The sequence below is a fragment of the Diplotaxodon limnothrissa genome, linkage group LG1 (assembly GCF_057381915.1).
Source record: "Diplotaxodon limnothrissa isolate DT_005_m linkage group LG1, D_limnothrissa_male_GT1.1, whole genome shotgun sequence".
Lineage (NCBI taxonomy): Eukaryota > Metazoa > Chordata > Actinopteri > Cichliformes > Cichlidae > Diplotaxodon > Diplotaxodon limnothrissa.
In genome coordinates this window covers 27,996,654-28,135,473 of record NC_140596.1, presented here as the reverse complement: position 1 = coordinate 28,135,473, position 138,820 = coordinate 27,996,654, and the positions used below count along the sequence as shown (strand labels likewise).

The window sequence follows — 138,820 nt, the reverse complement described above, 5'->3', positions numbered from 1 at the left end:
AATATTGGAATTACTGGAATACTTTTTAGCTTTACTCAAGTTAAGCCAGCATTCGTTAAAATATGTTCAACACTATTCGTTAATGTTCGTTGGTCTTAGAAGATGGTTACATTGTAGTTGAAAAGGGAAAGACATGGTCAGCAACAATACTCAGGTAGGCTGTGGTGTTTAAACAATGCTCAGCTGGTACTAACGGGCCAAAAGTGCACCAAGAAGATATCTCCCACACCATTAAACCACCAGCCTGAAAGTTGATACAGAGCAGGATAAATCTGTATTTCATGTCGTTTATGCCATTGTGGACTTGCTTTCCTGATCTTAGCTGACATAAGTATCACCTGGTGTGGTCTTCTGCTGCTAAAGCCCATTTGCTTCAAGGTTCAATGCGCCACGCATTCTAAGATGCTCTTCTGCATTAGTTTAAAGGAGTCGCTATTTTTGAGTTACTGTTGCCTTCCTTTTAGCTTTAAGCAGTCTGGCCATTTTCCCCTGATCTCTGGCATCAACAAGCCATTTTCACCCAGAGAAATGCCACTTGGTGGATATTTTCTCTTTTTCAGACCATTCTCTCTAAACCCTAGAGATAGTTGCACAACAGTCCCAACAAATCACCAGTTTCTGAAATACTCAGAGCAGTCCATCTGGCGCAAAAATCTATTTCAAAGTCACTTGAACCACCTTTTTCCCCTATTCTAATGCTCAGTTTGAATTTCACCAGGTTGTCGTGACCATGTCTGCATGTCTAAATGCATTGAGTTACTGCATTAATTGAAGGGGGCAGTGATTGTTAAAGGTCCACAGTGCAGAGTTGGTCAAATCTGTCCTGAAGGTTTATGACAAATATATACAAAATCCAAAGGGTAGAAACAACAGCTTGTGAACTATTTGTTGCTAAGCTTATCAGTTAATTGCTCTGTAGCCTTAGGTTAAGTAGACAAAGCTGGTGTTAATTTCATTATTAATTTCCTCATCTAATTATTTTCTGGTGAACTACTCAAACTAAAAGGTATAAAATGTGAAATTAAGTGTTTTGTGTGGAGTTTCCTCCTCCAAATCTGGAAGGCAAATTTGTTTTAAGGTGTGCCAATCGGTAACATATGTACAGCCTTCTAGTTTGTAATGCGGGGTTCTCCATCCTGGCTTCACCAAACTGTGTACAGCCAGTTTGGAGAAAGAGAGCCAAACGGCCACAGCTGGATGGAAAAACTGGAGAGATGAAATACATAGGGGTGTGTGTGAAATGATAGAGAAAGATGGAAACGAAAATGGAAAGTGTTTGGAAAGAGAAAGCTGGAGGGTAATATGTCTGGCTTATAGACTGGAAGAGTGAAGGAGGAGATGAGCAGCAACCATGACTGACTGACTGACTGTCACACCCACTTATGGCTGTTCTTCCACTGTTTGCCTTCAGCTCTCTGCCTGGAATAGAAATGCAATGAAAATCTGAACATGAAGAAGGCGCCGCTCTTCTAGAGGAATATAAGAAACATAGAAAACAAAGTTGTTATGCAGAAGTTCATGCTGCAGACAGTCAGTGGATGAAGACAGTTGAGCAACATAATCTAAGGTTGTCAGCATTCTCAATGATCCTCGTCATTGCTCACGTCTGAATCAGTCAGAATTTTCTGCACAGGATGCGAAGAGCTGCTGCACTGCTGGGAACAAATGTTAGAGGTCGGTGAGGAGGGATGGTGGTTGTGAATGCAAACTGTGACGAAGCACTTACCAAAGATTCCACAACACACTGCTACAAAGCAAAGTTACTGTGGAAACCAGATTGGGTTGGGTCATTTAAAGAGTGACAGTGAGGGTTGGATTTGACATGTGAGGGGTACTAATAACTTCGCTTCATTGCCTGAATTATATGTTGAGTCACACAAGAAAGTCACACGCCCGTGAAATGAGCTAACTTCATGGTCAGGAGTCCAGAGGAGCAAAGAGACCAGGCAAAATGTTGGACACATCACAAAAAGCAACTGAGTTTATAAGCAAATGACAACTTAAATGCAATTTTGTCAGCCTTCTGGATGCTACAATGGCTTTTTTTTCTAATGCTTTCTCATTCTTACTTTTTCAACTTCAAGGCTGAAAAATGCCAACATGCCAGAATCTGTCCGAAAAAGTTGACTTTTGGGGGATTTCTTTACCTGGCTGTTAGGGCTTGCATCAAGACATGCCACAATCTAGTTTCTCAAGTGGTTACTGGAGACTCACTCCTAAAGTGAGTCACCCCCATAGACTCTTATGTGAAGATTTTCAGCTTTACACCAAAAAAAATTCAATTATAAAAACATGTATAGGTAGCTATAACTGATAGCTGTTTACTGTGTTTCACCTAAGCTGGTGGAAAACAAGGAACTTGGCCACTTAGCTTTGTTGGTAGTTAGTTAGCAAGTATGCTAACATTAATGCTAAAGTATTTGCTAACTTAGCAAGGTGCATTTATCATTTGTCATTCATTCATTTTTGTCACTAAGTTAGCAAGCACGCTAGCATAAATGACAAATATCAACCAATAACAACCTATAATGCTAATAACACTCTGCTTAAAGGGGGCAAAAAAGAATCAGACTATTGTGCTCAAAGGCGCTAAAAGTGAGGGAAGCTCTTGACAGCTTTGACAAAGAAGGTCTAAGAAGTGGACCCAATCTGTCAACCCAATTTGGGCTTTGACAGTCAGGAAAAATTCGATGGATTAATGAATTTTAAAATACTGGAACCTGCATAACAGATGCCATTTAAATGTAAGCAGTTTGTATTTGGTGATGAATGTTTAGGGTCTGTTTCAATCTAAGAGCAGCGTTCTGCTACTCTCACTAAAATATTAACTATCACCTCCCCTTCTCCAGACAGCTGTGTTTCCTCAGGCCAGACACCGTTTATACAACAATTCCAACTTAATCCTATCTGTACCGCCATTTGCAGGGCAGCAGTCTTTCCTGATAGCTCTCTTTCGAGCGTGGAAACCTTTTCTGTGTTTTTTACACTATGACATCAGATGTAAATAAGGACACCGTTAACAGGGCAGCAAATGTCTGTTTCCATTTCGGCAGTGAGTTGGTGTCTTTGTGTGAGAGAGTAAGAGACAAACTGGGCCTGATCAAGAGGACCTGTGGTCTTCTTTAACCTGTGTCCTCATGCACGCCATCCACAGCCAGGCCAATGTGAATCACTCCACGTAGAAAGGAGAAGCTGACTTCCTTTGGGGTTAATTTGCCCAGACTGTGCCCGTTATTTTAATAAGGCTGATGGGAAAAGTCTGCATCTTGTTTACCCACTGGAGTGAAAAAATAGCCACTTTGTTAGGGCTGCAAGAATGAGCTTCACAGACAGGCACAGAATTTGTGACCCATGCGAAAGTGTCTGTCCCTTTTCCTGTTGTCACACCAGCTAATAGTGATTAATTTGTTCATCACATTAATGAACTCGTGATTCTGCCGCCACTGAAAAGGTGATGATCTTCACATGGACAGGGCACATTTCCAAAAGACTTGCAGGAAGCCCTAAAGGCAGCGAGGTAGAGAGTCACTCAAGCCTGACCAGTTACTCACACTGTTTGGTGTGTGTCTGCAATGTGCGTTTGTGTGCGCACCGCTTGCCGCAGCTTGCTTGCTTCGTCATCTCTCATGGAGAAGGAGGTCCTCAGAAGATGCTGGAGGAAGCAGACAAAGAAGTGCTTTGAGTGGTCAGGACTTTTACTGACCTCCTGGAAAAGTGTCTGAACAGACCAAGAAAGATTCAGATGTGCTGCTGAGACAGAAAAAAAAACACACACAAACACACACAGGCAAACACAAGGATGGCATTGTTGCTAATGAGTAAATATAGTTATTCCATTCTGCAATAAAAGCTCATTTTGCTCAAATGCTGATTGTTTTACTTTTAAAACCTTTAGATTTCCACTATTTTCTGTTTCACAATGTGTTTTACTAGTCATAGGGTTTTATTTTCTAAATCGTAGTAGGCCAGTGGTGCATACATAACATTCAGCACCTTAGAGTGATCCAGGTTTCCTGTCTGCATCCTGAAGCTTTCCACATCCACCACATAAAGCCTTTTCCCAGTGTGAGCCCCACAGGGCAGCCAAAGGAAGGTTTGCAGTACCTTCATAAGTTAAAAACAAAGTATTTCAATCTTATCAGATCTCTTTCCTCTGTGTGTTTTCTCATTGTCTGCTCTCTGCCTATGTTCATTTTAATGCATAAAGATGACTATTCCCTCAACTTTGTGTGCAATAAATACCCAACATCAAGGATTTTTTTTCAGCTGTACCATGATGATGCAAACACACTTTCCAATCCTGTTAGGGGAAATGTCATTAACTGTGTTCCTTTTCTTAAGCATCACCATTAGTCACTCTCCTGTCTAGACAGCGGGGACATGCCAGCTCACCTGGGGCCATATGGCGAAGCAGGACTACCTGCTTTATCCCAGGTGAAGTCAGCCTACGTAGGAAAATGTACGACATCAGTGCTGCATGATATAACATGCAGCACTGTGGCTCATAACATTATCAGCTCACAGAAACAAGTACAACCAGTGGAAGGTATGTCTGTTTGGCGTTTGCATGCTCTCACCTTGTCTGTTCTGGTATCCATCAAAACCATGACAGGTAAATTGGCCTGTTAAGTGCCCCTGACCAAGGCATACGCTCAGTGCTGGAGCTGTTCTCCATGACTGCCCACTGCTCCAAAAACTTGGCTTACAAGTCTGGTTAAAAGTTTACATACACTCGCCATGGGCATGAATGTCATGGTAATTTTGGGCTTTTGATAAATTCTTTGAACTGTTCTTTTTTCCAAGTGGAGTGATTGTACATTTACTTTCATGACCTTAAAAATAAGAATCGAGTGAACAAGTTAATTTAGGGGGGATCCACACAGGATCAAAACTATACATACAGGCTCAAATATAATAATATTTGGTTAAATGCCCTTTAGGAAGTTGCAACTCAATCAAACACTTTGGTAGCCATCAACAAGCTTCTGGCAAAATTTATAAATTCAGAAATGGTAGAGTTCATTCAAGTTAGTTGGTTGGCTTTGCAAGCATAGTCTACAAATTTTCAATAGGTCTGAGGTCAAGAACATAATTCCAAAGGCCTAATGTTAGCCTGCCTTTTCCATTTCAAAAAGCACGAGTTTTTATGTGTGCTTGGGATCATTGTCCTGTTAGAAAACCCAACTGTGTCCAAGTTTTAACCGTCTCATGCTGATTTGGCATGAAGTTGAAGATTTTTCTTTTGTTTCTTTTTTTTTTTTGCCTGTCCCATTTGGTTCTTTAGCCGTCAGAATTGTTGTCTGAAGACCAACAAGGATACCCAATGGATTTATTTTGCCATTGGCAAAATAAATCCATTGGGTATTGGTCCATAAATCCATGGACCAATACGGCAGTGGCATTGCCGTATTGGTCCATGGATTTACAAGCAAAAAAAACCCAAAGCAACATATTAAACACAACACCATCGCATTAATCTAGCTAAGTGTAAACAGCAGTAAATACTAAATATTCAATGTTGTTGTGCAGCACGCAGGAAAGTTGAAAAATTTTTCAAGGTATGCCTTCTTCATTATACCATCCAGTTTGTGCAAGGACCAGTACTACTGGCAGCAAGACAGTCCCAGAGCATGAGGCTTCCACCGCCATCTTTGACCATGTATGGTGATTTTAAGATTGAAAAGCCTCGCCTTTACTCTTCCAGACAAACCCCTTGTTATTGTGGGCAACTGCAAATTTCAGTCAATTTCAAATGTGTCAATCAAAGTTTGTGTCTTTTTCCAGACCTTGGCCAAGTGGTGACACATCAGAATACCTTGTACTTTTGGCAAATAAAAACTACCAGGTATCCTTGGCCTTGTCAAGTTAAAAGATACTGTAGAACCTTCAGCAGCACTTGTTAAAAGACTGAAACTAGTGCATATATATTTGAGCCTCTATGTCTACTCCTTACCCTAGATTAGAGAAAATTCTAAATAAATTCACATTTCTGCACCCAAGGATCAAAAACTGGACTAGTTTGAAGTAATCTTACTTTTCTGACTCTTTACTACTCTCCCAGAGGATGTTATACAACCTCCCTGATCCACCCAAGCACTTTCTTCTATGCTTCAAGTGCTTTCTATGTAGTATTCACACTCCAATGAATGCATCAGAGAGTTAGTATCCCAAGGATATTTGGCACACAGTCTGGGGCAGCCAGGGATCGAACCACCAACCCTTCTGATCAGCAGCTGACCTGCTCTACCTCCTGAGCTACAGCCATGTCTCACATTGTGCAGACACACAGTGTTTGCATTCTGTTTTGACACCACTACTTGAAATAATTCACTGGCTTCCATATCTGCAGTGCCAGCGTGGGCTGCTTGATTCAGAGATGTTAAAGAGAGGTGAGAGCAGAAAGGGTGTGGATGAGCAGTCTGCTGTAGTTGGTGAGTGAAGCTTGGATCACAGTTCACACCCACACAGTGATTTTACCAGTGGCTAACAGTGGGGATATAATGGCATCTCTTCAGCTTTGGTAGGGTCATGAGGATGTTAGGACTGTAAACTGTGACCTCTCATGCAAAGAGAATCACAATCCTATTTCTAAACCAGAAAGTCAATATTAAAGGAGTAAGCAAACTCGGATTTGGTCAGTTCTACATTTCTATTGCATTTATTTCCACCACTTTTGAACGTCTTTCTTCTACAGTATTTGGATATGGCATCTAGGGTAGTGTTAAACTAGAAGAATTATGGCTGTGAGCTATGGTTTAGGTGAGCTTGGTTAATGTTAGTGCATTATGCACAGAGAAAGTTTGTGATTAAGGGAAATTAGAAGGTGCCTTCGAAGATAGAGGCTTATCCACCATCCCAGCCTCCACCCTTCTGCTTTTTAATTGGATTCTTAAAGGAATTATGTATTTAATATTTAATTGTTTATCAACACAAGGAACAGTGTTAAACACCAACTACAAATTGCCCCTGTTACCTTTTTTTAGTCTGAATTGCTTTCAGTAATTAGAGTAGAAACTGGAATCATTTGAGGGGAAAACTTTCCACAAAGAACTACTAAAGCAGACGGCAAGATTGTTCACATTTCCCTGAAGTGGTTCAAGTCCCATTTATAGAGCAGAAAGTAATTTGTCCCATGTTTTGTCTAACTTACACATTCAAAAGGAATATGACGTAAAGCAATCTCCCAGGCTTTTATTCTTGTAATTTCGTTACGTCAAATAGTTCAAAGAACACTCTGAAATCTCATGTTCTTAATGTGTGATTTATCATGAATGCAACAATAAGGTTCTAAGAGGACTATACCTTATCACTATCAAGATAATGATAAGGTATCAGGTGATGAACACATAATTTCTTTCCATAATAGCTTAATGGGATGTTGGAGGTGGAAGGAAATGTGTTATTTATTTATTGATTGATTTGTTATGATATTGTTGATTTGTTAGGATTAAATGTCCTGCCAGCGATTCACCTGATGTTATAAGCTTTCATCACAAAAAAGCAACATTATGAAAGCTGGTAGATACTTAAGATTTCACCAAGTGCATCTTGGTCTGCTGTACGTTTCACGTTTGCTTTGTGGGGCAGTCATGCTGCATGTAAGTTTATTATAAACTTGTTTTTGAGTCAGGGATTTCTTTGCAGTTTCAAATTATTTGTATTGTGATTTCAACTTACTGTTACTTATAATTATGCATGTAATTTTTGGAAATGTGCTTTTGTGAATACTTTTAAGAAATTATCGGTCCATATTTTAAGAAGAGGGTAAGTTTGTTTGAAGATGTTGGTACTAACAACAGTATTAACAATATTTGCTGAGCGGGCTTAAGACCACCATTTCATCCATTTCGTACATTTGTGTGGCAACTACATTCCCGGGGAAACAGTAATGATAACTGTAGTGATTTAGTGATCCGAAAGTTGATTCTGAGTTTATATTTGGAAGTATTAAATCAAAGAAAACTGGATTTACTGGATTCGCTTTGGAAGAACTGGGCATGATTTATTGACATAAAAAATTCATCAGTTTAAAAAATTAAACTGATGATCCATCACATCAGAACAGAATCCCAGCGGTGACAGGAATTAGGACAACACCCTCAAAGTATAGGCGCTAGTGGTGGTGAAGATGAAGAAAGAGACCTGGATGGCGCTCTGAGTGACCAGGGTGAAGCGGAGAGGAGGTGGGTTCAACAAATGAGAGCCTGAAAGGGAAAATGACAGAAGAGCAGAGAGATTTAAAGTATACAGAGTGGAGGCTGATTGGCTGAAACAAGGGGGGAAAGAAAATTATAGTCAAAGTGATGTAAACAATCTCACAAGCTTCTTTTTTTCAGCCACATAAGTTGCCCCTTTCTGACATTTAAATCCATCTATCCATTTTCTTCATCTTATCCTATTATGGGTTGTGGGGGAGCTGAAGCCTATCCCTGCTGTCGTAAGGTGCAACCTGGACAGGCTGCCAGTCTGCCACAGAGCTAACACAGAGAGACAGAAAATCATTCATGCTCACATTCAAAATTTGGAGTCACCAGTTAACCTAACATGCATGTCTTTGGACTGTGTGAGGAAGGAAGGAGGAACCCACGCAGACACATGCCAGGAAAAGTGTTCGACCTAAATGGTCCTTCAGACCATCAATGGTTCAAATAGCGCTAAAGCAAACAGAAAGTGATGACGCAGTAGCAGCAGCATCATCAGGGAATAATTTAATGTGGGCGAGATATCATTCCACCTTTTCGTGTTTTATCCCTCCTTGTTTTGTTTTTGTTGTTGTTGTTGTTGTTTTGCCAATTTCACCATCCCCCACTCTCCTCTTCCCTTCTTCACTTACCTTTTTTGGTCTCAGTCTGAGTATTCCTCTCCATTTGGCTTCACTGACTGCACCGCTCCTCTGACCATTTGCCGTAGTGCTGTTGTCTGAAGGAAATGCCAGAATGTTTTACTGTCTGTGGCACAGAGACCCAAACTCTTTAACCACAACACACTGAGCTCACAGAATGTTTTGTACTTGAATGTGACTATTAGTTGGTTTACCGGAGCACATTTTCTGATGTCCTAAATAGACAAATAAACCAAATTTACTGTAATAATAAACTTTCATTTGGGTAACGATAAGCTGCAGCAGGTTTGCTATGACTCACGTGTATGGCAATGCAGCATGGCAAAATCATAGCCAAGCTGCGGGAGAATGACTCACAGTCTGTGGTCGGGCACATTGACGGTCCTGATTACATTATTTCCCAGCAGAATAATTTTTTGCATGGAGAAAACATTAAGAATGAAATGAAAAGAGTTTCCTAAAGCTTTCCCTGTTTGACACAGCACTACACTTCACCACAGCAGAGTGGAGTTACAAGCCCTTTAAAAAGCCTCACTCTCTTGGAAAGGAAATTCTTTCATAATGAAACTATAACAAGCAACAACACAATGAATCAAACGAACAAACGAATAGAGGCCTTCCTAACAACATCTGAATCCTGCCTCACATCCACCCTCCCTTACTTTGCAATTATTTTTCAGACACAATACAAACTCACAGTCTGTCCCACTGCACAGCTTTGAAGGCTATTAAACAGATGAAGATAGGAGCTCGGAAAAAGCGTGACATCATCTCACCGTGTATGCGCATGCATTCGTTTGTTTGCACCGGTTTGATGTCTCTCTCCCTTTCTTACTTCCTATAATTACAGCTCTTGTACCTCCTGAAGACAAGCAGCAGATGTTAACATCATCTGACCATGAGTCATGTTATTTATTTCAAGGTGAAAAGTTGGAACATCTTGACTTTCTCACACATTAGACTGGTGTGAAGCATGGATCCAGGTAATAAGTCATATATAAGTGATCAGCACATGCTCCAACATGTAAAAGAAACTTTTGTCCTTGTGTTTATATCGACACAGTTATTCAGGCTGAACTACATTTGACCTAAACACTGCTGAAGTTGCAAATGGAAAACTACATCTTTGCTGCATGCATATATATATATATGCATGCAGCATATATATATATATATATATATATATATATATATATATATATATATATATATATATATATATATATATATATATATATATATATATATATATAGTCAAATGCAATTAATTCACAGGTCAGGTGTTGCAATGATCTTAAAAGCACCATGAATAATTCAAGATCCCACCAAATTCATCCCAAGGTTAATGTTGAAATTCATGATCATACAGTTAGAGAAAACAGACAATTATAGCTTGCTAAGGTTGCCTGGAGAAAAAGGAACATTATAGCACCATGTTCCTTTTAGGTTTGCAAAGCTGAATCTGAAAAAACGAAAGGACATCTGAAAAAATGGCATATGAGACCAAAGGGGAGATGTTCATCTATAATCCACAGCAGCAAAAAAACACCACCAACAACAAATGTCATGTCAGCTCACACCTAGCACCGTTTGTTTCGCAGCCATGGGACCTGGACACCTGTCAGTCATTCTGTTGATCATGAATTCCTCTGTATACCAAAATATACTTGACTCAAATGTGAGGACGTCTGTCTGACAGCTAAACTTGGCTGAAACTGAGTCATGCAACATGGCAACGATCCCAAACATTAAGATGTTGATGTTTGATGGATGAATAAAAGTAAGTTCCAAAAAAAGAAAAGAAGAACCAGGTACTACTCAACTTTAGGGTGTACTTAGTTTTTCACACACTGCTTCTGTGTTTTGGTTTAGTTTTTGTGAAATAAATAATACGGTGTACATGGTCATATATGTCATGTGTTGTGGCTTTATTGTGTCCTCACACATACAACCTCAAAACTGGCAGAGATCATTGTTTCTTTTTGCCATGACTGTAAAAGATGGACATAACCTTTGGGTCTGAAAAATGAAGCCAGAGCAGCAGTAAACATGTGCCTGGTCATCTCAGAAAGGAGTTTATAGTTTTAATAGCTAGTTTCAGGCTAGAAGTCCATTTTTCAAAGCTATTTTAGTGGACAAACAGAAAACTAGAAGATAAAGCAGGGTGTGGTTTAGTGAGTAGCATTCACGGTCTCATCATTAGCTTTCCCATTCTCTTCTGTTCATAAACTAAAGCAGTGGTGGGAGAACTGGTTTTCTCGACAGGAGCATGATTAAATCTGACCCTGAATGCAACTGGGAGAGAGTGATGTAGGTTATGTGGAGTTTAAATTTTGAATCTCAGCTGTACTTCTGGGAAAACTCAAGAGGTTGTTTCTGAAAGAGACAAGAGGTGTTGATATTTTCTAACTACTGTTTTTTTAATCCTCTTCATCCAAACGACTCTATCAAAATATTCAGAAAGCATACAAATGTATTACCCAGCATATCACATGCCACAGCATCATTATCTGGCAGAAATATTAGGCTTAATAAATCCATGCACTGACATTTTAGATCCACTTGATCTGTGTAACAGAAAACTTCCCACCAGTGTCTCCAGACTTCCCCGAAACGACCATAAGCTGTTAGGAATTCCAGCTATATAATAAAAACTACAATATTTCATGCATCTAACTCAGAAGGACTTTTCTTTATTTGGCTGTACTTCCACTGATATCTTAAAAGAGAAACTTGTGTGCGTGTGTGTGTGCAGGAATATGCAGGAATATGTCACAAGTTCATTGTTGACTTAAATAACACCAGCCCAGACGGTGAGTCCCTGAAGGCTAGACCAATGAAAAACAGCACCTCTGTTTTGTGGTTCTGTTCGGCAGACCCTCTTCTCTGTGCAAACGCAGCTGGTCCGACTGCACATACAAAACCCACGCACACCCACTCACTTCCCCTCTGCAGGCTCTGTGCTGTGGTGGAAACTCTGTGGACGCTGACATCATCACTCCGAGACCACTGAGGAACATTACAGACAGAGAGTGGAAATATAGTCCCAGGCAACGACATCACACTACGGTTACTGTCATTGCTGTACCACAGAGATGGAAGCAGAGACTGCAGGATGCACCAATCACGTGCCCACCCCACCCCCACCCACCGTCCTCCTAAGGACCAGCGTACACAAACAAAGTGCAGAAATGCAGCCTCTAAGGTCCTCACTGCTTCTTGCTTCATGATAAAACCATCTAGAAACGAATCATCGTTGCTGCTTTAATTGCATGTTCTTATGACAGCTCCGGATGGCTTTTGTGTACTTGTTCACTATCGAATCCCTCCCTAACAATCATTTGTCCATCCAGTATCTCGAGAGGCACCTTTAAACAAACACTCCGGTGGGGGTGAGCTATTCCCTGATGTGTTTATCTGCCTTGAAAGATAACAGTTTCTGGTAAATTCCTGCACTTATTCGCTCTCTCCTGTGGATTGGAAGCATATGGCTTCAAGGGGGAGAAATGACTTCACGTTATTAGAAGAAGGAGTAGGTATGTAGGCTCCCTTTGTGAATTTTAAGTTTGGCCATTAATCTTATGAGTATAACCTGATCTATTTTGCACATGTCTGAACACAAATGAAGTCTTAGTCAGTGTTTCCGTTTCCAGGTAATTGGCAGTTTAAAAAAAGCCCAGAGGACAAAGCATTCCCCATCAAAGTAGAACGAAAACAAATCGGGACAGTAACAAAAAGTTTAAGCCAAAAATTAGTCTCTAAATGTGACGTCGTTCTAACACAGATGGTTAAACATAATAATTACCATGTTTGCCTTTTGGTCTGGTCTGCTGTTACACCACTTCACTAAATACAGACCAGAAGCTTCATTTACTGGATAAGTATATTTAAAAAGAGAACAAATTCAAACAATTCAGTGTTTACACTGAGTCTGGCATAACACTTGAAGCATTTTTTATGTTATATTTTTAAACCTTGAAACATTCACATCATTTGCTACTATGGCCTTACTTTCCTTCTTATTTTAACCAATGTTCTGCATAGTACCAGGAGCACAAGCAAATCTATCTGATTTCATTCAGCACTCACAGTCCTTAATGAAAAGATCTAATCAGCCAATCAAACGGCAGCATCTCAATGCATTGTTCACTTCAAAATTCTACACAAAATACTAATAAATAATGACAAAGTGAAAAATGTTAGATTGAAATAATGCAAATTTATTAAAACCAAGAGACAAACATATAACATTTACCTAAGAATTCATGGCCTTTGCCACAACACTCAAAATTGAGCTCAGGTGCATCCTGTTTCCACTGATATCTGTCAGATGTTTCTTCAACTTGCCTGGAGTCCACCCATAGTAAATTGAGTTAATTGGACATGATTTGAAAAGTCTACATAAAGTGCATGTGAGAGCACAAACCAAGCCATGAAGTTCAAAGGATTTTCTGTAGACCTCTGAGACAGGATTGTATCAAGGTGCAGATCTGCGGAAGTGTATAGAGAAGAGTCTCCCAGAGTCTCGGTGCATAGTGGCCTCCATCAGTCTGTAAATAGAAGAAATTTGGAACCACCAGGACTCTTCCAGTATGAGTGATTAAAGTTAAAGTGTGTCAGACATGGAGGTGACCGAGGAACCAATGGTCACACTGACAGAGCTCCAGTCACCAATATTTCTGCAGCACTCCACCAATCAGGGCTGCCTGGTAGAGTGGCCAGACAGAAGCAGTAAAAGGCACATCACATCCCAGCTGGAGGTTACCAAAAGGCACCTGAAGGACTCTCAGACCATGAGAAACAAAACTCTCTGGTTTGATGAACTAAAGATTGAAGTCTTTCGAATGTGAAGCATCATTTCTAGAGTAAACCAGGCACTGCTCATCACCTGGCTAATTCCTCCCCTACAGTGAAGCACGGTGGTGGCAGCGTTATGCTGTTGGGATGTTTTTCAGCAGCAAGAACTGGGAGACTAGTAAGGTTTGAGGGAAAGATGAATGCAGCAATATACAGAGACATCCTTGATGATAACCTGCTCCAGAGCACTGTGGACTTTGGACTGGGGTGAAGGGTCATCTTCCAACAGGACAATGACCCTAAAAGCACACAGAGATGAATGGCCAGAGTGCCTCAAGCTGATACAAAGCCAACAGTAACTCAAATAACCACTTGTTGCAACCAAGCAAAGCAAAACAGTATCTCTGAACTTATAGCACACTGAACCTTGAAGCAGATGCGTTGTAGCAGCAGAAGACCAGACTGGCTGCTAATGTCAGCTAAGAACAGGAAACTGAGGCTACAATTTACACAGACTCAGCAAAATTTTTCAACTGAGCATTAGAAAAACTTTGGCTGATCTGAAGAGTCTGGGTTACCCCTGCAACATTTGGATAGTTAGGTCAGAATTTGGAAGAAATAAGGGACGAATAAAGTCATAAAACATGAATCCCTAGAGGTAGAATAACTACTTGCTTCCATCTTTGCAATTCATTTGATCTCTCTTATGCGTTTTGGTGAAAGAGGCTAGAAGGCAGGTGGTAACTGATGGTTTAAACTATGATCATTTTCTCTCTGACTTTGATTAATTAAAAGCTTAAGAGGAAGATAAACAGGGCTGAAATTTCACTAGCAGAAGTCACTGATGTCTGCTTTGTCAGAATGTTGGATGAAGCCAGGTTCAAACTTCTGCTTCTTTTCACTGACGCATTAGAGTCAAAGATCTAATTTATTTATTTGCCTATTGTGTCACATTATTGCTTAAAGTCCATAAAGTATAGCCCAGAGATGTAATGCCTTGTTCTAACAGTGGCAGGTACCATCTATCACATCCTGTATATGTTTGAGAGAGAACACTGCAGGTACAAAGCAGCCTGAGCTGAACTAAACAGGATGATTTAAGAGTGAGGCTCTGTTTATTTCTTGGCTGAACAGATTTGCTGAGAAGGGAAGGACCTTTGCAGGTTAAGGGCATTCTGCCTGGAGGGGCAGGGTGCACAAGAACAGACACCAAGCTGACGTACCACAGCTGTCTGACAGATTGCATTGCATTTAAAACGTCCAAATGTTTCACATTTACTCTGAATCGTTTAAAAGATGAAAATGGAAATACAGTTGGGATTGCTCTAGGAAGACTCTGGAAAATCAGATCTGGGTTCACGGGCGGGTCCTTATCGCCTCAAAGAGACGCTCCTCCAGATGTGCAGACCACTGGCCAAACTTCACAGCTTCGTGCAATAACGAACAAGTAGAAATATTTATTCACACCTTCAGCATATTGTGGAGATCTCCACATGTGGAAGACAGAGAGAGGGCCCTGATATCACCCAAAGCTTCAATCGCTGGCTGTTCTGGAGTTTTTCTTGTTTGTCATGAAAAGGAAAATGATGCTTTTCTGTCCGAGCACTTAAAGTAACTCAGTTTAGAGCTTAGTGCTAGCAGCTCTGTGAGGTTTTACAAAGGCTGCGCAACACTTTGTGCTGAATGTCAGCCTAATACCAAAAGAAGCAACATGATGCTAAAAGAATTTCACTGTGTAACAGTGGAGGTGGTAGAAGTATAACTTCCAGGCATAAAAAGACCTAAAACTTCACATTGGTGCAAACTCAGCAGTGTTTGAAAATAACTGGACATTTCAAAATAGATGACACAGTCACAACCTCCGTGCTAACTGATTGTGCAATTTAACATACCAGCATGTGATATAGGAGGAATTAACTCAATAAACCTGTACACATGTACACAGTATATATGGATCAATAATATGATATTTTTGTGTCTGAACGCATAATTATATAGGTTCTAAAACGTGTAAAATATTTTCAGTGCAAATAATGTATATTGTTTTATATTTTGCTATCTAAAAACCATAAATATAAGATCACAAATTAACTTTGCTTCTCAGATTTTTTTATTGTTAAAATAGTCCCATATTATAACTAATATTAATTCTAAAGATATTGAGATAATTTAATGTTGACCATCACTGTATGTCCTCAAATGTCATGGTGGCACAACCATAAACATGAGACTTTTATTATGAAGCAAAACAAACAAAAAAAATCATAGAGAGAACTCTGTGAATATGGATTAAAAAAAAATACCCTGCTGCTTCTCAGGTTGTAGAAGCAGTGTAAATCTGGGAAACCATCAACTTACCGTAAATATCTGTGTGTTCTTTCTGCCAGTCACGAGCCTTAATACATGTGTCCAAGTAAAATCATGTTTAAATTGAAAACAGCTGCCAAACTCAGGCGGCACAAGTGCAAGAAATGCTGCTTACATAAATCAATAATGTTATATAAACTCTGAGACGATCTATTTGGTTTCTAAAACATATAAAATATGATCATTTATCGAAAAGAAACACCTACAGATCATGAACTGAATAATTTCATTTAAACAGAACAGCTGCACTCAGACATTATCGCACCAGTGAAAAACTAAAAGTATTAAGCAAAGTCAAATCTTCCCCAATGCTGGCATGAGATCAAAAGCCCAAGAAGTTTATTGCAATTTATTGTTGAATGTGTGCACTAAATTTAATAGCAGCCAAGCTGGTGAGATATTTTACTAGAAATTCTTAGTCGTGCTGGAGAAAAAGGTATTTCAGATTTATTATCTGGAAACCAAATATGTCCATATCACAGTTTTTGCCCATTCATCAAGATTTTTCCCAATTTTCCAGAATCAGTAAAACATTCGACCTGATATTGGCTGGATGAAAAGTCCCTGGAGTCATCGTCTGCAGATGGTTTTGGCAAAGTTTTATGGCAATCAAATATTTGTCAAAATATTTCTGATTGGATCAAAGCGGTGAGTAACTGAACAAAAATCCTAAGAGCCATTCACGAGTATGGCTAAAAAAAAACGAGGTGAAGATCATATGAGATGATGAAAACCTCCACAAACCTAATAAAAGTTAAAAGTTATGAGATGTGATTTATTGATTTATTTGTCAACAGCATTTTAAGAATTTTTAAACTGTTCACAAAAACTTTTTTTTTGTTGCTATAATTTAAATTGTCCATTCGGCAGAACCGGGCAATTAAAAAGCTTTAACTCTGTCATCCTTTGGCTCCGGTCCACTAAGGTGGAGCAGAGTGCTGTGTGCTTGGCCGTGGCCCCATGGGAGTAATCTGTTTTCTTGAACCGCACCAAACAGCTCCAGCATTTATTAAAGAGCCTGCCTTGTTTTACGCCTCCCTCTTTAGCTCATCTCTTTGGAAGTCCTTTGGAAGCAGGGAGAAAAACACTTTTTTATGAGAGATACCAAAAGATGGTGTCTTTTCAGTTTCCTTGTAGGAGAAGATGTTGTTAGATTTGAGGAGGCAGAGAAGATGATGTCTGACCACGAAGGATCAGCTGCATGAATACTCAAACATGGAGAGGCAGCAAACTTCCCAAGTCTTCTAAGAAAAAGAAAGCAGACTTTTCTCATTCCCAGAAAAAGTGTCCAACAACAAATACGTTCAGCTCAGACTTGAAGTTTGGAAGTTTCTGGAGGGTGAAGATAACATTGTGTTGTTGTTATGGCTGCTGCTCCGTGCGCACGACTGGTTTTGTGCTGTAATCTCAGGGAGACATCTCCTGACATTTGCAGAAGAATATGTCTGAAAATGCTTCCAGTGCAAGCTAGCATGATTCAGCACTAGAAATATGAAGGTACACTTTGTACCTAAATACACAGACTTGCTGCATGTGAATTGGCCCTTCATGCTGACTATGTTTTTAGGTAAGTGAAGCATGAGTTATTTTTGAGATATGGTGATATCCATCTGTTTATACAAGAGAATCCATTATAATAAACTCCACTGAAATGCAAACATGTTATTACAATGTGATAATAATGCAATATTCATACATTTGAACTAATATTACAAAAGAAGCTATGCTTCTATGACTTATATAAATAGTAATTAGGCATTTTATTGCTACTTCTGTAGGCTTGTATTTTTGTTTCTGAATTTACGTTGTGGTGTAAATACACTGTGGTTTACAACATTGTTATCTGGAACTATAACTATGTCTTTATTGGGTGTGGAAACATAATATTTTTACAAGATGGTCTCTGTTGGTCTAATAGCTGATGAAAGATAAAAGCTCACCAACATGAACCTCACAGTGTAGCTTACATCGGAGGTCTCTTACGGAGATCTTTCACAAAAAGTAAACATTTTGGCCTGTTGGTGACATCAAAGATCTGAGAGAATCTGCGTCAGTAATCACTGATGTAATGTTACGGTTCATCCTCCAAGCACTAAGGAAGTTACCAACTGAAATCTTTCACCCTAAAGCTGTCAAGATGTTTGGTTGAGTTCCAAAAAATGGTGCACTACATGAAAGCGTGAGAGTCAAACACATTCAGTAAAAAAAAACTAGATATTACAGTCCCTGATAATGCATTGCTTTAGATGGAGAGACTCTTGAGGGATGGCTGTTATGAGGAAAGGCAGCCCAGAAACTTTGCCAGCAGCGCACGTTGTTGTGTGCCTCAACTTTCAGTCTTTTACCCAGGCTAATCTGCCATTTTCCTTCCTTAGTTAGGATTAGGGATTAGAGATCTGATCTAGCTTATCATTTTAAAATTTGGGACACATCGTCAGTAGTGGACATTGTATTCATCGGGTGTTTCGACCATTATCACTAGACACCCTCATCCAAGGAGGCCCTGCCAGGGTTGATCAGGCCCTGGACTGTGTCACTGGTATATGTTAACTTGTTATTTCTCTTCTTCTTTCTTCTGTTTAGTTTCCTACAGTTTATTTTCTATCTATTCACTGTAACTGAGAAATAATACTTACCTCTTTAGCATTTATGGAGCCTAATTTCTGCAAAGGGATAGATAGGCATAGATTCAGTAAGGTGATGGTAACATATCCATGTCCATATTGACATGACAACATCACACAGTCACTGTGTGTCAACTGCACCCATGGGATGCTCTATGCTATGGGAAGCAGCCATCAATATGTATAATCTGCATTCATAATGAGATGGTCATGGCATCTGCTTCTGCTTCTGTCTATTTCAGTTATTATTGCCTTTCTATCACCTCTAAGCAGTCTGGGTATTCTCTTCTGACCTCTGACCCTCATCAACTGCTTCTCACTGGATATTTTCTCTTTTTAAAATCGTTCTCAGTAAACCTTAGAGATGATGGAAAATCTGAGTAAATCAGCAGTTTCTGAAATACTCAGAACATCCGGTCTGGTACCAACAACCACGTCACGTTCAAAGTCACTTAAATCAACTGCACTGAGTTACTGCCATGTGATCGGCTGACTTGATATTTACATTAACAAGCGGTTCAATAGAGTGCTGAGTGTGTGATTGCATCAAAATAACCCCATGAAGAATTTCAGGAAGGGAATGACAAGGTAACGTTTATAACCAGGGATTATCATCCTTCCACATTGTTACATAAACTGACACTTTGAAATGTTTATAATTTTATACATTTACAGAATGTTACTGATAATTTTGATGTTCGCAAAGCTACAGCTTGAGTCGTTATCAATTATTAAGAACGCCAGGCTTTTACTGATTTCCTGTTGGCTTTTCATTAATTTTTCATTAATTTAGGTCAAAGATCTTGAAAGGGTACTCCAGCTTCCTCCCACTATCCAAAGATATTCAGTTAGGTCAACTAGTGTGTGTGTGTGTGCGTGCGTGCGTGCGTCCTATGATGACCTGGTGACCAGTCCAATGTGTGCCATGCTTCTCACTGTATGACAGCTGGACGAGGCTTCAGTTCCCAGCAACCATGAACTGGACGAGCAGTTGAGAAAACAGAAGCTTTCCAGTCATCTGCACAGCTGTAAAATATATCTTGGAATATTATGTTTTTGATATCAAACTCTTTTGAATTATGTGTGGGCTTGCTCTGTCATTTCCAAATGTCTTTGAGTGTGCTGTTTAATTGAACAGCCCTTTTATAAAAAAAATCATTTTTCACAGCTTTGGGTTGCAGAGATTTTGGTGAGGAGCAAAAATGACGTAGCCTGAAATACCTTAAGGTTGACAGAAGGGAGGAGACCGTGTCTGTCATAACTATCTGTCCAGTTAGTATATATTAGATGGAGAGGAGCGAGACCATATGCTCCACGTTCTTCGCCATCACTTGAGTTGATGTGATATATGTTGTTTGGCTGGCTGAGATCCTGTGAACCCATTGTGTCTTTTTTCCCTTTTTAATGAACTAAGACGAGCATCGGCTGTTAGGCTCAGCTTTTGCTGTTAGAAAATGAGTTCTCCCACACATAAACACGCCTTTGCATAAGCTGAGAATGAGGTCTTTGTCAAGATGCTATATGTTCAGCCATGTAATTTGTAAACTTTACAGTTCGAGCAGCCTCTCAGTTCATACCAAGGTCTAGTAATACATCCATCCATTCGCTTCCGCTTCTCCTTTTCAGGGTCACGGGGGGCGCTGGAGCCTATCCCAGCTGTCATAGGGCGAGAGGCGGGGTACACCCTGGACAGGTCGCCAGTCTGTCGCAGGGCCAACACACAGGGACAGACAACCATTCGCACTCACATTCATTCACACATTCACACCTAGTGGCAATTTGGATTATCCAATTAACCTATCCCCACAAGCTGCATGTCTTTGGACGGTGGGAGGAAGCCGGAGTACCCGGAGGGAACCCACGCAAACACGGGGAGAACATGCAAACTCCACACAGAAAGACCCCGGCCTGATGTTGGAATTGAACTCAGGACCTTCTTGCTGTGCGGCAACAGTGCTAACCACCGTGCCACCGTAAATGTGGGCTCATTGTGCTAACTGTAGCTACTTGTACATAATCCTTTGAAAAGAAGCACAGAGTCACTTGAGACATGAACTAAAGCATTTGCAATTTGATAAAACCAATGAGAAATGACATTCTGTTGTGAACAATTGCAAGGTGGTTTGGAGATCTGTCCATGTTATTTTGAGAATGTCATCTCGGTTTCAAGAAATGAGCCAAACCAATCGAGAAAAACTGTAATACTGAAGGTGGGGCTATTGGCCCTGTGGCATGAAACCCTGTCCCCATCTAATGGTCAAGAGAGGCGTTACATGAACATAGAGAGTCCCTGCTGAGTCAGCTCAGTGATATTAGAAGCTTTGGCACAAAAGAACAAAGTTGTTTGCCCTCTGCGATGTCTGTAAAATATATTCTGATAAAAGCGGTAACTTCATGGTAGCTTTTTTTTCCACTTTTTGTTTTAAGCTACTGAAACCTCCAACAACGGAAAACATCTGGCTGCTAATACTTGAATGTTCTGTAAAAGCTACAGTTGACCATCAGGAGTAAGGTGGTCATGTATATTGTGCTGGCACTTATTTATCAAATGTTCAGAGTTGTTTTTACAATCTGTTTTAGAATAACTGATTAATAGACTGCACTGCTTGGTGCAAACAGTCAACCGGACTCCAGTTTCTGACAGATTACATCAGCTATAAAACCTAATCTGACGTTTCTGGTTCTTTCCAATAAATAGTCGGGTATGTTTTTGCTTATTTACAAGTGGGCACTTTTTGCGTCGCGTCATCTGACAGGTTACTGTTCTTATATTTGTAACATTGTATTGGATTAAGCTTTTCCAAGTGCCCTGCGTTAATTAAACTAGATTTCTCCCTGTGGTGTATTTGCTGTGGTTCAACTTCCTCCAGTAACTGTTAACAAGTTCAGTTCACTACAAGTCAGTCCAGACACAAGCACAGGAATTACTGTCATACATACATTTATTTTATATAAAAGAAAACAAGGGTTGTAATATTAACAGTTATACACACACAGCCCAATCACTGGAAAACTACTGTATCCAACATGGCAGCTAGGCACTGAACAATGTTGGATGTCATTAAAACATCTACGTGCTCCTCCAAGTGCCTCTTGGGATCCTGTAGATTAAATAACAAAAAAGTTTTAAAAAGATGAAAAATGTAAACCACAGGGTCAAGATTTTCAGATCCTTTTTGAGAATTCCCTGGTTTCAATAAAGTTTATAATGAATACAAACAAAAATCTACCTGTTTTCCAACATTCTTGATTGCCAGCTGCTCAGGGGTCATTTTGTCCTCTTCTTCAACGGCCTGAGGTGGAAATATGACAGTATGTCAGTATTGTGGAACAGTATGGTAAAAAAAAAAAATTTTAAAAATTTAAAAAAAATTATCTGCTGCTGAATTATTTCAAGTCGCACCTTATTGTAGTTCTTAGCCAGCTCCAACATTTCTTTGACGATGGTCTCATTGTGCTTGCAGTGCTCGCTGTAGTCCTGCAGGGTCAGACCCTCCATCCAGCTCTTCTTATGCAAGTTCAACAGCATCTGAATAAGAAAAGTCATGTGTCATATGTTCTACCACAAATTAACAAAAGTATTAACTCTTTAATAGGTTGTGAGACTCAAACCTTCTGCTCCAGCTCATTTTTCCTGTAATTGATGGTGATGGAGTAGTAGTGTCTGTTGAGTCCGTGAATCAGGGCCTGAAAACACAAGAAACATCAAGTTTAGCATTTCTTTTTCCTTTTTGGATAATGTCAGCAAACATTGCACAAAAAAAATCTCTAACACTGGATTTGTTTTGAATTTTTACAAAAAATCCTCTTTAGATCTTTTACACTGATTTAGTTTCAATACAATGGCTGGAAATAAAGTGTGATGAATGGCAGGGCACACAGCTGTTCCTGTTCTTCACGTCTCTCTGAATGCAACCTTACTAGTGCCAACTGCCTCAGGTATATGCTGTTATGCAACGATTTAACTGCATGTAAATAAAGTTAACTGAATTGTGTTTGTTCATGTTATAACAAGCTGATTGTTGAGGCTAACTGAACACTAACAACAAAACAAACAGCTGGTGTTGTCTGCAAATATTCAAAGAAAACGCTGAACATAATTTTATGGAGAAGCATGAGTGACTATTACTTTGCATATGATGTTCAGAAACTGGAGATAACAATACACGTTGCTACCATCTGTTAGGAGATTTTAAGAAAAAACCCATGTTCTAAGAACACAAACAGCAGGTTACCTGGATTGAAGGCTTGTTCAGATGACCCAGGTTGGATGTGGTTTGTCTTGGTTCATGACCCAACACCATCATGTTGGCATTGATCAATCTGAAGGCATCAATAACAACCTGAAGATGACAGTGGAGGAAAAACCGTTTCACAATTAAACGATCATCATCACTAATTCATTATGAATTCTCACTTAATAACTGATCTTGTGCGCTGCACTTGAAATAATAAGAGGCTGATTAGAGGGTTTCTCCTTGGTACCCACTCATCCCTACCTTCCCTTTGACGCTCTGAATTGGATCAACGACCACTGCGACAGCTCGCTCTGACAGAGCCTCAAAGCTCTGCTGTGTGTTGATATCCACACCAGATAACCAACAACCAAACCCAGGGTGACTGTGGTACCATCCCACCACCATCTCTGGTCTGTTAAACAGCACAGGAAGAGGACAGCAGACATATGTGAATATGATTTTAGAGACATTTAACGTAAATTTTTTCATAAAAACTTTTCATTTTCTCTTCTAAGCCTTCACTTTATGCATCAATTACTAGCTAAGCAGGTATTTGATCAAACTATCCTTTTGAAAATGAGTTTTTATTCATTTTATATAGTCTCAAGTGTTACCTGCCAGTCTGCTTTAGCATGTCCAACATCTTGGCCTGAAACACAGGATCCACTGCTTCGACACTCACACCCTGTGAGGCACAAAATTGTGATTTTGTGAAAAAGTATAAAGTCAACATTAATCATCACAAATTTATTTCAAAATTGGTCATATCATGATACAAACAAGGTGTTTATTATCCAACTGTGCACTCCTTGGTAATCTACAGGAGGAGATTGGGACAAATGAACTTACCGTTCCTGACTGCGGCATGGCAAACACATCAATCACTCGCACTGTGTAGTCATCAACAAATTCTCCCAGCATCAATCCCATGACTTCCATGGGTACACCAGCACGCCCGTGTTTCAACATCTGAGGAATAGCATGAAAAGTCATCGAGATGTTTTTTTTTTTATGGACATCACATATTTACTGCTGATGATGTGGTGCAGAGGTGTTACCTTGAGCAGGGCAAGAGAGGAGATGTACACCTGCTCTGCTGTGTCCACAGCAGGTGCATCTGTTGGGGGGCCCTGAGGAGCAGTGTTTTTTTTATTAGTTCAGGCTTTTGTAAGACAGCAGCAGCTTTTACTAATCACCACATTCCAGGTATCAGTTAGAATTTTAGAGCATACAATGTGCATATGCATTATATTTCTTTCTGTTAATATTTATTTAATGGCAGTAACCATCTGATAAAACCTGCAGCACACAAGCACTCCCCTTTAGCAAGTGTATTTTTTATGTAATGTAGTTATCTTTAGGTTACCTGGCCAAGACCTGGCATTCCACCTCCGAGCCTAAGCAGCCGGTCCATACTGAGATGTGTTAACTGTGAAACAGAAACAAACAAACAAAAAAAAGTTTTGTTAAACTCGTGATCAGGACATGGTTTGTGAAGATACAGAGTTATATGTAATAGTTCCTTCAGTCCACATTTATTCAAAGAAAACTTATAGAGATCAGATTTTACTCTGTTTGGACAATCTCCAAATTAATAAGATCACCCTATACATTATTTAAAATTATATTTAACTGCTAACATTAAAATAAATGTACCTTATGCATATTTTATTTTAATATTTTGGTTATATTTTGTTTTTATGAGATTAGACGTTATGTGTAGTCACAGTGTACGTAGGCCTAACGAGTAAACTCGAGTAGAAAATTCGGACTATTTCTAAGCTCTGTGTGCAGAAAATGAGCTAAACTGCACTTCCAGTAACACAAACAATTACATTAATTAATCAAATAGCCATATTCCACAGAAAGGCTAATGACAGTTAGCTTCAATGTGCTAATTCACCCATAATCGTCAAACGCAATACGGCAACATCATAAGCCTGATAAAACATTATCGGCTCGTATGTTTTAGTTAATGTATCATTACATGCCTGTGGCTGATGACTATAGTTTTAGCTTGTTTACTGTTTTGAGCTGCTTTTAGCTCAGTTCACGGACACAATTAGCGTGATGCTAGCGCTAGCCTGTTTGTGCTAACTTAGCCTGCACCGTTTAGTACAAGAAAATGATTAACAAATTGTTTACAGTAATCCCCTTTCATCAGATTTAATGACTTCTGTGAGCTGTGTTGAACGTCTGCCTCCACTTACCTGCTGTCAGACCTGTGTGGTATTCAGAAGAGTTTGTTTTTCTGGTCGTAGCCGAAACAAACCACCCGGCTACAATGAATCAGCCAGAATCGTCTTTTTTCCACAGAGTAACTGTCGCACTAATGACGTATATTGGTGGAGCCCGACTGGCATTTGCAACATTGAGACACTAGAGGGAGCCACAGTTATGCATGTTAAGTCATTTAGGACAACAAATCGATTATGTAAAGAATTCGACAAGAAGGAGAAGAAGGAGAAGAAGAAGAAGAAGAAGAACCAGATTTATATCAAAAGTCTTTATAATTTATTATTTGTATTAACTTTTCTGTTAATCTAACCAGTTGAATTATGGGTACTTATATATCAGCTCTTTCTGTCAATATATACATATTTTGAAGTCATTTACATACCCTCATCATGGACATGACTGTCATGTTAATTTTGGACAACTCGGCCCTTGTGTATGCTGTATAGTTTTCCAGGGAGGAATGATTGTACAGGTTACACATTTAGTGACTCAAGAAACAATAATTGGGTGTACAGGCTTGAATTTATTTTGCATTTTCTCTAAGTCACACAGGGTCAGATATAAACATACACATCAACTTATATTAAAATGTCTATCAACAAGCAGCACCTTGACCAGATGCTTTTGCTAGCCATCAAGTCAACCCAAACTAACAGTAACCAAGTTTGAACTGTCTCACTGTTTTTGATGCTATTTGATTTGAGGTGAAGTGGAAGAATTTGGAGGTAGCCCTTCATTATTATTCTTCCATCCACTTCGTGCAATTTACCACTGACAGCAAAACAGCCCCAGAGTATGACGCTACAACCACCATGCTTGACAGTCAGTCTAATTTTTTTAGTTTGAAAGCCTCACCTTCACTCCTCAGTACCTACATACCTCTTGCCACTGTGACCAAATAGCTTAGTCTTTAGCTCATCTGACTAAAAGGCGTTTTGCTTGCTTTAGATTTTTTGGAGCAGGGGCTTCTCTCTCTCTCTCAGCCCATGGCCATGTAAAACTAGCTTCGCTGTGGACAGTGATGCTGGTTTTCCAGCAGTTTTCAGTTAATAGAAGGCGTGAGCCTTGGTTTCTGAACATCCTAACCTATTTACTCTCATCTGAGGGCGAAAGTTTCTTTTTCCAGAACTTGCCAAAGTGGCGACACATCCAAATTACTGATGATCCTGGAATCTGCAGCTGTTTACAAATGGCCCAAGAGACCTCCCCAACTTGTGTAACTCTAGAATTCTCTTTCTTAGATCTTCACTGAGATCCTTGGATGTTCCCATTGTTCTAAGTGTTGATCAATCCAGTGAGTGCGGTCAAACAAATCCTTTTTATGTATTTTCTAAATGTAATGAATCTAACCAGTTGCCACCTCTAGCCCTCACATCAGTATCATTTCTATGGAAAACAGAAGTGTATAAAGTAAATAGTATTTTTATATAAAGGCTGAAGACTGCTGTGATGTTTTCATGGTTTCTCCTTTTTCAGCAATCAAGCATTTCATTGCTCCCAAAGGAGCCACAAACGCTGAGCCAAACCACACCATTACTGGAGTTGTGAAAAAGCTTTTCTGTTTGTTTCCTGTATTCTAGCCAGACAGGAGCCAGTTCTACAGAACAACTCGTATGATCTCACCCAGCACCGTTACTAGATACACTGCGATGCTAGATGCGTCAGCTGCCACGCTGATGGCGCCAAGGGGGTATTTCAAATTCCCTTATTCTTTGGTGGATGTGGACAGAGCAGATAATCATCTACATTCCTCAGCCCCTCCCTCTTCAAACCCTCAGACCCCCCCGCTACATCAACACAGTTCAATACACTCAGCAGTCTTAACCAGGATGTGCTTCCTTATGATGGGTTTCTCTGACCTTTGGGATCCAGGGCTAAATTAGTAGGGCGTACATTATTAACTTTGCCTCAAAAGTACATTGTTTCAGGGCTTTCTGCTGGCTTATTTTTTGTTATAGTTTTAATACATACAGTCATTATTCTACCAAAAATGATGAGAGAAGCAATTCTTAAAACATCTGGAGGAATTATTCAGAAAACTAAAACTAAATTCTATGGAACAATCGACCTACTGGATATTTTAATTATTTATAAAGAAGAGCTTTTAAAAGAAATAATTTTAAAAAAAAAAAAGTAGAATGAAAAAATACAGAGATTTGACTCATCTACATTTGAATCTTTTGTGAAACCTCATCTGTCACCAGCACATTGGATGTATTGGATTTATTAATCAAACATGGCCTAACTTCATAAAAACAAGTGTACAAACACATTTATGAAAACAAATGGTGCAGCTGACTGTTCAGATAGGAATCATTGGACTTTTCAAGTCACATCAGAAGTGGCTTGTAACTCAAAACCAGCATGAAACCTTAATCCTACCAGCAGAGGAAATAAGGAAGAGAAATTTGATGCTTTAAGAGCTTCCCTGCACCCTGATGGGATTTGGATTTAGAGCTGCTTTATAAATCTCCAGCAGGACTTGCAGCAGGATGACTACTAGAGGAAGGCACTGCTTTGAGCCTTTAAACATTTGTATGTGAATGCAAAATGAGTGTAATTAGATCAAAGTAAAAAAGGTAAAATGGGTGCTCTAAAAGTTAGAACCAACAAATCCACAACACACATCTACACGTGTGTGGTCTCTGATACCATTTCCTCCTTTTTACATGTGTGAAAACCTCTTGGTAATGGTTCAGCTTGGGCCCAGGTTTGTATGCCATCATTTTCCTATTATCCCTTCATAATAATAATAATAATAATAATAATATTAATAATAATAATAATAACGATGCTGAAAATATAGCAGTTTCCTTCTTTAGAACCCCCCCCCCCCCCAAAAAAGAGCATCATACCGTTTTTTTATGTGTTTATTAATTATTATTATTATTATTATTATTATTTATTCCTTTTCTGTAGCAGCTTGTTTCTTTTCTACACTGAAATCTCCTGCATCGTTTGCACAGGTGAAAAACTCAAACTTAGTCCTGAAAAGATTCTGATGACCTGCACACTGCTGTGGACTCGTTTTCTTTCACAATTAAGGCAATGCACTGTGGTAAATGTAGTCATTTTGCGGTACTGTACTTACTATTTATGTCAAACTAGGCTACCATGACTGTAAATTGACCAATGTTTTGCTGTGTGGATCTGAAGTTTATTTGTCCAATAAATAAAAGATTTCTTTACTCAAAATTTCAGATTTTTGTACAGATAGTTTGGTTTTGTTTGGTTGTTTTTTAGAATAAAATTATCGCCCTTAAAGGTAGGAGACGGGGGACGGGACTTTTAAAGCGCTTGGTCTTTAAATAAAGTCTTCAATACACAGTGAAGCCGCACTTTTACGAAGGGTCCATGAACTCATCAATCTTGTAAAGCCGTTAAATAAAAAAAAAGTATTTCTTCTTCTGACTCATAATTATGTGATATGAAGTACACGAAGCCTTCCAGAAAACATCAATAGCATGTTTTTGTGTGTTTTGAATTCAATATTTGCTCTGTGTTCTTGCCTCCGTCCCACATTGTGCGGTTTACAGGGAAACTGTGACCTCGTCTCGGGGCCGGTGGCGACTGCTTATATATCACTGCATCCTGACTTCTGTGACATGTACTAGCCTATGTTGGACGGGGTGTGTGTGTCGGGGGGAGGCGGGGGGGAGGGTACAAAGAGGAAGAGGGTGTGTGTGTGTGTACAACTCTGTGTGTGTGGTTTCAGGAGGTGGGGGTGAAGAATGCTTGGTATGTGCGGACGACGACAACATGAAAGGCGGCGAGGGTTGAGCCCAAACTGATTGTGCTTCCCAAAATCAAACCCAAACCCGCTTTGTGTCTGAATTTCGACCGAGCCTCAGACACCACACGTCCGTTTATCGCAATAAGCAAGCGTCCGCTGCGAGTTTTTAGGTGGCGGCAACGCAGTTTATTTGATGTCAAACACCCTGCAGAGGCGGAGATGGTTTAGTCTGTAGTAGGTGGGACTGCCGAGCGGTCTGCAGCAGGACGTCGTAGATCAATGAACCGGACCGGAGGGCTGGTCCATCGCCTGGTGTGCATCTGACTGTATAGATGTAACAGTGTACCTATGCGGGACCGAGGGTTCTTTTTTAAAGTGTCCAGCAGCCGTTCATGATGCGGATGTTATAAAGCGACTGGGTATTTGATAGGCTCCCGAACCCCGCTCGGATTTCGTCTCTATAGTGGCTCTCATCGGTGCGATTTTTTTTCCCTTTTTTCTGGGGGGGAGGAAGTAAAATCCATCTATAACCTCCAGGATGATCTTTGCAAACACGGGCAACCCGCCGAAGACAGCCAATCGTAAGCAGGTAGGCCAAAGACACACACATACACACATTGGGTTTTCCCCCTTTCTTCCTACTTTTTTTTTTTTAAATCACACTTTGAGGGGAGAAAATGGGGTGAATAATAGCACATGACATTGGAAAGCCATTTCAGGATTTACATGCGTTCACGCCACATTCTGGTAATAATTAAACCCCGTTTGGAAAACAGATCATCTGCTCTCAGCACTTGTCAAAAGGGGAAACCTAATAAGATGAAGATATTAAATAAAATAAAGATAAAATCCGAGCCGATCTGTAGCTGTACAACCGATACTTTAATTATTACGTCCGTATAACCTTGCTGGCCAACTCTGGTCAATGTGCATGACGGTTGTAGTCCATTTTATAGGTTAATGCATTCTGGTTGGATCCAGAGAGGGAGAGAGAGAGAGCTGGGATGAATGTCAGTGTGCTGGCTGAACTATGCAGCCTGCCTGCCTGCATTCTTCTTTTTGACCTCTCAGGTGAAGAGAAAAGGCTGGTCTGAATGAAGGCCGTGCCCCTGTGCTTTTCCATCTGAAGATGGAAGATGGAAGGAGAGAGGCGGCGGGTGTTTAACCTCTGCCGCTGACGGAAATGTGAACCCTGCTTCAGATAAGGTGGAGCGAGGGTTCAATTTTCTTGTAATATATATTCATCGGAAGGTACTGCACGTTACTTTGAGGACGGGGATGTGAATCCGATCTCCTATGAATCCCTTCAGGGGAAGAATGAGTCTTCAGTGTAGGTGTTTAATCAGCTATAAGAGGGCCCTGCGAGTAAAATATACCATAGCTGCCCTCTAATGGAGAAGCTTTGATGGGCTTTTTTTTTTTAGCTTTAAGTTAAGCTTTGTAATTGCACACCAACAAAAGTGTAAGGCCTCTACTTGAACACATAAGAGACCTAACAGATGTTCCTGTGGCAGGAATCAGGTCTTCACGTGTGAAAGAATAATACCTGCTATGAACATTTAGCCATAGTTGGCCTTGTTTGGCCCATGTGCACAGTTTTGGCTCCTAAAATGTGGATTGTATTTCGGTTATGGACAGATGGTGTTATTTTGCCACGCTTTGTCTTTGATCTGAACTGGAGAGGGTTGCGGTGGCTGGTGGGGGGATTTTAATGAATGAGTAAAGGGAAGGAAATGCTTTGCAGGGCAGTGGTGTGGTTTGGTGTGCAAGTAAGAAAAAAAATGGAAGTGTCTGTCTGATGTCAGACCCAAAGGCCCACCTATAAGAATGCAAAAGAATGCACAGGAAATTTGTCTTTTTACAGCTAAGGGGTTAAAGGGCAAACCTTTTGCTCAGTTTAAGAAAAGGTAGAGAATTCAAGGAGTTCCTCTGTGACCCTAAGTCAGATAAGCGAGTTAAGAACACGCATGGATCGATGGAAATATGGAAATGTACAAAATTATTATAAGAACATATTCAAGATGTAGGAAAGCTGCTTTTAGGCTCCTGTCCCTTTAAATAATTTAATTTGTTTGACTGCTTAATTTTAGGTACCTCTATGCACAACTGGGTAGTTAATTAGTAACATTTGTTAATATTTGTTGAGTTTTCTGTGATCGGCATCACTGCAAACTCACCAAATGTTTAGCATGCCTTATTCTTTAAAATGAATGTGAGTGGCATACAAGCAAATAACCTAAAAGCAGCTCAAAGTTGGCCAATTCTTGAGTCCTTCTTCTGCTACCACCGGACCTGTTGTGGTCTCAGGTGTGTCTCGCTGTAGAAAACCAACTGAAATGCAGCTCTTTAGCGAGCAGTGCTTATTGATGTTAGACGAGTACTGCATGGACTAGTGCAGACAGCGTTTTCCCTGTGTGTTTGTCACACTGATGAAATGTTCTTGTGATCACGCTTGACCTGAGTTTAAATTAGATTATCCAGCTCCCGTACATTTCCTAACAGTGTGTTTCCTGTGTGCAGTCCTACCCCATGACTCCGTCCAGTCCCAGCAGCAACAGCAGCAGCAGCACAGGCCTGGAGCAGCTCAGCAAAACTAACCTTTACATCCGTGGCCTGCCTCCTGCCACGACAGACCTGGACCTGATCAAACTCTGTCACCAGTGAGTTCGTGCTCATATGGCTGTGCAAACGAATGTTTTGTCACTTATTGTACTTTGCAAATGAAAGGGGTTGAATAGTAGCTCTAAAAAAGGACAGCAATTTTTTAAAAATACATTTTAATTGAAAGAATATATGACAAATTCAGGCTCAGATAATGGCCCAGAAAAGGCAAAATATAAGTAGTTTGCGCTAAAATAACTCACAAAATTGAAAATTATTTCTTAATTTTTTTATGTAAGGGATTTGTTATGGTACACGAGCAGCACTTCAGTGGTTCACCAGGTTGATAAGCCCCACACACTGGGAATCACTGATCCACAGGTTACTGAAGTCCTGCTATTGACCCATGAGTGTTTTCGCCATGATCGTCCTGCTGTTTAAATTTGCAGCATTAATTTGATCTTTTGTTCAGTGTAATCAGAAACTAGCAATTGTGACCATAAATGTATCAGGAACATGTAAACCGAGGTCCCAGTCCAGGGGTTTCTATCCAGCCCAAATTTATTTTGGAACCACAAGAGTCGTCCCCTGCTGGCTGTTAAAGACAATCCAAAGTAATTCCACCTTAGATTCACTTTTCACCACTAGAAGCTAGCTCCATTGTTCAAGAGCTGTCCTCTTTATTGGACATCAAAAGGGAAAAAAATTATATTCCCCAACCATTTCGTAAGTAGTTGCTTTCTTGTACTACAAGAAAAACCCTTTAGCAATTGCTTTGGTCACTAGCAGTAGCTTGTCTGCAAACACTCTTATTACCTACTAGCCAAGTAGTAAACCCTGAAAAAGTGCTGCACAAACTGGAAAAGAATAATGTTCGTCTAGCTAAGACATTTTAAAAGGCGCATTTTTCACAGTTCTACTGCCATTTTTAGAATAGTTGGCCAGTGTTGGTAGACAAGCTAGCTGGGTTCATGCAGACTACAGGCGACTGCAGCATTCTGCTAGCAACCAAAAACCATCACAACAAAGGTTTTGCCTATCGGTCAGGGAATCCATTTTTCCCAAGAAATGGATGGTTGTCAGATGGTCGCAGACTGGTCTTTAGGCCTGTGTATCTGGGGTTTTATTCACTTAACTTTAAATTGTCAGCATGATTGTCACGCGTCCAAAAATGGCAGATAAGTTGGTATCTCATGGCTGCAAAATCTCAATACTTTCTATGGTCAGGGTCAGCTTGTCTTAGGACAGAGGACAGAAAATAGAAAGCTACCATCTGTACCAGCACAGCATGAAATTGTTACATTTAAGGTTTTTAAATCTAATTAGTAAGAATTTAAGAGTGGACATGAGACATATTTTGTTCTTTTGGGCAGAATATATATTTACGGTATTTTCAATTCATCACATTGTAGTAAGCTAAGCAGATTAACAGATAGCGTTAGCCATCAAACACCACCTGTGTTGTGTGGACTCCTGCTTTGATATTACGGCTTTTACAATCTTCAGTTTTTGAAGCCAGAGGTGACCATATTTGGACAGGATGATTGGATTCTTGCTACTCAGTGCTTGGTGACAGGAATATTTCATTCACCATATATTCAGCACACTTCTTAAAACGTTGGATAGTAATTAGTTTAAGTAAAGCCTAGCAGTCTGCCTGTTATTGCATAATTTTAAGTGTGAATGCAATATAAAGAGGTGAGTTATGATTTCTTGTTATTATTTTGTGTATAACTGGTTTCCTACACAATAAGAAGAGACCTTTCCTGAATATGCTAAATAAATAGCATAAGTGGTTTAATAGTTACTGGAATTAAAGTAAAATATTACACTCTTAAAAATAAAAGCCTGTTTGCTGTTTGATGCCAAAAAATCAATGCAGACATGCAAAAACCATGCTGGTTTAACCGTAGTGTCCACATAAAAGGTGCCAACCACCATAAAGAAACATATAGAAAAGTCACAGCTCATCTTTGGTATGCAAAGCAGATTGCAAAACTCTCATTCAACTGGTGAGAATGCCTTGTACGTGCTGATAGTACAGATGCCAGTCTAAGTGGTTAATGTGGTGGGTTGCCATAATTAGTGCTGTTTTGTCCAATCTTTTTCCTTCTGATTCACAAGCAAATGGAAAAGGACGTCCACTCATGTAACCCGCAGCAGCAACAGCAGCTGTTTGTGTCATGTTTGCTTGTGTTTTGTTCGTGTTCCCAGTGGTGTTTGGCAGCACAAAGCAGAAATGAAAGTGCTTTTCATAGCAACAAGGTCTGAATGGTGATGTAAGCTAGGCATTCAGTGTGTATGGTGTGCGGGTAGAGAAGCTCACAGTTTGTGTCAGAGTTCAACTTGAGTGGAAAGTCAGAGATAAAGCAAAGCCTGAAACATGTAAACTGAAACCAGTTACACATTGTGTGGTTTAATCGTCCTGTGAACTGTTCTTTTCTTTAACCTCACTGTCAAGTTGAATGAAGGCTCTCCATGTAGAGATTTCTCTGGAAACAAATCCAGAGAAATCTGGATCTGGAAATCTTAAATAATACACAATGAGAACAGTCTCAGCTGTTGATTCATCGTTGTCTTTAACGGTAGTCTACATCTTTTGTGCACACAGGTATGGAAAGATTCAGTCTGCAAAGGCAATCCTGGACAAGACAACCAACAAGTGTAAAGGTCAGTGAGATCAATAAGTTCTAGCTGCCAAAATATACTAGCAGTTCAACTTTAAATTAAGTACAGAGAGCCACCTAACACGTGACCTGAAAGCCAACTGTGAATACGCCCGGTTTATAATTTTGTCACACAACGTGTGCTGTTGGTTTGCTTCACAGGTGAAAGTGTAGATTGATTGGTAAAATCTTCATTGCATTTTAACACTATGAAGACAGAAGTGTGATAAGTATCACAGAGGTTTCACCGAGTCTCCGCAAATAGATTTAACAGATTTTTACACTTTATGGAAATAAATGGAAAACAGTGCATAATGGCTGGCTGTATAATAAGAAAGCAGATGGTAAGATTCGATGCACTGTTTAAAAAAATATGGAAAAACTTTCTTCATTTTAAAATGCAGAACATACTGTACTGCATTTTTACAGATCTTTTTCACACTGTTGGAATGTTCTAGAAAATGGTGAAAAGGCATGCATAGAATGTGGGTGAGACATAGATACCGGTTTAAAGGAATAGTACAGCATTTTGATTTCAATACTACAGAAAGGTGGCTGAAAACCAAAGGTTTTGCCCAGATAAACAGGATACAATGCATTAATTATATCCTGCTCATTCTGAAGAGGTCCTGGTAGACGGTTATCTTTTTATCTTTCAACAAAGCCAAGTATAGTTTTTAGTGTTTATTCTTAGCCGAGCTTACCCGCTCAAGGATCTTAGTGTTATCGAGCTTCTGGTCTAACTCTGGGGAAGGAAATGAATAAGCAGACTTCCCAAAGCAATTCCTTTAAAAGATTTCCCACACATCTCAATTACAAGATTTCTTTTATGAGTCTTTCACGTATAAAATATGTTGTTATATTTACGAGAATAAGCAATTTTTATATATATATATATCTCAGTAAGTGATGTTATCACTTACTGACTGCTGATGTAAATACTATTCTGCAAACTCCAGGTTACGGCTTTGTGGACTTTGACAGCCCAGCGGCTGCTTTAAAAGCAGTCCATGCTCTGAAAACCAGCGGCATACAGGCCCAGATGGCCAAGGTGAGTTTGGTACATGCACATGTGCATGTCTGTGCATATTTGTTATGCTTGCGAACATCTCTTTGGGGTTGTGCTTTTTTTCTTCCTTTGTTTTTTAATGCGTGCACGCTTGTGTCCACTGTGTGTTGGGGAATGACATTAGACCGGTCACATGACCTCAGCTGACAAGCTGTTCTTCCCGTGACCCCATTTACTTTCACTGTAGAAACCAGATGTCACATCTCTCTCTGCCAAATAACCTGTCAGTGCAACACATTACCCACTCTCCTTTATACACTATACAGAATTTTACCAGGAACTTTACTGCTATTGGGTATTTGCAGTTGCTATTTATACATAGTGATATCTGCAGCAGTGCTCTGTTATAGCAGCACTTTAAGCGTTGAGGCATTCTCGAGCCTCTGTGGCCAATTGAAAGTAAAGCACACAAGGATATTTTTGCATAATATCTGTGATTTCTCTCATAGTGGGCTAATGTCTTCCAGTCCTTTCCCTTTCACATGCATGCTGCGTGTGATTGAATTCACGGGTTAGAATTCACTGGTGTGCGGTGGCTCACTGGAGACCTGCATGTAGCTGCTTTGTTTGGAGCAAACATGGCTGAACGCAGTTTGTGTGTTGCGGTAGCTAGGCTACGCCGCTCTCCTGCTGTTTCTAGGGAAGACTGTGGAGGCGCTGAGCTGCTGCACAGTGCGGATGAAGTGTGTAACACTGTGTGTGTGTGTGTGTGTGTCTGTGTGTGCAGGAGAGCTTGTTTAACCAAATGTTCCTCTAGCCATTAACCACACTTTAGCTGATCTGCGCCCAGGCAAGTTTCATGCAGAGAATTTATTTTTTTTGTGTCATGCATTCATTTGTCAGTAGAGAAATGGCACAACACAGCCTTTGTGAGTGTTGATTTCATTTTATCGTGACATGATGCTAAAGCATTCAGTGCATTTCTTCTTTTCTGTCTCCTTCAACACGAGCAGCAGCAGGAACAGGACCCCACAAATCTGTACATTTCCAACTTGCCTCTGTCTGTGGATGAGAAAGAGCTGGAGAACATGCTGCAGCCCTTTGGTCAGGTCGTCTCCACGCGGATCCTACGAGACTACAGCGGCAACAGCCGAGGTGTGGGCTTTGCCAGGTCTGTCACAAGAGACTCACAGAAAGAACATTCTTTTCTTTTTTTTTTCCTGTTTGATCGGTATTAAAGGAGGTGCAACATAAACCTTCAGCAAACCTATGATGATAAATTGTGTTATGAAGTAGCAGTGGCACTGTGCAGCTCCTGTCCTAGCACAGCAATCTGTAACCTGCCTTCCTTTATTAGACATAGAATTAACAGTGCATTAGTTACTGTTACCGTTTGCTTTTGAAATTGTGTAATACAATAGCTCACTTGAGGTACCATTGTATTGCAATGTAGAGCAAACAAGCCTGTGTTCTGCCCTCAGACTTATTAAATAGAGTCAGTTTTGGCTCATTGTCTGTGTAAGACATGCTTTTGCATAACACTGCTGTCAGTAACAGCAAACACGAAGCATACAGGCTGTGTTTGTGTTGTCTGTGTTCCTCCAGAATCTGGCGTTACAGTGCAAAACCCAAAGCAGTCATCGATAACTGGACATATAACCCTATACTGCCTCCTGTTTCACTTCACATATCTATGCCGGTTGTTGGCTATAAACCCTACAGAATGTAAATGGTCACAAAAATGAGAATCCGAGTTATTCCAGTCATGCCAGCATCACTGCGTTAAAGAAGATTGCACTTTAGATGATCTCTGTGTCACTTGATGATGAGTCTTTGTTGTTGTTTCATCCTCTCCTCCATCAGGATGGACACAACAGAGCAGTGCAATGCAGTCATCTCCCACTTCAATGGGAAGTTTATCAAGATGGCTTCTGGAGCTCTGGGTAGGGAAGAGTTTCCCCTTTCTGGATACTTTCCCACAGATGAAAACCGCAGAGGCGGTGATTAATAATTGTTGAGTGATTGTTAACATGTCAGGGTTTTTGTTTTTGTTTTTTTTCCACATCCCTCCTCCCCAGCACCCTCTCAGCCCTTGCTGTGTAAGTTTGCTGACAGTCAAAGGAAGAAACATGCTCATGGCGGATTTGTTCCCAACGGACAGACAGCGGATCTCAGATTAGTACGTAATGTCATCTATCTTGCATGTATGCCACCTCGTTTTTATTACTGAGAATCAATCTTCTTCTAACAAGTCTATCAAGAATATTGTATGGGTCTGTTGAGCCATACCGTTGAAATGAAAAGGTAATTTCACCAATTATGGTTTCATGGTGTTTTACTGTTACGCTAAAGTAGTAAGAACTAATAATTCAGTTATGTAATTCTACCTTTTTGATGGTTTTGTCATTTAGGGGGCAATGACTCTCACTTATGACCCCTCCTCAGCAGCTATACAGAACGGGTAAGTTGCACTCTGGTTATAACAGTTCATGCCCTCATTTTACACTTTACTAGCCTCATAATTCCCAAGCTTTGTTGTAAAATACTGTCTTGTTTCCTAGGTACTATGCTTCTCCTTATCCAGTCACCAACAGGATAATGACTGTGCAGCCCACAATGGCTCCCTACATGTCTCCAGTCTCTGCTTACCAGGTACTGCACAATATCCCTTTAATGGGCCAAGAAAACCCTTTCTAAGAGCTGAACCGCTTTCTCGATACTTGTCCGCTCCTCTGTATTCCACATTTGAGGTTACAGTGTGTGGGCTGGTGGATCCTTTTGCTTGTATATGCAACTTACACTGGCAGCCTAGTCACTGTGTACCCCACCTCTTGCTCAATGCTTGCCGGGATAGGCTCCACCCCTCCAACCCCCACATCCTAAATCAGTTAAGATAGATGGATGAATGTAATTTTCCTGGGCTGCCTCAGACGTTGGAAGCTCCATGTGGTTTTGCATTTTTTTTAATGTGTGAACAGAGCTCGTGTTATCTGACAGTAAGCTTAGGAGTTCGCTGGAACAAACTCATCATTTGAGCAGGCACAGTCATCATCTCTGAGTCAAGGTTTCTCTGAATTCTCACGTCTTCCTTCCTGTTGCCAAAGAGTTTTAATGAATGACATTCTGTGTGGAAAATACCTCAAACCACTGAAAAGGTCTGTCACTTGCACAGGAGGGATAAATTTAAGTTTTGATTTGAGTTTATTTTTTTTCACCAGCCGTCTGCCAGATGGTCGCAGATAAATTCACTTCAGAGTTTTAAGAGCTGTGTAGTAGATACTCGGATCACGTGAGGAGTTAATCACGAACTCCAATAGATTCTTAACCTGTTTCCAAGAAAGCAATGCCTTTACATTTGCAACACTATGATCTTCTACTGCCAGAGCTTTCCTGTATATTGCCCATACCAAATTTAAATGATAACTGTTTAACATCTAACAGGCTTACATTTACAGTTAAACGAGGAAGGCAGCTGATTACAACAACAAATCAGCTTAAGCTTATAAAAAACTGTAAAAAAGGGTTTTCGGGAAAAGACCAGTTGAGCAGAAGTAGGGTGGACCTCACCCAGGCTGTTAGTAAGGCATATGAACTCCTTAATGGAGATGATTAGGCTCAGTACTGAAGGCAGAACTGGAGTTATGAAGCCACTGGTGTGCTTAGTGCCACGCAAGAGAAGCAACCAGGCTTTTACTTAAAAAGATGATGGCTTTGGATATTACTGGGGCTCTTATGTCTGAGCAGGAGTGTGCTGTCTTTATGATGATAGATGGCGTTTATGCTGATTCGCCTGTGGCTTGTGATTCAGACTGTTAGAATCATTCAATTTCTATCCTAGTATGCATCCTAGTTTCTTTGTCATATATATTAATTCTTAAATGGCCAAAGGTTCAAATGATCCATTACTTTTGAACTGTAAATTGTGCAGAGCTACTCTTATACAGTCCACAAATAAAACTACTGAGGTGGAGATGAGATAAATTGTTTTGCATTTGTAAATGGGCGACACGTTTTGCTGCTTTCATCCTCTTTCTTTGCATCTGTCTCTCATTCTGCCTCTCTCGTCATTAGGTGCAGAGTCATTCTTGGGTGGCACATCAACCATACATCATGCAACACCCGGTAAGGCAGCTGCAGCCACGGCTTTATAAACTGCGTCGTGTTCTGTGCACAGGAAATGGGTGTGTGGTGCCACTGCAGCTAAACTTCTGAGCTCATAGCCGCTCACAGTGTCACTTTATTCCCCCTGTTCTGCTGATGCAGACAAGTCCAGCTACAAAACTTCCCCAAACACATGAGAAGGCCAGAGGCTGAGACAAGTTCTGGGAAATAGCCGCTGCATGCTTTAAGTGTGTGTTGGACTGCGTATGAAAGAGAAATGGAACAACTAAAGAGGCTTCCAGCCACTGCCCTCCCCCCCCCCTTCTCCCGCTTTCTGGATCCAGCAGGAAATGCCTGAAGCAGAGACAGTCTTGTGACTCTTTGACTCTTCCAACAGATGGTTTCCAGTGGAACAAGTGTCTCTGCTGATCTGCCCCCTCCCCCATTTTTTTTTTTTTTTTGTTAGGAAATGGTCCGTTCCCTGAGGGCATCATGTTTAAAGCAATACTCCATCTGAAAACTGGCTAGAGCTGGCAACACCACACCTTCTGCATAATTTACTAGCATAGAAGACAATGTTCTGAATGTGCAGCGTTTTCTTTCGACCTGAAACTACTACACCGTCACAGTTAGTGTTACGGATGTGTTTCGAAAGCCTGTCCTTTTCCCCAGCTCGCTGGCCTGTGCTGACCCGTATATATGTCAGAGAGTAACACTTGTTATTTTTGTACCAATCACTGCCTTTCCTGTGTGGTGTTGCTGTTTTTATCTAAATGACTTGACTCATGTGACGTGTGCCACAAAACTGAGCCACTTTGTGTTTTCAGGCCTCTGTGATGTCGCCCTCTGTGGATCCCTCCATGTCACTGCACCCAACAGCCATGATGACTCAGCAGATGGGCCAGCTGTCATTGGGAAACACTGGAGCGGTGAGTGGAATTCTGGGATATCTTCCATCTCTCATGCACACACACACACAGCACTAATCAAATGAAATCTGTGATACCATTAAACAGCACACTAGAGGCAATTATGATTATGATTGCAACACTGTGCACAGATATCTGTGAATTGGCAAGATGAAATCTTTATTTTTGGTTATTACCAGCTGTAGTATAGCTGGCAATTGCACCTTGTGAGTGTGTGTGGTGTGTGTGTGTCATTATTGCAAATAAGGTCATGTTAATTTTTTTAAAAAGGGCCTTTGGCACACTTTTATTATTGAGCCTGAGCCAGAAGACACTTTTTTTTTTTTTTTTTTTTTTTGCACTTTAAGGAAGTTAAATTCATTCATACGTGACAGATGTTTTTGGTTCTTATAACTGCATCTGCATGTCCCCAGATGCAGTTATAAGAACATAACACGAGCTTCTAACTGCTACAGTTACAGGAGGTTTTTTGTCAACCAAACTTTGACATTCTCCTGTGGATCAACGTTGTCATCCTGAAAATGCTGTGCACATAAAGTTGAGTTGCCTAACTGTCTTTCATGCATCTCCATAGGTAATATACTATTAAATTATTTCCATTTTTTTCTTATCTTTCAGTATATTCCAGCAAACCCAGGTGTCCAGGGAGCTTACATGCCTCAGTATCCCGCCATGCAGGCAGCACCGGTAGGTTTATTCTATCTTTATCATATTCAACTTTTCATTTAAAATGTTCAGCTTCTGCCTTAACGGTGTCGTACGTCTTAAAACAATAAACCGCTTAAACAAAATTGCAACAGCCAGTCCAGTGGTCTGTCCTTCAAAAGGGCCTGGATTGTTTTTGAGGTGCTTGTCCTCTAAAGCTATCAATTATCTCAATGCACACACAGCGAGGATGGCTATTATCAGATTCTAAATGAGAGATGCTGATGTTTTGCTTTTCAGGAAAATGGCACGCCGCAGCAAGTGGATTCCTCCAACAACTCGTCCCCTTACAGTCAACTCAGCAAGTAGATGCAGGTATGCTTTGGTTTCCCAACGTAAATCTCAACAACATGAGTGTTTACTTCAGCAGCTTCACTGACACGTAACAGTCAAGTGGACATCCTAATAAAGCCCCGGGACGAATTTCTGTAATGATACAAAACTTTTGAGGAGAAACCTTTGTGCGAATGCAAAGTACTGTAAATGTTTATATATGCTGCTCTGTTACAGTTGTCTCTTTTATTAAGTTAAGAGTTGGGCCTCACTCGGCTGCCTGAGTGCACACATAAAACCTGAGCAAAGGCATGTTGAGTCAAGCCCTACTGACTTATTTGCCACAAGATCAAAAACATACTGAAAATGTAGATTACAGACTCGTGGGAATGTATATGTCTGAGTTCAAATCGTTAATTTAGTCGGTTGTGATTGTTATGTCTGCTATGCTCCATTTAACCTTTGACTGTTGTGTTTGTGCGACCCTATGGTTTAGCTAGCAATGGGCCACCCTGAACGACGAGACTTCTGTAGTGATTAATTGCACCCGGATGTTCAGGATTGTTGTTCAAATCTCAAGTGTGTTTATAGATATACACCGGCCACTTCATTAGTTATACCTTGCCTGTACCAGGTTGGACCCCCTTGTGTCTTCAGAGCTGCCTTGAGTCTTTGTGGCACAGATTCAACAGGTTGCTGGAAACATCCCTCTGAGTTTTTGGTTCCATATTAACATGATAGCATCACAGCCAGTTTCTTCACTTTTGTCATATTCACATGGAAATAAGTTGACTGCGGATTGCATTTGAGTACAGTCAATTTATTTATGTTATTGGCCAATTACCGTATTTTTCGGACCATAAGGCGCACTGTTGATGAACGGGTCTGTTTTCATTAATAAGGCACACTGGATTATAAAGCGCATTAAGCGAAACAAAATCAGATAAGTCAAACTTTACTCAAATCATTCTTCTTGCTTCCTCCACTTCCGTACCACTGATTCATTAATGTTGAATTCACTCACAGCTGCTCTATTCTCATGTTGTTGCAGTATATTAATGACTAACCTCTTATTGTGGATGGATTATCTCAGTTGTTCTCCTGACTGAAGTTTGGTCCATTTACAGCAACCTGCAATGCGATTGCATTTGTCCCTAACCATCGGGAACCCTCACGTTAACTTTTATAGAGTGGAAAAAGTTAGCATTCATCCTCCAGCTTCACTGTGCTAATGTTATGCTAACACAGCTGTGTTGCTATCGATCACGTAGCACATCATTGTATACCAGCTAGCCCAACTTCAGTAACCCTGCAAAAGTCACTGCTGTGTAGTTTTCTGTCTTCATTTATGTTGGAAGTGATAGCAGAGCTGTACGTTTTAATTCTTTCAGCAATCTCTCAGTCAGAACATGCTATATCATGTTTAGGTAGAAACTAGCGAGCTAACTTCCTGCTAATTTCTAACTCCATTAAATTTAATAAATTCTGGTTTTATGGATGCCTGGATGTTAAACTTAATTGTTACACCTGGTAAAGCAGAAACGCTGATCATGTTATTAAAGATGATAGAATTTAGAGGGTTTTTAACTCGAAGCGAACGGAGTTTTGGACCCAGATTACTCCGCAAGGCTCCTGACTACGGGAGCCGTAATGCTCTGACAATCCGGTGCAGCTTCGTAGCTTACCAAGGTCGTACTAAAACATTTTTTGACAGATTTTTGAGCACCGTGTACCACATAAAATTGGTTCGAGGTCAGTAAGCACAACCAGAATTCATACATAAGGCGCACCGGATTATAAGGTGCACTGTCGATTTTTGCGAAAATTAAAGGATTTTAAGTGTGCCTTATAGTGCGGAAAATACGGTAGATATTTGCGTTAAGGAGCAGCTGACCTGTAGCAGTTGAGTGTATTTTTGTGGCCCCTGTTTAGTAAAAAAATCAAGTTTTATATCCCTGTTTCTGCTTTCTTTGTCTTTCAGGCCACATTCCTGTTTTGTGAGCCAGTTGGCAGGTGGGAAGTTGCTGATGACATCACAGGAATAACAGTCTCTGTCTGCTGATTGGACCAGAAACATGAACTTTTATTTTTTTTTTTGCACAGCCCCAACATTTGTAGTTGAAAATGAGGACAGTGTAAACAGACTCAAGCAGCCAGCGAGTCAAAGTGGGGGAAAAGGAGAAAAAAAAAAAAAAAAGAAAAACCAAGATTTATTTTGATAAAAAAAAAAAATACAAAATGCTGTTCTTGTTTTCCTCTTTTTCAAGGATTCTCAAACACTTGCCAGATGACCCCCGTACCTCCCTCCATCCCCACCTGTGCCCATTCACCCTCACCTTCCCCATTCAAGTACGATGTGGTAATAAATGCATGAGATGGAGATATCACTCCCTCCCTCCTTATCCCATCAAGGTTTCTATGATTTGATAGTTCCTTTATTTGTGGTATATGGACAAAACCCTTGCAGACCTCGTTTGCACAGAATTTTGAAGTTTTAAAATAACTTCACTTTGGTTTTCGACTTTGCCACAGCTCAGAAAACTGCACTCGACAGTTGATACGAGTGACCATTTCATTAGGAATTTACTATTGGAAAAGGTGCCTTCCTTACGTGATATCGAACATTCTCCAACCTTGTTTCATCAAAACTTGATCAGGTGTCACATTTCTTATCGGACTGAGCAAAACGGTGTGTGTGGAATCACGAGGCTTTCCATTGAGCGTTGCGCTATCTAGTCGTCTGGTAGCAATAAAGAAAACGAGAGTCCCGCGGCAATACTGAGAAATGAGAACGGTGACAAACTCAGAGCAAGGGAAATCCTTATATTCTTCTTTCCTTTTTTACAAAAATAAATAAATAAATAAACAAAACGACAACAAATTCATGACATGATTTGAAACGAGAGCTGTACTTTTATGAAATTGCATGTATCTCACCCAGGCGGCATCGTTTTTGGGAGGGTTTTTGTTTCTCTTGTGGTCACTTTGACCCGTAATCTACCTCATGGTTCTGCTAGCGTCCGCTGGGGTGGTGGGGTTTGCAGGTAAAGCCCCTTTTCACCAGGGTGGACAAAAGGGGAACAGAAGCCACGCTCAGGAGCTGGCTAAACAGGACTTCTAACATTTTTCTCCCACATGCAGCATTACACTTTCTGATCTTCAAAAAGGCAACATTGTGCTTTATTTTTTATTTTCCATCCGTATTTGTCATTGCTTCTGTTCCGGGTTTTCTTTTTCTAGACATTACGAGTGCTTTTCAGGTGCGATGCTCCCCCTTTTCGAAAGCAAGACAAATGCCGGCTTCTCTGTAAAGTAGATGGCTTAGTGTGTGCTTGAAACATATGAAATGCAGGCAACAGGAATTTGCTGCATTCTTCTGCCTCTGACTTCTATTTTCCCTCTTCAAAATTAATATTACGATTTTGGTTACTCTCCATTTAACAATGTAGATCTCAAACTATTTGGGTGAGTGGGGAAAAACCCCAAATCTTGCCTTGCCTTGTGCAAAACAAAATATATGCAACAATCATGGATGGAATACTTAAAAAATAAAATAAAAACTGCGGTATTTCATTAATATTAGATGGATGGTGAAATCACACGGCTGATGTGTTTCTTAAGAATGCGATGTGTAAATTATATACGTTCAGGGCCAAAAGTGAACAGTTTTATTGTGTTCTTAGCTTTTCTTCTTGACATTTACGATGTATTACCTCTACACCACTCTGAGACAAGAGAAATGGTAAAAGATGTATGGTCACCGTCCATCTGCCCACAATCAATAGTAAGCATTAAATGCTCAACGTAGAAAAATACAGCCAGGCCTTACCTGAGTGTACTTTCCCTTACTGAACATTTGTTGCTGGAAAAAAAAATGGAAAAATGGAAAAAAAAGAGAGAAAAAAAATCATTGCTTTCACCTACCACCTTCTGCTGATACTCAAGTTTCCCCTTGCTCTTTCCTTGGAACAAAACCAGTGCTGAATAAAATGCTCTTTTCTTTTTCAGACGTGACTCCGATCTCTTTAATTTAATTGACTGACAGACTATATGCATTAGTTCATGTCTCTGTACTGTACTGTACTTTGGGGCTAGCTAACTGGACTTTTTAGGTATGTTACACTCACAAGGATTCCTTAATTGCCACATTTGAGTTACTGACGAGCACTGTGCTTGATAAGTAAATAGATTATCATAATAAATATAAATTGGTACAATATAATGCCTTGGGACCAGAATCAGCCTGGGAAAAACTTGGATGGCTTTGGGGAAAAAAAAGTTGGCGGGCATAAATTCTGGAGTTTTATCTGTATTTTTATAGGTTTTATAGCTTTTCTTGCTGATAAATAGCTTCCCCGCAGCCATCATACCACACAGCTAAATGTAGTTAAGTAATAGATAAAGAATTAAATGACAGAAAAGTACTTGTTCTTCATTTTATACTATAGAAATTTAGCTTAAAGAAAAAAAGGAAATACTTTATCAATCAGCAAAAACTTTTCCGTTTTATAAAAGTGAGCTACCAGAACCATTTCCTCTAGTTTTACACATTTATCATGTAGAAAAACTGAGACGTGCTGTTGAGATTGCACTTCTTACTACATAAAGATATCTCAGATTAAATGTGTAGTTAAATGTCTTTAACTACGTTGTATGTGGCTCTTGATGTAAAATGAGTTTGACATCCCTGGTGTAAACTGGACTCAAACCCTTGAGTGGAGGCCGTACCAATTATCTGCCAGCAGAGGGTGCTGAGAGCCAAAGCTGCCCAGCATATTTGAATCCAGAGATCATTTCTGAAGGACTGTAAGTCTGCTCTTATCTATGCAACTTATACTGGATCAAATTAGCAACAAGTGCGACATGTGTGCTCGCACCCCAGCCCTTTCCTGCACTATTTCGGGCACACAGGCTTTGTAGTCTCACTCATGTGCCGGATCTCCCTTCTTAAGCTCTGACATAGCACAGCTGATCCCAGGGACATAAAGGCACCATGCGCGCATCTCTTACTAGTTGAAGGGATCAAAAGCACTCGGGGTGCAAGATTAGCCATCATCCCCACACCTCTCCGACCCCCACACCAGGAATATATATACATATATACATACATACATGTAGTTCATGCACACTCTCATGTCAATCAAATGCTTATTGTAAGGGAATCAGACCTTTGAACGTCACATACAAGACAAATCCCTCTCTCTCGTTCTCCACAGCTGAGAGGACACATGGCACTGATCCCTTGGGAAAGACCAAGGTCAGAGTTGGGGCATAGACACAGAGAGGACTCCTACAGTACTTGTTTTCATGCATTTAGTGAAATACGCATGTATCCAAAAAGTGAGATGCAATCAGGCTGAATAAGCCTGGTAAAGACTCCAATCCAGACCACTAGAGAGTGTTGGAAAATGTGTAGGAGATCATATATTTGTTATATCTTTTTGAGTTTTATATTTTCTCTTGCTGATAAAGACCTTCCCCATTGCCATTCAAAAAAAAGTAATTAGTAATAGATAAATAGTAACAATAAAAACACAGGTGGCATTTTCTGTCAATTAGTCTGGCTAGTGAGCCACCAGAACTTTATATATACCGGTAATTAATTCTATATAATTGTATACATTTATTTATTTGTGGTGACAAATTCCTTTATTTAATACATTTACTTAACTGTTAAAACTGCACTACTTTTTCTCAAATGGGATGAAATGTGTAGTTAAACATCTTTACACTGAGAAAAATGAGTTTCACTGGTACAGCCCAGATAAGATCAACAGATCTTATCAGTTTTAAAGTCGCATCAAAAACAAAAAGAAATCCATTCCAGGACCAAGAAGCTAGCAGAAGCTAGCTAACGGCGACTATTTGAGGGTAGAACAAAAATTATTATTATTATCTTTTAGTTATTAACAATAAAATTCTGATATATATACATAATTGTTAAGTTTATACGAGGTGCGGGCTCTGGATTATCATGTTGACTTCATCGTTAGTTTCAGTTACTGATAAAAGCATTAAGAAAAACTTGCTCGACCATGACCAAGTAAAACAGTAAAATGATGCTTCAGGCATCAGTAAAACAATATATAGAACAGACACAAGCAACATTTTTCTTCATCATAAGTTATTTTAATAGGGAAACTATATTAATATGTTGTTGTTGTTGTTCAGTCTGAATACTTTCAAAAAAATTTTTATGATGGATTGTTCTGCTGCTTTGCCTAAACATCAGCTGAGCTCAATTCTTAAAATAGTTTATATTTAAAATATACTTCCACATCTGAGCCAAACTTTATTTTGTTTATGAATAGTTAAAATATTAATATTATAAAGAACTAATAATAGTCAGAGGAGTAATCATTGTCTTAAATAAATAACGCCTTTATTGTTTCACAGCTGAAACCAAACCTAAAGTAGAAAATTTGGACTTATGATGAATTGCGGTTTTCCAAATGTAGTCAACAACATTTTTCAGAAGTGTCACAAACGTCAAATGCTATTATAAACAAAGCATTGAAGGGAACATTTGTTATCATTTCTCATTCCTAGTTCCTGTTATGCAAGTCATGTTTATACATTTCCCCATGCTGAGTCACAATACTTAGCCATTAAAAGTATAGCCAGAAGCACCTTCTGACAGGTTTGCATATATACATATATGTATACATATACATATGTATGTTTTTACTACTTTCTACATTGTAGATACTTACTGAAGACATCACATACTGTATATGAAGCAAGATTATGGAATTATATAGCAAACAAAAAACTTTCATATTTTATATTCCCTTTGTTTTGTTGACAATGATGCAAACCTTTGGCCTTCATAATGGGGTTGGGACCATCAGTTGTGTTGTGCAGAAGTCAGGTTGGTACACAGCTGACAGCCCTATTTGACAACTGTTAGAATTCATATTATGGCAAGAACCAATCAGCAAAGTAAAGACAAACGACAGTCCATCAATACTTTGTAGAACTGAAAGTCAATTAGTCTGGAAAATTGCTACAACTTTAAATGTGTCCCCAAATGCAGTTGCAAAAACCATCAAGCCCAATGACGAAACTGGTTCACATGAGGACCGCCCCAGGAAAGTAAGACCAAAAGTCCCCTCTGCTGCCAAAGATAAAATCATCTGAGTCCCCAACCTCCAAAATCTCAAGTTAACAGCACCTCAGATTAGAGCCCAGATAAATGCCACACAGAGTTCCAGTAGCAGAGACATTTCTAGATCAACTGTTCAGAGGAGACTGTGCGAATCAGGCAGTTATGGTCAAATAGCTGCTAAGAAACCATTACTAAGGGAAAGCAGCAAGCAGAAGAGATTTGTTTGGGCCAAGAAACACAAGGAATGGACATTAAACCAGTGGAAAACTGTACTTTGGTCTAAAGATCTTTCGTTCTATCTGCCGTGTCTTTGTGTGACGCAGAAAAGGTGAACGGATGGTCTCTATGTGCATGGTTCACAGTCCACAGTCACCTGACTTAAACCCAGTCAAGATGGTTTTGGATGAGATGGACCGCAGAATGAAATGCAAAACAGCCAACAAGTGCTCAGCATCTCTGGAAACTCCTTCAAGACTGTTGGAAAATCATTTCAGGTGACTACCTCATGGAGCTCATCGAGAGAATGCCAAGAGTGTGCAAAGCACTAATCAAAGCAAAGGTTTTCTATTTTGAAACTCTAACATATAAAACATGTTTTGAGTTATTTCACACTTTGTTTGCTACATAATTCCATATGTGCTGATTCATAGTTTGGATGCCTTGAGTGAGAATCTACAATGTAAATAGTCATGAAAGCAAAGAAAAACCATTAAATGAGAAGGTGTGTCCAAACTTTTGACTGGTAGTTTATATATATGTATGTATTCTCTTCTTTTTCATTCAAATCAAACAATGGTCCAGCAAAAAAATAACATGTACAATTCTGTGAAACACTATGTGCTCCTTCCTGATTTCTTGTTCTGTTGCATATTTGTCACCCTACATACATTTTGTATATCATCAAACAAAAATAATAATATCAGACAAAAATAACCAGAGTAAAATCTAAATACAGTTTTTAAATAGTGATTTCATTTATTACGGGGGAAAAGCTGGAACTCCAAAGCTTTCCTTCTGTGAGTTGTGGATTGAATGGGTATTCAACCTAAGGACATTCACACTGATGTACCATCCAGTTAAATATCAAAAGAATAATCTCCACTTTATGTTTCAGTTTTTTCCACAGTGAATCAGACTACTGTCAAGAGAAAGAAACACTGTTGATGTACATGTCAGCACAGCTCCTCGGCTTGACCACCTCACATCAGTTTTGTTTGGCAGACAATGGGTATTGTTTTGTCAGTAAGCAGACTTCAAGACCAACAGCGATTCAGACTTCTGGAATGGATCATAATTAGGAACAACCACTCCTGTGACCTGATCCCTTCTTAATCTCGACGCAAACCGCAGCTTATCCTATGCTCAGACGTTTTTATATTTTTTGTATTTATATTTGCTGAACCCCCTGATGAGGTTGACTTTTTAGCCTCTTTTTAGCCTCACATTACATGGCATTCTGTGAAATTTAGTAATATGGTGATGATTAGCATTCAGCTCAAGTGCATTTGTTTGTAGACTCTTTAGATCAGAAATGAGGCTCAAAGAAAAGAATCCTTTGTTGTTGTCTTAACAGTAATAACTTACAGTTATTATTTTTCTCACTAACATATCCATGTACACCTGCATTCCTACCATACCACTGCAAGAAGGAGGCTGTATTACGCTCTGACACTCCTTCTCTTAGACACTCGCGTCCTCCTCCTCCTCACTGCAGGAAGTAATTGTAGCAAAACACACACACACAAGCACACACGCAGAATCCTGACTAATCACAAGGTCTTTGAGTCAGAAGTGTTGTGATCCAGTTCATAAAGGGTTTAGCCTCTAGAGTGCAACACTAGCACATCAGTCAGATCGACTCTTAATAAAGAAGCTGGATCTGGAGGTCTCACAGCCAGCAGTTGTTACCGTCACTCATTGTCGTTGCGGCCTCCCCCTACACATACACACAGATACACTCACACACACATGCAAGCTAGAGCTTGTACAAACACCCACACACGACCCCAGAATGCATACATGCACACATACTTACAAACTTCCAGACACACACACTCACACGAGCGCGCACACACACATGAGCCAAGGAGCACGGGCAGCAGGGTCATCCTAGCGCCATGCTTCATAAAGGGCGCCGTTACAATAGGTTTACTGTTACTCTGCCAATTGCTGGGATACAATAGGACTGAATGTGCTGGGCTGATGCTTCTCCACTTCTCTCCATTTTTCACTTGATGTCAAGGAAGAAAGACTGAGACGGGACAGCATGTTATCAGAGGACAGCCTTGAAGGTGAGTCGGCTCACTGTAGCATTACACTTGCGTATAATGCTGAGAGAAGAGAGATAGGGGAACGAGATCTCTGAATTTGTAAATATTGATTGGCCTGATACTCATTGAGAATGCTACTTTGTGGTTTAAAGAGTCCCACTGGGTTTAAAAAGCCTGAATATCTCTGAAATGCTAGTGAAGGGCTACAGGTTTTAAAGTCATTTTGAGACATGAGACAGCGAGGTGAGGTGCAGAGGCAGTGATGCTGCAGTACACCTCTCACACAGGACAAACAGCAGGACATGACAGGCTACAAAAGTGGTGTTGGACTGCATCATGTTGAGGAATTCAGAGGAGAGGAGTGAAGTGTGAGACAAGGGAAGAATTAAGCTGAAGGAGGCATGAATTAAATGGCAGAGGCTACTGGAAAATATGGATCACAACACAAAGAACTTGGGAGAAGAGAGCCAATGAAAGACAAAAGGAGAAGAGGCATTAAGGGGTGAGAGGGTTTGCTGTAAGAGGAGTGGAGGTGGGGTTTAACTCGGGGTGGCAGATGGGTCTCACAGATTCAGAAGGGGTGTGGTGCTGAATTGTGAGATTCCTCTAACTTAGGACACGCGGGGATATCTGCACTGCAGCTGTCAATAGTTCAACACCTACTCAGCCACACCCCTCCTCCCCTTCTATTACACACACACACACACACTGATCATATTTCATATCTTGCGATAGGCCTGGTTTTCATCGTGAGTTAATCGTCAAGCTGGAAAATTCTTGTGAGACAGTGACACTGACTCATGTTCTCTGAGTCGCTGTGTTAAATATTAACATAACTTCTGTTATAGAGCCCACAGAATAGAGTTTTGAAGGATTTATTTGCTCATGGCGTGCCCTGTCTGCACTTTATTATTCCTCTCCACACACAATTTCAGCGATCCCATTTGACTGTAGCTTAATTCTAGCCTATTACACTGTAGCAGCAGTGTAATGAGGGTATAAACAATCTCATATTTCAAATCCAGAGTGACAAGGTGCGCCGCCAGGGCCTCACAGAGAACAACAACATTTTTAAAAGCACAGAGACTTCAAGGGGATGGCCTAACAGAGAGAAAGAGAGTACATTCAAAAGCAACACTAGTTTGCTATCATTAGCTCATAACAAAATGGCATAGCTTAATATGAAGGATTAAGCCACATTTAATGCTTCATTAGAACAGAATGTTGTACTTTTACTTCAGTTTCAAATTTACAAGCAATCTAGCCTTAACAAGAAAGTCACTCACACTTACATAACACAAACACGACTATTTTTTAAAGGCCATTCATACTACAGAAACACTGTAGCTGATGCAAGGTGGAGCTAATTTTACCTACTTTATATACATATATATATATTTTTTTTAAAGTAGAAAAGACATTCAATTACACATTTGTCACGCCTGAATCTGTGATATACTGTAAGATTTTACCTCCTGATATTAAAGGGGAAGTACGCATTTAGCTTGAAATAATAAGCTAATTATTTCTAGGAGAAAAATAGGCCTTTTTAATATTTTTATTTACCTATTAATTTATTTGCAATGCCGTTTATTTTTGGCTTCACGTTACTTTTAACTAAGAATTCCTATTTCCTATCTTATTCCTTACTAATACACAGACACAGACGGTGGGAACAAACCTGATTCATTAACGAACAGCTAAATAAGAAGGGGAGACATCAGCTAGCGGTTTGCTTGCGGTTTGTTTTCTCCTCGCGCCCGCCTCGCGTTCTCACCTGGACGGAAGTTGACTTAAAAAGGCAGGGCAGGTAGAGGCAGCCCCTCACCTCCTCCTCCTCCTCTATCCAGGTGGTGGAAAGCAAACTCCTCTCTTATTGTAGCCTACGTTTGGCTGAAGAGAGGAGCCATGACGCTGGATAGGCTTCACTCCTGTTAACGCGCTATGAAATAACCTGAAACATTCACCTTGTGTTTCTTATCAACCAGTAACCTCACGGACTGATGGGGCTTCTACTGCTGAGCCTGATTCTCCGGTACTGGATCAACGCCGTGGAGGGTAAGCTGAAGTCCTGGCTTTCTTTTTAAAAGCTCATTTGCAAAGTAGTAGTCACTCAAGAGCAAGTCAACAATGCTGTCTTGGCACTGAAGAGTGGTTGGGATGTTTTATTGTGAGAAGGTATTAAAATTTGAAACCAAGAATTATGTTACATTTACTACACTGGACTACACATTTACTACTACTAAGGATTAGAATAAACACACAGATTAAAATAATCATATCAATAAGTAAATAAAAATGACACCATAAATGCAGACTTTTTCTAGTGTTGGACTCTGGTCTGTGCTGACAACCCTTACCTTTTTATGTGCTGTGCAGCAGGTTTGTGTTCAGCCGGCAGTACTGTGACTTGTGACGACTGTCTGCAACTCAGCCCCCAGTGCGCCTGGTGCACACAGGAGGTGAGCAGCTATACGAGAAGACAGTCACATTTAAAGTGAAGTGATTTTTTGCAAAATATCTTCTCGTGTTTGATTTACATGATGACGCTGATGACAAAGTAATAATCTTTATGGCCTGCTGTAAAACAGCCTGCAAACTGAGGTTGCTACTTGTCACATGTTCCCCTTTGTTTGTCAGAATTTCACAGACTGGTTTTCAGTCACACAAAGATGTGACACACTGGATGTCTTACTGGAAAAGGGATGTGCCAGGGACCTGCTGCAGTTCCCTGTTTCCAAACACCAGATCCTCCAGGATCAGCCACTTGGGAAGAAGATGGGCAGCACTAATAGCACACAGATATTCCCTCAAAAAATGTCCCTCAAGCTCCGACCTGGTATGCAGTCGGACATCTTCTGAAGTGACGATTTGTCTTCTGAAGCAGTTTTTTGAGTTCAGAGAGATAAAACGTGGCCTGATTTTGTTTCTCGCACAGGCAGTGAGGTGACCTTCCAGGTGAAGGTTCAACACAAAGAGGACTATCCTGTGGACATGTACTACCTGATGGACCTGTCAGCATCCATGATCGATGATCTGAAGATGATCAAAGACTTGGGCTCTACTTTGTCAAAAGAAATGGCGAAGCTCACGAGTAAATTTCGAATGGGCTTTGGCTCTTTTGTGGAGAAACCCTTGTTGCCCTTCATCAAGATCACAGAAGAAGAACTGGCCAACCCGTGCAGGTTTACATTAAAATAAAAATCTAAACATGAGTAGAAGTTTGTTTCTTTTTGTTTTTTTAAAATGCTCTGATCTTGTAAATCTGACACTCTTACTCTTCTAACGCTCGCTTTTAATGTCTTGTTACATTACAGCCGTATAGACAACACCTGCTTACCGACGTTTGGCTACAAGCACGTCTTGTCTCTGACGAGCAACACCAGCAAGTTCAACGAGATAATCGCCGTGCAGCATATATCTGCAAACATTGACGACACGGAGTGTGGTTTCGACGCCATCATGCAAGCAGCCGTTTGTGGGGTAACATTTCCCATTTCAAGGTTCCAAAGATGCCGGCCGTTCATTTGTGACGCCACCTCGCCAACTGTTTTTTTCAGAGCAGCTGTGTGTCTCCTGCTAGGACAAGATCGGCTGGAGGAACAACTCCATGCGTTTGCTGGTGTTTGTCAGCGATGGCAACTCACACTTCGGGATGGACAGCAGGCTGGCCGGTATTGTGATTCCCAATGACGGGCAGTGTCACCTGGATGCCAACAATGAATACTCAAAGTCCACAGTGCATGTAAAACCTGATTTTATCATTTGATTCATCTAGGATTATTATTTTTCATTATTATTTGGCTTTCTCCTCTAACACTGTGGTAACTCATGGTAAATAATCACCTGAAACCTCTTAGAAATGTAACCTTTTTTTTTCAGGAATATCCAACTCTTGGTCAGCTGATTGATAAGCTGGTGGACAACAACATCTTGCTGATATTTGCAGTGACAGAAGACCAGAAAGACAACTACATGGTAACAGCTCCCTAGTTTTTTTCCCTGTTAGAAGAGATCAAACTAGAGAGCTGAATAACACAAGTGTTTGTGAGGTTAGCATATTTATCTTCTGAGTTGCATTCAACTTGTTACAACTGGCCCCGTTTCTCTTCCACACTCCTTTTCGTACTGTTCTTTTAGGGAAGATGTGTGGTGATGAGCTTCCCGTATTTGTAACAGTGACATTACTGTTTATCTGTTTTTTTTGTTTTGTTTTCTGTGTCTCTTAGAACTATGCAGAGCTCATACCTGGTGCCACTGTTGGAGTCGTGGCGAAAGACTCGCGGAACATCCTGGAACTGATTGTAACAGCATACAAAGTAAATAAAAGGGCCTGATAATCAGGATGTGCTGGCAGAGTGGATGTGTGGCTTTGTGTGTGTGTGTGTGTGTGTGTGTGTGTGTGTGTGTGTGTAAAAGTCATAAGACAATTTTTTTTTTAAATCAAGTAATATTTAATGGTGCAGGCACGAAAATGTATCTATAGCAAACTGGTATGTTACTATTTTTATTTTCTCCACCCCTTTGTTATTATTTCTTTTCCTTCTTTTATTCTTTCTTCTATCACATTTTCCCCTCTACCTCCCAACACTCTGCATCAGCATGTTGGCCAGCATGTTTCTGCTTGTCCCAACCGTTTCATCTCCTCGCCCCCTCCAAATCTGATTTGCTCTAAACTTCCCCTCCCTCTCCCGCACACTGCCTCTTTTTTCCTCACTCTTGGTCGTTTTCGTTCTGCCCATCTCATCCACCGTGCGTCGTTTTGTAAATCCCCCTTGGCGGCGATGACTGGTAGTTGTGCAGTCCTCTAATTACTTCATCGGTTGCGTCATTTAAACCCACATTTAGTCTCTGCCGCACTAGCAGAGTCCCTGTCATCACAGTGATTGTAGATGTGGTGCTTAACTGGAACGCAGTGCAAACAGGGGACTATTTAGTGATACTGCACAGGTGATGAGTACTTGCACTCACCTGTAATTCTGATGAGTAACAGCGAAGTCTCTTTAGATGCGTTTTATCTACTTAATCCATCCTCAGCTGGGTGTATCCCATAAGTGCTCCGGTTTTCTTCTTCCTTACCAACACTAAAGCCAGGAAGCACACAATATGCCCTCTGTTAGCAGTCAGACGGGCCGTTACAGAGTTCATTAGTCAGTCAAGCACACTATTTTCTCAAGCTGAGGTTAGCTGTCACACTTTCTTCAGGTGCTTTATACAGTGCAGCGCACCTGGGATGCTGACTCACCCCCCCAAAAAAGAATTAGACATGAGGTGTCAGGTCAGGTCAATGCAGGGTGAAAAGTATAATTCATCTGACAGCGCTGGAAATCCCACTTCATCTTGACTGAACAAAAGGAAAATCTGATTTGATTTTAGTTAACTTAGTTTTGCTTTTTTTTTTTTTTTTTGCTTTTTTTGAAGGAGAAACCTGATCAGTACCGAGGTGTGCTGCCCATTGTGTTCTCATATGGCTCACAATACACATAATCTGTTTTCCAGGAACTTCGCTCAGAGATTGAACTAGAGGTCCTTGGAGCCACGAAGGAGCTGCACATGTCTTTCACAACCGTTTGCCCTAATGGAACTATCCTCCCTGATCTAAAACGCTGCTCCAACATCAAACCAGGAGAGACGGTGAGTTGCTGTTGTTACAAATTGCTTCATTTTTTAAAATTTTTTGAAGTGCCTTTCATTAAACTATCTCATCAGACAAGAACAGTTATTAACAATTCTAGTGAAACACCAAACATAACATAAAAAATGTAGATATTTAAGATTAAATGTGAACAAAAGTTGAAAGCTTAAAGGAAACTAAACAAAGGCATTAATTCTCACAAGGCATCAGGAGGGCATCATCCCTGGGTCCTGAAGGTAGGAGGGCCCTCTCCTCTAAAGTATACTGGAAGCTCATAATCATGGTGTTATGATGAAATGGACATACTATAGGAGTTCCACTATGCCCATGGTTCTGTCTTGTGAATCAAAGCCTAGCTTTTATGCAGTGTACATTTTTCCTCACGAACTGAAACAAGGCTAAATCTGTTTTGAGTTTGTGGGAGCTTAGCTGAAGAAAATAGTGTTAGCGTTCATTCCCATGACATCTGACCCCGGATGTTGTCCATGGTGCTGATCAAAACGCTGGAATTATACTATTAAGAGTATCGATTATTATTGTATGCTATTTTTTTGCACTTGGAGCGTGTGTCAGAGAGAGAATGGGATGCTGTGTTTGTTCTGTTGTTGTTACGCCTGTGAAACTAAATAATGGAAGGGACAAAAGACTATTCTAACACACAGACAGTCCTAACAGCTCAAGAGTGTTAGGTCTTTCTGTGTTCGGTCTTTCACTACAACAGTAAAAGCTTAATTTTAGTGTATGCAGAGAACTTTGCAAGACCTGCAGTGCTTTATAAACTTGTAAAAGTATGTAAAAAAAAAATCTATACACAGACTGACAGGTGAAAAATAACACAACGTGCACTCTGCCTCGTCAACATTCATGCCTTAGTTGTACCTGAAGAATTGTTTGGATTGGGTCAGATAGGAATGTGTTGTGTAAATCTGGAAATTTTTAAGTTGTTTTTTGTCAGAGACTAATGTTGATTAGAGGGAGACCTGGTGAATTTGAGGCTTTAGCACTTGTAACTGATAGATCAGACAATATTTCTGAGAGAGAAAAAAAATCAACCAGTTTGTCTGTCAAAACACAAATGCATAAAACACGCTAGGACAGGATAAGAACTTAGATTAGATAAGACTTCATCAATCCCTCGGGTGGCTTCCTCCGGGGGCATGTGCAGAGGAGGGATGGTGGATATATTGGACAAAGTTAAAGATGGAGGAACATAGGAAGATGACAGAAGATTCATGGATGTAGTGAAGGAGGACATGCAGAAGGTTGGTGTAACAGAGGGCGATGCTACAGATACGTGAAATGGAGATAGGTGATCTGCTGTGGCGACCCCTAAAGGAAGCAGCTGAAAGAAGAAGAAGAACGGAGGAACTAGTTTACTTACTTTCACCAACATCAGGGCTTAATGATCTTGTTTAGCTGGTTCAAATCCGAAGTTTTTCCTCTCTCTCTTAGCTGTGCTGTCTAAAACAGATGAAAAAGCCCCCAATTATCAATGGCGTTGCTGTGGGGATTAATAGCGCTGACTTTTCGCAGGCAGAATATTTGCAGTCTGTTCTTAGTTTGATCTTAATTTGATGCCCTCCTTGTTTTTGCTCCTCAGGTAGTGTTCAATGTGTCTGTGGAGCTTCTGGGATGCCTGTCAGGAGTTCGGCACTTTTCCCTCAGACCTGTAGGCCTTCAGGACAGTTTGGAGATAGAAGTGCAGTCCCTTTGTTCCTGTGACTGTGAGCCTCCAAAGTCAGACAGCAGCCAGTGCACTGAAGGCCAGGGGGTTTTCCAGTGCGGCGTGTGCATATGTCAGCCGGGCTTCCTGGGAGCGCAGTGCGAATGCAATGAGGAGAGCACTTTGTTGAGCAACTGCCTCGCAAACAATCAGTCTGAAATATGCAGTGGTCAGGGGCAGTGCTACTGTGGACAGTGTGTGTGTCATGCATCCAGTTTTGGGCGCATCTACGGTCCCTACTGCGAGTGTGACAATTACTCCTGTGTTCTCTTCCGTGGGGAGCTCTGCGGAGGTGAGTAACTTCATGCGAATGCTTCTGACTTATTCATGTGTTTTTGTGGAAAGCCTTTTATTATAAATGAAGATTTCTTGTTTGTAGGCCATGGAGTGTGCGACTGCGGAGAGTGTGTTTGTGAACACGGATGGAAAGGGCAGTACTGTAACTGCAGCACCAGCATGGAGGCGTGCACATCTAAGGATGGCTCACTTTGCAGCGGCAGGGGGAAATGTGTATGTGGCCACTGTGTCTGCACTGTACCCGGAGCATCTGGGGACAAGTGTGAGAAGTGTCCAACCTGTGGAAGCTCCTGTACATCTGCAAGGTGAGAGCGCACTCATTCCATCGCTTCTTTCAGCCGAACGAGGGTGTAATGTCGAGTATTTTGTCAGCGTCACCTCGGTGATTGGTATTTCTTTACCTCAGAGATACAAGATATCGTCTCCTTGCGCCGCGTGATCTGTCTGCTCTTTGGAGTTCAGGCATATCAGGTTCTGGTCCTGTTGTTCACATGTGTCTACACCTTCCATGTAACTTCAAAAGATACTAATGTCCCCAACACAGCATTGAGAGATTTCCTTTCTTCATTGTAAAGCAGCTGTCAGGGCCAGGACCATTTGATACTACTCTTACTGTGGAGGGGGGGAACCCGTGATAGAGAGTGAGAGAAGCCTTGGGAAAAAAGCTGATAAGTGACCACAACTGTGATTTCTCCTTTCGCCCCGTGTCAGTGATTGAAGCCTCAAGAAATGCTTGCTGCATCATCTTAACCTTTCGTTTTCCTGCTCATTTCAACACTAGGACCTGTGTAGAGTGCCATCTTCAAGATCAGGATGATGCTGAGTCATGTGATCAAAGGTGCAGCGCTACTACAATTTCCATCAATACAACAGGAGGTAAAGGATTCCCTAACTTACCTGTTGTTACTTTACTTTCATTCAGCTTCTTAGTCTAACTCACTGAACTCTAACCGTAACCTAAACTAAACTTACTTACCTAATGGGGTAAATCACTAAATCACCACATACAAACCTTCCCATTTGTCTCTAGTAATGTCGCTCTACAAGGTGCAATCGATACATTTTCTAACTCTGGCTATAAAAGTCATAAAACCATATCTGCTTTAAGTTCGGCCCTTCCTTATTCAATGTTATCTTGTTGGAAAGCCCCGCAAAGGTTTTCAAGACTACTGTTATTTTTAGATCACTCCTCCACTGAGTCAAAAATGATGACCAAACAGTTTGACTTGCATTTCAGACAAAAGGACAAAGTCACAGTGAGACTAATCTGGCAAGTTGAGCAGGTGGTGTGGCTAAAAAACCCAGTCCTGCCTTTTCAGGGTGTTACATCAGAAAGAGCTAGCTGGTATTTAGGCCTTCCAGGTATTCCTGGTTCAGTAACACAAAACAATTATTCTCTCCCCCAAAGAGAAGGAGGATGTAAGCAGCCTAGTGTCCACAGTTTTCAAGATATCATTTTCAAATATTTTTTTGTGATTGTAGATGCCAGTAACAGCTTGAACTGATTTCATTTTGTTGAAAATCGGGTCAAGGTCACTCAAAATGTGAAAATCAGTAAAAACTATCACCCACAATTTTTTATGGATCATCTTCAAACTTCACAACAATATACTAGGCCTTGGGGGATATGAGTACCTAGGTTGACTAAGCATTTGACCTTGACCTTCATTTGTTTGAGTCCTGTGACACCTTTAAATCCACAGGTCTCTCTGGCCTGATAGTACAATACACTGCAAGCGACGGTATGAAAACTGTGTGAATCCACAGCTAGAAGGACAGCCTGTTGACTGTTGAGAGAAATTGCTTTTTCACTTCTGTTTGGTTACTTTTTGCAATTCATGTTCACAAACTCGCTGTGGGGTAAACGGCAATTTGACACCTAAATCTGTATATCAGACTCTCTTGTATGATGTTCACAAGGAAGAATTTGCAAAACAGGACCTGCTTGCAACTGTCAACGAATGTTTCAAGTCTATGCATGTTAACAATCCTTAGTTACTGGTATTGATTTAAATCAATCAAATAAAGCTGGTTTTTAACTGCCACCAAGAGATACTGGATCTCATGCAGGTTTTAAGTCTATGCAGGTTAACGCCCCTTAGTGGGTAAATAGTAATTAATGAAAGAAAACCTTCAAAACATATATGACATATTTTGAAGAATGGCCAGGAGCAAAATATTTAAAATAGCTTTTTTTTAAATGTGCTAAAATGTAGCAACTCCTTAAAACCAAGCAAAATATATTAAAATCAAATAACATCAAGTTTTTGCCTCCCTGTCCTGCAAGGGTTCTTATTCATGGTGGTGCTATCAACACAGAGGCCTGCTAAGTTTCAGCCAGGGTCGCTGCTTTGGAGGAATGCTGACCTCCATTGACTCGGGTGTCTCTGTGAAGTCTGCACCCCCCCTCTCTAACACAACGCCATCCATGTCCTTTTGGGCAGTGTGGAACAATGGGGAACATATTATTTACCTTGTTGTACAGGCAAAGCTATTATGGTGCCTGTGAATAGCCAAAGAACCTGGTCTTCCTTTGTAGAGTTGATTTTAAAGCCGCTGTACTTGTGCAAGCTGAGAGGCATATCTGATTATCACAGAAGATTTTCAAGCTTCAGATGTGAAACACAATGGTTCGGTCCACACACACCAGATTCTAGTCTTAGATAATGAAGTCACACTGACAGCACAACAGAGCAGAGTATATCATCTGACATTCTCAGCACAATGTCAAAGGGAAGATGATAGCCTTACCTTATGGATATGTATGTTCACATTTCCTCACAGATTATGACAAGAGTCCTTCTATGTCGTGCACGTTTATGATGAAGAATGAGTGCTGGGCGTCATTTAAAGTGGTGGAAGGTGAGACGGACACCACTGCCTATGATCTGCAGATGTACGGTAAGCTTGACACCAACGTAGACGACTAAAGTGAAAGATACTCCCGGTGCAAGTCTCATCTCGCTCTCATGTCCTGTCTCAGGATGTCCAGAGCCACCCAACATCCCCATGATTCTTCTCGGGGTCTCCCTTTCTGTCGTCTGTATCGGCCTGATCCTGCTGGGTGTGTGGAAGGTGTTGGTGTCAGTCCATGACCAAAAGGAGGTGGCCAAGTTTGAGGCTGAGAGGGCAAAGGCAAACTGGCAGTCGGTAAGACCGTGGATGACTTCGCTTTTATTCTTTCTAATATCTTTTTGTTGGGCTCAGATGAATAATTAAAAAGCAAAATAATGTATTAGACATTCATTAGATATTCAAAAGGGTGGACAAAGTCTGATGGCGAGGTGTCTCTCATAACTAAACTGTTCCCACTAATATTCACTGACATACATCCCGTGACTCGGTAGCTTGTAGAAACACCTTTGGCAGCAACAAATAGAGAAAAAAATTCTGTGTGACTTTATCAGTCTCTAAGATTGTTGCGGTGGAATTTTTGCCCACTGTTTTTTACAACTGTGCTTCAGGTCATTGGGGCTTGTAGGTATTCATTAATGCACAGTCACCTTTTCCACTCTCTATGTGTTTATACACGTCTCTGGGTTTAATCATTAGTTATTATTAATCTCCGGCTCTCTTCCACAGCATGTCTTTTGTCTTATCTTCCTCCCTTCACCCCAACCGGTCGCGGCAGGTTGGGGCCGCCCCTCCCTGAGCCTGGTTCTGCTGGAGGTTTCTTCCTGTTAAAAGGGAGTTTATCCTTTCCATTGTCGCCTTGCTCATAGGGTATCGTGTGATTGTTGGGGTTTTCTGTGTTGTATTGTAGGGTCTACTTTACAATATAAAGCACCTTGAGGTGACTGGTGTTGTGATTTCGCACTATATAAATAAAATAGAATAGAATAGAATTGAAAAGTTACTGTAACAGCATTTCAGGCAGGTCGAGGTCTGGACTTTGGTTTCAGCCATTCTGTTGTAGATTTACTGATCTACTTGGGCCATCTCTCTGAAACTTTAGCTGTCAGAGAGATGGCATCACATCTGACTCTAGAACACTTTGGTATACAGAAGAGTTCATGGTGGACCCAATGACTGCAAGGTGCCCCGGTCCTGCGACTGCAAACCGAGACCAAATCATCACCCCTCCACCACATTGTTTGACAGTTGGTATGAGGTGTTTGTGCTGATATTCTGTGTTGTTGTTTTTTCCAAATGTGGTGCCGTGCATTACAGCCAAACATCTGCACTTTGGTCTCATCTGTCCACAGGACATTGTTCCAGAAATCGTGTGGTTTGTTCACATGCAACTTTGCAAACCTAAACTGTGCTGCCGTGTTCTTTTTAGAGAGAAAAAGAGGCTTCTACTGCAACCCTTCCATACTTCAGTCTTTTTTTAAACTGTGCTATCATTAACTTTAACATTAAACAAGCTCACTGAGATTTCTGATTTGGGCCAAATGAGCTTCAGGCAGTTTGGAAGGTTTACAGGACTAGTGTGTTGTTGGTTTTGGTCTTTCTGTGGCATCTGTAAAAATCTAAACGTCATTGTGTTCTTTCTTTGTTTTCTTTCAGGGGACCAACCCTCTGTTCAGGAGCTCAACATCTACATACAGAAATGTAACTTATAAAAATGCACAGAAAGAAAAGACTATCACAATGAATCACTACTGATGACGAACTGGATGCGTCTGAGTGCACTTAAGTGTGTGACTTTGTGTGTGTATGAGACAGAGAATAGTTTTTGTACGAATCCCTGTGTTAATTCAGAGATGTCCTAGCACAGTAGACAACACTGTGAACAGACAAACACTGCGAGATGAATTTGCTGCTGTAGAAGTGCACTGTACTGTCAAACACTGGACATTTCTATTGCATGGCCCTACATGTACTGCAACTTGCAACTTGGTAAAGGAGAAGTCTACACTACAAGTGATCTACTACTGAATGAAAATGTATAAATATACAGGTGTAAGAGATGTTTTTTTGGTAATAATGTGTCGATTGTTTTACTGTAAAACAAGGCTGAGCCTTTAATTTTAATAACTGTTGTTCTGAGTTTTTTTTTTTAATGGTATGTGGCACATAATTAAAGTTGGATTTGGCATTTTTGAAATGACTCCTCTGCAATTTGGGTTTTAAATGCAGGTTACAACACAGTTCTCACAAAGAGTGAGCAGACTGATTTGATTTACCTGCAAGAAACAAAATTTAAAATTTATTTTGCTTACAGTGGGATCACACAGTGCTCAGGGTTTCCATTTTTTAACAAGGCAACTTGCCCTGGATACTAAGGCCCTTTATTCAATGTGTGTCAGTTTGATTACTTGTTTGCAAATCTGACTGAAATTGCAATAAGCTAGGGTGCTTTATTTATCCCCACAGATGGGAAATTCCTTTCACACACAACCTTTAACTTAGTATAAAGGAGCAGGTTTCATAGGGATGAGGGAATGGGGAACGGGGCTGGAACAGAGGAGGATTCAGCGCAAATAAGATATACGTGAATCCCAACATAAATGACTCAATATCCTAAAATTGCCAGAGGAATCCTATCATAAAAATAACACTAATCCAATACATCCAGAGAGTGGCACAAAAAAAATAATACCATAAACTTCACATAGAGAGTTGTTAAAACTTTTGAGCGATCCTTGCCATACAAGGTGCAGTATAAGACATATTTTAGCGCAAGTGCTGTTGTTTTTAGCTATTCCAAAGTTGTGTACCTTTACAGGTCACACCAAAACCTGTACGCTTAATTTTGTTTTTTGTTTTTTTACGTGTTATATGTGTTGGAGGCATTACACATTGTGACAAGCATACAAAGTCTTTTGTTAACTCTAAATATACATAACAGAGGCAATATGAAAGATAGATTTTCTTAGCATAGCCTAACTCCAGAGTACTTGTTGATATCTGAGTGCCTGTCCCAGACATGACACAGCTGTAGGCTACAGTTTGCTGTGTGTAGTTTACCTGAGAGCAGTCTGTTCACAGTCATGTACTTTACACAGCTTACAGACAAACTGTCTGTCTGCCCTCTGTCTGTTTTTTTCTTCGGTCAAGTCTAAATACAGACTTGTGGCTCTGCCCCAGCGAAAACAGTCCTGAGCGGCAGGAATGCAGCTTTCAGGCCGGACAGCAGCGGCTCCTCCGTCAGACGTGACGTCGCTGTTTCCCCGCTGAAAAACCAGACTCGACGGAGGAAGTTTTTGTACGAGGGGAGGAAAGAAAGAAAGAAGAAGGGAAAAAAAGAAACCCCCCAAACACCCCCTGCGCCTCTGATCTTCGGAATGTGCGGACATTGGCTCTCCAACGCTGCATCCCGCTGTCGAAATGTTCATCCAGTTGTACCGCTGCGTGGACTCCGCGCCTGTTCTGGCGATTATTTGCGTGACTGTGTTGTTGGCGAAAGGCTGTGTGTGTGTCACTGAAGACGAGGACGATGAAGTCCTGGAGAAAAAACAGCTCGTGGAGTTTTACAGTAAGTTACCAGCTGGTCCCTTAGTAGAAGTTTAATTGCCTACATGATGGGACGCATAACGCATGTAGTAGTTCCCTTTTTTCATATTTCATGAAGATGTTGTTTAACATCAGGGAATTGTGCATGGAGGGGGTGATCTAAAGACTCACCTAAACTCTCCTCAGGTCTGAATAGAGGTCTGTGGACCACAGTTTGAACCCCACAGCTGCACCAGGCTCACATTTCTTGCTGGGTTTTTTTTCTCAATTCTCCCCCGTGTGTGTGTGTGTGTGTGTGTGTGTGCGCATGTGAGCATGCAGTCTGTTTATTATGAGCACAATAGGCCAGTGAGTCATTCGAGTGATAAGCAGTTGGGTTATTCTGGGAAAATGTCAAACATTCACCTTTGCATGTGTGAGACTGCTGATTTTCTCCATCTTTCGCCATCTTACATCCCCGCGTTTTAGAGAGCTTTGCATCATATTGGCATATCCAGCTTCTTAAAGGTGAAGATCTGGGCATGTTTAAACGACGAGTTAGTCATAAATATCTGCAACTTACTGAACTGTAAGGAAAGTTATGAGCAGCAACCACAGTTTGTTTACTTTTGTTCAGATCAGCCCATGTTCTCGTCCAGAATGCAATCAAATACAGTGTGCACATTAAAAACGCAGAGGAAGAATATCTGGACACTGAAAATGCCCTTTTGGTGATGGATGTGCACACCAGCATCTTTTTTTTAAACCAATTGAGCCATGTAAATTCTCACCGAACAATTTTAGTTATTTGTTTTAGATCCGGTAACATATAATGCTGATTTTCTTTGTCTGTACAAACTAGCAAGATGCAGGAAGAGATGATTCATTCACACTCTTTTCATCTCCGCTGCTTGGAATCATCCTCTCTCTTTGTTTGAGTATCCAGTTACAAAAGACCATGATTTGTTTCTAAACACAAGGCCTTCCTCGAGCTTGAATATTGCTCCGTCAGATATGGAAATGCGGAAAAGCATGTCTTTGTACTTTACTTTTTGATCTCTGAAGCTGAATGCATTCCCTGTTGTTTACGGCACACGTTCACATGAATTGCCCCACATTGCCCCGTTTTCAATCACTTCCTACCAGAGAAAGGTCTGTTTATCCTGGAGAGTGAGCCGCTGAAGCAGTGCATCTCAGCAAATCGCTCGAAACTAGTGCTGGAGGACTGCGAGCGTCCGACGCGCCGCATGCTGTGGAAGTGGGTCTCCCAGCATCGTCTCTTCAATCTGGGCACCAGCGCGTGCCTGGGCCTCAACATTTCCGACTCGACGCAGCCCCTCGGGATGTTCGAGTGCGATGTGTCCCTCCCCGTGCTGTGGTGGCGCTGCAGCGGAAACATGCTGTATGGAGCGTCCCAGTGGAGGGTGACTGTGGTTCGAGGTTTAGTCGCGGTAAAGAAAAACATTTACCATCAGTGGAAGAGGTACAACACTCCCAGAGAGGGTCCCTGCTCATATCCATATGAAGGTAAACAACCCAAAACTTCCTGTGTGCCTTGTCTGCACAAGATATTTCTGACATCAAGTGAAACTTGGCATGTTTTGTTTACAGATATCCACACTTTGTTGGGGAATGCACATGGAATGCCTTGTGCCTTTCCTTTTAAATACAACAACCAATGGTACTCTGAGTGTACTACTGAGGGGCGTGAGGACCACCTTCTGTGGTGCTCAGCCACCTCTCGCTACGATAAAGGCGAAAGATGGGGTTTCTGTCCAGTGCAAGGTAAACCAGACACACAGACGCACCAGTGCAAGAAAGGAAGACAAGTCATCACAGGCCGTTGTTGCTGCGTGCTCATGTTATCTTCGTCACTTTACCTTTGTGCTTATCAGTTTTCATTTGTCTGTTTTTTCATAGTTTCCGGTTGTGAGCACTTCTGGGAGTCAAACCAGGAGTTGCGCGCATGTTACCAGTTCAACCTGTACACTATCCAAACCTGGAGTCAGGCGCTGTCTACCTGCCAGGCCCAAGGTGGAAATTTGCTCAGCATCACCAGCCTGGCAGAGCACAAGTATATCAGAGGTACCGCACATGTTAAAAAAGACACTAAAACTGTTTTTATCTAGGATGAGTGCCACCCAGCGTGGTCTTCTGCTGCTGTAGTGTTGTGCATTCAGAGATGCTCTTCTGCATACCTTTGTTGCAGTTACCTGCGTTACTCTTGCCTTCCTATGAGCTCAAAGCAGTCTTATCATTCTCTGCTGACCTGTGGAATCACAAAGGCATTTTCATCCATACATTCTCGTTAAACTACCTTTCTTCCCCATTCTAATTATCCTCGTGAGCATGTGCACGTCTACATGCATTGAGTCGCTGCCATGTGATTGGCTGATTAGATATTTGCATTAACAAGCAGCTAAACCGGTGTACCTAAAAAAGTGTCCCATGAGTGTATATTCAGTTATGTCCGAAGTGTATTTTAAGAACTACTACAACACTTTTCTGTGTTTGCATCTTGTGGTAGATCGAATGGCGAGCGTTGGGGCGATGGTGTGGACCGGGCTGAACCACATTAAGGATGGGCATGGATGGGGGTGGTCTGACGGAGCCCCTCTGTCACTGGTGAATTTCACCACAGGTACTGACTACTGGTTTATCCAGGACCAAGTGAGAGGGAAATTTAAAAAGTACCCCACATTTTCACTAATGAGAATATTAGAAATGCCTCTCCAACAAAGGCAAAAAAGAAGTCATTTTATCATGAAAATAAAGCATAAAAGACTTATTTTATAAAACCTATGTTATAGAAGTTTCATCTAAAATAGCCTTTTCATCTGATGTACATCGACAGCTCTGTCAGGACTTAAACATCCTTCCATCTTAACACTTTAATGTTTAAATATGTCTAGCTGCAAAACTTTAACTTGTGTAACTGATGAGGAAATAAAGCCAACAAAGCTTTTTTACCATTTGTGCCCGTCAGATCTCCCAGCCAGCCCACTACAGGACAATAAACAGTGTGGGGTGTACTCAGGATTCGAGGGTCACTGGCAGAGTCTATCCTGTGAATCTGCTCTGCCTTACATCTGCAAGAAGACACCTAACGACACGCGTGGAGCTGAGCCACTAGGTGAGAACATGTTAACGCGCAGGAGACACAAACATATTGGAGACCTCTCTGCATCCTTGGAGGTATCTGTGCTGTGCTGTGCCCTCACATATCTGAACCCCCAAAATCCAGTTTGTTTGAGTTGTGAGGGTAAGACCAGCTGCAGTTCAGCTGGACTCTGGCACATGACTCTATCCATGCCCCGACATGGATCTCAGATGTTTCCACAGCCATAGCTGCATCTGTAAATACTGCTTTTTTAAGTAAGAAATTTAAAAAAAGTATAGGGCAGTGAGAGTGCAAGCCAGGGGAGGAATGTGGACAGGAAACAGTCGTGCTCGAGCTCAGTACAAGGCAGCTGCGTCCAGTGTGAATATGCCCTTAGAATGTGACTGGGCAGCTGCACTGCACCTGGGGGCCGAACCTTTGGCCTTCCTCTGTGTTGCGCTGTTGGCAGCTAGACCAAAAATAATGTCTGCAGCTTTGAATATTCTGGTCTGGCTTATGTCTCCTCTCCCTTTGCAGAGAACTGGCAGTATATCGATACCGAGTGTGCGGATGGCTGGTGGCCTCACAATGGTTTTTGCTACCGAGTGCTGCCAGAAGCAGAAGCGGGAAGCTGGGAGGAGTCTTCTCAGGAATGTCATTCTTACGGGGCAAATCTCACCAGCATCCACTCCTTGTCTGAGGTGGAAATGCTGGTCAACCTCCTGGCTAACTGTAAGGAGTGTTATGCAATCCAGATATTTCGTGCTGTGTTTGTTATCCACCCTAAATGCTAAATTCTGCGGCGTGTGTGTGTGTGTCCTCATATTTGACAGATTCTGGGGGGAGTACAGAGGTGTGGATTGGACTTTGGAAACAGGCGTTATTGCCAGCTGTAGAGTGGTCTGATGGCTCACCAGTAACTCTCACTCTCTGGCACCAGTATCACCCTCTTCATAACCTGACGGATGGAACACTGTGTACCAAAGTGGACAGGAAGGTGGGAAACCCTGTGTTGGTGTAAGAACGCTGCAGTATTTACATTTCTGATTAAGCTGCCCGTTTAAAAAACAAACAAACATCTAATTAAATGAAATGTTAAATATGCCCACTTCTAGCCTTTTATTATTACCAACAGTTGAACAAAGGATATTTCACCCTAATCTATTACCAGGAAAAGTGCCAATCTCATTTTTCAGTAGCTGAATGCATTTCCATCAGACTCCATTAAAGCAGGTTTTAATGGACTCGTGATTAATAAGCTACAGAAATAGCCGCCAATTTATTCTCTGTCAATTAGCTAATAAATTAACCATCTAATTATGTCAGGGTTAATCACTTTATAATGTTTGAATGCATTCATCACGGAACGCATCATCTTTGAACACATCTTTCACAGAGTGGCAACTGGCTGCTAGCGTCATGTGACGAGCGACTGGCTGCTGTGTGCAGAAGAGAGAGCCAGAATGGCGTTCAGCACCACGGAACCTGGGATGAGGGCTGTCCTGAGGTAGGGAAACAAGAATACCCCCAAACACACACAAGTTCAAATGTGCGATTTCTTTGAGCAAGATATAAGAAGTCATCTTTTGGCAATATGTGAGCTTTAAACTTTGTCACATTATATGACGGCATGACACTAAAACGACCTCCGATAAACATTTACTCGCAGCAGGGCAAAGCTGAGAAATCAAAAGAAACATCTACAAGACTTGGGGTTAGAACTGAATCATTATGGTACTTGTCTTTACTTTCAAACATGAAAGTATTGCTTTTTTACAGAAAAAAATAGCTATATAGTGAACATTGTAAAAATTAATATTAATATGTAATATTTAAGTATTTAGATTTTTTTTCATTCTGATGAGAAACTTGACACTAAAAAAAACAACTTATTTCTAGTTTTTCAGGCATATTGTGTGCTGTGTAGCATTAAAATAGCTCCACAGAGATCAGGACTTGCGTTAGAAAGTGCCACATGTCTGCTGTGGTTCAATTTCTGGGCATTCTGCTCCTTCAAATGCACAATTAGCTGACTCATTCAACCTCTGACGTGTTGTCTGGCATGCATGTTGCTCCTTGACTGTGTTCAAAGGAATATCAGACTCCTGAGTCATCAGGGTGCTTCATGCCCTGAAACAGGAGGCCAGAAATTACCCCGATGACACAGTATCAGTGGACATGCTCGAGTAGTCTGTGAATTTTTCTGACAATATTTAAAGAATCAAAACAAACTAGACAGGAAACAGGAGCGACGGGGGGGGGATGTGGGGGTTTTCTCACCTCTTGTCCAAGCACGCTCACCACATTACACACACACGCACAGGCGTGTATTCTTGCTGATATGCATATTATTACAGTATTATCATGTTAGAACAGATGTAACAGGTGAGTTTTAGCAGTTATGTCAAAAGGATATTTTATTTAACATAACTGGCTTAAGTGCGATTTTTATAAGGCAGAAATATGATTGTTGAGTGCTTTAATAAATAGAATAGAATAGAATTCAACTTTATTGTCATTGCACATGCACAGGTACAGGGCAACGAAATGCAGTCTGCATCCATCCAGAAGTGCTTTAGCCATGATATAGATATATTACAATATATTAGCAATAATATAGATATGTAAGTATATTACAGAAATGGGTCTATTATGGTATGTAGAATTAAGTTCTACAGTTGTAGAATTAAAAATTATCGTATTATACAGAATGATAAAGACATATCGTTTGACTTATTTATCAGCCAGTATTAGTTACACTATATTGCTAAAAGAAGCAGTCTGCATGTTGGACCAAAGAATTGATTGTGGACTTCAGGCGGACCAGGAAACCCTTGACCCCTGTTTCAATCCAGGGGTCGATGTGGACATTGTAGAGGACTATAAATACCTCAGATTACACATAGATAATAAACTGGACTGGGTTAAAAACACCACTGCGCTCTACTGGAAGGGCCAGAGTCGTCTCTATTTTCGGAGGCGGCTGAGGTCTTTTAACATCTGTCTGACAATGCTCAGGATTTTTTACAAGTCAGTTGTGGTCAGTGCTGTCCTCTATGCTGGTGCATGCTGGGCCAGCAGGTTGAGGGTTGCAAATGCCAACAGACTCGATAAACTTATCTACAAGGCCAGTAATCTTGTGGGGACGGAGCTAGACTCCCTTAAGGTGGTGTTGGAGATCCGGATGTTGTCCAAGATAAGGACAATGCTGGATAATGCCTCCCACCTTCTCCATGACGTGCTGGCCAGTCACAGGAGAACATTCAGTGAAAGACTGAAATGACCCAAACGACCAAAGAACAACACAGGAAATCAATCCTGCCCATCTAATCCACACTACAGAGTGCAATAGTTACATCCTTTTGCACACGCTCTACAGTAAAATAGCAAATCACAAGTTTTACAGGTTAGAGTAAAATGTCAATCATATATATTTCATCTGTGTGACTGTAACCACATAATTTCATTAGGGATTAATAAAATATTGTGATTCTGATGATTGATGAGAGCAGAGTCAGGCAAAGCATAAACAACTAATCTACAACTTGTAACAATTAAACTAGATTATTTTTAAACTGCTCTGTCGTCTTATCTTAGCAAGGACTCATAAATAGCAACACATAACAAATGGTAGGAAAATCTATTTATGTTTCATGTGTCTGAAAGAAAAAGATATCGGCTGACATATTGTCTTCTTATGTCACCAAATATCTATATCGGTTTTGAAATTAGTCAGTCACCCTATCTATCTCTGAGTGATCAGTGCCACCTTTCAGTTCCTCGAAGGCTACAGACACATTTCAGTTGTTCACTTTTAAATGATTTAGTTTGTAAAACGCCTTCATTTGTGTGCACAAGCTTAATTTTTGGAGATTATAGAGAAAATAGTAACTGTAGCACTATTTGGCTGAAATGATGTTTTCACAGAAGAAGCATCTCAAATTCTGCCTGTGCTGACTGATCTGTTAATAAAATCTTCATTTTTTTTCTAAACCCTGAATGTATTGTCCGTGTGTAATAACCGTATATGTAACTACAGCAACCGATCGAGCATGATAATTAGAGATTACAGCCTCTGCGGTAAAACCAAAGATCAGTTCCAAGCACCAAAACAATAACTGCAACGTTTTTTCCAGTCTTGTGTTTTGGAAAACCTAATTTTTCTTTTTTTGGTTAACAGTAGCGGCTTCGAGTGTGGTCTTCTGCTGCTGTAGCCCATCTGTTTCAACTTTCTATGATGTGTAGCAAGTACAGAGATGGTCTTCTGCATACTTTGGTTGTAACGAGCGTTTGTTTGAGTTACTTTTGCTTTCTTACCAGCTCAAAGCAGCCTGGGAATTCTCATCTGACCTCTAACATCAACAAAGCATTTTCTCCCAGAAAACTGCTGCTCGCTGGATATTTTCTCTTTTTTTCTGGACCGTTCTATGTAAACCATGGAAATGGTTGTGTGGGAAAAAACCCAGCAGATCAGCAGTTTCTGAAATACTCAAACCAGCCCATCTGGCACAAACAACCATGCCACGTTTAAAGTCACTTAAATCACCTTTTCTCTCTACTGTGTTGCTCAGTTTGAATTCTGCAGGTCATTGTGACCATGTCCACAGGACTAAATACACTGAGTTGCATTTAGAGTTTTGCATTAATGAGCAGTTGAGGAGGTTTGTCTAATAAAGTGGAACGGGACTATATGTGTGAAACTGTCATACTTTTACTTACATTACCATAACAGAAAAGTATAGAAAGCCATATTCTGTTGCAGTCTGTACTGAGGTCCTGACCACTCGTGTCTACACGTCAGGGATCATTATTCACTATAAGTAAATAATAGCTGCTGTGCCATGTGCTTAAATATACCTTTCAGCTTTCTGTCTCAGAAAATCCCGTTGCTTTATAAGAGCTGCCTCGATTTAATAAAGACGGGGGAAAAGACTCCTACAAACAGCTGTAGGCAACAACCAAAATGTCAGCTCCTGTTAAGCTTCTGGCTAAACCTGGATTCGAATCAGTGGCATGAGGGGATGATTGTTCAGCCTCATTAATCTAACCTGTTACGGCACCAGGGACATTTCAGCGAGTAATAGATGGAAAGCTGTAGAGCAAAGCACATGAGGCAAAACCCGACAATCTGTAAATAGAAGCACCATGCATATTTACCTCTATCGCTGCTCTTTAAGATAAGATAAGATAAGATAAGATAACCTTTATTAGTCCCACACGTGGGAAATTTGTTTTGTCACAGCAGGAAGTGGACAGTGCAAAAGTTATGACGCAAAAATTAGAATACAATAAGAATAAATACAGTACACAGCTGTACAGAATAGAATAAAATAATATACTATATACAGTAGAATAAAATAGAATAAAAATATACAATAAGATAAAAATAGAATACGAATGCTATATACATCTGAGTAAAAATACAACGATGCCAGAAAAGATTATTGCACTTAGTGTTATTGCACATGTGTGGATGTGTGTGTTTGTTCAGTTAAAGTCTTTGTTGTGGAGTCTGACAGCAGTGGGGAGGAAAGACCTGCGAAATCTCTCCGTCCCACACCGTGGGTGCCGCAGTCTCCCACTGAAGGAGCTGCTCAGTGCTGTCACAGTCTGCTGCATGGGGTGGGAGACGTTGTCCAACAGGGATGACAGCTTAGCCGCCATTCTCCTGTCACTCACCACCTCCACTGGGTCCAGAGGGCATCCTAGAACAGAGCTTTAGATAGTTTATTGAACAGGAGTGCTGAAATGTGAACAATGATGACGAAAGGCAAAACCTGTCTAACCTATAAATCCGATTTTTCTTATTTTGGAGTTAAGCAGTGAGAGAGAGCCTGATAACGGGTGTTTTTGTGGGGGTGGTTTTAGGGCTGGAAGAAGCACGGCCATTCCTGTTACATGGTGACAGGTCAAGAACAGAGCTACGAAGATGCCCTGATGGGGTATTACTGCAAGGGTTCTCTTCTCACTGTGGAAAACAGGTGATTTATCAATTCATTTTTGAATTTGTCATTTTAAGTTTTTACTCACATTTTGCCATTCTTCTTACTTTTCTCCTCTCTTGCTCCACCTGCTGGCAGGTTTGAGCAGGCATTTGTCAACAGTCTGCTGAGTGAAAGTGGGGCCAAAAGTAGCATGTATTACTGGATTGGTCTCAGGGACCAAGACCAGGGGAGGAAGGGAGAGTACAGATGGCTTCATCATAACGGCTCCTCTCTGCCTCTCACCTTCACAAACTGGAATAAGCACCAGCCAGGTAGCCCAGTGTTTGGAAATGTTTGTTTTTTAATTTGACATTAGTAATACAATCGGATTCGTAAACTTTTTCACTCTTTTTTTTAATACTCCTACATCTTCTGCTTTCACTAGTCAGCACCGGTGGCTGTGTCGCTATGTCAGGAGGACCTGCTCTGGGCCGCTGGGAGGTGAAAGACTGCAAGGTTCACAAGGCCTTGGCTGTGTGTAAGCAGAACATCAGGAGCTACCATGATGTTCAGCTGCCAGAGCATCACATTGATGCCTACGCCCCGTGCCCCCCGGGGTGGGAATCAAACTCTGGGCTGCTCCACTGCTTTAAGGTTAGATTATCCTCCTATTTTTTTATAACACTAAACAAATCACCATGCACTCTATCTGATGTGGATATGTGCTTTTTTGTTTTGTTTATCACGCTAAGGATCACTGGGGACGGTGTCCTATCCCATCATGCACTATGCAACAGGCAGGGCTACCTGGGGTCTCACACATTCACACTGACAGGCAATTTATTTTCCTGATTTCCAATTTCAACCAGCTCTACATTTAATAGTTATTTTCATTATCAGTTAAAACGTCTCCTATAGTATCTGTTTACTCCAGTTTACAGCTGCAAGATATTTACTTCAATACAATAGACAGATCCTAAAAGACATTTTAGGGTCTAGAGCTTATTAACTGTCTGTCGCTTGACTAATGAGTCGATCAGCTTACTATCCCAGCTCTGAAAATGCGTCTCAGTGTGTGTTTGTTTGATCAGTACTGCACTCCCACACTGGTTTTATTGAAAACCCATCCCCCGGATGGCTATAATTTTGCTGTTGCCTGCCTTCTATGAACATCTTCTTTGAGCTGTTCCCTTATAAACGAGGGATCGCGGCATATTTGATTTAACACATGTTTACACCACGCTGCCCTTCTGAAGCAACTCACAGCAGGATCAGTGTCCCCCCCACCCCGGTCTCAAACTGGAACCTTTAGGAAGTTAGGCAGATGTGTAAACCACTTGTCTATCCCCGCCATACATCATGATTGCTAATAGGATTGATGTTTTGATATGTTTCCTCTCTTTCTTGTTTATAGAAAAAGGTGTGGAATAGCTGAAAAAATAGTTAAAATGCAGCACATCTTACTATAAAACTGACGCAGCGCTACAAATCAAAAGCGGGATGGAATAAACCATTATTTTTAGACATAACACCCCACTGCCAAATTGTACCCCAGCTATCAGCATGTTTCCGAGCAACGAGCACATAATGGGATACATTTCTGTTCTTTGGACCCTGTAACCCTCAGCTGACTCCAAGTGTTGCTCTTCCAGGTGTTCCACAGTGAGAAAGTCCTGATGAAGCGCTCCTGGGTGGAAGCAGACTTCTTCTGTCAGGCCCTCGGGGCTCAGCTGGCCAGTTTCCAACACTATGAGGAGCAGGTGTTTGTTAAACAGCTCCTCAGTACCATGTTTGAAGGGTTGGTACTCATCAGTACAGGAATGTTATGGGACGATTGAGATGATTTTGTTTTATGTGCTTGGAGGAGTGAATATAGAGTTTAATTATTTGGTTTTGGAGAGCAGATGTCCACCTTTTTTATGGTGTTAGTTTTTTAGTTGTGTGTAGGAGACTTAGATTTGAAAAGTTATTTAACGCAGCAATCTCGATATCAAGAACAAGGACAAGGTGACCGCAGATTCTGAAGTTACATCAGGGCGTCTTCATTTCCAGATAAGACTGATTTAACTCTCTGACGCATATTTCTCAGATTCACGTAAGAAAGACGTCACTCAAATTAGAGATAATTAATCTCAGGATGTCTTTGGGGTCACTTTGACACTTTTTTTGGTTCATGTTTTCTTAAAAATATGTTTTACATTAAGCTTAAAAAATGTGCAGACACAAGTTGTAAAATGAGTTTCTCATGTAGATCAGAGCAGGCCAGGACTTTGAAGCCCTGAAGTCATACATTTGTCTATTTTTACATGTAAACGGAAAAACAGTCATCAGGTTCTCATGTTTGTTTTGTGGCAGCAGCTCGGAAATATAAACATGAAACAAATGGTCAGCCAATGCAGTGTTGCTAAGGGGGTGGGCTATGACTTCATTTCTAGGTCTTGGGAAAAAAACGAATCAAGGTTTATTTTGTATGACTGCAGAGGATGAAACCAAAAAGAAATTAACACATTCAAGTCCATTTTAAAATAGCACACAGCTGTCAATCTGATCATTACAAAAAACATACTTATCTATTTTATATAAATGTTTTTATTGATGTATATAAATGTTCCCCTCACATATTTGTTAGTTTTTCTTACATGAACAGATACAATAATACACACACACACACACACACACACACACACACACACACACACACACGCTTATATAAAATTGAGAAAAACAAACAAAACAAAACAAAAACTAAGATATTAATCAGCTGGTAGAACGTTTAATTACTTGCAATAGTTTACGAAGGGGCCCCAGATACGATAAAATTCTCTGTATTTGCCCTTCGCCACAAGGCCTATCTTTTGCAATTTAAAAAATGACATCACATCTCTAAACCAAAAGGAAACTGAAGGTTTCCTTTGAAGATTTCCAAAGGAGTAAGATGCAACGTCTAGCCAAAAGTGATGTAAAGGCTAATATTTTGAAGTGTGTAGGGTCGGTTAGACCAGTGTTGACTGGAAGCCCAAAAACAGCTAGAAAAGGGTCCGTGCAGATTTGGGTCCCAAGAGCCTTGGAAAGAATAACTGACTCCAGAAGCCATGGAGTCTTGGGGACAGAAAGAACATGTGACCTAGGTCACATGGGCTGGCATGACATCTCTCACACTGATCCATCACTTGTGGGTAAATCTCAGAAAGACGAGACTTTGAATAGTAAACCCTGTAGCACTTATCTATTTTGATGTATATATACAGTTTTGTTTTGCACAGCAAAGACTTTGATGGGTTTTGAGGATTTTAATTGAAGATCATTTGTAGACGGAGGATCTTTCACTTCTAGGAGAACTGCCTGGCTCTGTGGCAACAAACTGCACAATCCAAATAAGATGGAAATGATGAGATTAAATCTACAGCTAAATCCAAAATATAAAACAAGGGAAACTGTTTCTCCTCACAAAGGCTAGACAGTCTTCCAAGGGGTGATGGGAGGAAAATCATTGCCGAATATCCGAGTCCTAAAAGGTTAGAAGACCCGTTTATCTGTGGCTGTGTTTGTACTGTGCTTCTCTTTTTTCAGAACAGAGGTTCGTCGGTTCTGGGTGGGTTTAAACAAGAGAGACCCTGAATATGCCGGAGCTTGGGAGTGGTCTGATGGTTCTCCTGTGAGTACACAGAGACATTCACGGAGTGTCCTGGTGACCCATCAACGCTCCGTGGAGTGTTACAGATTTGTCTTTGTGCAGGTGGTGATGTCGTTCATTGATGATAAGAGCGAGGAGGATGACAGGAGGGACTGTGCTGCGTACAGTGACCTGACCAACACGTTCATGCCGCAGCTGTGCGACTCCAAACATGAGTGGATCTGTAAGCTTTCCAGAGGTAAACACGCACAAACACATTCACCTGCACTATCTACACACACATGCTGCTTATACACACATCAGGACTGCATCATTTACCAAACTCTGTTTTACATTGCAGGTGATAAACTGAACAAACCCTACTGGTACACTGAGCGTAAGTAAAGATTGTCTTTAGTTTCAACATTTGGGAACTTCATAGAGGGTTTCCTTTGTGTGTCTACAGTCTGCTGCTGGGTACGACTACATCATTATCATGTGACCTGCTAGATTAAAAAAAAAGTTTTGAGAGAAAGTGCTAACCGACCATTTAATGAGCATAAAATCCAGCTCTGGTAGCAGGCTAAGCCAGAGCCACTTTTTCTATATTTGTGTCATAGCCAGGAGTTTGTCTATATGTAGTCCTATCTTATTACGTGAATTTGTGTCCTGTTTCTGTGCTTGTCCTCGGCCACAGAGAGCGAGCCCTGGGTGTTTTACCGTGGAGCTGAGTACCTGCTGGCCAAGCAGCCCTTTGACTGGCAAGCTGTCTCTCTGGCATGTCAGATGATGGGAGCCTATCTGCTGTCCATTCACTCCAAAGAGGAGCTCAACTTTGTCAAGGAACGCTTGCGGCGGGTCTGTTACTGCCGCTGCTCATAGACATGGATTCTACTTTAAATCTTTAAATTCACAACCTGTTAAATTCAATTCAATTCAGTTTTGTTTATCTAGCAAAAATCACAAAAACATATTGCAAGATAAAGACCCGACAATAATAAAGATCATCAAATGACCCCCTATGAGCAAGCACTGGGTGACAGTGGGAAGGAAAAACTCACTCAGACAGAACCAGGCTCAGGGAGGGGCGGGGCCATCGCAGGCTCGGGGAGAAAGACGGGACAAAATAATGAGATTCCACAGAAATCAGTTTTTATAATCACTTTGAGGTGGTAACAGAATTTATTTCCAGATTACTTGTTAGCATTTTATTTATTAGCATTTGTTTCTAACATTAATTGTATTATAATAGTATTTGATGCAATTAGTTAAAATATTACACAATTTCTTCTTTATTATATTCTAATTCCTACCACTTTAATAATTTAATTTAAATGTAATCAAATGGAAAATTATTCAATAATTTATTGAATACATACATAAATACAGTAAATATATATAAAAAAATGTATTTTGATCATTTTAATACTCCTGATGAAGCTCGAATGGGCTAAAAAGTTGATTGTATTAAATTGTTTTTTGTCCCTGCATCACACCTGACCCTCAGTATACATTTTGCATCAGATAATTTTAATTTGACAATTTTTTTTAACAAAGTGGCATCAGCTGTTGTTGTTATTTTTTAATTATTGTTATTAAATTTTATTTATTGAAGTTGCAGGTCTAACATATCCCCACTACAGAACATGAAAGACAGACAGACTGTGTCGCTATTGTTGACTTCCAAACTTTGTTGGGCTTTTATAGCCACAGTAACCAGATAAAATTGAAAGTATTCAGTTAAATAAATCCACAATACATTAATATTGTAAAGCTACAATAAATACACATTAGCTGCAGAGAAACAAAAAAGCAAAACTGTTAGGAAATACAAAAAAAGGAAATACATTTTTATTTTATTTTGATGATTATGATGCTTTAGTATAATTAATTAAAATGGCTGCAGCTCTAAATGTGCTTTTAGCACTAACCTTTGACCTGAACTGTGAAAGATGTAATATTTGTGACTGGTGTTACTTTATTTCACAGATGGCAGGCCTTAATGGAGAATGCTGATTGTCCATATTTAGATCAGCGATGCGGTATTTCACAGCTACCGTTCACCATGCTCCTAGCATCTCTAGCACTCTCTTGACTTTGGATGAATCTACAAGGAGGCTCCAGGGCTAGATTTTTTTAAACAGTTGAAATGTAATTTAAGAAAACAGAAATGAATGAAACTCAGAGCAAAGTGGTTTATATTTCTTTAAGATGTGTTTTCAATGATTTCTAATGTTAAACACTATTAATTCTCTTAGGATTAATGGTCCAGCTGAGTAATCCTACTTCCTAATTGCAGTGATTTCAGTGAAATCAGGACCTTTTGAGGCATTTTCTTGTTTTCAGAGATCCAGACAAACAAGCCAAATGAATGCGCTTAATCACAGAGGTTTGTCTCCATTGAATGGGCCACTACATCCATTCTTCAAACAGTTTACGCACACACTGATTGTACAAGCATGAACACAATGGATTTCCTGACTCGAGTGTTTACAGACGCATAGAGACAAGCTAAAATGCGCCTCATATGTGGACCCTTTAATGCTCGAGCGCTCCCAAAAAGCCTTTTGGATCGGACTAAAGAAGTCTCTTGTGGCGTCGAGGCTTGTGAGAGGATAATGAGAACAAAACAAGGCAGTGAAAGAGGCCAAGAACAGACTAAGCAGGGTGCCTGAAAGGCCCCTCATGTCAGGAGCTCTGAAAAGCCAATCTTCCGGCCTGGTGAAGGATGGCTCGCAAGTTTTCTTTGTCATTTATTTTCTGTTTACTGTGTCTCTTCAGCTCTCGCTGGGCCCGACTGAGTGGTGGATTGGCCTGTCCATTGGTCCGCCTGGACAGGAGGTCAGGTGTGTGGGGATTTTTTTTTTGGAGCTTGTATCCCGTTTCTGTTACTGTGAGTGAAAAAATGCTGATGTTATTTTATGAATGTCAGACGTGATTTATAAAATGCAGGTCTTTCGAAGGCCTGTGCGTAAAGGTGTGGTGTTCTGTTTCAGTTTGTGAAACTTGTAAAAGCGAGCAAGAGGAAATGAACTCACGCTGCAAACTATTGCAGATTTGGTGAAATGGGCCTTACATGACTAAGGAAAAGCAGCATAAACAACTGGCCTTTAAAGTGGGGGGAGGGACATAAAGTGGGTGAAAGACAGTGGAAAAAACAGAAAAAAGCTCATTTTTTTAAAATAAAAAAACTTAAACAGAAGTTGGAAAAAGTCACAAAATTGCAAAATATTTCAAACGTTAATAAATTAGAATTGTGAATAAAATTTAACCCTTGGTAGTACCTAAAAAACGTACCCCTTATGAGGTCCTAGAGCCAAAAATCGACCACGCCATAAAAAGTGCTATAAAAAGATTATACATTAATATTTTATTCCACTTTAAATTAGCCAATCTTTCAGACCTACTTCTCCTTGAAATATTCATGTCAAGTTTTAATTACATTTCGCGGATTTTAACCCTTTATATCCCGGTTTTGTCACATGAGCGCACTGCCGTTTTTGGCGAAAAAAATGAAAAAATGAAATATTTTCCATAAAATACATTTGAAAGTTATATTTTATTGTACTTTTAATTAGGCCTTTGGGTGGACCAAAGATTGATACCAACAGTCATTTCGATCGCCTTTTATTTTTTTTGCAGGAGCGCATTTCATAAAATGCACACACTATCGGTCCCAATCGACCACGCCCAAAAAAGTGCTATAAAAAATTTATATATTAATATTTTATTCCACTTTAAATTAGCCAATCTTTTAGACCTACTTCTCCTTGAAATATTCATGTCAAGTTTTAATTACATTTCGCGGATTTTAACCCTTTATATCCCGGTTTCGTCACATGAGCGCACTGCTTTTTTGCCCCAAAAAACATAAAACTTGAATATTTTCCAAAAAAAACATTTGAGGTAATATTCAATTGTTATTATAATTAGGCCTTTAGATGGACTAAAGATCAGCACCAAAATTAATTTCGATCAACTTACAATTTTCTTTTCCGAAGCGAATTATGTCCTCCAGGCGGTCCCTCGTCGTTGTCTAACCCGGGATCCATGCCTCCTCCCGGGTAACGTGCAGACGATTGCTCCGGTCATGTTTCGTCGGACGCCTTTCACCAGCACACACGTCGATACCACGTGACAACAAATACGTCATTTCCGGTTGAGTCAAAAAAAAAATTCCCGCTTGAGTGACCCTGGGACTGAGACATCGCTCCAGACGATCGGCGGGGGAATCCTGTTTTCCAAGCCGCGATCGAATCCTGATTTCCGGGTAGTGTTTTACGGCGGCTCGCTGATTTCGAGCCCCGGGTCAAATGTGAAGCAAGGGAGCCACCCGGTGGCCAAATAAAAAAATTACAATTCTAAGGCCTTGAGTCCAGAATGAAAACGAAACCTAAGCCATCACACAGATATTAACGGTAATAATTGTGCAGTGAAAAATAGCGAAAAATAGCGTTTATAAAGGGTTTCAATGGGGCGATTTATGGCTCTAGGACCTCATGTGGATGGCGGTTTTTAGCTTAGCCACCTTAAGCTAATCGAATAAACGGAGACGGCAATTCTAAAGAAAAATGAAAAAAAAAAAGGGTTGGAAGGTTTGGCTATATTCTATTCAACACAGTGAAAATGGCCTAATATTAAAAAACGCTGTGGATGATAAATGGCCGTAGGTACTACCAAGGGTTAAAGCTAATCTTCACTGTCCATCACTTAAGTCTCTACTTAAACTACTTCTAGTCACTTACATAAAGTGACTAGAATAGCTGCAGTGAAATCATCTGTGTGGTCTCATGAGGAGACAGTAACATAAAGAACACGTTTCCATCAGTAACAACATCATCTCTTTAAGTTGATGTTTTGACGTGGAGAAAATCACTGCGTTCGTACCTCAATACTGCATTTTCTTTTTCTAATTTTGGGTTACAATTTGTCCAACATTTACATGGAAACATGACCGATATCGAGGCTCACAGCTGCAGCTTCAGGCGTTTGAGGTACGGTGGCTCACAGCACAGTTTGTAATGGGCAAATCTACTCCAGTTCACTTGTATGAGCATGACTGCATTTACATATTGGCCAGCAGTTGTTAATGTTAGCTTTAAAGCCAATTATATTAAGTATGAAAACAGCAGCAGTGAAACCCTGTCAGTCACAGGTAATGAGGTGGAGGTTAGTGCCAATGAAAAATGGGGTTATTAAGGTGAGAGCACTCAGGCGTGTAACAATCCTCATTAACAATTTTTTTTTCATGTATTCATTTGCAGGTGGAGTGACAAGACTACAGTAGACTTTCAGAAATTTGATGAAGTGGCTGTTGGCGATGATCTTCGGAGAAGAAGGGCGTGTGTCACCATGTCTTCTTCGTCAGGTAAGCGCGTGCACATGGAAACGCTCGCCCTCGTTTGCGTGTATTACCCTATGCCAGCGCTGAGATCTGCTCTGCACGTTGCAGGGAAGTGGGCACTGAGCAGATGCAGTGATCTCCATGGATACGTGTGCAAGAGAGAAACTGTATCTGTGGTGGAGACCCCCCGGGAACCGCACTACATTGGACGATGCCCGGAGAAATGGCTATACTTTGGACACAAGGTTCAGATAAACGCTTGTTGTCTGTGAAGGTTCTCAGTCATCCAGGTCATCGTAGTCTAAGGAGCTTGGAAAGAAAAGCGTCTGGACTTCTTTAAGTTGCTTGAAGACGTTTCCCTTCTCATCTGAGAAGCTTCTTCAGGTCTAAGAGTCAAATGGTGGAGAGTCCCAGATTTAAACCCAGTGGGAGTGACCCCCCAAAGAGGGACAAAGGATCCCCTGATGATCCTCTACCTAATCACATGAGCCAAGGTGTGAAAACGGGTGTGGGTCACAATCAGCCATGGTGTCGGGTGAGCTCATTGTGAAACCTGGCCCCACACTATCATGTGATTTCCTGAGGTCAGATTGCCCAGGGCGTGAGTGGGCGTTAGCAACACGCTCAGACAAAAACTGGTTCACCCAAAAGACAAAACTCCAAAACATAAACTTAACAATGTGGTGTATGCTGTACAGTGCAGCGAGGAATGCCCAGACCTCTACATTGGAGAGACCAAACAGCCACTTCACAAGCGCATGGCACAACATAGAAGAGCCACCTCCACAGGACAAGACTCAGCAGTTCATCTGCATCTAAAGGACAAAGGTCACTCTTTCGAGGATGCCAGTGTTCACATTTTGGACAGAGAGGACAGATGGTTTGAAAGAGGAGTGAAAGAAGCCATCTATGTCCACTGTGAGCGACCATCTTTGAACAGAGGCGGTGGTTTACGACACCAACTCTCTGCCATCTATAATCCAGTTTTGAGTTCCCTTCCCAGACGCCTTAACACCCACTCACACCCTGGGCCATCTGACCTCAGGAAATCACATGATAGGGGGCGGCCAGGTTTCACAATGAGCTCACCCGAAACCCTGGCTGAAATCTGGGACTCTCCACCCTTTGACTCTTAGAAATGAAGAAGCTTCTCAGATGAGAGGTGAAACGTCTTCAAGCAACTTAAAGAAGTCCAGACGCTTTTCTTTCCAAGCTCCTTATAAACACTTGTTCACACACATGCACGCATATATTCAAATACAGATAATGAGACATTTGCATTAGTCTGTGGTAACTCTCCTAATCTGGTGATTCGTGCAAGGACACTGCAGCTCTCTAAGCTTGTTAAGTTGGCATATCTTTAATAGCAGCAGCTCATAATGTGTGCATATGTGCGCTTTTATTAATGCTGTTGTCAGCAACTAAAATTTTAGATATATATCTATAATACTTTTGTGCAGTGTCATACCTAAAATACATTATATCTTCACGTGCAACATTGTAATTTTTAGTTTATCCCACCAGATGAATTTATGCCACAGTCAATTGCTGCTCCTCATGCTGGTCAGGACTGAATCAAACTTGCACACAGCGATTGCCTAATGCGAGGATATCAGAGCCATTTATATGAGGGACCACACACAGCGGGCTATGATCTTAAGTGGGCCGGACCAGTAAAAATCCCCTTTCTGTCAGTATAAATAACTTTAGCTACATATTTAATCCCTGCAATAGGTCAGTATAAGAAAAAGAAGTGCAATTTCAACAGTTTAACCACATGTTTAAAAAAGCAACCAAAGCAATCTGTCAGCATGACTGTCAGGGCTTCAATTCTTAAAATAAATATTTAAAATTACAGAAAAAACTTCTGGTAGCTCATTGCCCAGACTCTTCTGTTATTATAAAGCTGGAAGTTTTTGTTAATTCACAAAACTTTTCTATTTTATTTATTTATTGTACTGTGGACACATTGTAAAAAAAAAACCCAGAAATATCTATTGTGGATAGATTATATTCAAATATAGATTTATGAAAATACAGTTAAATGTCCAAAGTCTTTTCCCTCCTTCACATTTCCCAAAGATGTCCAGTGGGTTGGGTTGGAGTATTGGCTGATTCTGACCCCCGGGCCTAATGTTTGACACCCATGGCCTTTCACAGCTTTCCCCTTTTCACAAAGGTGAGAAGGTGAATACTTGCAAGATAACTTCCCAAAAACCTGCAGCTGCACTTTAGCCACTTCTCTACAAATGCATTTCGTTTACTAGAAGAGCTCACAGATGCTGGCAGGGATACCAAAACCAAATGTGTGCAAGTATTTCCCACAAGTAGCCTAAACACCCTCGAACACCGAGTAAAAACCGCTACAGCGAACATGAAAGGCAGGAAATAATAGTCGCTCTTTTCAGTAAATCATCTGCTTTGGCAGTTACTGCCTCTCAAAGCAAACCTGCTGTCACCGCCCTAATCACAGAGGAACCGGGCAATCTGCCAGTTCAGTCACCTCAGCAATCTGTAACTGTTCACTGTTAAGTAATATGTACAGTATATCTTATTAATAAACTGTGTTAGGTGTGTAGGAAATAAAATGTTTGCATCTGTTGACAATCTGTGTATTGCACACTACTCGACACTGCTACCACATTATTATTACGAAGAGCAAACTGCGCAAAAGTGGCTCATTTTACCGTCTGTGCTTCCTCTAAATTCCCAGCTGCATTTGGGTTTAAAGTAGGATGTTTGTGTTTCCATTCACTGTTTCTGGACTGTTGTGTTTTTAAAGAGCAGCTTCCCCCCACCCCCCACCCTGACAGCACTCGAGCTGCATCAACCTCACAAGAACCAGCACATGCTCACATGAAGCCATATCAATCGATGATGAATGATTGTTTAAATTGTGGATTTTTTGGCATCATCGAAACGATTATTTTGAAATAAATGCAATAGGAAAAATTCTGGTAAAGACTTGACACAGGATCTGAGAGATGCATCTGACCCTTCAGTTCATCCATCTACTTTTCACTGAAGCTTCAGCAGAAATGTTATCAGTGGAAGGGTGGCTGTCAAGAAGCCATTCCTAAGGAAGGGAAACATGGAGAAAAGGCTGAGGTATGCCAGATTACACAAGAACTGGACTGATGAAGTGAATCCAAATTTCAGTGTTTACATAGAAGATCAGGAGAGGTACAACATCTGTAACATCTGGTGGCATCTGTAAAACACGGTGGAGACTGGACTGGATTTCAGACAGGGATGTTGGGAATGTTGTCAAAATTAATGCAATTATGAAGGCAGAAAAGTAGCGTTGGAGTTTGATCCAACATCTAATGCCATCTGGAAAGTATCTAATTGTTGCCTTTCTTATTTTTTTTGCCTTATATGCTATAATTCCATGTATGTTTATGCATTTAAAAAATTGCTGCAATTATTTCCTACTTTCCTCGAAAACTCCAAAAAAATGAGAGGTGAGAGAGGCTTAAGACTTTTGCACAGTACTAGAAGGGAGAGAAACACGATAATAACAAAGAGACTCAACCTTTTGGTTCATAGTTAATGGGGCTTGAACTCCTTAGTCAGAGAAACCTTAACTGCTTTCAAAATACAACAGAGACGCTGTCATTTCCTCGTGTAACGCGACCAGATTTCTCTCAAATTGAATCAAGAAGCAGAGCTCTTGTTGCTGAAACTTTCCCTTTTTGTTAACCAGTAACATTGTGGTTGCATTACCTCCTCCCTCCTACATGCTTTGACTTCTGTATCTTTGAGTCGTGCACACTCCAAACAACAGTCCTGTCAGTGATCTGGGATTTGCATTCATGTTTTGTGTGTGTGGTTGTGTGTGTTGGCAGTGTCTCCTGCTTCACCTCCCTACCAGTCCAAAAGAGGGAAAGAGTTGGAAAGATGCCCAGTCCATCTGCTCTTCTTTTCAAGGCTCGCTAGTTGCCATAGAAGATGAGATTGAACAAGGTAGAGTCTTAGTGAACTGCACAACCATGCGTCAATGATTCGCTGCACAATCACTGCCTGAGAAGACAAACAGCTTTATTTCCACTTTTTTTCCTGTCATGTCATCATTTCTGTAGCCTTCATCACCATGTTTCTCCAGGGAAGCGCTGTAGGTGTGTGGATTGGGTTGAGAGATGAGGACACCATGAAATGGACCAATGGGAGGCCAGTCAGCTACACCAACTGGTCTCCAGTAGAACCAAAGAACCCTCTCAATGTAAGCTGTAGAAAATACCTGAAGTTCACTTTATTAACTGCTAGAACTGCTAGCATATTCTTAATATATGAGCTTGTGACTGTGTGAATATGTAGGAAGTACCTTGCTTTTTGTCCTGTGAGAGCTTAGTACATCCAAGTTACAGTCATTTTATATTAGATAAGGAGAAATAGCACCTCCCACTGCTGTAAAACTGGCCCTTCCAGTGCAGAGATTTGAAGGAAGGCACAGATGATTTGGGCATGTGCAGAGGAAGGATAGCGGAGAAAGGATGTTGAATATGGAGCTGCCAGCCAATTAGGAAAGGAGGAAAACCACAGAGAAGAGTAATAGATGTAGTGAAAGAAGACGTGTAGACTGCTGGTCTGATAGAGGAGGATGAGGGGAAAGAGTGAGATGATGGCAGCCCTAAAGGGAGCAGCCAGAAGAAGAATACAAAAAAAAGAATAATTCATTAAAGCTGTGCAAAATGTATTCGTTCATCTCATTACTTTGGCTTTAGACACTTGGAGTATGAATAAAGTTGATTTGATTGCAGTTTTTGGGCTCAAGTCGTGACATTTTCATAGTTTAAGTCTAAAATTTTGTTTGACTTTATTAAATATACTAAAGTTATCGTATTAAAGAAAATCAGGTGATTCTGGGGCAGTCAACTGGGAGGTAGTGATTCATTGTTCCTGAAACGAGCTTGTCGTGAACAGAGGTGACACATGCTAATAAATGTGCTATTGTCAGTAGTTCTTTAGTAGTGGTTCTTTATGTTCTCAGGAAGACACGTGGCTCCAAGGATATACTGATGAGCCTCTGTGTACTGTCCTGTCCAACAACCACAACTTCCACCTGACGGGGAAGTGGTACGACGAGAAGTGCAGCGAGAGCGGGTATGGCTTTGTATGTCAGAAACCTCAAGGTAAGGCTCCCTCAGGTTCTCTATCTTTGGTTTTTGGTTTTTTGCTCTGAAGGTTTGGATGGATGGATGGATGGATGGATGGATGGATGGATGGCAAAGCTAATTAGCGATCCATTAGCTGTGTATGAACTAATCCATCATGCTGAACCTTGAGTTCTCCCCACACTCCTCCCTGCTTTCTTGTCACAGATCCATCCAAACGCCCCACCCACTCGTATCACCACCTTCTCCCAGAAATTATTGAGTACAGGAACCGCAACTACAAGGTTGTGACTGGCAACCTGAGCTGGTACGACGCGATGAATAAGTGCAAAGGCCATGATTCTGACCTTGTGAGCGTTACAGATGCCTACCACCAGGCTTTCCTTACTTTCCTTGTCAATAGATTGGGAGCGCCGCACTGGATTGGACTGTACAGTGTAGACGTATGTACCTTCTATCCTCTTATCTGTTATGTACTGTATACAGTGGGGCAAAAAAGTATTTAGTCAGCCACTGATTGTGCAAGTTCCCCCACCTAAAATGATGACAGAGGTCAGTAATTTGCACCAGAGGTACACTTCAACTGTGAGAGACAGAATGTGAAAAAAAAATCCATGAATCCACATGGTAGGATTTGTAAAGAATTTATTCGTAAATCAGGGTGGAAAATAAGTATTTGGTCAATAACAAAAATACAACTCAATACTTTGTAACATAACCTTTGTTGGCAATAACAGAGGTCAAACGTTTACTATAGGTCTTTACCAGGTTTGCACACACAGTAGCTGGTATTTTGGCCCATTCCTCCATGCAGATCTTCTCGAGAGCAGTGATGTTTTGGGGCCGAGCAACACGGACTTTCAACTCCCGCCACAGATTTTCTATGGGGTTGAGGTCTGGAGACTGGCTAGGCCACTCCAGGACTTTCAAATGCTTCTTACGGAGCCACTCCTTTGTTGCCCGGGCGGTGTGTTTTGGATCATTGTCATGTTGGAAGACCCAGCCTCGTTTCATCTTCAAAGTTCTCACTGATGGAAGGAGGTTTTGGCTCAAAATCTCACGATACATGGCCCCATTCATTCTGTCCTTAACACGGATCAGTCGTCCTGTCCCCTTGGCAGAAAAACAGCCCCATAGCATGATGTTTCCACCCCCATGCTTCACAGTAGGTATGGTGTTCTTGGGATGCAACTCAGTATTCTTCTTCCTCCAAACACGACGAGTTGAGTTTATACCAAAAAGTTCTACTTTGGTTTCATCCGACCACATGACATTCTCCCAATCCTCTGCTGTATCATCCATGTGCTCTCTGGCAAACTTCAGACGGGCCTGGACATGCACTGGCTTCAGCAGCGGAACACGTCTGGCACTGCGGGATTTGATTCCCTGCCGTTGTAGTGTGTTACTGATGGTGACCTTTGTTACTTTGGTCCCAGCTCTCTGCAGGTCATTCACCAGGTCCCCCCGTGTGGTTCTGGGATCTTTGCTCACCGTTCTCATGATCATTTTGACCCCACGGGATGAGATCTTGCGTGGAGCCCCAGATCGAGGGAGATTATCAGTGGTCTTGTATGTCTTCCATTTTCTGATGATTGCTCCCACAGTTGATTTTTTTCACACCAAGCTGCTTGCCTATTGTAGATTCACTCTTCCCAGTCTGGTGCAGGTCTACAATACTTTTCCTGGTGTCCTTCGAAAGCTCTTTGGTCTTGGCCATGGCGGAGTTTGGAGTCTGACTGTTTGAGGCTGTGGACAGGTGTCTTTTATACAGATGATGAGTTCAAACAGGTGCCATTCATACAGGTAACGAGTGGGGGACAGAAAAGCTTCTTACAGAAGACGTTACAGGTCTGTGAGAGCCAGAGATTTTCCTTGTTTGAGGTGACCAAATACTTATTTTCCACCCTGATTTACGAATAAATTCTTTACAAATCCTACCATGTGGATTCATGGATTTTTTTTTCACATTCTGTCTCTCACAGTTGAAGTGTACCTCTGGTGCAAATTACTGACCTCTGTCATCATTTTAAGTGGGGGAACTTGCACAATCGGTGGCTGACTAAATACTTTTTTGCCCCACTGTATATATTCACCTTGTTTTCCTTGCTCCTTTTAAATGTACTTTAAGATCTTTGTAGTCCAGAAAAAATAAAGCATCTTGGGATCTGCTTGAAAGAAAGGCAGACATGAAATGCAAAAGTGATATCAGACATCAAATATGACATGATATTTGAAGGAAAACTAAAACGTGATACTTAGAATCCCCATACATTATTCTCTGTATGCCTCTATGTTGTCGGTACAAACATTGGCAGTAAGAAACAGTCTTAAATAGCTCCATAAAGCTGTTGATCACATTTTAAATCTTTATGCACTACTTTCTATATGTTACACACAACACACTTATAAGGCTTTTTGTGAGTTTTAAATAAATCATTAAGTTGGCCTTGAAGACTTCGGTGGATGGAAGCCAACCTTTAATAGCTTCTTAACATGAACCCACACTACATACCTTTTAGCAGAATGCATTAAAAACTTTTCAAACCGTTATGTTTACAACCAGAATGAGCCTCACACATGTAAACACAACCAAAAAAATATATCCTCCTTGGTGTATATATAGTGTACTGCTGTCACACAGTTGAGATAGCATTGTGTGCCAACTTCCTACTTTCTAACAGTCTGAACAATCAGATTAAAGGGACCTGTTTCAGTGTCATGGGATCTGATTTGTGACTCCTGATAGGTGAGGCTGTGGACTTCTGCTGACAAAGGGAAGTGATATTTAGACGTTTCTGGGTGTGTGGGATTTAGCGGAGTTGAAGCAAAAGCATTTGATTATCGTTTACTAGAGGACGTCACTCTAGTTAATATCACTGTCTTATTCCTTAGTGAGACTTCTGTTGGCGTGTTGCCCATGTAGAGATCTCGTGGGCACGTGTTTTCCCGTCAGTCTTCCTAGCCACTGTAAAATATCGTGAGCGTCGAGACAAATGAACACAGTGTGTGTGAGGAGCCGATTTCCTCTATTATATGTATTTTATTACTCATGTTAAAGATAAGCCAGCTACTCATTTTTATTGTAGGGTCTGCCTTACAGTATAAAGCGCCTTCAAGCGCCTGTTGTTGTGATTTGGTGTTGTATAAAGAAATTGAATTAAATTCAATTAGCAAATTTTAGTCAGTAATACATTGACCGGTAGCTAGATGCTTCCTCAGAAACATATATCTCCTTAAATAAAGTTTTTTTATTTTTAAATATATAACACAACAGATGGTTTTATGAATCAGAATCAGAATCAGAATGGGTTTATTGCCAGATGTTGAGGTTTACAACATTAGGAATTTGCTGCGGTGCTTCAGTGCAAACAATAAGAATTAAAGTGCTATGTAGAAAGAAAGATATGTGCATGAGATATACATGAGATATATACATGAGAATAAGAATTAAGAGTGCTACGTAGAAAGATATATACATGAGTGCAGGTGGTGATCAGTGCCAGACATGAAATGATGCAGTGACACAGCGTAGGGTCATGTGTTAGTGGCGGGGACAGTCATGTGGTTATTGTTCATGTGTCCAACAGCAGAGGGGAAGAAACTGTTCTTGTGGCGAGAGGTTCTGGTGCGAATGGACCGGAGCCTCCTGCCTGAGGGGAGCAGGTCAAACAGACTGTTTATGCAGTAAAATATAGAATAAAATGTGTGTTGGGCTGAAGAAATACACCTGACACACTGGTAGAAAGCCAGCGCTAATGACAGTTTATCCACGCGAGCGTCAGCACTGATTGCAGGAACATTTTGGTTGCTTCTTATTTAAAGTTAAGTCATGACTGACACTTTGTGACTGTGCTTCCTTACAGAGCGGCATCAATTATCAGTGGTCGGATGGCAGCGACACAGTGTACACGCACTGGGACGCAGCCGACGACGATGACGACTTTGAGACCGGCGAGTGCGTGTACATGGACGTGAATGGAGGCTGGCGGCGAGCTGACTGTGAAACACTGCTGCCAGGAGCCCTGTGCCATGTTCCCCAAAGTCCCTCCAAGCCAAGTCGGTGCTACTTCAGTGAAAATCCGTGCACCCGACATTGCATCTATTCAGCTTTTGGTTTCTGTAGTTCACAGCGGAATGTGTGAAAATACCCATTTCCTGCCTTCTCCTGCTGTCCCTCGCAGGCAATAAACCGTTAACCGCGAATGTGATGGCGTGTCCCTCCACATGGGTGAAATTTGGACATGGTTGTTACAGCTTTGAGTCCGTGGCGGAGAAACGTAGTTTTGAGAAGTCAAGAGAGCACTGCAGGAATAAAGGTAAGCTATTCGTCGGATATGACTTACAGTCACTACCAACGCAGCTGCTATCTGTTAATGTTTCCAGACCGATAGCTGTAAATTATCTTATTTCTCAGCTGTTTTTTCAGACTGTGACATGACGTGTTGCTTTTTGAGTTTCTTTAACCTGCTTTACTTTGTCAGACAAGTTCTATTTAAGTGATTTCTTGATTCAACAGGTCTGCCAATAATCAGGCCTGGGTGTGGCTAGTGAAATTAAGTGTGGTTAATCCCAGTTCATTCATGATTCACCAAGGAGAGGAACTACTTTTTCAAATAGGGACAAATAGATCTGAAGAGCTTTTTTCCCTTAATAACTGAAGCCATCATTTTAAAACTGCATTTTGTGTTTACTCGGGTTATCTTTCTCTAATATTAAAATGTGCTTGTTTATCTGAAACATCCGAGTTTGACAAAAAATCTCGAAATCAGAAAAGGGGGAGATACTTTTTCACAGCACTGTAGGACCACATGCAGCACCTAGATTAATGAAGCTTAGCTGAACTTGGCAAGAAGTTCAGAAGCAGGATGAAACAACGAGCCTGTCTCTCTGCAAAGATAACATCCACCCACAGCAATAAAAAGTAAAGTGTAAAGTTAAGCTGTGTTTTGTTTTGTTTTTTGCGGCGGGTTATTTGTCTGGTATTTTCTTTGATTTTTTTCCTTAAGACGTCTCTTCTCGCCTGCCAACTTCACAGTTATAACAGGACAGAGCCAAGTTGTTGTTTCACCCTGCTTCCTATCTTCTATCTCTTCTAAGTCAGGCTAGCATTCTCAGCGTATCTGCTCATATATTGCATTGAAAAATGAAGGTTAAATTCAAACGTCTGCCTTTTAGTAAGAAAGCAAATAAATATTTTCGTCATATTCGCATTCCTTTGCAACACTAATTATCGTGAGTGTGTCATGTTTCTGTTTTTGTCACCCACTAGTCAACACCTCCGATGTCCTGACCATTGAGGATGAGACAGAGAACCGTTTCATCATGGAGCAGCTCTGGTCATCGAGGCTCCTTCCCCAGACCTTATGGTTGGGGATGCACTTCAATGTTGACAGTAAGAGTCAGTCGCTTTTCTGTACCATCAGATAAACACAATGTCGTGTCATTAAAGTGAGGAATCTGCTTTTAGCTGACTCTATGGCCTGGGTAGATGGTTCACCAATGGAGTACACCAACTGGCCCCACAAAGGTCCAAACCCCAAGCTGCTGACTGAGGATTCCTGTGTCACTACTAGGGTAGTTGATGGTACTTGGCACTTTACACCGTGCACAGAGCGGCTTGGCTTCATCTGCAAAATCATCTCAGGTAACGTGAATCAGAGGCTCCCAAAATCTGCACCTAAGTCACAAAGAAAATAAAAGAACTGACATTATAACAAAAGTGGAGTACAGAGAAGATTAGATACAAGACATAAAAGTAAACTCCTTGAATCAAACTCTAAATATTATTTCTACGTCTTTCAGCTCAGTGTTTTGGCTTTCCAACTGACAGCCAGTTTTCAGTGTTTTGGGTGAAAACAGTAGAGCAGCCAAACAGCTCCTTCTGAACACAAATCAAGCAAGCAACTATTTGGTGAAGTATTTTGCTTTCTCTTGGAAATCCATCCATCCATGCTCATCTGTGTTTGCAGCTCATTTTAATGCTCTCAACGTGGACAAGTCAAACTTCAAAACAGGGAAGGCAGGATAGTTAAAAGTGCTATAACCCTATGCAGAAGGTTGTGCTCATTCTAAACAGATAAACAGCCTGGAAACTAAATTTGTGGCTCCTAAAGAACACTACCACAGGAGGCATGTGTAGAAACTGTGAGCATTACACTCACTGCCCACTTAATTCATTAATATATGAATTTAAATATCTTATTAGAAAGTCACATGGCAGCAACTTGATACATATAGGAAAGTAGACGTGCTGAAGTTCAAAACTGAGAATCAGAATGAGGAAGAAAGATGACTTAAGTGACTTCAAACGTGTCATGGTTGATGGTGATGGTGATGGAGTAATCTGAGTAATTCAGAAACTGCTGACTAACTACTGGGATCTGGGCTTTAGCGAGTATGACCCTAAAAAGAGCAAATAGCAAGCAGCAGGTTTCTGCAAAAATGGTTTGTCAAGTCATGTCAGCTTTATTTATATAGCACATTTAAAGGACATCAAGTGTCGGCCAAAGTGAAAGTGAACAGAGAGACAATATAATCAAATAAAAATAGATAAGATAAAAAACATTGTAACACATCCATATATACACACACAGGCAGACTCTTATATATACTTGTTTGTAGAAATATACATGTATGTGTACATATGCACATGCATATACAAAAGTGTACACATACACACACAAGCACACATACGTGAACATAAAATACATGTATACATATACACAGGCGGAACAGGCTTGAGTGACAGATGCCTAAATAGAGAGAGTTACAGTAGTCAAGACGTGATGATATGAAGGCATGGATAACGGTTTCCAGATCTTTAGATGATATTTTTGAGTTTAGAAATGCTCCTGAGTTGGAAAAAAATGCCACAAACAACTGAGTTTATTTGTTTGTCCAGCTTGAGGGTAGAATCGAAAATGAAACCAAGATCTTTTACATGGGGATGTACATTAGCTGATAGTGGGCCCAAGTCCTTTCTTATGAGACTAACAGACTCTTGCTTACTGAAAAACTCTGTCGATGTCAGAGGTCAGAGAAGGGTAGTCAGACTTGTTCAAACTTATAAAAAGTCAAATAACCACAGGTTACAAGCACATCTCTGAATACACAACAAAGGGTTACAGCAGCAGAAGACCACACCAGGTGCCACCCCTGTCAGGCTACAGTTTGCGCAGGTTCACCAAAATTAGACGTTAGAAAATAGGAAAAATGTTGCTTGGTCTGATGACTCTCAATTTCTGCAGCAGCATTTGGATGTTGAGGTCATACCATGGACTAAACAACATAAAAGCTTAAATCCCTCCTGACTTGTATTTACTGGTTCATTGTGGTGGATTCACAGGTTTCTTTGTTTGTCTGTTTGTTTTATATATTTAGCTCTATAGAAATGGTTAGAAATCATTATTGAGACCTAAAATAAATCAAATGTTCATATTGATTCTTTTGATAATTGTTGCTGCACCGTAACATAACATTTGAAAGCATAAACTTTTCCTATTTATTGATCTTTGCTGCATATTCTCACCTGATGAGTTCAAAACGGTTGTGCATTTCTTTTCCAGATGGAAATACTGAGGTGGAAGTGAAACCGCTGAATGGTAAAGTGCATTTCAAGCTAAATAACTTAAAAACATTGAATGTTTTTCCGTAGGTTTGATATGTGTGAGGACGCTGTTTCATGTTGCAGGGCCGCATTCAGCTGGAAGCTCAAATATGTGGCTAAACATGCTGACCGCGATTCCTGCTGCAGTGTTTAAGCCCTTTGCATGCTATTTAATAAGAGGTTCACACATTAAATTTAGAGCACGACTACATAAGAGCTGCTGTTGTGCGTTTCAGGTTTGCATCACGGTGTCATCCCCGCTGCTGTGCTGGCAGCGTTGCTAATCTTTATCCTGCTGGCAGGGGTAATGTGGTTTCTGTACAAGAGGAGCTCCGGACGTTTCCAGCGGCTCCCCACGCTCGGCAGCGCTTATTTCAGGCAAACGGACTCGCAGGCTACGGAGTCAGATGGAAACGTTCTCATCGCAGACCTGGAGCCTCCCTCGGGAGAGTAGCACGCGTTGACTTGTTTCTTCCTCGAAGCCTCTGCTGTCCTCCCGTGCTCCGTCACCTTGTCACCGTCAGCTACGGATGCCGCGCTGCACTGTAAAACTGTGATGCTGACTCCTCAGGACAGTGGTGAGATGATGACGGCAAGCAGTTTCGAGCGCGTCTCTAGTTTTCATTTACTCGCACCATTTAGGTCACCAAACACTTGCAAAGACACTTGAAGGCCACGGACTAAGAGATCACACAGACCAAGAAGGGACGCTAAAGAGCTTTGGACTTGTTTGAAGAGGTTCCGTTTGATGTCATCCGGGATTTATTCTGTTATGATTTGTAAACAGTGTTAAGGAGAATAATTTAAGACATGCTCTTGGGCTTCTTTTCAGGGCAAAAAGTCACTTTCATTGTCAAGCATGAGTACGATTCATGATAAAATATTCTTTACAATGATGCTTTGTTCATTCAGACTTCTGTTGATGGGTCTGTATGCATGGTACAGTATTTTGTCAGTATTACTTATTTTGTCATTTTTTATTCTCTCATGTGTACGTGCTGTATGTTGGTCATGACCAAATAAGTACTGGGACTGAATGGATTTGCTTGGTTCTGGCTGCTGACGAAAAGAACACAGAGGGATATATGTTTTGCACAGTTTTATTTGTGTTTTAATAAATCGAATTTGGTTGAATGGTTTCTGTTAGTTTCATTATTACTTACTGTACTTTCAATTTGCCTGGTGTTATTTTCTTTGCTTCATCACCTTAAACCCACACTTCCTCTTAGACGGCCAACTTAAAAGATGCCAGCAGAAACCACAGTGAGGTTGTGCATCTCGTATTTAACTATGTTTTGTCTTTTGGGCATTACTATTTTTACCAGAAAGAAATCTAAAAACTTAGATTGACGTGAGGGACAGAGATCAGAGTCCTTACAGACTGCCTGGGGAATAATGTTATTGATATAGTAATGATGTAGGGCCATAAAGGTCATTGTCCTTTTTTATTATCAAAGGAAACCATTCGTGCCTATCGGTTTCCCTTGAATGTTATCTGTTATGTTTTATGATCTCACCCTGAAACAATTTCTTGATAAATTTCTTCACTGTCCTGAGGGCAAACTTTTTTCCTGACATGGTGCCCTTTAAGTAATAATTTAATAATCACCCGGTGTTTTGTTGATCTCTGTAAAACGCACAAACGTCTCGGTGTGTGTGCAGTAATTATCGGTAACGAAGCTGGTGAAATAATAGAGAATAAACAGAAATGAAAGGACAGGTGATCAGCTGTTAGCTGTCACGGGACTTTCATAGTAGATGAAAAAACACCCGAAAGCCCGATTATTCAGGGAAACAACCGAGTGGGTGCGAAATACCTTTCTGGGCAGGGTATGTGAAAGGAAGACGCCAGAAAATAACCAGAAAGTTCACGGTACTTGAGGGCGAAACCGGAAGAAGAACGTCACCACCTTCCAAATTAAAATTTAACGGTTGACTACGTCAACTTTTTTCTTTAGGTTTTTTTTTTTTTTTTTTTTTTTTTTTTTACAACACCGTAATTTAAAAATATCCGATTTTTGGCTAAGTATTTAAATTTCTAACATAATTCTGGAACATGTTTTACTCCTTTGTCCTATTTTTATTTTTTATTTAAAGTTTCTCAAATGGGATAGCCTAATATCATTTTTAAACTCGTAATTTGATATGTTTTTAAATGTAAATGTGTTCTAATATTTTTTTAATTGTATCTGATAATACTGATTTTGGTAAAAAAAAAAAAAAAATAAAATTCAAATTTGACTTGGGGTTTCGCTTTATAATGGAGTTGGTTTCATTTCTTACCATGTTGGAAATACCCCTTTTTATATTTATGTAAATTGCATAATTATTGCATAAACATGGGCCTGAGCTGTAATATTTTATTTTATGTGGATGTGGTTTTACATATAGATTTAATATATAATTTTGACTTCTATTAGAGTCCTTCTGCATGCGCCTGTAGTGTCTGCTAGTCTGATCCATCGTGCGTAGCAGCTGTTTATTTCATAACGCTCCCTCTGAAAGGTTTCTCGTTGCTGTTGTTTTATTCGTTAAGCGGAAGTTTGTTGCTAAATTGACTTGGACTCAGTGGATGACAAGACTTTCAACTGGGAGAACTGGGTGGCGTCGGCGATCACTTTCGCTTTGGAGCTCAGTTATCAACCGGCCTAAACTAAGTGCGCCACGCTCAGAGGAGGCTTTATGATTATAACAGAAAGACTCGGTCGTGACCATGCCGAGTCTATCCAGAGCGCCTCTTTGTCTTTGTTTGTTGATATTGTTGGAGGCAGCTGTTCACTGGGGAACTGGTTCACCAGCTGCAGGTTTAGGTGAGTAGATCCGACACTTTGCTTTCATTTCTGTTCACTTGCCACACTCTCATTAAAGTCGCGTCTTCATTCCTCACTTGGCGCAAATGAGCAAAAACTTCTCCCATAAAAGCGCGAACCTAATTTTTAGGATGCGAAACACTTTTAACTGACAAGATTTTGGATTGAGATACAAACTCGGCGTTTGCTTATCTAGATGAATGCTTGTTTATTATTATTATTTTTACTTTGTTTGCTTGTTTTGTTTTTTGTTGTTTTCTTGCCCCCCAGTGTTATGTCTGACAGGTCAAAGAAATCGCTAACTCATCCTTCCCTCCCTCCCGAGCAGCTCCGTAGAGCCAAAATATCGGCATATTACTGCCGTGACACCAAGTCGAAACTGTACTCTGATAGTATTCCTGCTCAGTTGTTCTTTAGCTTCAGCCTGTAAACATTTACCCAGATCACCTTGTCCCCGCCTACTGTCCTCTTTTATAGTTCCCCTCTCTCAGCATAAATATGAAACTCTTTTATGAAGTCAAATGAATAATTCTCGGTGCGGGGATATTTGTGTATATATATTTATTATGTATTCATTTAAACGAGTAGTTTCACTCTAATAGAGCTGTATTGGTATGCATTTACACTGCATATATATATTTTTTTAAATAGCATTTTTTTATGTGTCAGTCTCAGATCTCTAAGTGGTGCGTGCCCACATTAATCATGGAAACAAGGTCAAAGTTTGAAACGGTGAGGTCTGCCTGTGTGCAATTAAAACCTGTGAGCTAAAGTGTCACGCTTCAGACTGGTTCAAAGGCTTGGTCTCCTTTGAAAAAGAGATGTTAATCTCGAGGGACGTCCCGATTAAATAAATGAATAAATAATAAAGTTTTTGTCACAGCTGTTAAAATTTAGTGAGACACAGTGAACATGTAAGTTAACTTCCATGCAAGGAATGGAATCCAACTCGTTAAAGGTGCTTTCCGGACCTTTTTTTTTACAAGTGTCAGCCAATCAGAATAAAGTTGGCTTAGAGAGGCTTCAGGTTTTATTTTGTGCTGAGTCATGCAAAGCTACTCTAGAATTAAGTTCAAAAATGAGGATAAAGAGCTGCAAACATCTTCACTTTAATTATGTCTGAGAACTGGTGACAGTGTGGGAACACAGTAGCGATGAGGGGCAGCCGATCAGAGCAAGGCTGCCTTAAAGGGAGTTGAGGGGACGTTGAAATGGATTGCTTGAGAAGTGGAATGAACTCAGAGGAAGATAAATGATGATTATTTTTGAACTGTGGCTCATGCCAAGCTACTCTAGCACCGTCTGAGGATTAAAAGTGCAAAGCTAAGCATAATAAGTCCCCTTTAAACTTGTGTTTTCTGTCCTGTCATCACAGATGAGGATGCTTTCACCATTCAGCACCAGAGCACAGGGAAATGCCTGAGTGCATGGGGTTCAGCAAACCTGAGCCTCGCCACCTGCAACTCAAACAGCAAGTCCCAACAGTGGAAGTGGGGTTCAGGTCAACGGCTCTTCCATGTGGGAACATCGCTCTGCATGGCGCTGGACGTCAATTCCAAGATGTTGACTATGTTCGACTGTGGCTCCAACATCCTGCTATGGTGGAGCTGTTTGGATGGAGTTGTTTACACTGTTTATCAGATGGGCCTGGTGGTCAACAACGGCAAAGTAGCGCTCAGTCGGGAAACTAATGACACTTGGGTAAGAGGAGAATCCCAAGACAACATCTGCCAGAGGCCATACCGCGGTAAGTGTGGATTCCTTTCTCTTATCTAAGAGACAGAATTGCTTACATGGACTGGCTGTTTTCTTTTCTTTCTTTCTTTTTTCTGAATAGTGCTTCAGGAACTAATTTGTCAAGAAATTAGTTAAAGTCAGCTTGTGCTTCTGTTGTGTTCACTTCTTGAACTAAATGTGAAGACAGTCCAGGCTTGTAACACATTACACCTCTGGCTCTTGTGTCACCTGACCATATAAATTCTGCTCCCTTTTAAACACACCCTGTCAGCTTAATTGTTGTCAGGCCTCTCAGTTATTGCTTCTTTGCGCTGGGCAACAACACAGGGTGTCAAATTCCAGGTGTTAAACTTGCTCTGAAAACGTAGAGTCTGCCTGTTCCGTTTCTTTTGTTTGTCGTTGTGGTCGTGCAATCGTCTGCAGCATGTCTGCAAGGTGCAAAGGCTCCGTAACGCAGACTTTTACTTTCTTTTCTGCGTTCATTCCTGTTTTGATACACATTCCACCGAACACTGCAAGGTTAAAGAAATATTCAGGTAGTGACCGAATGTTTGGCCATAACATTTTAAATAACTGTGTGTTATTAAAACAGTTTAAGCTCTTGATTAAGGACACTGAAGCTTAGGAGGTGCTCTAGAAGTACATGATGCAATACCAACCAGACCTGATCGACTGCCACGTCTGATCCACGTATTTGAAACAGAAGAGCATCTTGTTTATTGTCATTTTTCATGTCTGCAGTAACATTTAGAGAGAAGTTCTTCTTCAAATGGCCCATTACAGTTTTTCTCAAATGCTAAAACACATTTCACAAACGTTACCACCAGGTCCCCCAATGTCCAAACACAACACCCTTCTCTAAAGCTACATAAACACAACCACACCTTCCCACTGCAAAACTCAAACTCCCACACCAAGAGAGCAGCTCGAAGCTGTCAAAACTGTAAACACTATACACAGCATTACACACTACAGCAAAACAATTGAAAACACAATGCTCAATTTGTGAGAAGGTTCTTTGTTCCATAACTGCCAATGCATATTTTTAGAAACTATACAGTAACGGATCGTCGTAGATCTCTGCAGAGGATTAGGCATTTAGATTTGTGAGTTTCATATGAGTAGTATAAATCTATAGAAAATCCTGCATGTACGTACACTACTGTAACACAACTCAATGCAAAAACAGAATCTATTGCACACAACAGTAATCTTGAAAACATGAACAGGGTGTGAAGTTTTTTTATTTACGTTATTCACACCACACACACCACAATCACTGTGCGGCATCATGTCGCTGAGCTGTTGCTCGCATCTCGTCCGTAATGATGGTGCGAGGTTGTCTTGCTCTCCCTCCTGGACCTTCTCCTCTCCCATGTTGGCCTTCTCCTCTTCCTCGTTGGTCGCTCCTCTTCCTCCTCTCATTTGAACTCCTCTTCCTCATTGGCCTGCTCCTCTTCTTCCAGGGCCAGCTCTTCTCCCTCCTCTGCATCAAATTCCTCTTCCCCTGACTCTGCCTTCATCCATTGTGTTTGTTTGGAACCTTCAGCATACTGTGCACTCTGAACTTGCTTTTACATGTGGGTACAGCATTAGCAACAAGTGTCTTCAATTTTGAGTCATTGTGTGTAGTGAATGACGCCAGGTGTGTTCCCTGTGTTCAAAGATTGGTGACTGTGGCAAGCATTTTGCATCACATGGGCTTTCATTTGAGGATATGAGCAGAGTTGTTTTGCAACATGTGTTTTAGCAAGGAAAAATGTGTTTAGATTTATGAGTACAGAGGGTTGTGTTTTGTGAATTGTGTCTTCATGTGACATGTGTTTATGGTACTGGAATATGGTGGCTACATTTAGTAAATGTGTTTAGACTACTGGTCATTTGGGTTACAGGATTGGCTTTTGTGTTTTAACATTTGAGAAAAACTGTATTATGTGTTCAGATCCTTTTTGTGGCAATACAGAAAAATTAGTTTGAGTGCAGAGAGCATGAATATTAAATTCAATCACAATGATGATGCAGACTGAGCTGAAGATGCACTTACATGCTACTTTTCGCATTTAACTGAATCAAAACTCCTTTCTTGGGACTTTGTTTCTTTTCTGTCACTTTCTGTCACTGAAGCAATAAACAAAGCACAATTTTTGCATCGTCTTTGATTTCAGTTTCTCCACAGACTTGTTGGGGGTGCAGGAAGGAAGGGAGACGTTGGCTTATAAACAAGCCTAACCTCCCCTTCTTCACATTCATTTATTTATCAGTATACAGGAATTGATCTAAGGAGTAGGATGAGCTGTCTATATTGGAAGCTCACGTTTGATTGTGTGTATTACGGTACGAAGAAGGTGCTTTGGTGTTTGCAGGAGGGCGTCAAATTTCATCTCATCCGTCGCTGCTGCGAGATGATTTACGAGTCGTCGAAATGAAACGACTACCACGGGCTTGAAATAGATCTTTGACTTTGTTCACTTCTTCTCTCGGTGCAGTCATCCATACCATGGATGGGAACTCTGCCGGCAGCCCCTGTGAGTTCCCCTTCAAGTACAATAACAGCTGGTATCATGGATGCCTCCCCGATGCAGAATTCCCTGGAATGTCCTGGTGTGCCACCTCCTCAGACTATGACCAAGACAAGACGATGGGACGCTGTCTGAAACCTGGCACGTTGTATTTTTATTTACTTGTAGTTTTAATGGTTTAATGTTTTTTAACTGTTTCTTTATTCACCAAGCCACTAACATATTTATTTTTGAGAGCATTTAAAGCAGAAAAAAAATTTGTGTGGTCATTTCCAAATGATGTCGTTGCACAGTTTAACCAACAGGGCGGGGTCAGCTCCATTAATAGTTAGCACTGTCTGCAGCACATGTAGCGGTATAACTTTAGACTCATGTTATATATAAAGAATATATTCTTATATCAACATCAAAATATTTACCCTATTTAAAAAAGTTACCCTAATAATCTTTTTGTATATTGTTATATTAATATAACAGTTCACGTTCATGATATTAATGACTTAAACATTCTCGTTGCACATAAATGTGTCCAAGCTTAAATCCACTTTTATTTGTTAATATTGAATATCCGAAGCTACATGAAACACAAACTGTTGATACTGATACTGTTGTTGTGTCTTTGACTTTGCAGAGGAGGGCTGCCAGACTCTTTTTACTGGTCCAGACGGCGATTCATGCTATGAGTTTGTCACCAACGGTGCGGTGACCTGGCACGAAGCTCTGGATTCGTGTCGCAGTCAGGGAGCAGATCTGCTTAGTTTCTCTGGGCCCGATGAGCTCAATTCTACAATCTGTAAGACTGACTTACTACTAGTACTTCTATTACTGCGGCTACTTCCATAATACAATTTAAAAAACACAAAGGTTTAAAAAAATAAGTACATTCAGATTGTCTTTGTGACAGAAATGTCTCATTTACAACAAAAAATTGCAATAATGGTGACATGAGCAATGCTCGAGATTTTGATTTTAAAAGAAGTATAAATAAGTAATGAGAAAAATGATTCAGATCGTCACTGTATGAGCAGGCCTGTGCTTCTCAAGGTCTTGAACTATTAGTCACACAACCTGGAAATAAAAACACACACACAGAAACACACTTTTCCTACCTTTAGTCAGTCAGAACTAATCCTTCTAAAACAATCCTGTCGTAATGTGAATATTTTCTGTACTGTGGTGATTTCTAAATGACTTTATTTAAAGTTTCTTTCTCCTTCCTTCTATCGCTTTGTCTTTTATTAGTTTATTAGTCTGCTTCTCCTATTTAGTGTTCCTTGTGTGACAAGTAGAGACGTACAGAAAGGAAAAGAATCTGTGAACGACTGCAAACTTTCAGTCTAAATAAGTCCTGGGATTTTTGTTCTTACTTTTTTATTTCTGAATTTTCCAAGTATGATGTCATAGAAGCCACATATTTTTCATTTTCTCAATTTGTTTTATTTATGTCCTTTGCTTCTTAATCGTCATTCTTTGGGATTTTCAGTGGATGATTACAAAAGGGTGAACTGTAAAATGTTCGCCTATACAACCCCATTTCCAAAAGAGTTGGAGCACTGTGTAAAATGTACATTAAAGAAACTGAATTTAATGGTTTGCAAATCTCACAAAATCTTACTTTATTATCATCAGCCTGCAACTGGATGCATGTGATCTTCAGGCCATCTTTTTGGAATTGAGATTGCATCTAAAGAGTAAATGAAACAGCTGTGGAGGCTCAAAGTTCCAACTTGATGATTGAAACTGCATTAGACTTACAATTTCCTTCATTACATTTACTTGTCCTGTGTGCTGTGGTGTTGCATTGTGCAGTGTTGGACGGCCTTGGCAGAATGCCGGAGAGGATGTGGATCGGCCTTCACCAATTAGATACTTCTCAAGGATGGCAGTGGTCAGATGGCTCTCCTCTCTCCATGTTACGCTGGGAACAAGGTAACAGTGAATATGAATGTATTTTTCACCTGTTACTTACTACTCATTCTCTCTGAGAACTGTGCTGCACATGTTCTCATTTTGCAGCCTCGTTTGTAGGCTTTGTTTCCACAAAACCAGAATAACACAGTTTCACTTGCCAGAAACACCTGGTCCTCTCACCACACCAAATCTTGCATCAACGCTGTGTTTCTGCTCGTCTATGAAAGGGAGCGTTGGTGTCGGTCAGAGAAACAATGAAACTAGTGTTGTGAAGAAACCCACTGTGCCACACACTGTGACACTGGGACTGCTAATGTTGTTGAATGACCCATTTACAGTACTGAGTAATGCCTGCTAGCTTTTGTAATGTGTATTTCTTCTTAACGAGAGCAAGCATGAATGTAGCATGAAGTATATTGCAGTCATTTAGTTTTCCATTGATATAAACTCTTTGTGATTGCTCTCATCAGCAAGATTGTGCTGGATCAGAGAACTCTGAACTTCTATGTAAAGCACAGTTGATATGCTAAACTTTGAATGATACCCACATCTCTTGTCCTTCTCGCAGTGACTGTTTATTTTTATTGATATTTGTGTGGTTATATATGTAACAGGAATGCCCTCCACCTCCATCATCATTCTGTCAGACTGTGGAGTCCTGAACTCCAAGAACAACTATGAAACGATGGCGTGTAACAGGCGGCTGCCATACGTCTGCAAGAAGAGAGTCAATGCCAGTGAGACAACAACAACAGGTGAGCTGGCTGCTGACGCTCAGCAGTTACACTTCTATTGAGTCATACTTACAAAAAAAAAAGAAAGAAAAAGATTTGAGCGCCGATTTGGTTCACCACATATACCGCAGGGCTTGTTGCGGCAGTCTGGGTTTGGTTTGGGGCTCTTTGTTGCGTTTCTTCCCCCGCTTTCTTTCATCGCTTTCCTGTCTAAATCTTCACTGTTCTGTCAAATGAATGTAAAAATAATGTGCTAATCCTAATGGCCCTGCTAAGCTGTGCTGATACGCAGTAATGCTTTTGAGATGAATTCTAATGTTAGCCTGCTAATAGGTTTACAATAACAATGCTAACAAGTATTCTTAGTTTAGTTTGTCAGCTTGCTAAGGTCTCAATAACAGAGGGCAACTATCTGGCAACTACCACATACAAAAGAAAGATGTATATTTCCCAACTGACCAGGGGTTGCAGCAGGTATACAGCGCTGCACCAAAGATCTTTTCGTGATTGCTTTGACTGCTAGCAGATTGCCACGGTTGCTGATCGTTTGTCTGGAAGTCTTATCAGACTGCAAACAGTCTTTTAAATACTTCTCAGACATCGAAAAGTATAATGCAAACTGGAAATGGACAACATTTGTCTTCAAAGTCAAAGCTGAACCTTTTGAAATGTGCTGGTTGCAGTGGGGAAGTGTTGTAGAGTTAATGGCAAGCATCTGAAGACAACTTGGCATCTTCCAACTGTTGGCAACTAAGGCAATCACGATCTGTTGTTGGTGCAGCACCCTCTTCGTAAACATTTTCAGCCCAGAAGCTTTATGACCATCTGCCCAGCCAGTAGTCAGCGAGTGTTTGCAGACACGTTGGTGTCTTTTATGCAAATAATGGGTGAACACAGTAATCTGCTAGCAACCAAAGCAATCATAACATTTTTAGTGCATTTCACTAAGCAGCTGGCAGCAACCTCAAGCATCCATTCACCAACAGATTGGGGAATATACATTCTTCCTTAACATAATACAATAATATAATAAGGTTGAGCCTCTTCTGTCACTTTTTTCTCACAAAATATTTTCCTTGTTTTCTTTCAAAGTAATGGTTTAAGGATAATACAGCACTGTGGATGTTGTACAAAATATGAAGCCCTCTAAGTTAAATAGCCTTGATCTAAAACGCCCAAATCCCCTCAAGGCCTCTGTGTGACTTGACTTCTCTCTACAGATTCTTTTGTCTATAAAGAAACGTTGTGTAAGGATGACTGGGTGCCGTGGAACGGACTTTGTTACAAGTTGATGGAGCAGCCAAAGAACTTCAACGCTGCCCAGGAACAGTGTAAAGCTGAGAATGGAGTGTTAGCCAGTTTCCACACTATTGACAGCAAAGAGATGATCAGCACTAATTTCCACGGAGGTAAAACTGTCCAAGTTTCTCTTGTGTTATAAATAATTTTATAATTCATATATTAATGAGTCTTCCTAACATGTTCTCATTTTCTCTATTTATGTACAACATGCATTTTTTTATTTTATAATAGAGCCATACAGTTAGTACTGAAGTATCGTGATTTACACCCTACTGCCTTATTTTTGATGAGAATGATTTCCAGGCCTATGCTTTCACTGTTCGAGTCAAATTTAAAGAAAGCCTGAAATTGAAAATGTTTGTGTGTGTTACTGCTCATCAGATGGCAAGACTTTAGATGTGTGGATCGGTCTGGTTGGTGTTGGCACAAACCCCACCGTTTTCAACTGGACGGACGGAGCACCTATCACCTTCACTTACTGGGCTCCATCACAACCGGTCCAGCCCACTTCGGATACCAGCTGTGTCTCGTACACTGGAGAGGTCTGTGTGTGTTGGTGTAACACACATCCACTGTACTCAAGCCTTGTGTGCACATTTGTGTATGTACTGCCAAGAGCATTACATTTGTCCTGTTTGAGGTCTTACAGAAACGCACGCTGTCTGTTTTTCCACAGTTTCATAGTTGGCGGATTGAGGATTGCACACAGATGCTGGCCTTCATGTGCCAGAGGAAAGGAGAGGTCAATGAATCAGCAGCACAGGTCGGATGTAGCTCGAAAGATGTGAGTATTCTCGCAAACAGCAGTATTTTACATTTCCTACTAAATGTGTGGTGAGATACTTCTACGCCTCCACACCAGCAATTAAATTTCATATGTTAGAAGGATGTAGAACCCATGCATATGTTTGGTGGTGTTATAACGAGAGCTTACTGTAAGGGTCAGATGATTTTTATGGCACTATGGAGTCATAAAGGAGTTGAGAAGCAGATGTCGAGCTCTATTGGCAGCTGTTGCGGATAGAAGCAAATAGATTTGTAAACTGAAAACAAAACTGTAATCCTTGATGGTGGGGGGAAAAAACACTCATGCGACTGTTGACAAGAAATCCTGTTGCAAAAAACAGCATGCATGTCATAACTTGAATCGTGAAAGAGACGTAGTTCTAGCTTGCAAAATATGACTGTTTTTAACTGACCAGGGTTGGAAGAGACATGGAAACTCCTGTTATAAAGTGAACATGACGCAAGTGTCCTTCAAGGACCGTTGCTACGTCACCATAAGAAACAGGTAATCAAAAGGGTTTTTGTTATCAGTCCAAAAGATGACCTATATTACATTTCTGTGGTTTTGCAGTTAAAGAAACTCACTCACATTTGACTGTTCTTTCCAGGTTTGAGCAGGCCTTTATTAATAGTCTGCTGCAAGAGACGGCAGGCAAGGAAACTCAGTATTTTTGGATAGGGTTGCAGGACATCAACAGCACCAGAGAGTACAAGTGGGTGAGGGCAGAGGGGTCGACGGATGTGGCAACATACACCAACTGGGGCGTGTTTGAACCAGGTACAAAGACTTGGGGCTAATGGCTAAAGTATCTGTATATAAAATGTTATAGCAGACTATAGTGTTACAACACATTGTATTTAATTGTGAACCTCTAATAGTAGTTTCTTTATACTGTGGAGGTTCAGATTTACTGATTTTTTTATTTTTTTTCTCGACCATTTAGGTTTTTAGAAATGTGAAATTTACCAGACACACTCATATATTATACCCCTATAGCTTGGTCATTAACAAAGAGCCTGCCATGAAATGAGAAGGCTATGACGTGTGAGCCTAAAGTTTGATGAATCTGACCTTTATAATCAAAATCCATACCTAGTGTAAATATGGCCATCCCCCTTTTTATATGTTCCGTATATGCTATTCAGAGAAATGTCTGTGCACCTCAGAATACTCGCTAACATGCAGTCAACATAATAAAAAATGATCTAGTTCTTAGCATTCCTTAAAAAGAGGTAAAAAAGAGGTAAATACAAGCCAAGATGTTTACATTTTTCCATTATTTATTTAGCAAAAACAAAGCCAAGATGCAGAAGTGGTATAAAAATCAAACCACTTTTAGCAGCAGTCACTTTGAAGTAATTATTATTTGACTTTACCAGTCTGCCATGTTGGTGAGGAGGAATTTTGGCCCATTCTTCTTGACAGCGTCGCTTCAGGCATTTGTTTATACACAGCAGTCTGAAGGTCCCACCCAGCATTTCAATCAGGTTGAGGTGTGGATTTTACCAGGGCATTGCAACATCTTGAGTCATTTCTTTTTCAGTCATTTCGTTGCAGATTTGCCTCTGTGCTTTGGATTGTTGTCCTGCTGCATTATATTATTTTGGGACAAGCTTTAGCTGTTGGACAGATGTCCTCATATTTGACTCTAGATACTTTGATATGCAGAGGCGTTCACGATTGACTCAATGATTGCTAGCTACTCAGGTCCTGTGACTGCAAAACAAGCCCAAGTCATGACCCCTCCACCACCGTGCTTGCCACAGTTGGCATTCTGTTGATGTGCTATGTTTGGTTTTCACCAAACATGGTGCTTTGGATCATAGACAGATATCTTTACTTTGGACTTGTCTGTACACAGCAGATTGTTCCAGGGGTCTTGTGGCTTCTGGCTTGATTTTGGTGACTGTAAAGATAAATGATATAAATCCCTATTGGGTGGTATTGGTTACACCAAAAGATGCAGAGCTGAACTTTCTTTTACTTCTATCAGTATCTTATGTTTGTGTGAGAATATATGTTATATATAATCATATATGTTATAATAGATGTTTAACAAATGAAGACCCAAGTAACTTAATCGACTGCTCCACCACAATATGTCATAACATCAATGAACTGGTTATCGTAACAGACACAATCTACGTAATAAATGTCACTTTTAAAGATTGAATTTCATTTTGCTTCATTTTCTTTATAGATCGGCAAGGAGGGTGTGTTGCAATTTCCACTGCAAAGCCTTTGGGTAAGTGGGAGGTGAAGAACTGCACTCTCTTCAGGGCCGGCACCATCTGTAGAAAAGACCTCATTACACCTCCTGCCCCAGAACCAGAACCAAACCTTAATGCATCGTGTCCTAATGGCTGGGTGTCCAGGCCAAACATCAAATACTGCTACAAGGTGTGTGTATGTGTGTGTCTCTTTAAACAGCACCAATAAGAGATGGCTCTTTTGTTTTGGTTTTGGTTTTTAGCAAAAGTGAAAATGGTTGTAAGTAGGAGTGGCAAAAGCACTGCACTGATTTTACATTTTGAAGTCTTTTTACAAGGCTTCAAGATCATTTCTCCTGAAAGGAAGTAATATGTAGTTTGGTTATAGCTAAACTGAGTTTTTTCACAATCTACACCATCTAAGCTGTCTTAAATTCTTCTTTCACCTTGGCAGGTGTTTCATGAAGAAAGGTTGAGCAGGAAGCGCTCCTGGGAGGAGGCCATGAGGTTCTGTCAGGCTCTAGGAGCCAATCTTCCCAGTTTCACAAACTTGGATGAAATGAGAGCCCTACACTTCATTATGAGAGAGACTATCAGGTAGGCACACAATCAACACAAGTTGTGTTTCCTGTTATAAGTAACAAAGGACTACTGTCATGCATCACTGTCACAAGAAGTGTCACATCATTTATGGAAGTCACAAGTCAAGCACAGGAACACAATACTATCTAAACTATTGTTTGTATACCAGCAGAAAGAAATGTATTTGTTTTTGTCACATTAAAGAAAAAAAATTGCCCAAATTGAATTATTAAAAAAAAAAGAGCAAATGAGGTTTCAAAATTGTGAAAAATGAGCATCATTCCTCGCTCTGGATATCTCTGGGGTTGTGTCTGTTAAGATTGCTGATTGACAGCTCTCACATGAATCTCCCTGAATCATGTTCTACTAGAGGTTTCTTCCTGTTAAAAGGGAGTTGTTTCTTCCCATTGTCACCAAGTGCTTGCTCATAGACTGTCATCTACCGGTAATTCTTGCCATTTTCTCTGTGTTATTGTAGGATCTTTTGTAGGATTTCAGCTGACTGTTTTTGTGAATTGGTGCTCTATAAATAAAACTGGCTGCTGAAACCAGCAGGATAAAGCCCGGTGAGAGCTGGCTCACCAGTAATAGCGGATTGTCTGTAAATCTCATCTTAGTTAGTGAAAATTTCCAAGTGTAAAGTCATTATTAAAGAGACAGCTGTCAGCGTGGCTCTTCTCAAAAGCAGTTCTGTTCTGTATTCATAGAAAATGTATGACCAGTTGCAGGAAAAAGGCAAATCTGTATAATCAGGCCCCATCTTTTCCTAAAGAGCTCATAATACTGGATTATCCCAATAGAGCACTTAGTTCTCAGACTGCTGGCTCCCTTGCGGCTCCTTGAGTTAACGGTAGAATGGAAGGCAGAGACTTCAGCATTCACATTGCTGGGGTTTTGCCCAAACACTGTAGGGTCTTTACCCTACCTACATTATAAAATGTGTGAGCCTATATTAGCGCCATATAAATTTGAATTAACTGGCTAGTTAACCATATGGTAAATGGCCTGTATTTGTATAGCGCTTTTCTAGTCCGTAAGGACCCCTTTACACAACCAGTCATCCACCCATTCACACACTGGTGATGGAAAGCTACATTGTAGCCACAGCCACCCTGGGGCGCACTGACAGAGGCGAGGCTGCCGGACACTGGCGCCACCTGGCCCACTGACCACCACCAGTAGGCAACGGGTGAAGTGTCTTGCCCAACGACACAACAACGAAAACGGCTCGAACCGTAGTAGCTCAAGTTCTATTAATAGAAACACTAATGCTAAAGTGGTGTAGCATTTATAACAGTTATATTGTTAATGGCTTGGTCATGCTGAAGAATCTGTCCTTCTATAGTTTTCTGTTTTTCTAACATGTACAATGTGTCAAACTCATGTCTGATAGTGTGATTGTTGGCAGGAGTCTTTGGAACTTTCCTGTATGAACAAATCAATATTCGTTATGGCTTTAACCTTTATACACACTTCAAACAAAGAGTGTGTACGGGAGGTGGTGGGGTGTGTACCGGCAGCCTTTTCTTTATCAGACCGGCACATCTAGTCGCTTTAACGAGGAGACGACTTGTAAACATGCTGCTTCGTCTTCGTGGGAGCATACCTAAGAGTTCAAACTTGTCTCTTTGCTCACATAAACATTGAGCGCACTCGGCTCGAGCATTGAAATAAACACATACCATCTCCGGTCTCACAATTCGCACGTTGCAGTTGAGTCAGCGAGGGGGGAGAAATAAAAGCTTACGTGAAACATCAAACTGTCTTAATGTTTAATTCTAATTATTATCTTCCTACTTGAAAGAAGGCTGGTTGAGTAACACAATGTCCTCCTCTTCTTGCAGTAATAATCGGTACTTCTGGATCGGCCTGAACAGGAGAAACCCCGCAGATCGCTCGTGGCAGTGGAGTGACGGCCGGCCCGTGAGCATCCCAGCTCTAAACACACGTACCCCAATTTTTGTAAAATCTGGTGGAGTGTTTCATATCATGTTTGTGTCTTTAATAGGTATCTCTAGATATTTCATACAGAAATTTCTACGAGGACGATGCGTACGATCGGGACTGCACTGCATTCAAGGTGGGTCGCTAAACTGAGACTTTTAATAAAGATGGAAACATTTGGCTTACACAGTCGTGTGCTTTTCAGAATCTGTAGTCTCTATCCTTTCTCTTACAAAAGCTCAGCATTAAAAGTTGTTTCATGTTGTCAGACACAAACAGCTCCTGCATGTTTTTTTTTTCTTCTCAAACAGACAGTGAACATGATCTGTGATGTCAGAATTGTGTTGCCGATTTTTGTTCATTATTGGTGATGTTTGTGCAAAACCCATCTGTGTCCTCAGACAATGACGAACAGCTTGAAACACGTGTTTTACTATCTGCTGCACGACTTGCCTCCCATACCTTTCTACCCCAGACCCTTTCATTGTGACGCGCAGCTGGAATGGGTCTGCCAAATACCCCGAGGTGAGCTTATATCTGTGACCAATGACGTATAGTCTGTGTGTGCACCAAATAAAGGCTGGTACTGGTTTGGGAAGAGCTCAAAACACTCATTAAGCTAATTAACAGGAATTTGAAGGTCCACAAAGTGAAAGAGTCATTTGTACAGCAGTGATGTCTCCGTATAATTTAAAAACCTGATGGACTAAATCTACTTGAATTCTTTGTTTGATGTCTCAACAGGAGTGACACCGAAAACGCCAGAGTGGTACAATCCCGGTAATGCCCTCATCATCATTTGTTCAGTGTGATTGCGTCTATCATTGGCTGTAGCTCAGGTGGCAGAGCAGGTCAGCCACAAACCAGAAGGTCGGTGGTTCGATCCCAGGCTGCCTCCTGGCTGCATCCCAAATATCCTTGGGCAAGATACTAACCCCGTATTTGCCTACTGGTGGAGGTCAGAGGGCCCGGTGGCGCCAGTGTCCGGCAGCCTCGCCTCTGTCAGTGCGCCCCAGGGCAGCTGTGGCTACAACGTAGCTTGCCGTCACCAGTGGGTGAATGACTGAATGTAGTGTAAAGCGCTTTGGGGTCCTTAGGGACTGAGTAAAGCGCTATATAAATGCAGGCCATTTATCATTAGTCTGACTTTTTTTTTTTATTCAACTTTTTCTTCTTTTGTGTTGTAACGTTAGAGTTGTTTGTGTTGTTTTTCAGATGGGCATCATGACTTGTCCATCTTTGTGGATGGAGCAGAGTTTTGGTTTGTTAATAAGCCACCGCTCAGTTTTCAGGAGGCGAGGCTCTTTTGCGATTCAGAGAACGGCACACTGGCGGCTCCAACTAGCACCGATGCTGCTATTAAAATCCAAAATGCAATATATACAGTAAGTGGCACACTATTACAAGTGGCAAACAACATCATCAGAAATGTTTGATTGAAGTTTTGATTTTATTTTGAAATATTGGACTGTTTATTTGAGACAAGCATAACAAGAGCAGCATTCTCATTTCCTTTTGCTCCTTGAGGTCCCGCATTAACATTGATGTTGAGGATGAGGTCCTGACTTTGACTGGGCCGTTGCAACACTTTGATTCTTTTCTGTTGTGGATTTGCTGCTCTGCTTTGAAGCATTGTCCAATTGTTTGACCCGTTTTGGGCCAACTGAACAAGGCTGTTAGAGACGCGGAGTCACATTTAACTCTAGAATACTTTGGTATACAGAAGAGTTCATGGTCAACTCACTGACAGAAAGGGGCCCAAGTAATTCAGCCCTCCACCACCGTGCTTGACAGTTGGTGTGTTTATGGTGCTGTGGTTGTTTTTGACCAGATGTGAATTCTGGCTCTTCTCTCCAAAGGTCATTTCCCCCAGATGTCTTGTGGTTTGTTCAGATGCAGCTTTGCAGTCTTAAACTGTATTTCCATGTTCTGCCAGCACCTGGTTGCTACTTACACTCTTAAATGCTATAGAGACAGTAAGGTGGTACTTAGTTCTTCTTCATTTTAAGCAGATATCGGTATGAATCAGCAAGTTTTGTCAGGCAGGGAAAAAATTAGTGCTGGAAGTTTCCTGATTCTAGTTATTTCATCCAGTCAAGCTTGAGTAGGCTTCAACTGCACATAAATTGTCTATGCAGAGAACTAAAGAAGGATCACATTTGCTGAAATACAACCTTGAAACCTCTGTTTTTGTTTCTTGCTTTGTTAAGATTTTTCATAATCATCATTTATAAAAATCTAACTAATAATAAATGGGCAGCTAACAATGAAGAAGTCTGATCACAAGAGGAATTCTTCCCACTATATTCAGGTTGTGAAAAGCTGTAAATGGATAACAATATGAATGACAAATCTTCCAGCGCTAAAACGGCAAAAAAGAAAATGACTCATTTATGGAGCACAATATACGGTTAGCTACTCACAATTAAACAGCAGTTTCAACACTTTTTTTATTTATTTAGAGAAAAAGGGGGCATAAGTCCTATTAACCTGTAACAACTGTGATACTTGCTTCTAATAAAAGATATGTGTCAACATCATACTTCTTAGATACATACTTACTAAACACAGTAAGGAATATAAGTCACCTCAGACGTTGATACCACCAATTTCAATTGTGTGACACTTAAACCTGCATGTTTTAAACAGATATCGGATTCCAACAAGCAAAGCTGGTGGATTGATATGAGCCAGCCTGGACGCATATTCCCTATGACGTAAGCCAGTCTCACACACACCTTTTTGAACTTGTATAGATGTGGTAAAATGTGATACTGAGCTTCATTGAAATTCTGTTTGGTTTAGGTACAACTCTATTTTCCATAACCATTTATTTCCCCTGGGTAACTGCACCTACATCACTCCTGAAAGTGTCTTTCCCGGTGAGTAAACACCAGAGAGTTTGTGTAAGGCTGAGAATGATTAAGGTTTTAAATTTGTTGTGAGAACCTCTACGCTCATATTGTGCTGAGGAGCAAAGAGCAGTCATATCAAATATTTACCTGCTAAAAGTTAAATAACTATTGTGTTAAAAAAAAATCACTTTGCTTTTAGTGCAATGAAATCATTGACTTTTTTTTTTCCCAATTAAAAACAGTGAAAACCCGTTTCAGCCAAATTACATAGTGCACGAGTGACTTCTTGCTTATTCTCTCCTTACACAGAGCTGTGGGGTACCCTTACAGTCACTACTTCTAACACTTATACACACATTTATTGTCCTATTTAAACTTGCAGACTCTGATCAGTGCTCACGGAGGTTACCGTTTGTGTGTGAAAGAGTGAACACGACATTAGTGGAGAAAAAACCCCTGGAGCCTCAGCCTGGAGGACTGCCCTGTGGGAAGGAATCTATCCCCTTCAGAAATAAAGTCTGACACATTTATTACATACATATTACATTCTTGTCATTTTTTACAAGTCCTAAGTGATTAAAAATCAGGAAGCAATGATAGTTGATAGAAGAAAGTCAAATCAAATTTACTACTGCAGTTTCATAGAGAGGATTTTAATTATATGTTTTAATGTTAATGCTTCGTTTAATGCTTGAGTGATAGAACATTGGTTGTAAAATTATTTCTGATAATGTGGCTTTTTTGCCATCAGTCGCGTATTTTATTTATAGATTAGTAACCCCGTGCCTGAGTTGCACTAATGGCATTTTCTGCTGTAGTGATTATGATGCTGGTGTCTTTTTGCAGTGCTACACGCTGATGAAGAATTCAAAACCTTTTAACTTCAAGGGTGCCAACGAGGAATGCCAGACAGTAAAGGGAACCTTGGTCACCATCTCCGATCAGATTGAGCAAGGTGAGAACGTTAACATGCTTCTCATGACGAGCTGAAATATATTTGTTTGACAAAGTTTTGTAGTTTATGAAAAGCGTGACAGAAGTCCCCAAGAGTGTAAATGTGAAACTCCTCGGTGCAAAATATTATACAATTCATATGTGTAACAAATGTGTGTTTCAGATTTCATCAACACCCTCCTGATGGACACAAAAGACATGGACAAAACATGGATTGGTATGAAAATCCAGAACAGTGAAGCTTCATGGATTGACAGTTCTACAGTGAACTACATAAATTTTAACCCTCTGCTTCTGGGCATGCACAAGGTCGTGGCTTTTCATGTAAGTAAATTGCTTCAGCTGATATCTCTTTTAGGCGCGCCACATATTTGACAGACGCCTGTATTTGTACAGTTATGAACCATGACTGCTGTTAGATTTGTATTGTTGATTGTCATTTATGCTTAGAAATATTTACTTATATATGCTTAGAGTTTTGTAATTAGTTGTAGATTGGTAGAGGTTTTGATCCTTGATAGTCTGCAAACTTTGTGTGTATTAGACAGCACTTTGGGAGCATGAGAGGTCATACCGTGTCTTATTATTTTATGGTAGGATTAACGTAGTTGCGTCTGTTCTAGTCTAAGTGCTCTTTGTTTAGATGAACTGCAGGACTTCCTCACCGTGTTATCTAGGATGAACCATCTAGGGTGAGGGGGAGGCTACCCTCTTCCTGACCAAGGATGTTTGACCCTTTGATCAGCAGTCCACACACACACACACACACACACACACACACACACACACACACAGGCAAGGTACTCTTTGTGTATGTAGACGTCATATGTTAATGAACTTATGCATATTCATGTAACCTCAATAAAAGGACAGTGATACGGGAGAACGGACGAGACCAACTGGAGTCAAGCGGTTGTCCGGTTCTCTCCCGTGCACGAGTAACATGAAGAACTTTGCCTATTTGTGTCTTGCTTAGCAGTGTAATTATATTGTCTTAACGTTCCAGCGAATAGGTTTATGCTACAAACCTAACAACTGCATTATCGTAATACACCCAAATCTCCAACTACCTTATTTTCCGGACTACAAAGCGCGCCCGAATATTAGCCGCACAAGCTAAAATCAGGGGAAAATCCTGTTTTGTACATACATTAGCCGCACCTGACTAAAAGCCGCAGGTGTTTCAATGTTGACTTATCATATGTAAGAGAATATGCACAAAGGGAATTGTCAGGAAAGAGATGGCTGTTTGGAGACACACCCCTTTTATTAATATTTTGAAAAACAAGTTATGGGTACATATTTGCATATTTGCAAATGAGTAACAAATGTGGTACATAACAGTAACCTATAGCACACCAGAAAAATAGATTCGGCCTACCTTTTAGGCTCAGGTGCAGTGACACGGCTTTAACAAGAAGAAAAGTCAGTCATTCACCACCATCTTTCTCTTCTTCCTGCGCACTAAAACCACCAAAGTCCTCTTCTCCAGTGTCGGATACAAACAGGCTCAGGATGGCTTCGTCATCCACTCTCAGCTTCCCTCCTTCGTTGTCACTTTCAAAACCAAAGAAATCCTCGTTGTCAGTGTCGGAGTCGAACACCCTCAGAAGGGCCGTGGCGGTGTCCTCCTCTCCATCATGCAGCAGTGCAGCCCTTCGAAATCCGTTGGTGATCGTGGATGTTTTCACACTTTTCCACGCTGTCAGAATCCACTGGTGGAGTTGGGCATAACTTGCTTTTCGCAAGTTTATCGCCGCTCGTCATCCACACCTCCCACTGAACGCGTAGCGCTACTTTGAAGTTTGTTTTTCGCACTACTTCGTACGGCACTACGTTGCCTGGCGGACGGACATGTGACCAACATACCACTCTTGAACCCCGATACTGTGTGTCTGATCACATGCCCTTCCACCAGGCAACGTAGTGCCGTACAACAGCAGAACAAACAAAACAAATCATCTTACGATATCACAAAAATCCTGGACAATCCATAGAAAAGCCGCAGCTGACTAAAAGCCGCAGGGTTCAAAGCTTGTGCAAAAAGTAGCGGCTTATAGCCCGACAATTACGGTAATTATTTTAATGCAAACTTCAGATGAATTATTTGCTTTGTGTCTCTTGATAGCCATGGGATCTGGAGAGTTTGGATTTGTGCGTGTTCATGCTCCATAACGGCAAGTCTGACATGCTGGGTACCTGGGACTACACCAGCTGCACAAAGATGCTAAATGTGGCTGTTTGCCAACACTATGCAGGTGAATCTCTACTCCTGTCACTTTATTATCCAAATCTCATCCAAAACATGCATGTTTATCCTGAGATTTAATTTTATGAGTGCTTAACTCGTGAACTTTGATGTACCTGATGTGATAAATCCTGATAAATGAGCAGCAAAAACTGCAGTAGGGCTCTTTTTAGAATAGTAGTGTAGGGGTTAATGTTATTAACTGAGACATCCATGGAGCCAAAAAAAAAAAAAAAAGCGTGGACCTTCCTTGCATGTCGTTTCCCATCGCTCTCGCCTATAATTTCCTCTCGTATCTCTACAGCAATCTCTCCATTAAAAGACAAAGTGCAAAGCAGATACATTTCTGTGTCACAAAGGCACAGAGAATCAGGTCTCTTGCAGCCCTGTCATGAGATGATAAAAGACATGTATTATTTCTCATTTCAGATAAGCTAGAGGAGCCACAGGTCCCCATGAAGCCTTTCGTTGTCAATAACCACACCGTGCTGCTGCTCGTCAAAAATCTCACCTGGTTTGAGGCTTTAGAGGAGTGCAAAAAAAACGACATGGACCTGGCAAGCGTGGCTGATACCTACATGCAATCCGTCCTCAACGTGCACGTGAGCCGTGCAAAAACACCCATGTGGATTGGACTCTTTAGCGAAGATGTAAGTGGACCAAAAGGGATTTCTGTTTGAACTCATCACTTGTACAGTCCTTAAAATGATTTCCCGTCTCTTTTGCACTCAGGACGGGAACCACTACCACTGGACTGACCAAAGTCACACTGTGTTCAGTCGCTGGTCTTCTGATGTCACTAGTGGCCAATGCGTTTACCTGGACACCGATGGCTTCTGGAAAGCCACTGAGTGTCTGGACAGTCTAGGAGGCGCTGTCTGCCACAAACCAAGCAGTAAGTGAGGATATAGTAATGGCTGCACATCAGTGCAAGGTCCAAAAAAACATAGATTAGCGAGTTTGGTGTGGAAGAACTTGACTGAAATGCACAGAATCCCAACTTAAATGTGACAGGACACCTTTGGGATGAATTAGAGTGGAGACTGTGAGCCAGGCCTTGTTGTACAACATCAGTATCTGAACTCACAAATGCACTCAGGAAATAATGGTCACAAATTCCCATAAAATGTTCTGGAAAGCCCACAAGACCTGAAGCTGTTATAGCTGCAAAGTGTGGGCTGACAGTATATTAAACACTATGGATTAAGGATGGGATGTCACTCAAATTCATATGCATGTGAAGGCAGATGAGCGAACACTTGAGCGATATAGTGTAGCTTCTAGACATTAATATAAAAATAATTTGTTCCTGATTTCTTTGGCTGCAAAGCAGTTTCTTCCTAATTTCTCTAGAAACGATAATTATCCTTTATCATCCTTTGCTTTTTAATCTCGTGGTATCAAAGCTTTTATCTATTTTTCTTGTAAGGCATCGTTACGCCATTTGTTTTTTGTCTTTGGTTTTTTTACAGAGCACAAAATCCCCACACATAAGGATGTTTTAGTGAAGTGCCCCCATAAAAAAAATGGTCCAAACTGGATCCCCTGGAAGAATAACTGCTACTCATTTCAGCTGGTTGGCTCCAGATGGGAGTCTTATAACCAAGGACGTATTGAGAATACCTGCAAAAATCTTCGTAAGAATTTGATAATATTAGTCACACGGCATTCTTCAGCATGGCTAAAGTTACTAATGATGGTGTGTGTATATGTTTCAGATGCAGATGCAGACATCCTGACTATCCGAAATACACAAGAGAACGAGTTTATAAAGAGCCAGCTGCTGCCCTTTGAGTCATTGGTCCAGTTTGTATGGCTGGGACTGTTCAAGGATAACAATGGTGGGTATGAGTACCTGTGTTTAGTAGATGTTTTATTTTTGGTTGTCTTGTTACCAAAGCTCTTGGGAATTGACCCTTCTTTTTCTCCTCTAAGACAAATGGGTCAGTCACACCAGGGCAAAGAAAAAAAACAGGAACATCTTTGTGACTAGAAAAAATTGGAGGTGGCCCAATCATTGGATTGAAATGTTTTTTGCATTTGGTGACTGATTACAAGCAGATGCAGCAATGAGCTGGTTGCCCACACATTGAGCTTGCCACACTCTCTCTGAGAGATCATTTTTGATCGCAAGTTGATTATGCAGGTCGCCCAGGAAGAAGCAATGTGTCCAAATAATCGTGGCCCAACTTGGTCCGACTGGATTCTTTCTCAGACATATTGGTGAAGGTTTTTAATAACTGCCATCTAATTTATACACACAAATAGATTAGCAACATGCTGCAATCAATCCGAGTCAGTCCGCCCCAGTGAGAGCGATTTATTTACAATGTGACTCTTTACAATAGGGCACCAGAATCAGCGGTTGTATTGTGGTTAAATTCCAATATAACGGCAAGGTTACTGAGTCTCTAGGTCATTTTGCAGTTACATCACCATTCTTTATCAATCAGTAACAATTGTAAAAATCCGATCCTGTGATAGCAGCAGGCTAATGTTACCTTGCCCCGTGTTTTACATACTATACAGACACTGACAGTAGGTCCTATTGTGTTTGTGTATGTGCCAGAGCTAATAGTGATTATCTTTTGCCATAGATAACCAGACAAGGTGGTATGATGGCACAAATGTGCAATATTCCAACTGGGCGAAAGGCCGACCTAATTTAGAAAACCCATTCTTAGCCGGTCTCACGACTGATGGCACATGGATTCTCGTCACAAAGAAAGAGCTACACCCCGTGTTCAAGCAGAGGACAATTGTGAGCTGCAAGCTGGATTATGGTATAGTAAACATCTACATTTTAATAGTATTTGCCTGTTTCTGTTCTCATGACTAAAAATTCATGATGCTAAAAATAACACTTTATGTGTTTAATCCTTCTCCTCTAAGAACCCAAGAAAGAATACAACCAGTCAGCCAAGGATTTTCAGCAGTATGGTAACTTAACATACAGGGTTGTTACCCAAAAGTTGAATTGGTCTCAGGCTGTAGTCGAATGTGATAAGCTTGGAGGCCACCTGGCAAGCATCCATGACGTGGAGCACAACGCACACCTGAGGCTCATTTCCAAGATGGATGGCTTCCCACTCTGGATTGGCCTGTCAAACTATGCTGTAAGAACTTTTGGCAGCCAGAAACTGAGCAAAAATATTCACTTCATCATAGTAGATCCAAACTCATCTCGTTTGCACTTCACCCATTTGTTTTTACCTCTTAATAACATCCTGACATCCACAATGCTTTGTTTCTGTGTGCAGGTCAGTGGCTCAGCCTATGAATGGTCTGATGGAACAAAATTTGACTACCATCCCACCATCTCTGACTCCCAAGACACACCGAAAACCAACTGTGTTTATATAAACCCTGCTGGAGACTGGAAAAGGACCAGCTGCAATGCTATGATCGATGGCGCCATCTGTTACACCACCAATATTACCTCTTCTAGCCAAAGTGAGACACTAACTTTCATAGAAAAAAATGGTACTTCTTTGGTTAAGTATGAAACAGAGCTTGTCTATAATCCAACAGTACTGAATGGTTTACAGTAGTGAAAACACTCAGCTTTGAATCTTTTTTGGCTTTGGGTGAAACTGTACATTGTAAAAGCAGGATATCTACCTGTGATTTAGTTCATTTTGGTTAGTCATTAACCATTGTCTATCCTCTATTCTCCGTTTTTGTAATCAGGAGCCAAACTACAAGATGGCCCAGAAACTAATCATTGCCCTCAGGTCGATGGTAAGTCCAAGTGGGTTCAGCACGAGGATCACTGTTACGCCTTTGACATGAGCTTCTACAACTACAGACTCTACAGCATGGAACAGGCCAAGGCTCTCTGCCGGGAGATGGGTGAGTTGTTGTTTTCTGTGTAAAGAAACCCAAAAAGTCGAGCTGAGCTGAGAAGGTATTAGTGGAAAAGAAGCTTTAGACATTGAGGATTTTGGGGGGGAACTGTAGATGATGTCGCGAAATCGATCATTGTAGAGCAGTGTCACAAACCACGGAGGCCCCAGAAAAAGTGCAGTCAAACGTTGAGTTTATTAACAGCCCAGAGAAAACATCAACATATGTCTTCTGACCAAAATACATGTTGTGGACACTTATAAAGCAGTGGGGTACACGCCCATATGTAAGCATATATGTAAGCATTTAAACACTGCAGAGAGTAGAATTAACAGTAACAGTATTGTAGAAATTCATTTCACCGAAACAATAACGTGGCGCACAGTGTGACGCATGCACCAGTTTATTGTATTTCCAGACTTGCTTTCGGCACAATTTACAGTGCACGCTACTCTGTTTTTTGTCAGACTTGAAATAACCGAAATACCTTCACACTACGGAACTTCTATGGCTCTTCCGTTCGACAATCTCTCCGGCGTTGGAACCATCATCTGTTTTCTCTTCGGTCACGCTCGGTTGATTTTTCTAGTCGGCACACTCATTTCCTCCATTACGCGCTGGCTCCATTACCCGCTGGCTGCTTCCCAAACAAACACACTGCGGCTTGGCACTTGTGCTGTACGTAACAAGTCACGCGACGTGATGCTGCGGCTGTGATTGGTTCGGCTCTGCGCTACTTAATTTGGATTGGCTGACCTTTTTTTTTTTTTTTTTTTTCTTGAGGACAAGAGCGGCGAGGTCTATCGCGATAGCTTAATTTCTCTATCGAGTCAAAGTTATATCGCGATACATATCGTTATCGTTCTATCGCCCAGCTCTACGAGACAGGGGAGCAGGCGAGTCTTCATATACCCCTATTTCGTGCACCCTGCCTGAGGCGGGGGGGGGGGGGGGGGGGGGTTGGATCCCAGATCTTTGCCAGTGCATATATATATATATATATATATATATATATATATATATATTTGACTTGCCTTTGACGGTGCATTATAATAAAATATACATAAGTTCATACATAATATAGAATCATAACAAAGCACATGTACACACATCACAAACAGCTGTTTAAAACACAAAGTATGCCCCATTCAGGGTGAGCCTTGGCAGCATTACATTTAAATTAATGATCAATACTGCAACAACAAAAACAAAAGTCTAATCAAAATTGTCCTCCTGGGGTCTGTCTGGTAGAATATTCATGTCTATCTTCTCTGATATTTTTATACAAAATAAAATTTGAATTTTTTGTGTGAACTGCGGCTTCTCTTTACTGACAGATTCTCATCTACTAACCATCGAAACCAAAGACGAAAATGATTTTCTGGCCAACTACATCACTGAGCACCCTCTCATCACCAATCAAGTGTGGCTCGGCATAGATCTTGATACTCAAGGTAAGAATCGCAATTTAAAAATAAAAGCTGGACAGTAATATGACATTAATTCATTCTTTTTTTCATTTTTGTTTGTCCTCTTAGGTAAGCCTGTATCCTCGCAGGATGGCTCCCATCTGGATTTCTCTAACTGGTCATCTACAGCCGGAACCGGGAAGAAGTCTGGGTCCCAGTGTGCCGTCATGGTGGCAGGCAATGGTGGAAACTGGAATCTGGTCCCCTGCGAGAGTAGCTACAGTCGTGTTGTTTGCAAAACGAAAGCAAGTGAGTATCACAACAGGTGTCGAAACAAACACTAACACTTTGTGGGAATTTGTTTTGCTGCTGACTGAAGGATGAGAGCATTCCTCTGTTATTTGCATGATAAACACAGAAAGTACGGCGACTTTTTCACTTTTTCTTCATTTTATTTTGCTGTAAAATTAATTCACACTAAAAAACCTGTAATAACAGGAGGTTTTAGTTGAAACATTTTTTGAACTTAGTTTGTGTCTAACACGCTGCCTCTTGGACTTGGGCTGATGATGTGCTAACGTTTGTTCCTCAGAGTCTGCAGGCTCCCCGGTGGCACTGGGCTTCTTCATCGTGGCGCTCATCGCTCTCATTTTAGCCCTCGGCTTTGTCATCTACAAGAAAAAACGAGCCCACTTCCCTTCTACCGTCCGCTACGAGAGGACCTTAGACGATATGGACACCACCAGTATAATTGATGCAGACTGAGCCTGCTTCAAGTTTTCAGCCTCAGGAAGTATTGATATGTCTGCCACAAGTGATTTTTTTTTAATGTAATCTCCACCCTCCTCTTTTTTAAATTATTTATTTATCTTTCTCAAGCCAATTTTTTTCCGTGTGAAGTTGTAAATATTGTTTGAGATTTGTGAATATCTCCCAATCAGTTTCTTAATTTGGGTTCACATTGTGTTTAATAAGAGCAGCACTGTATACTTAATTTTAATGGGTGGGCTTATTCTTCTTGGTCTTTTTTAAATTTTTTATTTCAATTATAAAAATGGGATTTTCAGATGCTTTACAAACATATGCAACCTGCAGCCTTAACAGCTAAAATTGCACTGATGCATGAGTGACTTCAAACATTCACAAAAGTGCTTTTAACCAATAATATACTGTTTGATTTACGTGTGTGTGTGGGAGGGGAGGGGGTGTCAGTATATGAATATGATTTTTAAAAGCACGGGTCATCTGAAAATACAGTAACAACCTGTTTTCTTTCAAGCGTTTTTGTATCTAGATGGATTGTATTTCAGATAACACTGCCACGTCCCCTGTACTTTTGTCTTCAAGCAAAACAGGGAAACTAAAGGCTGTGGATCTTGAATCTTTTTTTTTTGGGGGGGGGGTTGTTTTATGCCAACTGCAACTCAGCTGTATTGAAAGCTGATTGGTTTGACAAATTAACACTGTGGCCTAAGAAAATACATGTGTATTTTAGTTTGACTGCACTTTAAAATAACATTTTTTAGTGTTTTGTTTTTAACTTTAAAACGCAGTCAAACATGATCTAGTTTAATTTTAACAAAACTTAACAGATTGTTATAAACATGTATTCATGTCTAACAATGGTTTTATTAGTGTAAGGGCAAAAAGGAATTTGAAAAAAAAATCTTAATCCTACTGATAAGCTTTGAAGGATACTCTCCTATCTTAAGACTCATTTAATTTAATTATATTTAATATAGCTCTGACTATACTATATACTTGACTACTGACCAAGAACGCACTTTAATACCTTGTGGAGAAGCGGCTCCCAAATTCAAGCACAGTGAGTTTTGGAAAGAGTTTTTTTTTTTTTTTTATGTTTGCAATCGAGATTGCACTGCTGTTTCTTGTAAATGCTCTGTAAATAAGTGATGTGTTTATTACTGAGAATGAACCAAAGATGCTCTGACTCATTTTGAATGTTAAAAGCCAGAAGAACTGCTTCCGTGTGGCTTGTTAACCTCTCTTTATATCAAACTGCAGACCAAATGGTTTTTTTGCTCTGTTTACTTTCATGTCATTGCTGCTCAAACTTATCAGCTCAAATCAGGTATGCTTCCAATAAAATGCACCGCTTTCAATGGCTTTTATTTTTCAGTTACCATTGTGGCCACTACCATTAGTTTATTTATACTTCAAACACACAAAATACAGAGGAAGGGACGTATCATCACAAGAAGACAACACATGAAACCATACACTGTCCTTCCAGTCATCGCTCATGCATTCATCAGGCAGACTAAACATAAACATGGCCATTGCTACAAAACAAAGATCTCTCCATACCTTGTGACATGTCCTCCAAATAAAGACGTAGATTTGTGCCCTTTTCTAAAATAATTATCCGGTCTTCCCAATCATCTGAGAGATCTTTTTAAATGCTATAGCTTGTGTCATCTCCGCCAACAGTTCTTGATTAGTCTGGAACAGTATGGGATAAAAATCCCTACATCACCACAAATCATTTAAATAATTTCAAATACAGCACTGTGGAAAAGTCTTGAATCACCCCTCAAGATCTAAAGAATCAACAATGCCAAGGTGTGGCTGATTTTGATATCTCCAATTCAGTATCCAATTCAATAAATAAATGTGATTTTTTTTTTTTAAGGGTCAGTCTTCTCTTTTGTTCTTAATTTATAGTGATGAGAAACAGGCAGAAAAGTAAACGGTTGGGCCAGAACCTCATGTCACAGTGAGCTTTAAACATGTAGTTATGAATTATGGCCAAAAGATCTTTTTAAAATAAAACACTTGGAAAGTCAAAGCATGCTGCCATTTGTCACTAAATTCCCAAACATGGCAGATATGAAAACACTCATTTAAGGGTGATCCCATACGAGCAGTGTGTGCAGTTGTATGCTGCAATTTACCACTAGCTGTGATAACAGAGAAGCTTTGCTGTAAGTGACCCTCATCTAGAAGTCTGCCAGGATCCAACGTCCCTGCACTTCACCTGCAACACAGCTACCAAAAAAAAAAAAAAAGTTTCTCATGCTTGATAGTAAAGAGGACTGAAAGTAAGGAAGTGTGCAATTATTCTTTATTCCCAAAATTAGAAGCATTAAACGAGATGTGTACATACACAAAGAAATTATGATACACCATTGACAAACTGTCCTTGCTTTGTACGCCCCCCTCTTCTCTATTTTTAACATATTCCTAACTGGGAAACAAAAATAATCAGAGAAAAACACAAAAGAATATTTTTTATTATTATTGTTATTTTTTCCCCCAAAAGCTCGCACTCGCCATCACACCAAGTACATATCACTTGTTACCACAGTCCCATTCTATTTCTGCTTTTTCATCTCAACATTAAAGCACTTGTGGTATAACAATTTGAAAAAAGAGAAAAGAAAAAAACTTGCATTTTAATTGAATTATAACTGAATTAAAGTGCACTCTCAGGGAAACAAATATAGTGGTATTAACCTAAATATTTTGTACTAATTCATTCCAAGTTTGCATATCTGCAGAAAAGTCGAGACATGTTCTGTGCACTTGGTATCTGTAGCCGCGGTTGCATTTCAGATGTCAAAGCCTGTGTGAAACCTGGTGAGCCCCCTGGAATGAGAAGCCCTGTAACTGCAGATCGTCTGACCTACTTTTATTCTTTCCCACATATTTAGTACTCCTCTTCGAGATCGTCATCCAGGTCCGAAAACTCGATGGACGGTCTGTTGTCTCGCACCTCCTCGTCACTTTCTCCATGGGGAACTGCAATCCACAGACATCAAGTCAAATTATGTAGCCACAAAAGATCCCTCATGCATTTGTCAACACAAAGCTGGTAGCTTTAGACAAAAACAATCAGACAAAAGCTTGTTTGCGACAAAAGGGAAGAGCAACATACTTTCAAGATTGTCCATGTGTTCATGAAGAATTCTCACCAGGTTGAATAACTAGGTGAGAAAGGGAAGATGCGTCTCTTTTCAAGATTTCAAGTCAGCCACAATTCATCGCTTCAACATTTTTGAAATTGTGCAAGTGTTTTTGCTCAACTGCGCACAGCGAATGGGCAAACTCAATGTGCTGCTCAAATTCAAGAAAACATTTGTGAACCCTGTGAACTTTCATTGGTTATCTGGATGGCCATCAAAAGATAACTGAGGAGTGGGTATCATGTAAAAGATCACACCAAATATTACATTCATTATCAAAATGTGGAAAAGACTTAAGACACATTTATGTGTCTTCTTTTTTTTAAAGTTCATAGTAACATCTAATTAGCTTCTCCCATAGTCTAGCCAAAGCCGTTATACGCACAGATGGAATAAATGTTAAACTCGGCATCACTATGTTTGGCCCATCACAATAAATGCTCATCCTAACTGAAGCACAGTGAAGGCAGAGTCTTGTTTTGGGACTGCTTCTGTGAATCAGGGACCAGATGCTTTAAAAATCATTGTGTGAGATTAGTCTGGATGAATTTGTGTTTGTCTGTGACTGACTCAGATGACAGCAGCATGTTTTCTTTGATTAAAATCACAGCAGAAATCCTCACAGGTTCATAAGCATTTTCTTATAGCTGTGCTCTAACATAATTGGACAATAAATGAGTCTTTCAGCGTTCAAGCTAATAAACACCACAGGTGAATTTGTTCGGTTTCTCACCCCAGCTGTATCGACCGCTCCGAGGACATCTGAGAACCTTTGCTCACAGAAATGTAGCAGGACCACTAGGTAGAGACCGCTACTGATGAACTCGTCATATTCAGACTGCAGAGCATGAAAAACACTTGTAAGGGCGTTTTCCCAGCATACTGAAATAGGTAAACCCAAGAGCAGCTTCAATGCTGCTTGTCTGTGTTTAATCCAACATAGTTCAACTTTGTTCAGATCCAACTGCAGCAAACTTAACAGAGGAATCACTTCAATTACACCAGCACTCATTGTGCTTTGTGGGTTTTTTGTTTGTTTTTTTAAACTCGGTACAATGACATGTTTTAAATCCACTCAAATTAAAAAGGGCAGAGAACCCCTTGATTATGTTATTAATACATTTGCATAATTAATTAAAACAGTCACAGTAAATGAAAACTGCTTCTTTATTCATTTTAATTAGAGCTTTTGGGTTTGGAAATTCTGATTTTTTTCCTCCAAGTGAGGTGAAATAACTCACTTGCACATGCGTCCTGTACAGCTCCTGAATGTCAAAGTTATCGATGTTCAAACGCAGCTTCTCCTTACAGAGTTCACACGTTGTGATGCCTTCGAGGTTTGCACCTGAGCAGGAAGGAAAAAACAAAAGAAAAGACAGAAAGTAGTAATTATGAGACACTTTATTCATAAAAGTCAAAGGAGCTTGCAAAGAAAAGCGTCTGGACTTCTTTAAGTTGCTTGAAGACGTTTCACCTCTCATCCGAGAAGCTTCTTCAGTTCTAAGGTCAAATGGTGGAGAGTCCCAGATATAAACCTAGTGAGAGAAACCCCCCCACAGAGGGATAAAAGGACCCCCTGATGATCCTCTAATCGCCTGAGCCAAGGTGTGAAACTGGGTGTGGGTCCCAATCAGCCAGAGTTTCGGCTACATAGGGATGATAGCCGGTGTATCAGAGAAACTCAGGAGAGTTTTCTCCAAGCATGACATCCCGGTGCATTTCAGACCCAGCAACACGCTCAGACAGAAACTGGTTCACCCGAAAGACAAAACGCCAAAACACAAACTTAACAATGTGGTGTATGCTGTACAGTGCAGCGAGGAATGCTCAGACCTCTACATTGGAGAGACCAAACAGCCACTTCACAGGCGCATGGCACAACACAGAAGAGCCACCTCCACAGGACAAGACTCAGCAGTCCATCTGCATCTTAAGGATAAAGGACACTCTTTCGAGGATGCCAATGTTCACATTTTGGACAGAGAGGACAGATGGTTTGAAAGAGGAGTGAAAGAAGCCATCTATGTCCACTGTGAGTGACCATCTTTGAACAGAGGCGGGGGTTTACGACACCAACTCTCTGCCATCTATAATCCAGTTTTGAGATCCCTTCCCAGACGCCTTAACGCCCACTCACATCCTGGGCCATCTGACCTCAGGAATTCGCATGATAAGGTGGGGCCAGGTTTCACAATGAACACACCCGAAACTCTGGCTGATTGGGACCCACACCCAGTTTCACACCTTGGCTCAGGCGATTAGAGGATCATCAGGGGGTCCTTTGTCCCTCTGTGGGGGGATACTCCCACTAGGTTTATATCTGGGACTCTCCACCATTTGACCTTAGAACTGAAGAAGCTTCTCGGATGAGAGGTGAAACGTCTTCAAGCAACTTAAAGAAGTCCAGACGCTTTTCTTTGCAAGCTCCTTTGACTACGATGACCTGGATGACTGAGAACCTTCACAGATTTATTCATAAAAGCTGCACCCATATGAGAAGCCTGTGATTACCTGAGCCAATTTTGGAGAGAAGCCACCTCTTGATGCATTCCTGGTGGACATATTGCAGACTGCCCGTACAGCGGCACGGCTGAATCAGAGGGTTTGATGAAGATTCCTCCCCCATCTGGCAGATTCGGCACAGATCACCTTCTTCCTCGTCAGAATCCTCCAGCAACAGTCTAAACAGGAAACAGGGCGTTCAGATCTACTCGATACAATGTATAACTTAATTTTTTCTGTTTTACATAGTGAATTAATTAGCACAGAGCTGCTGATAAACACCTTGAGAAAATAGAGCTGTGTTAAAGATCTGACACTGATCACTACAAAATAAGTGAGATCAGTCATGCGCAGACAGATCAAAAGCCATTACCTTTCTTTGATCTTGCGCAGCTTCTCTTGATCCCTACTGGAAATGTTCTTCTCTTTCTGGTCGTCAGACTGGCTCTCAGCCCCACCCAGAGGACCGACAGAAACTGAAATGTTTTCATACACCCTGACTCTACGGCGTGGTGAAATTTCAACTGAGGCATCTTCGAGTTCAGGTAATGTTTCATTCTCGATTGTATAAGTACGCCCAGCACCAAAGGCCTCTAAACCAACTGCTCCTTCCTCTTCTTCATTCTCTTCTTCATCCTCTTCATTATCATCGTCTCCATCATCCTGTGAGGTTTTAAGCTCAAGATCATCCCACCTTCTCAGTAAACGCTGAGGCCGTCTGTAACCTTCTTCTGAGGCCACGGTCGACTGCGTGCTTTCATCCCTGGCATGCCTTCTGAGGCGAGAGAGGAGAGGAGGACAGCGGCCTCGGAAGGAGGAAGAAAGCCAGGAGGAGCCGCTGCCGCCTCCATTGCTGACACCAGGCTCTCTCCACGACGCCATTCGTGGTCGAGGCAGGCCACTGTGATAGTCACTGCAATTGCTTTCCTGGATAGAGCTGAGATCTGCTCTGTTTTTCCTGAGGCTACCCATGATTGACCTTCCAGTATCAGGGTCCACACTAGACATCCTGGTTCCTTCATCGCTGTCCACGGACTCCCCACCAGTTGACGGGCTGTCGTCATCAACTGAACGAACACTGGAAGATCCGCTTGAAGAGTCCTGGCTGGAGCGTCGTGAAAAGAGACGGGACAAAAGGCGGCGTGTAGAGCGACGGCTCTCCGGTTCAGCGCCTTCAGGGATCGGCCTCGGCAGCGTAGGCTCTGGTCTGGGCACGGGAGTGGCATACCAGGGGGCGTTGGAGGAATAAGAGGTGGTGGTATGAGAGGAGGATTCGGGCCTTTCCGTTTGTTCCTGAGATGAGTTGAGGGTTGATGAGCCATTCGAAAAACGGGTTGCGCTTCTGTTCCTGAAGTTATGCACCTGAGGAGAAGTCCCGTGAGAAGAGGAGAAGTGGTGATTCAAGTGGGAGCTTTCTCGAGTAGAAGAAGACGATGAGGGAGAGTAGGAAGTTTCTTTAGGACGAGCTCCCTGTGCATATGTGGAGGTCACCCGGTCTGTGTGATCTGAAACAAGGGTAAAGAAAAGAGTAGTGTGTGTAAGACTGGCGCCAAGTCGACAGGGTATTATGTGTTCAAATTATCCAAAAAAAAGAAAAGAAAGAAAAACGAAGCCTACATAATGAGGAAACTAATCCAGGCGTCCTAACTCTTCTTTCTCCCAAACCTGAGAGACTGGGCTCATTCTTTGTCTCTTGGTCTCTTCTGGACAATAAAGGATTGGAAGATGAAGAGGATGATGACGATGATGACCGTGAGAGTAATCGGCATGAGCTCCACGAAGAATCAAGAGAGTCATTTGGTTTTTCTCCTATACATTTTAAGAAAGAGGGTATACAAATGTTCCAAATCAAATTAATGCTGATGGGAAGTAGAATTTAATCAATTCTCCCTGAATGCAACGTTTCTTTCATTTCACATTTGTTTTTCCTATTCGCCATCATGATGCTAGGTTCTTTTTTTACTTCATAGCCTTTGTATTACTTTCAGCTGGTAATGAGGAAACAGCACCGTGAACTGCTATAACGTACCTCTGCCACTGCTAAGCCCATTACTGGAGTAGGTGGATCCTGTAACTGAACTGCTGGCCATTCTTGAGTAAATTCCTCTGTTGGTGCTTGACAGTTTGGCCCTTTTAGAGTCACCATCGTCAACGGCATTCAACATACCCGAGCGCATCCCAAACCTCGCCTCAGAGTCAGTCTGGAAATAATGAAGGCAAACATCAGAGAATAAAATACTTCCAATAGCATTCACCAGTCCTCTACCTTGCAGTCTTTCAGAAAATACATTTAACCAGGCTGCTTTTTTGTGCCTGCTGTTAGAAAATGGCACAGAACATCATCAGTACCAGTTTGCTCCTGCTGCTGAGAGAGGAATCGGCCCACTGGCAATCATGCGATCTGCTGGACGATGTCAGAGAGGGCAACTTCCAGCTACTGGAGCGACTGTCAGAGTTACTGTAGTCTCTTGTCGAGCTCAGGAGACGAGAACTCTTTGAAAGGAGACAAGGTAAATAACTTTAGCATTAGTTAGACCATTGTCTGCGCATTGTTTTGATGAGTGGTTCGCAACTTGTGCTCTAGCAGCACAAACATATATACACATGTGTATACATATGTGTTTTATCTAAAGGTTAATCCCTGATTTAGATATTGGTGGGAAATCTATGTCAAAACCATAAACCCCTTCTAACTCTACACCGCAACCTTCCATCCCATTTAGCTGTGTTGGCAGTGTTGACCCTACGTTTAGTCGAATGTTTTAACCGATACATGATACTATAAATTTTTAGACTTAAGTTGTAACGGCCGCCGTTTTCTTTGTGAGTATTTATTACACGGCGTGCTGCGGGGAAAAGCCTGTTCTACCGTTTTTGTCTAAGGTTTATTTTTTAGCACCTGACGGCTCTTTTTTGCTTCTCATCCGTAAATACTCTGCATACTCTTTCACGTGATTCCGTTTATTTTGAAGAGTCTCAACAGGATCTTGAGCTTTATTGTGAAAGGGAGTCTTGATGCATGCTCAATCATCCAGGTAAGTAAATCTCCAAAAGTTGATTCTGTTCATCTGGACGTCCAGATGTAATTTTCCACATAAGGTTTATGTGGAAAATAAACAAGCGGACACGCAATGGTTTTACCGTCGTTGTTGCTAAAAACAGGCGCTTGTCCATCTGTAGTGTGGTCATATTAAATATAAGAGAAAGAGAGATCTTTAAGAAATTATAGCCACTACAGTGACCATCAAAACTGTGAAAAAATATTGCCGTAAACAGTTTATTTTGTGACACCACAAAACAAACGATAGCGTGAAATGAAACGATAGATGTTTTTATATTGTCATCCGATACATATCATTATATCGAACAGCCCTATGTGGAAGGTTGTGGCATAAGGTTAAAAGAGGTTTCTGGTTACATCGCAAGTTATGATGCAATTTCCTGTAGAAGTCTAAATCAGACATAAGAAACTTAGTGCTAAACTGAGAAGGAAGACAAACGTGAGCAGACCTACATGTCAACAGCCTGCCTTTAGATATCTCATACAGGAAGGACAATGACTCAAGTAGTTTGAAGTGACAGGCCAAAAAAAGAAAATGAGAATGTATTCATGTCCGCTTTAACACCCTTTTTAAAAAAAATTTAACAATCTTTCTTTAGGCTAACAAAACATGTTCATGTGTCTTAGGTTGGAAGAAGAACTTGTGCAGATTTAAGTGAATGTTAACTGAAATGATTGCTTATCTCGCTTCATGAGCAATAACATTAACATACACAAGGTAGTTTGTAGGGTGAAAGCACCAAGAGTCCCTTGAAAAAAGAAAAAAAACAACAACAAAAGCTAGACACAGCCAGAGCCAATAGTAACACTCTTTTGAGATGGTCTTTGACGAGCATTGGGACTGAAATACGCACATCATGTGTCAAGGAATCTAGGCTACCCTATAAAAAGACCTCCAGAGTGTCTCCTGTTGCACTACTGTTAAACGTAGTTTGGATCATGCACTAAAGGAAACTGTGAGAAAAAGAGCTGACTTGAATGCCATGGAATACGCTAGAAAGGCAGCTCACTAGAGCCCCAGGTAGTAGAGGAGAGAGTAGGGAGGCAGATTTTAGGAGCAGCTGCTGTTGTAACCGATCGTTGTATCCAATTTTAAACCAGCAGCTTTCCCGCTGAAATTTCACCCAATTGGGATAAAATGGTGACATTTAACTGCTGTATTCAAAGAAATAAAATAATAACACACACACACACACACACACACACACACACACACACACACACACACACACACAGAGAGAGAAGTACTTCATAGGGTAAAAGCTGCTGACTCCCTAAGTGCACCAAACCATGAGAGCAAAATACAACCGATAACGTAATCACCCCTCACTTAGCAATCAAGAATTCAGGTTCTTTCTTTAACTTAGCACTTGGCTGTACATATTGTAAGCAAAAGGTCTGGAAGGGGGTGTGCATGGCGTAAAATGAAGTGTACGATTCCCTGCATTAGCCATTTTTTGCTGTGCCATCAGCCTACCTACCTGTTTGTCAACATCTGCCTTGTAAGACGATGACGCCCTTGGGAAGCGGTCATTATTCAGCACCGTTTCCCTGCTGTATAGTCTACTGGAGCCCAGCGATGAGGATGGGACTGTTGAATGCGCAGGACTGGATATGTAGGACGACCTTGAGCTGGACAGACAAAACGGAAGCCTGCGAGACCTCGAGTCCATTGTGGATTGCCTTGAAAATAAAGCTGACGGGGGGGAAGAGAGAGATATTGTTGCTGTAATACCACAGATGTCTTTTCAATGTTAACTTCCTTTCACAAGTGCCTATTATTCCACCTAAACACAAGACAGGACATGAAGTCCACACCTCTCAGCACAAACTTTTAAAGGGCCTGCAACTTCAATCTGTTAAGCAACCATGCTGTGTCGGGTGGTGTTGCAAGACCTCTGATTTGTTGATGGAGCACATGTGACAGTGTGTCTGTAAACACTAAAAACTTACCACCCAGCCACTTCCTGGTCTTGGTATCAAAGACACAGTGCCTATCTTAAGGACTGTGAACTCTGTTACAGGAACATGATACTACCAAGGAGCCAATTCAGCACTGTGAGCTGAGCCTCTAAGCAAACAAGATGCTCTGCAACACTTATAAGACACTCATTTATTATTAAACACCATTACAACAGCAGCACAGTGAGCACAGCCAAATAAACTGTATTTTAACTTTCAGCACCAGCTGAACTCTAGATGTACCAGCCGACCTAAAAACAGAGTCGAGCCTTCATGGCATAAACTTGTACAGTATGAGTTACTTCCTGGTATTGACACTGAGATTAGCTACAGCACCTGTGGTCACAGATAGTACAGCCAGCCAGCAGCCTGTCAGGTCCGAAATGAAGGGCAGTAAATCAGGCCAGAAGACAAAAACATTGAAACCAAAACACAGCACTGAAACCTGTTAAACAGATTAATTAGTAAAACTCCCACTGAAATCCCCAAAACAGTCCAAAATAAATATGAAGCCTAAAAGCAGAAACATTGGAACTTTCTGCAAATTTTGCACAACAACGACAAAAAAAAAAGCGTGAAGGTGCATCCTATTAAAAGGCAATGCAGTTTAGCTGGATTTCCCCCCAATCTGTCTTTAATACGTTTGCATAAGCAAGGCCCTCGCTTTATTTATGGCTAACTTATCTGCAGGTTACGTTTTTGGACAAATGGGGAACTAGCATAATGAGGACCTGAAACCCCAACACCCGTCGACAAAACCTCATTAGTCACCACAACCCTACCAAAGAATTTAAACAATCGTGTGGCTGCACAGACTCGGCAGCGGCCTGTGTTTTCGAGATGAGCCATGACTAACCCCGACTGCTTGACGTCTTGCTTTGTTGAATTTATCAAGGAACGCCCTCCTCGCCACCAAAACCCTTAATCCATCTAATAGTTAGCCGTCTGACAGCCGTTTAGCTTTAGCTGTGCGATAGGTAGCGTTCAAACTTTCATGAATTTCCGTTAACCTGCGCTTGCCGCGTATTTCCATTTACGCTGGATGCTCGGAACTCCGCGTCGCTAATTGTCTTCACCAACTTATTACATTCCGCTGCACTTGCACGACAAACGACGTTAGCAGTTTAACCAACACCCGGGTTAAAAGGGATGTCACTTTCCGTGTTTACATTAGCAGGTTAGCCGTCGCTGGCTATTTACAAATCTTGTTTATCTCGCTAGCAGTCGTTCAGACTCGGTTACCGAGCAGTTCAGCTGCTGTTTTCCGACGACTCAGCAGACAGCCCTGTTAGCTTCGAAGCTAGCTGCTTAGCTCCCCCATAAACCCCACTTCACGACAGTCACTCGCTTCTTCTTTTCTGCTTCTTCTTCTTCTTCTTCTTCCCTCTTTTTACGTTTTAAACGCCAGGTTGCGTCAGCTAAATTCCCAAAACATTCCCACCTCACCTTTAGTTTCAAGCTTGCTTTTCGCACAACAGGAGCGATGGCGTCTGCTGTCGACGCAGACTGTTAAGTGACTTTACCGTGACCCGGAGGGAGTGGTCTGACTGAAAGGTTGTTTTTAGGTGGTTGTTGGAGCATCCACCTGCATCCACCCCCTTTTTTTCTGCCACCTCTGAGCCAGCTACAATTGTGCGGCCTGAGAAGAACACAAGAGTATTTATGGCACTAATTAAATCAAACCTGGTGCGACTTTGTAACGTCAAAAGTATCCAGGCAGAGCCGAACAACACCCCCGTGTGGCCGACAATTCAGTCCTGTTTTTAATGTTTTAGTGCTCAGACTGATGTAACGACTTCTCTCTACTTATAATGAGATTTACTTCACTAAAGCAGACTGCTTAAAATCTGTTTACAGTTACTTTACAAATTAAGACGCACATAGAAAAAAATAGAAATGAATTAATAAATAAATGATTAAAGACAGTACACCATTGTTTATGACATCCATACAAATCAATCAGTAATGTTAAAATGCTGTTAAAGCACTAATACCGCTGTAAAAAAAAGTTTCAACTAGGGATCATTCAGCAGTTATGACTGATGAGCACTTTAGCCTTTAATATTTAATGCTGCTGACTTAACTCATGATTTCTTCTGCTTGTAATTAAGTGTTTCAAATTCAAATTCAAATTCAAATTTTATTTGTCACGTACACAGTCATACACAGTACGATATGTAGTGAAATGCTTGGACAACTGCTCGTGACCTAAAGAAAACAAAAAAGGAAAGGCTATGAATAAGATAGGAAATAAATATGAAAAATTAAAAAGGGTAAATTTAACTAGGAAGGAATAAAATATAAATTAAGGTTAAAAATGAAATAATTGTACAACACAAATTAGAATGAAGGGTAAATTTAACTGGGAAGAATAAGATAAAATATATAAATTAAAGTTGAAAATAAAATAACTGTACAACAAAATACACAATACACAATATAGAACTATATAAGAATGTATGAAGAAATCTAAATATAAATAAATATATACACAATAACAGCAGCTGTACAAGTATTAACTGGAAATGAAGAATATAGTGACCAGTGTTGTGCAAAAACAATGTCCAGAAAGTCCAGTGTGTGTGTAAGAACCATATGTGTGGGTCAGTACTGTGTGGTGGTGTGATTGAGAGACCGTATCGCCTGCGGGAAGAAGCTCCTCCTCAGTCTCTCTGTGTTGGTCTTCAGGGAGCGGAATCGCTTTCCTGACCTCAACAGAGAGAACAGTCTGTTGTTGGGATGGCTGAGGTCCTTCACGATCTTCCTGGCCTTGGTCCAGCACCGCCTGCTGTAGATTGAGTGCAGGTCAGGGAGCTCGGAGCGGATGGTGCGCTCAGCTGACCGCACAACCCTCTGTAGAGCTCGTCTGTCCTGCATGGTGCTGTTCCCGAACCAGGTTAAGATGTTTCCCGCCAGGATGCTCTCTATGGTGCACGAGTAAAAGTTCCTGAGCACCTTGGAGGGCAGTTGGAAGTCTCTCAAGCGTCTGAGGTGGTAGAGACGCTGTCGGGCCTTTTTCACCACGGTGTTGATGTGACAGGACCATGACAGGTCCTGCGTGATGTGAACTCCGAGGTATTTGAAGCTGTCCACTCTCTCCACTGGGCACTCGTTGATGACGGGGGTCTGGTAGTTCCTCTCCTGCTTAGTGCTGAAGTCCACTATCAGCTCCTTTGTCTTACTGACGTTTAGAAGGAGGTTGTTCCTCTGGCACCAGTTCTCCAGATTCCTAATCTCCTTCAGGTAGGCCGTCTCGTTGTTATCAGAGATCAGGCCCACCACGACGGTGTCGTCAGCAAACTTGATGATGGTGGTGGAGCTGGTAGTGGCCACACAGTCATATGTGTACAAAGAGTACAGCAGGGGGCTCAGAACACACCCCTGGGGGGCTCCAGTGCTGAGAGTGGTGGAGGCTGAGACATGTCCGCCCATCCTTACTGCCTGTGGTCTGCCAGTTAGGAAGTTGGAGATCCACTGACACATAGATGAGCTGAGTCCCAGATGCTCCAGCTTGGTGGTGAGTGTGGAGGGAATTATGGTGTTAAATGCAGAGCTGTAGTCTATGAAGAGCATTTTAACATAATTCCCCCTTCTAGTGTCCAAGTGAGTGAGTGATGTGTGGAGGAGATGAGAGATGGCATCGTCTGTGGAACGATTTGGACGGTAAGCGAACTGTAGTGGGTCCAGTGTGTCTGGTAGTGAAGAAATGATGAAGTCTCTGACCAGGCGTTCAAAGCACTTCATCACTACTGAGGTGAGGGCTACAGGGCGATAGTCATTGAGAGAAGCAGGGTGGGGTTTCTTCGGGACAGGAACAATGATGGACTCTTTGAAGCATGTGGGGATCACCGACTGAGATAAAGAGATGTTGAATATCTCAGTGAACACAGGAGCTAGCTGGTATGCGCAGTCTCTTAGGATACGACCTGGGATGCCGTCTGGTCCTGCTGCTTTCCTGTTTTTGCATCAATTATGTTTCCATCTCCATTTCACGTCTGAGACAAGGCAGGGTCAAGAAAAAATGAACAATATTTCAGATCTCCATATCATACAAGTTTTTAATATCCTTTCAGATTCATCTCAGAAATGACGGAAATGTATGTTTCTTGGTCCACACAGAGTGGTCCACAGTGACAAAGCAAAAACAAAGTGCTTTCACTGGGGAAAGTTCTAAGGAGCAATCCTAGTTCCAGCTTGTTGAATTGTTTGATTAATATGCAAATATGGATGGTATCAATACCAACGCTGGTATTTGTATTGGACCATACTGGCGTGATAGGATCGAT

At 40.9% G+C, this 138,820-nt stretch overlaps 6 protein-coding genes across 9 annotated transcripts; 4 read left to right on the top strand and 2 right to left on the bottom strand.

The window, feature by feature from the left end:
- Window positions 1-21,565: 21,565 nt before the first annotated feature.
- Window positions 21,566-25,167, bottom strand: psmd14 (proteasome 26S subunit, non-ATPase 14). The gene is made up of 11 exons (XM_085356456.1): window positions 25,079-25,167; window positions 24,235-24,297; window positions 23,927-23,998; window positions 23,718-23,837; window positions 23,483-23,553; window positions 23,130-23,280; window positions 22,866-22,973; window positions 22,243-22,317; window positions 22,034-22,159; window positions 21,861-21,923; window positions 21,566-21,731 (listed from the first exon to the last, which is right to left on the bottom strand). Exons 2-11 carry the CDS (start codon window positions 24,280-24,282, stop codon window positions 21,633-21,635), a joined length of 933 nt encoding a protein of 310 aa, XP_085212582.1. The 5' UTR covers window positions 24,283-24,297; window positions 25,079-25,167; the 3' UTR covers window positions 21,566-21,632.
- Window positions 25,168-28,966: 3,799 nt separating this feature from the next.
- Window positions 28,967-45,097, top strand: rbms1a (RNA binding motif, single stranded interacting protein 1a). Its single transcript, XM_085356444.1, has 14 exons — window positions 28,967-29,428; window positions 31,360-31,499; window positions 34,052-34,110; window positions 35,066-35,157; window positions 36,129-36,286; window positions 36,979-37,058; window positions 37,194-37,294; window positions 37,527-37,576; window positions 37,677-37,767; window positions 39,187-39,237; window positions 40,044-40,145; window positions 40,764-40,832; window positions 41,091-41,165; window positions 43,105-45,097. Exons 1-13 carry the CDS (start codon window positions 29,378-29,380, stop codon window positions 41,157-41,159), a joined length of 1,113 nt encoding a protein of 370 aa, XP_085212570.1. The 5' UTR covers window positions 28,967-29,377; the 3' UTR covers window positions 41,160-41,165; window positions 43,105-45,097.
- A 7,407-nt stretch (window positions 45,098-52,504) lies between these two features.
- Window positions 52,505-62,764, top strand: itgb6 (integrin, beta 6). Of its 2 annotated transcripts, none has more exons than XM_085356432.1 (15): window positions 52,505-52,559; window positions 52,884-52,963; window positions 53,142-53,340; window positions 53,440-53,686; window positions 53,819-53,984; window positions 54,085-54,246; window positions 54,384-54,479; window positions 54,731-54,820; window positions 56,001-56,135; window positions 57,737-58,151; window positions 58,239-58,461; window positions 58,938-59,032; window positions 60,941-61,057; window positions 61,140-61,306; window positions 62,666-62,764. In XM_085356432.1, the coding sequence occupies exons 1-15, from the start codon at window positions 52,505-52,507 to the stop codon at window positions 62,762-62,764; spliced, it is 2,346 nt and encodes a 781-aa protein (XP_085212558.1). The 2 variants fall into 2 exon arrangements, with proteins under 2 accessions (XP_085212558.1, XP_085212550.1); XM_085356424.1 differs by having other exon boundaries at window positions 52,881-52,963.
- A 1,515-nt stretch (window positions 62,765-64,279) lies between these two features.
- On the top strand, window positions 64,280-95,689 carry pla2r1 (phospholipase A2 receptor 1). Of its 2 annotated transcripts, XM_085356412.1 has the most exons (30): window positions 64,280-64,577; window positions 65,681-66,061; window positions 66,146-66,319; window positions 66,455-66,619; window positions 67,062-67,175; window positions 67,521-67,667; window positions 68,172-68,366; window positions 68,468-68,631; window positions 69,031-69,141; window positions 73,503-73,615; window positions 73,715-73,890; window positions 74,004-74,212; window positions 75,211-75,356; window positions 77,129-77,213; window positions 77,295-77,430; window positions 77,533-77,568; window positions 77,869-78,029; window positions 79,953-80,017; window positions 82,436-82,539; window positions 82,624-82,760; window positions 86,364-86,481; window positions 86,598-86,737; window positions 87,506-87,647; window positions 87,837-88,072; window positions 91,493-91,685; window positions 91,811-91,945; window positions 92,899-93,021; window positions 93,097-93,273; window positions 95,195-95,230; window positions 95,472-95,689. In XM_085356412.1, exons 1-30 carry the CDS (start codon window positions 64,430-64,432, stop codon window positions 95,687-95,689), a joined length of 4,485 nt encoding a protein of 1,494 aa, XP_085212538.1. In that variant the 5' UTR covers window positions 64,280-64,429. The 2 variants fall into 2 exon arrangements, with proteins under 2 accessions (XP_085212538.1, XP_085212530.1); XM_085356404.1 differs by having other exon boundaries at window positions 64,304-64,577; window positions 66,146-66,619.
- A 2,017-nt stretch (window positions 95,690-97,706) lies between these two features.
- Window positions 97,707-124,247, top strand: ly75 (lymphocyte antigen 75). Its single transcript, XM_085347976.1, has 35 exons — window positions 97,707-98,045; window positions 99,421-99,792; window positions 102,269-102,442; window positions 102,933-103,094; window positions 104,111-104,230; window positions 104,827-104,967; window positions 106,167-106,355; window positions 106,630-106,790; window positions 106,925-107,032; window positions 107,451-107,539; window positions 107,643-107,812; window positions 109,236-109,435; window positions 109,700-109,842; window positions 111,672-111,750; window positions 111,836-111,907; window positions 112,173-112,296; window positions 112,516-112,551; window positions 112,987-113,156; window positions 114,421-114,488; window positions 114,577-114,653; window positions 115,009-115,142; window positions 115,473-115,581; window positions 115,744-115,904; window positions 117,709-117,838; window positions 118,258-118,478; window positions 118,561-118,723; window positions 119,301-119,465; window positions 119,547-119,669; window positions 120,426-120,611; window positions 120,721-120,944; window positions 121,089-121,281; window positions 121,519-121,680; window positions 123,012-123,128; window positions 123,213-123,392; window positions 123,676-124,247. The coding sequence occupies exons 1-35, from the start codon at window positions 97,949-97,951 to the stop codon at window positions 123,846-123,848; spliced, it is 5,193 nt and encodes a 1,730-aa protein (XP_085204102.1). The 5' UTR covers window positions 97,707-97,948; the 3' UTR covers window positions 123,849-124,247.
- Window positions 124,248-126,159: 1,912 nt separating this feature from the next.
- marchf7 (membrane-associated ring finger (C3HC4) 7) lies at window positions 126,160-136,185 on the bottom strand. 2 transcript variants are annotated; one of them, XM_085347798.1, is made up of 11 exons: window positions 135,981-136,185; window positions 134,054-134,268; window positions 131,861-132,004; window positions 131,541-131,712; window positions 131,129-131,320; window positions 129,885-131,016; window positions 129,521-129,690; window positions 128,251-128,354; window positions 127,743-127,847; window positions 126,982-127,030; window positions 126,160-126,845 (listed from the first exon to the last, which is right to left on the bottom strand). In XM_085347798.1, the coding sequence occupies exons 2-11, from the start codon at window positions 134,243-134,245 to the stop codon at window positions 126,754-126,756; spliced, it is 2,352 nt and encodes a 783-aa protein (XP_085203924.1). In that variant the 5' UTR covers window positions 134,246-134,268; window positions 135,981-136,185; the 3' UTR covers window positions 126,160-126,753. The 2 variants fall into 2 exon arrangements, with proteins under 2 accessions (XP_085203924.1, XP_085203993.1); XM_085347867.1 differs by lacking the exon at window positions 135,981-136,185 and having other exon boundaries at window positions 134,054-134,701.
- Window positions 136,186-138,820: the final 2,635 nt, after the last annotated feature.

Bases quoted from the DNA above. Each gene is read 5' to 3' on its own strand.
- psmd14 (XM_085356456.1), bottom strand. From the start codon at position 24,282: ATGGACCGGCTGCTTAGGCTCGGAGGTGGAATGCCAGGTCTTGGCCAG. The intron at 23,554-23,717 runs GTAAGTTCATTT...TGTGCCTCACAG, and splicing joins CCATGCCGCAGTCAGGAACG to GGTGTGAGTGTCGAAGCAGT. The intron at 21,732-21,860 runs GTAGATTTTTGT...TTTAATCTACAG, and splicing joins TCAAGAATGTTGGAAAACAG to GATCCCAAGAGGCACTTGGA.
- rbms1a (XM_085356444.1), top strand. From the start codon at position 29,378: ATGATCTTTGCAAACACGGGCAACCCGCCGAAGACAGCCAATCGTAAG. The intron at 29,429-31,359 runs GTAGGCCAAAGA...TCCTGTGTGCAG, and splicing joins AGACAGCCAATCGTAAGCAG to TCCTACCCCATGACTCCGTC. The intron at 37,059-37,193 runs GTAGGGAAGAGT...CCTCCTCCCCAG, and splicing joins GATGGCTTCTGGAGCTCTGG to CACCCTCTCAGCCCTTGCTG.
- itgb6 (XM_085356424.1), top strand. From the start codon at position 52,505: ATGGGGCTTCTACTGCTGAGCCTGATTCTCCGGTACTGGATCAACGCC. The intron at 52,964-53,141 runs GTGAGCAGCTAT...TTTGTTTGTCAG, and splicing joins GCGCCTGGTGCACACAGGAG to AATTTCACAGACTGGTTTTC. The intron at 53,985-54,084 runs GTAACATTTCCC...GTCTCCTGCTAG, and splicing joins TGCAAGCAGCCGTTTGTGGG to GACAAGATCGGCTGGAGGAA.
- pla2r1 (XM_085356404.1), top strand. From the start codon at position 64,430: ATGTTCATCCAGTTGTACCGCTGCGTGGACTCCGCGCCTGTTCTGGCG. The intron at 67,176-67,520 runs GTACTGACTACT...TGTGCCCGTCAG, and splicing joins ACTGGTGAATTTCACCACAG to ATCTCCCAGCCAGCCCACTA. The intron at 95,231-95,471 runs GTAAAGTGCATT...TGTGCGTTTCAG, and splicing joins GGAAGTGAAACCGCTGAATG to GTTTGCATCACGGTGTCATC.
- ly75 (XM_085347976.1), top strand. From the start codon at position 97,949: ATGCCGAGTCTATCCAGAGCGCCTCTTTGTCTTTGTTTGTTGATATTG. The intron at 104,968-106,166 runs GTGAGCTGGCTG...TTCTCTCTACAG, and splicing joins CAGTGAGACAACAACAACAG to ATTCTTTTGTCTATAAAGAA. The intron at 121,282-121,518 runs GTGAGACACTAA...TTTTGTAATCAG, and splicing joins TATTACCTCTTCTAGCCAAA to GAGCCAAACTACAAGATGGC.
- marchf7 (XM_085347798.1), bottom strand. From the start codon at position 134,245: ATGGACTCGAGGTCTCGCAGGCTTCCGTTTTGTCTGTCCAGCTCAAGG. The intron at 131,321-131,540 runs GTACGTTATAGC...TAAAATGTATAG, and splicing joins TGGGCTTAGCAGTGGCAGAG to GAGAAAAACCAAATGACTCT. The intron at 126,846-126,981 runs GTATGTTGCTCT...TGTGGATTGCAG, and splicing joins ACACATGGACAATCTTGAAA to TTCCCCATGGAGAAAGTGAC.